This window comes from Lynx canadensis, chromosome C1, assembly GCF_007474595.2.
Source record: "Lynx canadensis isolate LIC74 chromosome C1, mLynCan4.pri.v2, whole genome shotgun sequence".
In the NCBI taxonomy this organism is placed as follows: domain Eukaryota; kingdom Metazoa; phylum Chordata; class Mammalia; order Carnivora; family Felidae; genus Lynx; species Lynx canadensis.
In genome coordinates this window covers 46,447,141-46,591,319 of record NC_044310.1, presented here as the reverse complement: position 1 = coordinate 46,591,319, position 144,179 = coordinate 46,447,141, and the positions used below count along the sequence as shown (strand labels likewise).

Sequence of the window (144,179 nt, the reverse complement as noted above, 5' to 3'; positions counted from 1 at the left end):
AGGGTCCTGGGGAAGGGTCCGAGTCCTGTTAGGCAGGTGAGGGGGGGTTTACTCAAGGGGAGGAGGTGTGGTCAAGGTGAAGGACACGGAACAGGATGGAGTCGGCAGGCGTAGGCCCGCCCTTTCAGTTACCTAAATCAGGTACCTAAGAAAGCTTACAGCAAAAGTGGCACCTCATCTGGGAAGGGAGAGTTGACCTGTGAGTTAATGAAATTGACCTATGACCAGGTGCTCTTTGGTAACATGTAGAAAAAGGCGACCTTGTTTTTGCTGTTTTGGAATCTAAAAACTTCAGCAAATAGTCATAGTATCTATTCAATGGAAGAAGAACATAAAGAGATAATATACAAGACAAAGTAGAAAGAGAACATCTTCAGAGATAGGGTAATATATACCTGGAATGCTTGCCTGCCATCTAGCAACAAATATGGCTGGCATAAAAATAAATACATGTCTCTGACAAGAACAAGGGGAAATAAAAGGAAATGTCATTGATAATAACAGGAACCTGCACATTGTCCAAGCTATCCACAAAGCCTGATGAGATTAGAATGATTTTAAGAGACAAACTCAAATTGATAAGGGAACACCAAGATGAGAATAGAGAGGGAGTTGACAGTAGGGACAGAGATAAATAACCTGTTTTTCAAGTATGTGTCCAATAAGTCCTCGAAGGAAGGGTTGGCAGGGCCTCAGAGACTTGCCCAGTGTAATTTATTGACAGGGAAAAGTAGACATTCCTTTAAAAAATTAATTATTTGTCTTGGTGACTAGTAACAGGAGAGGTTGCGGAATGAATTCTGGGAGTGAACATAAATACCTTCTAGAGGGGAGAGAGTAGCAGTTGGAAGAAATAAAGGTGAATCCTGACAAGAAGAAGTTGATTAAGAAGTAAGCGCGCTCAGAGATTGAGAGAGTGATCAACCCTGGAGTGATTGATTGGCGGGTCTCACAAAGGCACATTCTCAGTTGGATGTCTGAGCATCCCTGGACATTCAGTGGTGGGTTGGGGATGTATCAATATGGGTTAGGAGCCTAGGTCTCAGGCACTCAGTGAGCTGCTTCCCTTTTGATGTACAAGAGGCTGAGAAAGAGAGTCTGTTGAAAACGAAGTACATGCTCGGCAATGTGGTAGATGCTTTACATACATTGTCTCATTATTTTCTCATCATCCCCTGTAAGGTAGGTATGATTATAAGAAATCTGAGGGTCAGATAGGTTAAATAACCTGTCCACGTTCACATGCTAAGTAGCAGATCCAGAATTTGAAATACAGTCTGTCTGATTATAAAATCAATATACGTTTCTCAGGGTGCCTGGGTGGCTCAGTTGGTTGAGCATCCAACTCTTGATTTTAGCCCTGGTCATAACCTTATGGTCGTGAGATTGAGCCCTGCTTTGAGCTCTGTGCCGAGCATGGAGCCTGCTCAAGATTCTCTCTCCCTTTCTCTGTCCCTCCCTCTAAGTACCTGAACTCTCTCTCTCAAAAATAAAATAAACTAAAATAAATATACTCTTTTCACTCAGTGAAATACTCCTATACTTTTTGTTTCCATAGTGAATATGTCAAGGCTAGTAGGTGGTAGGAGCTCACATAATGGTAACTAGTAAAAAACAGAAGTAGGAATATCAAGAGGAGGGTGGGGGGTGTCTGTGTAAATGGATCATAACACCTGTGTGACTGAAAGGGAAGTTGTGAGAAACAAGATAATATATGGTAAATTCTGTCATAGGGTCAGCAGCCTAATAGCTGTTCAAACACTAGCTGTCTTTGGTACTGGACACCTTGTATCATACTTTTCTGTATGTGTTCTATATGTTTGAACATCTCTAACAGGGTACCTGAGGGTACAGATTTGCCTCCTTCGTGTCTGTATTTCTCATTGGACTTTGCACGTAAAGGACTGTGGTCAAGATTTATTGAATGTGGACAAGTACAAATGAATGCATATTAGAAATACATAGTGTAAAAATTCCATCTTTGTCTTTGCAATTACTAATGCCATTAATATTATTATTTTCCTTATTCCGATTAACATATCTACCATGCTTTAAATACATACACACACGTGTGTGTGTGTGTGTGTGTGTGTGTGTGTAAAATATTGCTTACCAGGTGCTTTATATAGATATATAACCAGTTTACTGAGGAATCCAAACTCAGTGATGTATAAACATGATTTTCCCCCATTTACTGCTTACAACATATTATAAAATCTCCTTTCTCATTCCTTAATGATTTCATGGGCAGAATCCATAACCTTCCAATCATTTTCTGGAGTTAATGTTCATCCTGAACATTGTGACTTGGGAAACTTGGTAGGAGAAAGGTGCGTGGGGCTAGTTCTGGGATACTTCTCCCTCCCTTCCCCGTGCTCATTTCCTCTGATGTCGGGGGCTGGAGGGGCAAACATTACTTTCTTACCAACCCATGGTAACTATCCTTACCTACTAGTTGGTTGTTGCTGCTTCCATGAGGACCCTCACTGTCCTTCATTGTCCTCTGTAAGGTATGGATGCAAAAGCTGGGTATATGTAGGGTTCTTGAGAGGCTGCAGTCCAGTAGACCCAGAACCATTTGACCTCTGCCACCTCATGTGTCATAGACCACACCAAAGCCTCTTGTTGCTGGGACCCTGATGAATAATCAAGACCACTCAAGACTAGCCAACTTCTGTCACCTTTGACCCCCAGAACATCATTCATCCTTTCCAGGGCAAACCTTGGGAGTCAGGGCTGATGTGGGGTCACTCCCATTTTCTCCTCACCGTTTCTCCCTGGTTCTCTTGTCACATGGGCACAGGAAGCAGCTCGGCCAGTCTACTGTATGAGTAGCTATCTAAACAGGAAATGTCTGGGTTTCCCTCTTGTAGGCAACAGTCTCTGTGAGGGATCTCCTCAGCACATTATCTCCCTTGCCTTGAGGGCAGGCAGGTGGTGGCTCAGGAGGTGAAGGAAAAGCCCTCTGCACCAGGATGTCTGCCCTTCCAAGGCCTCCGGTGACTTCTTCCTCAGCACTGCTCCCCTCCCCCGAATTTGTTTTGCTTTGTTTGTTGTAAACGAAGGAGGGGAGAAAGGTAGAAGTGGTTTCAGGGGAGGGGGGACAGCAAAGTCAGTTTTGCTGTTTTGTAATAAGTCCTAAGGGAGATGACTGGCCTTGGTTGTTGATGGCAGCTTCTAGATGTAGATTCTTTTGTCACAGCTTTGAGTTCTAGCTGCCGATTCTGAGGCAAAATGAAGAGTCTCAGTCTATCAATCTACACCTGGTTACACACTCTTAACATACGTGTGTGTACCCTGTGAGGTAAAATTCATCATCTTCCTTTCAGTTAGGAAAACCAGGCTCAGAGAAGATAAAGCAAGTTGTCCCAAATTACACACAGTAAATGGCAGAGTTGGCTTCAAAGTGGGTCAGCCTGATTCCAGAATCCACCCAGAGTACCGGAGGGATGCTCTCTTAAGCAGAGGCAGGAAATAGTGGGAAGAGGTTTGGGTGGGGAGACATAGATCCTTTCATTCCCCTTTTGGGTGCATAACTGGAGAAAAAAGTGAGAGGGAATCATGGAAGGAGTCAGAGAGACCAGCTCTCCAGGTAGACTGCTCCCATCTGGCAAGGAGTCCGCTAGACAATGGCAATGACACAATGGCCCCTGGGACCTAACCATTAGAGCAGGGCCTGAAAACAAAGGGCCCCATTTCCTCTGGTGCTACTGTTTCAAAGACTTTCAGACATAGCAGGGCAAGCTGTTCCCCTCCCTGGTTAATGGGCCTAAAGCATCAGGGAGCCAAGGCAAAACCTTTACGTGACTACATCTGGTGACAGTCATCAGCTGAATGGGAAAGGCCCAAGTGACCAACACTGGGGACTGATGTGTTTTTAAGGGGCAAATGCCCACAGCACAAGTCTAGTCCTGGGACTGAGCACAGAACGTCTCCTCCTATATTACATTAGTTAGCATAGTGGTTCTCAAAGTAGAGTTCCCAGCCATCAATCTCCACATCACCTGGGTTTTGTGGAGTACAGATGCAAAATCTTGCCTCCTCCCTGTCCCTAGACCTAAATGAGAATCAGAAACTCCAGGGCTGAAGCCAAGCAATCTGTTTCACCAAGCTCTACAGGTGATTCTCTCTCATTAGTTTTAACCCAGGTTTACTGCAATATAATTGTCACACAGAAAACAGTTTGCCTTCTTAGATGTAAAATTTGAATAGGTATGATAAATAGGTCCAGTTCAAGCACCAAAATAAATATGTAAAATATTGCCATCACCCTCAAAAATTCCCTCCTGCTCCTTTGTAGTCACTATACTCTCCCCAACCTCCAATCCCTGGCAACCGCTGATCTGATTTCTGTCCCTTAAGTTTTGCCTTTTGTAGAGCGTTGTGTAAATGGAATCATACAGTAGGCAGTCTTTTATGTTAGCTTCTTTGACTTCACATAATGCTTTTGAAAGTATCGATGTTGTTGCACATATTAGCAGCTCACTCCTTATTGCTGAATGGTGTTCCACTGTGTGAATGTACCTAAATTTTTTTTTTAATTCATTCCCCAGGTAATAGACCCCTTGTTGTTTCCAGTGTGGGGCTTCTATGAATAAAGCTACTACACATATTCATGTACAAGTGTTTTTGTGGACATTTATTTTCATTTCCCATGGGTATATAGCTAAGAGTGGGGTTGCTAGATCATCAAGTAAGTATATGTTAGCTTCATAAGAAACTGCTAAACTGTTTTCCAAAGTGAATGTAACGTTCGCATCCAACCAGTGATACAGTAAATAATACCTTTACTTGATCCCCATTCTCTCCATCCCTTGGTATAATCAGTTGTTTTGGTTTTTTGTTAACAAAACCATTCTAATAGTTGTCTAGTGGTATCTAATTACAGTTTTTTATTTCCCTCATGATAAATTATGTGGAGCATCTTTTCTTATGATGATTTGTCATTTACATCCCTTCTTTGATAAAGCGTTTATTTAAACTTTTCCCCATTTTAAAAATTGTCTTCTTATTGAGTTGTGAGAAGTCTTTGTATGTTATGCATACAAGTCCTTTAAAAGATACGTGTTTTGTAAATATTTTCTCCCAATGCAGTTTATCTTTTATAGTTTTTTTTTGTCTTTTATAGTCTTAATAGTTTTTTGAAGAACTGAAGTTTTTAATTTTGATGCAGTTCAATTTATAGATTTTGTCTTTTACAGTTCATACTTTCTGCGTCCTTCATAAGCATTTTTTCCCTAACCTATGATTGCACAGATTTTCTACTGTTTTCTTCTAGAGATTTTACAATTCTAGATTTTCTTTTTTTTATTTTTTTAAAAAAATTTTTTTTTCAACATTTATTTATTTTTGGGACAGAGAGAGACAGAGCATGAACGGGGGAGGGGCAGAGAGAGAGGGAGACACAGAATCGGAAACAGGCTCCAGGCTCTGAGCCATCAGCCCAGAGCCCGACGCGGGGCTCGAACTCACGGACCGCGAGATCGTGACCTGGCTGAAGTCGGATGCTTAACCGACTGTGCCACCCAGGCGCCCTGACAATTCTAGATTTTCAAATTAATGTTTACATATGGTATGAGGGGCTTTTTTAATTTGCATAGGAACATCTAACGGTTCTGGCACCATTTGTTTAGAAGACTTTTCTCCATTAAACCACCATTGCACCTACTTAGTAAATCAGTTGACTGTATATGTGCACACCTATTTTGGACCCTCTATTCTGTATCATTGGTGTATTTTCCTACCTTTATAGCAATAGACCCTGTCTTGCTTGCTGTTGTTGTACAGTAAGTCTTGAAATCAGATAGTCTAAGTCCTCCGATTTTGTTCTTCTCTTTCAAAATTATTTTAGTCATGATAGGTCTTTACACTTCCATATAAATTTTGTAATTAACTTGTCAATTTCTTTTAAAAGTACCTACTAGAATTTTGATTGAAATCACATTGAATCTTTCGATCAATTTGGAGATTATTGATTTGTTAATAATAGTGCGTTTTCCAGTTCACGGACATAGTTTATCTTTCCATTTGTTTAGGTCTTTTCTAATTTCTATCGTTAATTCTTTTTATGATAGCAGGATCTGAATTTGCATTATCTTGTTAGAGTTATCCCGAGGTATTTCTTTTTTTTTTTTTCTTAATGCTATTGTGGAGGATTAGCTATTGAAAAAAAAAAAAAAAAACCAGTAATGGTATTTTATCCATAATGCTCCTTCCAGGATCCAACCATGCCCAGCAGTGGTTAAGGTGGGATCTTTGCTATCAAACAAAACTATGTCTAAATCCAGGATCACCATTCTGAAAAAGCATGTGTTAAAGAGCCCACATTCTAGTGTCAGTCAACCTGGTTTTAAAGCCTCCCTCTACCACTTACTAACTTTATAACCGTGCATTCTCCAGAGTTCAGTTTCTTCACCGATAAAATGGGCATAATAATAATAATATCTATCTCCGAGGGTTGTTAAAAGATTAGATAAACAGTGTAAATCAATGTTAAGCATATAGACATAACTCAAAACATGCTAGGTTTTATTATTTCTTCCTAGCTGTGTGACCTTGGGCAAGCTAACTTCAAAAAACTCCATATCCACATTTATAAATTAGAGATAATAATAGTATTAATAGGGTTGTATTGAGGATTAAATTAAAGTAAAACATTGAAATTACAGAACGCAGTGCCTGGCATATAGTAAGCCCTTATTAATACTAGCTACTAATAGCACATATCTTGACATGAAGCAAATGAATATTAAAAAATACTCTGGGCTGATGGCTCAGAGCCTGGAGCCTGTTTCTGATTCTGTGTCTCCCTCTCTCTCTGCCCCTCCCCCGTTCATGCTCTGTCTCTCTCTATCCCAAAAATAAATAAACGTAGAAAAAAAAAATTTAAAAAATAAAACAGCTTCTGAACAATGAAGACTAACCTTGGAGAAAAGCTTGTAGGGAAAGTTCAAAAGTTATAGAAGTAGCTGCTAGAATATTTAGATGATGCACAGACTGACTTATTGAAAACTGGTCCTTTTCAACCATTCATGCTAAATGGTTTTCTGTGGCCATCCAAAGAACTACTCCTCCCCCTACGTTGCTTCTAAACTCATTGCAGATAGTGGTGTTCAAGCTTCAAACTAAAATCAATCTATTTATTGTAGTGACTTCTAGTTACATACACCCAATTACCACTGTCATTAAGAAAGCAGTAGCTGCCGATACTGAGTAGAAATGTGACATTAAGCGTTCAATGCTTGTTGTCCAAAGTATGTCCTCCTTACCTAGGAAAATTAAAAAACACTCACGATAATACCTTTTGTCTTTAACTCTTTGCCTACTTCCTAAACAAAACAACTTTACGAACTAACTAATTTTGCACAAGATAGGGATGTGTGGTTTTAAAAGATATTAAGTACTGATTGAGCATTTTAGTTATAGCATAATATTGGCATAGATGGTAACATAATCTCTAGAGAAATTAGCCAGTTCGATGCTCTAGGCATGTATTAAGTATGTTTGCATGGATCTAAGCACCCTGGTTAATATGGGAAATCATAAATCAATGATTTACGGAAATAGTGGCTCGAGATTTAAGCCATCAGTTTGAATGCCTAGCTCTGCTATGAGATTTATAAACTTGTGTGTCTCTAGCCAAGTCCTCTGCCCTGTCTTTTCATGTTCTTCACCTGTAAAATATTGGGCTGGTGTAATGAGGTTGATTAGAACTTAATGATTCAGGTTTTATTCTCTGGTTTTAAGATGCATTATCTGCCTCCAAACTTGTTGCATTGTAGTTGGAAACAAGGGAGTCCTCCTGAAAAGGCAAATAATTGTCCTAAATACTCTTTGACTAAGAATGAAATTAATAACCTCCAAGGTAGTAAAAGTCAACATTATTGGAGATATGAATTAAACGAGCATTGTAGAATATTTTCTCAGCTGTAAAATAGGTTTAATTATAATTGCTTTGCAGTGTGTAGAATTAGTGAGTTAATGTTTTTTTGGACTCCCAGAATATTAGAAGTACAATAAAAGTTACTTGCTTTCCCCACTGAACCTATTGTCTATTTAAATCTCCCAAGACATTTTATCTTGATATAATAAGGAAAACTGTGCCCTGAAGACATTTGAATCATAAGTCTGCCCCAGGACGGGACAGATCAGTTTTACTATCTTCAAGGGACCAAATTATCTGATATTTTTTTTTTTAATTTTTTTAATGTTTATTTATTTTTGAGACAGGGAGAGACAGCATGAACGGGGGAGGGTCAGAGAGAGAGGGAGACACAGAATCTGAAACAGGCTCCAGGCTCTGAGCTGTCAGCACAGAGCCCGACGCGGGGCTCGAACTCACATACCGCGAGATCGTGACCTGGCTGAAGTCAGACGCTTAACCGACTGCGCCACCCAGGCGCCCCATTATCTGATATTTTTAATACATTTACATTTTGCCCAGTTTTACCAGCACTGAATCATTTGTGCATTTTCTTCCTCAGTTCTTTTAAGCAGATCTAAGGACCCAGCTTTATAACTATACCATATTGGGGTCTGGTAAAACAACAACAACTTTGGAATCATATTGCCCTGTGTTTGTATCTCTTCTCTGCGACTTACACAACTGTATGATTTAGGTAAACTGCTAATTTTCTGGGAGCTTCAGTTTCTTCGTCTGTAAAATGGGAATATCCTCACTTCATAGAGTTTTGGTTTTTGTTTTCGAGATTTGAAAGAGACCAAATAGGTGAAACTTTCAGCAGAATGCCAAGCCTATAACCAACTAATATGTATTGTTAGGTACACTTTCACACCATAGCAAAGTGGCAGTGGGCATTCATCAGATCTCATTCCATTGACTCTAATATTGAACTCTACAAATAGCTTAAATTGAAGTAGCCTAAATGAAGCACCTTATTTTTAAAAAATTTTTAATGTTTTATTTATTTTTGAGAAAGAGAGAGAGAGATGGAGAGAGAGAGCAGGGGAGGGGCAGAGAGAGAGAGAGGGAGGCACAGAATCCAAAGCAGGCTCCAGGCCTTGAGCTGTCAGTACAGAGCCCAGTGCGGGGCTTGAACTCACAAACCACAAGATCATGACCTGAGCTGAAGTCAGATGCTTCACCGACTGAGCCACCCAGGCGTCCCAATGGAGCACCTTATTTTATCTCCAACCCTATAGAATATGGTTATTCTATATCTGTCTTACAGAAAATTATTCAGCAGTAACATTAAGTCCGTAATATGAGATATGTTATAAGGGAAGTTGGAAACATAATTAGGCACAGGCTCCTGGGTGGCTCAGCTGGTTAAGTATCCAACTCTTGATTTTCACTCAGGTCATAATCTCATGGTTTGTGGGGTCAGGCCCTGCCTGGGACTCTGTTGACAGCACAGAGGCTGCTGGGATTCTCTCTCTGTCCCTCCCCTGCTCTTGGATGCATGCATGCACTCTCTCTCTCCCAAAATAAATAAACAAACAAACAAACAAACAAACATTTTTTAAAAAGAACACATAATTAGGCAGGGAAAAATGTATATATACTGTGATACCAAATATATGAAATATGTATAGAACAAAAGGTTGGAAAGAAACAAGGCAGAAGCTTTAAAGTGGGTGGTTGTGAGAATATGATGATATTTTTCTGTTTTCTTCTTTTCAAAATATGGACAACTTTTATACCTTTAAAATATGGGTAATTTTTTTTCTTTTTGTATTTTCCACTTCTCAAAATTTTCTATTTTTTTAGACAGTGGACATATGTTAAACAAATTACGAAATAGAAAGCCACATCTACTTGAATACATAGGAAAGAAGAAATCTATGTATATCAATTGTTAAAGAAATTTTGTACATAGTAAAAAATTGCTAAGATTATACCCCTCTCTGACAGGACTATGGTACTTAATAATCATTTTTAGTTTGGTGAGTATCAAATTTTCTCATAATCTATTTCAATTATCTTTCTTGCCTTTCCACCTTGGCCTTCTCCTTGGTATAACTTTAATTTAAATACCTCTGCCGTGTGTGCACCAGATCACTCTGTTAACAGTGTATGAGGAATACAACTAGCCTATTATTGACATAATGTGTATGTATTTTTTAATTTGAAACGTGGAAACGCCAGGTGTTCAGAATCCCTACAACTCCAATTTTGGTTCTTGCAATAGATACTCAGTTTGAAGCCATGGCCTCCCACTATGACCTCCAGGGGACTATCTAGCAGTGTGCACTCCTCAGGTCTAAAGATGGCTTAATTAGGCATGATTATTTTCTTCCTTAAAGTATCATTCTTCTATTTTAGCATTAGTCATTGGTAAGCACGGTGGAGAGATCAGAACCGTAAGAAAATTAGGAAATGGCTTTGAGGGTCTCAGACCCCTCTTCTTGGGGCAAAGTGGCACACAGTCTCCACAGTTAAACAAAGTTAAACTTCTCAATAAAATTTTGGCATTCAGACAGAAAAAATTTTCTCTCTTCCCCAAACACAGAGCATATAGTGTCTACTCAATAAATATTGGTGAGTTTAAATTTTATCAACAGGCTTTTAAAATGTTAACACTGTTAAGAATTTTTATAAAGGAGATGGAATGATTTGGAAAAACAGAAATCATATTTTATTATCATTCTTGGGGCACCTGGGTGGCTCAGTCGGTTAAGCATCCAAGTGCAGCTCAGGTCATGATCTTGTTGTTTGTGGGTTCGAGCCCTGCGTCGGGATCTCTGTTGACAGCTCAGAGCCTGGAGCCTGCTTTGGATTCTGTGTCTCTCTCTCTCTCTGCCCCTCCCCTGGTCATGCTTTCCCTCTCTTTCTCTCTCACTCTCTCTCTCTTTCTCTATCTCACTCAAAAATAAATAAACATTAAAAAAATTAAAATGTTGATCTTTCTTTTGCTAGCAAACAACAACAAAAACAGACAAGGTCTCTATGATGGATTTTCATGGCTCTTAAAATAACCCTTAACTTTGGCCTAAAAACCTTATGTGAATTGGTCCCTCCCAACCCACCTCTCTGTGTTTACCTCATAACACTGCTACCCTCTTTTGTTTTGCTCCCAACACATATTTTGTGATAAATATACTGGTTCTTACCTCTGAGTTTTTGCAGTTGATGATCCCTGTGCATGGAATGCTTTTCTGTTCTTTTTATCTCCCTGGCAAATTCTTGTTTAGGTCTTATTGTCTCCTCAGAGAGGACTTTCCTGATGGACATATGCGAAGTTATTCTCCTTAGTCACTGATCTCATCACTGTTTTATTCTTTCATAGAATTGTTCTCTATCTGAAATATCTTTTTTTTTATATTTGTTCCCATATTTATTCTCATCAAAAGAAAAACTCACTGTAGGCAGGGGCTTTCTTGTCTTCTACTACTGATTCTCCCCTCCTGTAGAATATCTGTGGAAGGAAGGCAAAGAAGGAAGGAGGGAGGGAAGGAGTTTAAATCAACTCATCCTTACAACTATCCTATGTGGTACAATCCATAATCTCAATTTTACAGATGAATAAACTGAGGTAAGGGAAAGTTATTTCTTTATATAGTCATCACAACTAGTGAATGGAATAACTGGGATTCTAAATAGAATCTTCTCGGATTCAAGAACAGCTCTTTATCCTAAAAGAACATTCCGGAACGTCTACTCCAACCGTGTTAGAATAACTATTACCAGATTTACCCTTGCATCGTAAACAACTAGAAAACTAGACAAAGTACATAAAATAGTTGATTTTAGGAGAGGGATAACAGGAAGCTCAGAAATGTGATCCCTAATATCAAGGAAACAGCCAAGGTGAAAACTGCTTGTTCTTGCTTTCTGCCTAGAGGTACTTTCTGAATTGCAGCAGGCGGAAGGAGAAATCAAGCATAGCAGGGCAAAATGGAGATGAGGAGGTTATGATCAGAATTCAGTGAAACTGAAGGTGTCTTAAAGTAACAGGACAGAGAGCCAGAGAAGAGGTGGGCATGTAGAAGAGCTCCAAAAATATGCATATGGGTCCCCTTTAGGCTGTTTACTGAATACAGACCTATGAATGTGGCGGGTACACCCCTACTCAGCTAAGCAAAGAATAACTAGCAAGTTGTAAACCAAACTATTCCCAGAGCTGACCAGGGAATTTGAGTTCTGAGCATCAAGAGTAGAGAGATACCAACACCCAGGAAATTCCTTAGACACCCAAGAAGGATCACGCCTTAGTGGTTGAGCTAAACACGTTCTAGAGTAATGGCTACTCTAGACCTGCCACGACAGAGCTTAAAAACAAGCCTTGAAATGATCAGGCTGATCCACAAGTAATTGCCAAAATGAACTTTGACACTCTTTAAAGGAAGACAACAAAATCAAGAAAGTCAAAAACCAGAAACGTTTATAATAGCCAACATCTAAGAAACAAAACAACAACAACAAACAAACAAAACTTATAAGACATGTGAAAAAGCAAGAAAATGTGACCTACAATTAGAAAATATAAAGTTAGGGGGCACCAGGTGGCTTAGTCGGTAAAGCGTCCAACTTAAGCTCAGGTCATGGTTTGTGAGTTCGAGCCCCACGTCAGGCTCTATGCTGACAGCTCAAAGCCTGGATCCTGCTTTGGATCTGTGTCTCCCTCTCTCTCTGCCCCTCCCCTGCTTGCTCTCTCTCTCTCTCTCTCTCTCTCTCTCTCTCAAAAATAAACAAAAATTAAAATAAATAAATTTTTTTAAAAAAGAAAGAAAAAATAAAGTTAGTAAATAAACACATAAGAAATGGCAGGCATGATGGAATTAATAAACAAGGACTTAAAAATAGCTATTATAATAGCTTGTCTTTTAAAGAAAACATTGAACATGAGAAAGAAGAATGAAAAAATATATAAATATATTTAAGACTTGATCTAATATATGTAATTATATGTATACATATGTATATATAATTATATGCATATAATATTATATGTATATATGTATACACATCAAATAGAACTTCATTTTTTATAATTTTTTCAATGTTTAATTGTTTTTGAAAGAGAGAGAGACAGAGACAGAGTGTGAGCAGGGAGGGGCACAGAGAGAGGGAGACACAGAATCCAAAACAGGCTCCAGGCTCTGAGCTGTCAGCACAGAGCCTGATGCAGGGCTCAAACTAACGAACCATGAGATCATGACCTGAGCTGCACTTGGATGCTTAACCGACTGAGCTACCCAGGCCCCCCTCAAATAGAACTTATAGAGTTGAAAAATTATGATATCTGAAATTTAAAATTCACTGAAAAGGCATAACATTAAACACTATTAAAGAAGAGATAAGGGAATTTTAAGACATAGCAGTAGAAATTACCCAAAAGGAAACACAAGAGAAAAAATACCTAAATAAATTTCAGTAACAGAAACAGTGGGGCAATATTCAGTGATTTATATACATACAATTAGAATCTCAGAAGGGGAGAGAGAGAGAGAGCAGAAAAATTATTTGAGGAAATAATGGATGGATTTTTTTCAGGTTGGCTGTAAACTCACAGAGAAAAGAAACTAAATGAAAATTAAGCAAGATAAACAAAAATAAAACTGGACCAGGACACATCACAGTCAGATATCTCAAAAACAGTGATAAAATGAATATCTTAAAAGAAGCCTGAGGAAAGGCACACATTAAATATAGAGGGGTGGAAGAAAAAGAAATTCACTGAACTACATTAAATGTAACTAATATAAGTGTAAGTAAAAAGGTAGAGATTATCACACTGGGTTAAAACTAAAGCCTAAGTACATACTGTCTACAAGAAACTCACTTTCTTTTTAAAAAAATTTTTTTAATGTTTATTTATTTCTGAGACAGAGAGAGAGCATGAACGGGGGATGGTCAGAGAGAGGGAGACACAGAATCGGAAACAGGCTCCAGGCTCTGAGCTGTCAGCCCAGAGCCCGACGCAGGGCTCGAACTCAGTCTGCGAGATCATGACCTGGGCTGAAGTCGGACGCTCAACCAACTGAGCCACCCAGGCGCCCCTATTTATTTTTTTTTTAACATTTGTTTATTTTTGAGAGAGAGAGAGACAGACAGAATGCAAGCAGGGGAGGGGCAGAGAGACGGAGACACAGGATCCAAAGCAAGCTCCAGGCTCCAAGCTGTCAGCACAGAACCTGACACGGGACTCGAACTCACGGACCGGACCGCGAGATCATGACCTGAGCTGAAGTCGGAGGCTTAACCAACTGAGCCACCCAGGCGCCCTGAAACTCACTTTCAATATATAGACACAAATGAGGTCTAAGTAAATAATGAGAATATTCAGATCATAACAAAACTGGAGAAGCTATATTAATGTCAGAAAGAGTAGGTTTCAGGACAAGAAACATTGCCAGGGATAACGATGAACATTGCGTGATGATAAAAGGGTCAAGAATATATAACCAACCTACACATTTACACCCATAACAACAGAGCTTCAAAATACATGAAGCAAAAACTGAAATTAATAAAACCACTGAAATTAATAAAAAAATTAATAAAAATTAGTTAGAGATTACAACCCTCCTCTCTCAATAATTTATACTGACATTTTATAAAACTCAAATCCAACAGCAGCAGATTACACATTCTTTCCAAGTTCTCGTCAAACATTAATCAAAATAGGCAAGAAGTTAGATGTATCAGCAAATTGTTTGCAATAAAAAAGTTAGCAACATTTATAGAAGAAATGCAAAGTTGATTAACCCATTATGTATTAAAGGTTGCAGGATTCAAATTCAGTATTCAAAAACTTAACTGTATTTCTGTATAAACAGTGAAATAAAAAATACTTTTCTTAACTACAAAACCGCCAGGACTGTGCAACAAAAACTACAAAGCATTGCTGAAAGAAATTTTAAAACACTCAAACAAATGAGGAGCTTTACCATGTTGCAGGATTAGAAAACTCAAAATTTATTGAAGTATAATTGACAAAAAAAAAGTCTTATTAGTTTCATTTGTACATCAGAGTGATTTAGCATTTTTATACATTATGAAATGGGGCGCCTGGCTGGCTCAGTCAGAAAAGCATGCAACTCTTGATCTCGGGGTTGTGAGTTTGAGTCCCACGTTGGGTGAAGAGATTATTTAAAAAGAAAATCTTTAAAAAAAAAGAAATGAAATGAACTCCACCATAAGTCGTCCATATTCCCTATGCTATATACCTCCATGTCTTATTTATTTTATAACTTGAACTTTGTACCTTTTAATCTCCTTTACCTGTTTCGCTTGCTACCCTCCCCCTCCCCTTCTGGTAACCACCAGTTTGTTTCCTTCATCTATTAGTCTGTTTCTGTTTTGTTTGTTTGTTTTTGCTTTGTTTTGTTTTAGATTACAAATGTAAGTGAAATCTCATGGTATCTGTCTTTCTCTGACGTTTCACTTAGCATAATACCCTTTTGGTCCATCTATGTTGTTGCAAATGGCAAGATTATATTCTTTTTATGGCTGAGTAATACTCCTGTGCGTGTGTGTGTGTGTGTGTGTGTGTGTATCACTTCTTTATTCATGAATGTGTCAATGAGCACTTAGATTTCTCCCATTTCTTAGCTATTGTAAATAATGCTATAATAAACATAGAAGTGCATGTATCTCTTTGAATTAGTGTTTTCCTTCAGATGGATACACAGAAGTGGAATTGCTGGATTGTGTGGTGTTTCTATTTTACATTTTTTGAGGAACGTGTATGCTGTTTTCCACAGTGGCTGCACCAGTTTGCATTCCCACCAACAATATATGAGAGTTCCTGTTTCTCCATGTTCTTACCAACACTTGCTATTTCTTGTCTTTTTCATACTAGCCATTCCAAGTGATGTGAGGTGATATCTCATTGTGGTGTTGATTTGCAGTCCCTTGATACTTAGTGACGCTGAACATCTTCTCATGTGCCTATTGTCCATGTGCATATCATCTTCGGGAAAATGTCTCCTCAGATCCCCTGCCCATTTTTATTTATTTTTTTTTAAGTTTTTTTTTTTTCAACGTTTATTTATTTTTGGAACAGAGAGAGACAGAGCATGAAGGGGGGAGGGGCAGAGAGAGAGGGAGACACAGAATTGGAAACAGGCTCCAGGCTCTGAGCCATCAGCCCAGAGCCTGACGCGGGGCTCGAACTCACGGACCGCGAGATCGTGACCTGGCTGAAGTCGGACGCTTAACCGACTGCGCCACCCAGGCGCCCCATCCCCTGCCCATTTTTAAATCAGGCTGGGTTTTTTTTTTAATATATATTTCGTTGTGTATGTTTTTAAATATATTTTTGGATATATTTATTAACCGATCCCTTATTGGTTGTATGATTTGCAAATATCTTCTCTCATTCAGTAGTTTGCCTTTTTGTTGTGTCGATGGTTTCCTTCACTGTGAAAAAGTTTTTTAATTTGATGTAATCCTATTTGTTTATTTTAGTTTTTGTTGCCTTTGCCTGAGGACACTGGTCAAAAAAATATATATTGCTAAGACTGATGTCAAGAATTTACTCCTTATGTTTCTTCTGGGAGTTTTACGGCTTTGGATCTTATGTTCAAGTTTTAATCCATTTTGAATTTATTCTTAATTTTTTAATGTTTTTATTTTATTTTTTAGAGAGAGAGACACACAGTGAGAGCAGGGGAGGGACAGAGAGAGAGATGGAGACAGAATCTGAAGCAGGCTCCGGGCTCTGAGCTGTCGCGCAGAGCCCGACATGGGGCTTGAATTCACAGACTGCAAGATCATGACCTGAGCCGAAGTCAGACACCCAACCGACTGAGCCACCCAGGCACTCCTTGAATTTATTTTGATATATGGCACAAGATAGTGGTCCAGTTTCATTCTTTTTCATGTAGGTGTTCAGTTTTTCCAGCACCATTTATTGAAGAGACTGTCTTTTTCCCCCTTTTATATTCTTGGCCTACTTTGTCATAGATTAATTTACCATATATGTGTGGATTTATTTCCAGGACCTATTGCATTGACCTGTGTTTCTGTTTTTGTGCCAGTACCATACTGATTTCATTACTATAGCTTTAGAGTATAGTTTAAAGTCAAGATGCATAATACCTCTAGCTTTGTTCTTTCTTAAGACTGCATTAGTTGGGGCGCCTGGGTGGCGCAGTCGGTTAAGCGTCCGACTTCAGCCAGGTCACAATCTCGCGGTCCGTGAGTTCGAGCCCCGCGTCAGGCTCTGGGCTGATGGCTCGGAGCCTGGAGCCTGTTTCCGATTCTGTGTCTCCCTCTCTCTCTGCCCCTCCCCCATTCATGCTCTGTCTCTCTCTGTCCCAAAATAAATAAAAAACGTTGAAAAAAAAAATTTTAAAGACTGCGTTAGTTATTTGAAGTCTTTTGTGGTTTTGTATAAATTACAATTTTTTTTCTAGTTCTGTGAAAAATGCCGTTGACATTTTGATGGGGCTTGTATTGAATCTGTAGATTGCCTTGAGTGGTATAGACATTTTAGCAGTATTAATCCTCCTGATCCATAAGCACAGGATATTTTTCCATTTCTTCATGTTGTCTTCAATTTCATTCATCATAGGTCTTTCATTTCCTTGGCTAAATTTATTCCTAGGTTACATTTTATTTTTTGATGCAATTATAAATAGAATTGTTTTCTTAATTTTTTTTTCCGATAGCTCATTATTAGGGTATAAAAATGCAACCAATTTCTGTCTACTAATTTTGTAGCCTGTGGCTTTACTGAATTCATTTATTAGTTCTAATAGTGTTTTCGTGGAGACTTTAGGGTTTTCTATATATAGTATCATGTCATCTGCATATAGTGACAGTTTTACTCCTTTCTTTCCAATTTCGATGCCTGTCATTTGTTGTTCTTCCTAATTTCTGTGACTGAAATCTCAGTATTTTTAATGTGTCCATTCTCTCCCAGTGACCCACTGATCAATGCAGTCCCAAGCAAAATCACAGCAAGCTTTTTTTTAGCACTAAAATTGACAAGCCTATTCTAAAATTTATATGAAAATATTTAAAAAAACGCCACTAGAATAGACAAAACAACATTGAGAAAGACAGAGTTGGAAGACTTCTAATACTTTATTTCAGAACACTGTAAAACTACAGTAGTCAACATAGAATAGAATAGATACAAGTATATTATTCAATGGAACAACAGAAATTCCAGAAATAGACCCACACATATAGAGTAGTGCCCCCCATCCCCAATTTCACTTTTCATTGTTGAATTACCCACAATAAACTATTGTCTGAAACTAGGTGATCCTCCTCCTGACATATTGTTAGAAGGTCAGTAGTAGCCTAATGGTATATCACAGTGTCTACGTCATTTACCTCACTTTACCTCATCACACAGGCATTGTCTTACATCATCACCAGAAGAAGACAGGTGAGTGCAGTATGATAAGATATCTTGAGAGAGGAAGACCACATTCCCATAACTTTTTTTACAGTATGTTTTTATAAGCGTTCTTTTAAATTATTCATTAGTGTTGTTAATCTTTTACTGTGTCTAATTTATAAACTCTACCTTAGATATGTATGCACGGGGAAAGAGTATATATAGGGTTCAGTACGTCTGTGGTTTCAGGCATCCACTAGGGGTCTTGGAACAAACCCACCATAGATAATGGGGAATGACTGCATGTTTAACCAAATTTCACCAAAGTTGCTAAAGCAACTCCATGGAGAAAAAGACTCCTTTTTACCAAATAGTGACCGAATAACCGAATATTCATATGACAAGAAAAGTACTTGATCTTTGTCTTACACCATAAACCAAAATGACTTGAAGTGGATAATAGACCCACACAGAAGAGCTGAAACTATGAAACTTCTAAAGGAAAACAGATAAGCAAATACGATAACCTTCAGGTAGGTAGTGTTCTTTAGGACGCAAAGCATGAGACATAAGGAGAAATAGATAAATTTTGCTTCACCAAAATTAAGATGTTTGCTCCTGAAAGATGCTGTTAAGGAAAAGAAAAACCAGAGAATGAAAGAAAATATGCATAAAGTAATTATCAGATAAATGACTTGTACTCAGAAGTGTGTATGTATGCATGTATATATATATATATATATATATATATATATATATATATGTATACAACTCAATAACAAGAAGATAAACAATCTTACTTTAAATGGGCCAAATATTTGAACATTTGCTTCACAAAGAAGATATATGATTAGCCAATTGGTACATGTAAAGATGCTGTTTCAGGTTCCTAGGGCACTTGTAAGTACTGTGAACTGGGTGACTAAATAGAACAGAAATTGATTCTCTCATGGGTCTCCACACTACAAGTCTGAAATCAAGGCATCAGTAGGGCTCTGCTCCTTCTGAAGGCACTGGGGAAGTAGCTGTTCCATAGCATTCTTTTAGCTTCAAGTGGTTGTTGGCAACACTTGGCATTCCTAGACTTGTAGATACATCACTCCATTCTCTGCCTCCATCTTCACATGACATTCTTCTCTGTGTGTGCCAGAGAAGTGTGGCACAGAGTGTATATCTACATGAACTTTTTGGACTGACCATTGGATTTACAGCCCACTAAAATCCAGTTTGACTTTATCTTAACTTGATTACATCTGCAAAGACCTCACTACCAAATAAATTCACATTTATAAATACTGGGTGTTAGGTTAGGTCTTTAACGTATCTTTTTTTGGGGGAAAATCCAACACGTAACAGATGCCCACCATCATCAGGGAATTACAAATTAAAACCACAGTTAGAATGCCTACTAGAATGGCTAATAGTTTTTGAGAATACTAAGCGTTGACATTGTAGAACAAATAGAATTCTCATGCTTTGCTAGCGGGTGGTAGAATGGTGCAGCCATTTTGGAAAATAGCCGATTTCTTATAAAGGTAAGTATGTTATCACCATAGGCCCAGAAATTTCACTCCTAGATATCTACCTAAAAGAAATTAAAACATACATCCAGACCCAGACCTGCACGTGAATATTCATAGCAGCTTTATGCACAATAACCAAACCTGGAAACAATTCAAATATTCATTAACAAGTGAATGGATAAACAAATTGTTGTAGGTCTATACAAGGGAACAACGGCAATAAAAGGGAATAAGTTTTGGGTGTATGTAAGGACTTGGATGCACCTCCAAATTAGTATGGTAAGCGCAAGAAGTCGGAGACTAAACATTACATAATGACTCAATTTATGTGACTGTCTAGAATAATCTATAATGACAAAAATCAGATGATGCTTTTCTTGAGTGGGGAGTGAAGAGGGGAAATTTTCTGAAAAACATCCGAAAACAACTTTTGGGAGTTGATGAAAATGTTCTATGTCTTGATTGTGGTGGTGGCTACATAAGTGTATACATTTGCTAAAACATAATGAGTATACTTAAAATAGGTTCATTTTATTTCATGTAAATTATGTGTCAATAAACTGATTTTTTAAATATAGCCATCTGTTACTGGAATGGAGCTCCTCTGGGATAACTCCTCTTCTCTAACTCATATTTAAGCCAGGCACTTATGAGAAGTAAATAGAATAACACCCACTAACATCCTGTGCCCGCCCTATCATAAATAGTCAATCAGAACACGTTCCTGTTTCTGGAAATTTTAGGACCTATGACATAGTGTTAATGTTTATATTTATATTTATTCAGTGGTTGCTAGTTATTCTATTTCACAGATGTGGACAATTATACCATTTTCTGAATTTTGCTGGTCTTGTAGCTTTCATAAATTACAAACTCTTAATATAAACTTGATTGTAGTATAGTGGAAAGAACTGGTAGGCTTTAGTGCTAATCAGCTTGTGGTTTAAATTCTGGCCGGGCCATTTACCAGCTGGACAGCCTTCATTCCTTTATTTAAAAATGTGTATTAAGCAATTGTGATGTACCACAGGGGATGTGCATTAAGGAGATGTGCTCCTAGCCTCGTGGAGCTTAAAGTCCCCTCCTTCAACTTGTTTTCCTTCTCCAGGTTGCTGGATTTTACTATCTGTAAATTGGGTTGTACTGCCATTTTTACAAGGTGGTCATGAGGATGAAGTGAGCGGACTGAATAATCTACTCAAGTTTCCTCTTGCCCTGACTGTGTGTCTTTCCAACTTCTTACTGTGTTCTCCTTCTTTCCTGTCTATCCTATCATGTCCTATCCTCTCCCATCATGAATTTTTTTCATTATTGAAGTACAATTGACATGCAATGCTGTATTCGTTTTACACGTACAATATATTGATTCAGCAATTCTATACGTTATTCAGTGCCCCCCACGATAAGTGTAGTCACCATCTGTCACCGTACACATGACTACAATATTATTGACTATATTCCCTATGCTGGGTTTTTCATCTCTGTGACTTATTTATTTTATAACTGGAAGTTTGTACCTCTTAATCCGCTTCACCTATTTTACCCACCCCCCCTCCACCTCCCCTCTGGCAACCACCAGTTTGCTCTCTGTATTTAAGAATCTGTTTGTTTTTGCTTTTTGATCTTTTGTTTTCTTAGGTTCCCCATATAAACGACATCGTATGGTGTTTGTCTTTCTCTGTCTGACTTATCTGCTTAGTGTAATACCCTCTAGGTCCATTCCTGTCACAAATGGCAAAAATCTCAGATTGGCTAATATCAAAAACACAAGAAATAACAAGCATCAGGGAAGATTTGGAGAAAAGATTTGGCAAAGATTTGCAGAAAAGGTTTGGAGAAACAGTGCTCATGCACTGTTGGGGGTAATGCAAATTGGTGCAACCACTGTGGAAAACAGTATGGAGGTTCCTCAAAAAATTGAAAATAGGAATGCCATACGATCCAGTAATTCCCTCATGAATCTTATTCATGTCTCCTTCTATACTATATAACACATCAAATTCCAATGCTTGTTTCTTTTTTTTAAAGAAACGCTATTTATTTATTTATTTATTTATCTATCTATCTATCTATCTATTTATGAAAGTGCGTGAGTGGGGGAGAGAGGCAGGGGGGAGAGAGAGAGAGAGAGAGAATCTCTTTTAGTTTTAAATTTTTTTTTTTACATTTATTTATTTTTGAGAAATAGAGTGAGACAAAGCATGAGCGGGGGAGGGGCAGAGAGAAGGAGATACAGAATCTGAAGCAGGCTCCAGCCTCTGAGCAAGTGGTCAGCTCAGAGCCTGATGCGAGGCTCAAACCCACCAACTGTGAGATCATGACCTGAGCCAAAGTCGGATGCTCAACCAACTGAGCCACCCAGGCACCCCAAGAGAGAGAGAATATCTTAAGCGGGTTCCACACTGAGCGTCTAGCCCAAAGCGAGGTTCTATCCCATGACTTTGGGATCATGACCTGAGCTGAAATCAAGAGTCAGACATTCAATCAACTGTGCCACCCAAGCACCCCCCAATACTTGTTTCTTTTCTCAGCTAAAATTATTTACATTTCTGAATGGATTCATTCAGCTGTTTTCCTATTTAAATTATTTTATTGTTAAACTTATATTGGATGATATTTAAAAAAAAAAAAAAAAAGTTCCTGGAGTGATTTTTGGGTAACCGAAGTTGAGTAGAGTATTATATTCCTTAACAATACCTGTTTATATTTGTATGGCATTTTACCTTTACAAAGCTTTTTTGTATCTATCATTTCATTTAATAATCTCAATGATCCTGTGAGGTCAGTGGAGGGATTATCATGTCTACTGTCTGGATTAGTGTACCAATGCCTATCTATATTAAAAGAGTATTTAGAGCAGAGACGTAATTTGAACCTGCTTATGCTTTTTATTTGTGTATGTATTTAACCACATTTATTGGCTAGTGATTGTATCCTGGCTATAGTGTGATGCTACCCTTAAGAAGTTGAATGTCTGTGAGGGTGTGCAGCCTGCAAATGGAGAGCAGTGACAGAGTATGGATGCACATACCAGATGTAGGTTTTCAGTAAGGAGCCAAGGATCAGCCTTGTAGGGACATGTGGAAAGGGGATTACGATGTGCCACTTAAACAGAGTATTGAGGCTCATCATGATTTCCCCATGTAAATGAGGAAGGAAAAGGCCTTCCTAAAATACGCCCAAACAAGAACCCTTAGGAGTCGATATTTAATCTCTACTCTCATTCATGCAAAATAATTCTTCACTATGACAAAAGAAAGAAAGAAAGAAAGAAAGAAAGAAAGAAAGAAAGAAAGAAAAAAAGAAAGAAAGAAAGAAAGAAAGAAAGGAAGGAGAAATGAAAAGAATCACAGAGAAGAGTCACAATCCAGGCCCTCACCAACTATGCCCCCTTTTCTGGATAAAAGGAGGAAACAAGACTGGTTTCCTGCAACTATTTCTTGGGCCACTTTCCCTCAGCCCCTGGCCCTGCTCAGGCTGGACAAAGCCTGTACAGGGAGGTAGGGAGAATGGTGTTTGTGTTCATCAGTGTACATTTCTTGAAACTGGCCACCAGTGAACAATCAAATCACCTTGGAATATTCTTAAGCTTCCTACATGTTTGATTAGTTTTTCCCAGTAGGAAATGAAATAAAAGAAGCAGTTATTAAGAGAGCTTGCTCTCTGCATGGCCTAAGACTGGCTCCTGGAGTAACAGTGCTCTTCAGAGCAGACAGGAAAGTCAGAGTCATTGCAGGTGTTTAATGGAAAGGCTGGAACTGGATGTGTGTGGTCTTCATAGTGGATGGGAGCAGAGGAGGGCAGGAGAATCTGAGGTCTCTTTTTGGCTGATCCACAGACTGACTGATACTCTTGGCTCAATTTTCCTCTTTGTAAAAGATTATCCATGTGTAAGATTCTTCCATGTCTTCATTCTCTTAGTAGCCCACAGAGCATGGCCCTCTGCTAGGTGTCCAGCATGTAAGAGTAAGTTATAAGTAAGATTCAGCTCTCTAGAGGAGTTCCTGCTGAAAATGGGGTGAGCCAACATAAAGGCTGAGGGTGGGTGAAGGGCACTGTGGGCCTAGATAATGGGCCAAATCATCATGGAAGAGGCAGGGAACTGCATGGGAATGTGAAAAGGAGAAGCCTGGCTGATGGTGTGGCCAAAGAGCAATTTTGGGGGAGAAGAGAAATATCTAAGGAAGACCTTTCATGTTTGGGCATGATATGTGATATAAGACCTCTCTTCCAAGACCCCTATTAAATATTAAGTAAAATTTATACTGCTCATTAATATTTGGTGAAGTGGATCATCTTTGGAAAGAAAGAAAAGAAGTACTGAGACCTGCTTCATGGTTTATGTGGGACACAAGAGACAAGACACAGGAAGAAAGTAAGCTGATATTTAAATATATAAATAAATAAATACATATATATTTACATATGTGCTTATATATACACACATATCTCTGTAACTAATCATATAGATCACATATACATGTGTATGCACACTATCTATGTATATGTGAATATATGGTATATATGTACCTCTTCCTAAAAAAACTTCTCAGAGAACAAAAAGCAATGTTATCTGGATAACATGTTCTTAGTGAATGAACGTGAGCTAACACTTAAATACTTACTATGTACCACGTCCTTTTCTAGGTACCTTAAATGTAATATGTCTTCTTCAATCCTTACAATAACTTCATCAGGTAGGTACTATAATTATCATCCTTTTGCAGAGGAAGGAGGAATCTGAGAAACAGAGAAGTTCAGTTATTTGCCCAAGGACACATAGCAAGTAAGAAATAAAGCTGAGCTTTGGATCCAGGCAGCCTGGATCTAGGACCTCAACTCTTAACTTCAGTGCCCTTAAATTACATAAGATGTGATTCACTTGTAATAGTTTTTGAATCCTTTGGGGAGCCTTGAGTACTGATGGAAGAATCAAGGCAGCTTTGATTCTCAAGTAGTCAAGTGTGGGGAACAGAAACTCCCTCTCTTCTTGGTGGCTTTAAGTGCATTGCTCCCTGAATTCGATTGTAGATCCTTAGACAAGATTTGCTAATTTGGTTCTTTTATTCAATAACTATTTACTGAGTAGCCACTATGTGCCACAAATCCTTTGATGTTGTAGAAAAAGAATAGTAAAAAAAATTATAATAAGCAAAATCCCGGGGTGCCTGGGTGGCTCAGTCAGTTGAGCATCCGACTTCGTCTCAGGTCATGATCTCACAGTGCGTGGGTTTGAGCCCTGCGTCAGGCTCTGTGCTGACAGCTCAGAGCCTGGAGCCTGCTTTGGATTCTGTGTCTCCCTCTCTCTCTGCCCTCCCCTCCCCCGCTCAAAAATAAATAAACATTAAAAAAAAATTTTTTAAATAAGCAAAATCCCTGTTGTTATAGAGTTTACATAAAGACAACAGAAGAGCATTTTGATGGTTTATAGAATCATGATAACTGCCATAGAGACAAGGGGTGCATGAGAGTGCAGAGGAGGGAGGGGAGCTGCTATAAAATATAGGTGGTCCAGGGAAGACTTGTTGAATGGTGACTTTTGAGCAGAGACCTGAGGGAAATGAAGGATCAAGCCTGCAGTATCTGGAAGAAGAACACTGCAGGCAGAGGAAATGGCAAGTGGAAAAGCCTTGAGGTTCAGTTGAATTTAACACGTGTGAGGAGGAGGTGGAGACCAGTACGTCCGGAGTAGGCTGAGCTAGAATCAGAGGGGTAAAATGGCAGGTGAGAAGTTGAACGAAGACTTTGGTTTTTCACTCTGGGATAAGTAACCACAGGAGTGCAGAGGCATGAAGCCATGGTTTTGTTTTTGTTTTTGTTTTTTGTTTTGTTTTGTTGTCTGCCTTGTCTCTTAAAAAGCTAATGATAAAGGGCAAGAGTGGACACAAATTATTGTTGCAAAAATGCAGGCAAGAGATGATGGGAGTAGTGTGGGAGGTGGTCAAAAGTGGTTGGGTTACATTTTGAAGGTAGAGTTAATCACATTTGGAAGTTTTCACCCCATAGATGATATGTATAGATGATAAAACTGGCTAAGATCACTTCTGGGGGAAGTCTTGGTAGAGAAGGAAAAGTATTCATGGATGGAAGCCTGGGCATCTCTGACCTTGAGAGATTGAAGAGACAGGAGGGATCAACAAATGAGAACAAGAAGGAGTAGCCAGGGAAGAAAGGAACACTAAGGAGAGGAGCATGCTGGAAATCATGTAAAGAGTGTGCTTCATGGAGGAGGGTGACCAACTGTGCTGCATGATGCTAACAGTCGATAAAGACCGAGAACAGAGTGGTGGGTTAACAAAATGGAGGTCACTGGTGACCTTGACGAAAGCTGTTCCTGACTGGAGTAGGTTTAAGAGAAAAATGAGTTACCCCTGGACATGTTTTCACATGAGACTTTGATCTGAGTGAAAACGGAATCTGCTTTCACACTCCTCAGAGGCCTGAGTCTTGTCCTGACAAAACCAAGGCTCAGAGGCCCAGGGCTTTAGACATAGCAAATAAGAAAGTGAAACCTTTGAACTTGGAAATAGTATTAAAGTTGTCATTGAGGGCTTGAAATGTTGCAGTCACACATCTTGCTCCAGGAAACAAAATGGACCAGTTGTTGGATTTATTCTGGTCCTCTGCCTAAGACAACAGCTAAAGAATCTCCTTTATATATTTATCCAGGGTCTTTGTCCTCACATCCTCCCTTGACAATAAAATGTAGTGTCCTCCAGAGTCTGGACTCCCTGGGAAAAAAAAATAATTGTATCTCTCTGTCTCTTTCTCTCTCTCTCTCTCTCTCTCTCTCTGATGAAAATTTCTTCATCATAATTCATAGTTGGTGGAGCATGCTCTAAACGCCGGGTGTGGGTAGTGTGAGTATTGAGTCTGGACATAGGGAAATGAATTCAATACTCTCTCACTAGTTTGTTGTGCAGAAATAATTATACCATTATATCCTTGTGTGCCTCAGCATCTCCATTTAGTTTGGCAGGATAACTTCCAAATTCCCTTGAGTCTTACGTTCTCTGATCCATTCTAAAATTCATTTATGTTTTCCAAGTTGCTAATTTATCTCAGCCTTCCCTTATTTATATTAATCACACTTCCCCTTTGCAAGAGGAATAGGGACATTTTCCATCCAGTCATCTTTATGAATCTTGTATCCGTTTGGATACCTATAAATTGTGGAGAACAGCATTCAATCTTGATTTCTCAGAAACTCAAGACTGGGCAGCTGAGACCTGGGGTGCTGCCCCTCTGGTTGTTTGCTTTGACTCTTAGTTCTGGTGTCAGTGAATTCCCAGCTACCTTTGGCTGGCTTTGTGTACTTGGTCAATGTAATTAACCTCTCTGTGCTTTGGCTTTTCAACTGAAAGAGGAATATCACTATCACATGTGTTGAGAAAACCTATGTGATAGTCCTTGGGATTTACCTGAGAGTAGCAACCATTAGTTAACTCTTTACTTACCTGATAGATAACTGCCAATTGTAGCTATATGGCCATATCTACTCTAGTCAGAGTTTGCTATGCAAAAATAGCAAGAGAGGTTCTCTCAACTCAGGACTTGATGGAAACAACAAAGAAGTTAAATGAAAATCAAACACATGATCAAGAATGAAAGTCCTCCTTAAATGTTATTTATATATGTCTTTGGAAATAAACCACTACACCCAGTTGTCCATGATAGCAATGGTGCTGTCATTTTAAGGCCTATCATCAATGAAAATAACTCCAAATTAACAGTAAATACTAGAATGGATTCCCTGAATGCACAGGAACTGACTTTACTAAGGCAAAAATAGTTCTTGCTGTCATTGTCACCATGTTCAGTGAATATTATGAGAATCAATTCACGATTGAATCAGCTGAGGTGGTTTTTCCTAATGGAAAATCACATACCTTTCCAGAACTGACTTAATGAAAGGAGGTGGTGATATCTGATCCAATTAACAAATAAGTTGGAACCAGAGCAATTCCAGAAAATTTTGCGAAACTTCCGACTAGGATGGATTTAAAGTCAGAAGTCATAGGTTATGGGAATTGGATTGAGATTGAAATCTCTCCAACCAGAGCTGACATTATCCATGCATGTGATATTGTAAAAGATGGAGCTATTATGGATATAGCAACATTCAGGTGGCTCTCCCAGAAACATACACTGTAACTAATCAGTTTCCTCTTAACAAGCTCAGAGGACTTCTAAGACATGACAGGGTAGCTGCTGGATTCACTGAAGACTCGGCTTTCGTCTGTGCCCCCAAGGAGGTATTGCTGATAAACTTGGTTTCGACATCTCTGCAACAAAGGCAGTTCATATAAGTGATTCTACAGCCATTTAATTTCAGATGGTACACATTGCCCTTCTTCCTGGCCTCCTAAAGACCATAGCCACAAATTATATGATGCCCCTTCCTCTAAAACAAATCTCTGACACTGTAGTAAAAAATGCTAGCAGAGACGTAGGTGAAAGGAACTACAGGCATCTCTGTGCTATTTATTGCAGTAAGAATCCTTGGTTTGAAATAATCCGTGGGTTTCTGGACAGAATTATACAGCTGCTTCATGTGCCTCCTGGTGAAAAGAAGGGAGATGGTGTGATCACAGCATCAGAAGGCCCTTCCTTCTGGGGCATGCATCGAGATGCTTGCCAGCAATCAAAGCATCAGGAAGCTTAGGGTCAGTCCTTCATCCTGATGTCATCACCAAATTTGAGCTAACCTTGTCCTGCCCCTCCCTGGAAATCAGTATCAGGCCCTTTTTGTGAAGAGGGGTCTCTGTTGGGTGATTCTCTCCATGAGGCTTCCCTTCTCCTCCCCTGATGTCCTTTATTTGTCCCCACAGGGGACATCCATTTGTGCTTTAATGTTTAATTAAGTGGAAAGCAGTGAAAAGAAAAAGAATGAAAGCCCTCCTAAAAGTGTCTACAAGTCTGCATACTGTACAGTGGGTTTTGAAATCAGCTTCCAGTTTGCCCTCACTTTGGCCCTATGATCAGGGGAGCCATTTCCCTTTTGGTGGGTCTACAACTCTCCTCCAGATTCTGCTGGCTGCCTTTCCCTTTGTCTCATGCTGTTTCTTTCCAGTGTGTGCACTGACACTGGTTTCTTCCTTTGGGCTCTTAGTACAAGGGTCAGTGAAGCCCCAGCCTTTGTAGAGGCAAACATTTAAAACCTACTTTAAAAACTTTTTTTAATGTTTATTATTTTTTTTGAGAGAGAGAGAGAGACAGAGTGTGAGCAGGAGAGGGGCAGTGGGAGAGGTAGACCCAAAATCTGATGCAGGCTTCAGGCTCCAAGCTGTCAGCACGGAGCCTGATATAGGGCTTGAACGCATCAACCATGAGATCATGACCTGAGCTGAAGTTGGACGCTTGACCAACTGAGCCACCCAGGGGACCCTAAAACCTCTGTTAAGGACTGAGATTACCACTGCATGGCTACAGAGGCTATAGCAATGTGTCTGCAAACTTCCTGGCTGCATTCAAAGTGCTTCTTACGACACCCTCCATTCTCTAGTCTCTGTCACACGCCTCTAAAGGGAAGAGGCATTTTAAACTCCTTTGAGGAAAAGAATTCAATCATTCGCTTCTATTTGGGGTTTCAGACACTGAATGCAAATAAGGATTATGTGATACAACCTGGATAATATCATTATCCATTGTTATCCATTGTTATCCATTGTTTCCTTTGCTCCTTTGACTACCAGGGGCCGAGACTAGTGGAGTGGGTGATGGTACCCACTTACACCCTTCTATCGTCTCCTCTTCTATAGGGTGAGCCCTTTAAGGAAGGGGTGCTGCCTTGCACTTCTCCATGTCTGATCTCTAGTGCAAGGCCTGGCCCCAACAAGGAACAGAGTCGATAGCTGTTGGAATGAATTGCTGCAGTGAACCCACCATCCTTGCTTTGGGGTATAGTACTAGGCGTCATAGCATCATGGAGTCAAAGATAAAGGACTTCTCTTCTGGTGGTCCAGGAACAGAGATGGGACAGGGTGCCATGAACTCAGCTCTGGGAAATCCCAGAGAAGGTCATAGTTTTCCAAAGATTTACAGGCTGAGGAGGAATTCCCCACTCTGAAAACAGTGCTTCCAAAATCCTGGTGCACAGATTGATGCTGGCCGCCAGTGAAATGAAAATGGACAAAATAGTCTTTTTTTTTTTTAAGTTTATTTTTCATTTTGAGAGAGAGTGAGTGAGTGAGCAGGGGAGGGGTGAGAGAAAAGGAGAGAGAGAGAGAGAGAGAGAGAGAGAGAGAGAGAGAGAATCCCAAGCACACTCCATGCTGCCAGCTTGGTGCCCAACGTGGGTCTTGAACCCACAAACCGTGAGCTTATGACCTGAGCCAAAATCAAGAGTTGGATGCTTCACTAACTGAGCCACCCAGGTGCCCGGTGTAGTCATTTTTTTAAAAAAACAAAGCTGAATTCGTTTTTTAATCTGAGCTTATGGCCTTCCTGAAATGTTTTCTCATTTAGTGTAGTCCTGCTACACTAAAATAACCTTTTCGAAATTGTAGTGATGGTAAATGGCAAATGTTTTAACTTAATATATTCTATTAGGGGAAAATTACCCTTACCTTACGTTACTGCCCAGTTTAATTTCATTTTGTTTTGGCTTGACATTTTTCTGCCCCATGTATTCTCTCTAAGGAGCACTGTTAGGCCTGTGGTTTCTAACAAGACACGGACCATTTTGAGAAACTGAACTAAAGTTTTTGACCCTTTCTCCACAGAAACCTGTTTATGTGCACACACACACAAACTTTTGCAGGTAATTTTGGAAGGTTCACAGGCCTTTTTAAGACCAACTGTGAGCTTCTGAAGAATCCAGAAAATCCAGTTAGGAATTCCTGGACAAGAAGGAGTGACAGTCCACTATTGTGAGCAAAATTACCTTTCCCCATTCGTTTGCTTTTTAATGAAATATTTAATGTAAATAAAAAAGTTTTCCCTCATTGCCCTCTAGGGCCATTAAAAGTCCAAGGAAGCTTTGAGATCAGGGAGTTAACAAATATTTTGCAAAAGCAAATGGCGTGCTAAGGGAGCTGCTACCCAGCGTTTGAACCAGCATTCTGTGGTCTCGGTGGGTATGGGAACCCCCTCCTCCCTTTGGCATTTTTTGCTGAGCATACCTTGCAACCTGTCACCACTGACAGGGCTCTGTGCATTTCCCAGGATGTCTGGAGGAGTCTTTTTGAAGGCATTTCAGCCATCTGTTAGGGTTTCCTGCTCTCAAGGGTGCTTTGATGCCATGAGGAGATGTGACATGACATTTGGAATCTGGGCCCATGCATCACAATGCCAAGGGAAGGGACAGCCGCAGGGTGACTGACTCTGGCCCATTGTGCAGGGATGAGCATGTCAATCAAATACATCTGGCTGGGTAGTCATATTGGCAGCTGGGCTGCTCAAATTTAAAGGGGAGAGGGAAATGAAAGGTCGCAGAAAACTTCAGAAGAGAAGGACAACCCCCTTCCTCTGAGAAAGCTCATCTTCCTCTGAGAAAGCCTTGGGGTGCACGTGGAGACCACAGCTGGAGCAGTGAAGTCAACATTGATCACAGGATCTCAGAACCATAAAGATGGCCAAATCCAGAATTTCCCAAACTTCAGTTATTCCAGCCCATAGCCATGATTTTTTGCTCTCTGTATGTCACCAATAATTCATATTTGCTTTAAATAGGCTCACATTTTTATTTAAAAACATGTATTTTTAAAGAAAATTTATAGAACTAACTAAAATCTGGCATTACTTGCTATAAATATACTGTAGTCAAAAATAAATGAAATGAAAACAGAGCACTCTTTGGAAATTCTAGCTCAACGCTTTGGTCTGCTAGCTCATTATTAAAAGGGGAAGTCAGCAAAGATTTTGGGCTTGTTATAGGAACTTACTCAGACTTTATCCTTGATGTAGCTGGCCAGATTGAAAGCAAATTCAAAAGTGAATCGTCATCACTTTATGTGCTCAAAATTTGTTAATACCACATCTAAGGATTTACTAAAATTTATGTGCTAACTAAATTGATTTTACGTGCTACTGGAGGGCTGGATTTCACTCTGCAGGACACGTAGATCTGATCCAAGCTTTTTACAGAGGTGAGGACATCCGGAGGATGGAAAGGACTTGTCCAAGGTAACCATGGTTCTATATCTGTCCTGGTACCTATATACTGTTTAGCCAGGTGATTTTGCAGGTTCTGCCAGAGGCAGGTTGTACCTGCCTACACCTTGGCTTTGGACTCAGCCTTGTGACCTGTTTTGGCCAATGGGATGTAAGCAGATGCGATGCAGGCAGTGGTTTCAAATTGGATCATAGAGCTGGGCTTGCTTTCTTGCACTTGACCATGAAGAGGACACACCACAGTCAGCCTGTCAGTCTGAGAATGATAGACTTGTGCAGGCCTGGATTCTGTCCGTGCAAAGATTCAGTATTTGACTCCCAGTCACTCGTTCCCCTTTTTGGTGCAGTACGTGGGGCGTGTATGTGTGTGTGTATATGCACACATGTTTGTGGATGTGAATATGTATGTATGAGACAGACAGACAGAGACAGAGAGAGGAGGGGGTGAAGAGAAGGGGAATGGAAACCTGGGCTGGGAAGATCAGTGTCCATATCTCCTCCATCTTCCATCTTCTCAGAGCCTAACACAAGCTCTCAAAAATGTAGATGGTTAATAGATGCTTTATCTTTTACTCAGGAACTTGTGAAATTCAGGAAGTATTTACCAAGAACTCTGTTACATACATGGGACTGTGCTACATATACCTGGGGATACAAAAGAAGTCATTTTTGTGTCGTAGGGGATTACGACGTGTTTCAGTGGCAAAGGCACACCTGCATGGTGTGAATAAACACCACTTCAGAGCTGTATTGTTCCTGTACAAAAGTGGCAAAGCACAATGTTCCTCAAATATGGCAGCATCCTCTTCTGCCAGGCCTTGACCGTGCTGCTCCCTCAGCCTACAGTGCAATTCTGGAACACCCCTGGAGAGGTTAGGTTCTCCACAAAGCTGTACTTCCTGTCTTCTTCCTTCCTCTCTTCTTTTCCATACAGGCATTTCTACTTCCTTTTGTTGTGGTGGTTCTTTCTGCCTTTGACCCAGAATATTCATAGGACTTGCATACCTTTCAATGAGTTGCTCTCCTGTCTAGTTGTTCTGCAACCTGGTACCGTCCTTCCCATTCCGCCCCCTTCTAGGAGTCCCGTGGAGTTGCCCGCAGTTCACATGTGGAGTCCATTTTACTCCATCTCCTCCCCCACCGCCGTGGCCAATGCCCTTGTCATGCCTCACCTGCCTGGTTTCTTGGTATCGCCTTTGCCCAGGCTGTTCCCCATAGGGTAGTTGGAATAACTTTGTAAACTGCTAATCTGATCATTTGATTCCCCTGCTAAAAAGTTCCCCAATGGCATCTCTTTGCAATTAGAAGAAACAAAACAAACAAAACAAAACAAAACAAATACCTACAGACTCATTACTGTGTCCTATAACACTCTGCCTGATGTGGATGCTGTATAGATCCACTTTGCAAATCAAACTGAGGAGATATCACACAGGGCAAGTGGCACACCTTCTGATTCCCATGCCATCCATCATTCTTCATGCCAAGGAAGCAAACCACAGTCTTAGTTACCAGTTACTGAGTATGTACTCTAAGATGCACATAATTAAGCTCTTTATACATATTAACTTCTTTATTCCTCATAATTCTGTGAAGTAGGGACTATGTTTATCCCAGTTTTACAGATGAGGAAACTTAGGCACAGAGTGTTCAAGTAATTTCCTTACTACATAGCTTGAAAATGACAGAGCTAAGATCAGAACCCAGACATTATAGCTCCCTTACTGCTGTTGGGCCATGCCATAACTGTAAGACTGACAAATATGGAAGGAATATCCTCAAACTGCTACCTGATTTCCCATCCCCATCATTTTTCTGGCTAGCTCTCCAGCTATCCATATCTTTCTATAGCTCAGGATGGTATTGGTTCTCCATCCTCAAGAGACGGCTCAGTATAACAGCAACATCAACAAAAATTAGGAATCAACCGTTGAAAATTGATAATGTCTCCAAGGGCTGAGATGGTCTTCCTCCAAAGAGGCAATTATGGGAACCTAGTAAGAATGGAAGGCTTTTTGCAGAAAATAGAGTATGAGCAATCCTCACAGAAATGTCAAAAGGATATTGTGTTTTGCAAATGTTTATTGCAAACAGACAAAAGTAGGTTCAATTACTCGTCACAGCCTACACATTTCTCTCTTTGTTGGCCGGAAAACACTCAGGTGTTTTGTTTGGTTTGTTTAATATTCTCCAGGATGGCATGGCGGTATTTTTAGCTTTGAAATTTTGATTGTGAATTTCTGTGGCCTATTAAAAAAAATGCCCATGCAGCCTTGCAACATGAAAAAGAATGACAAAAGCTGGTGAACATGATTAATCCACTGGACTTCATATATCATCTGTCCTTTGCCCCCTCCTTCCTCCATTCCCTGAGCTCTCTAAACATTTCATCTGTGATTCTGGGCACTTTGAAACCGGAATCTGTATTCAGCACATGTCCCTACATGATTAAATAAAAATAATAATCATCTTTCTCTGCTGTTGCCTCAGCAGGAAATAGTTTTTAACTCCACCTCCATTGCCAGTACCCCCAGTCTGGCTTGTTGGAGTGAGAAAAAACATCACAGGCTTTGAAGAAAACTGGATGTTAAATCTTAGTAATAGGGGTGCCTGGGTGGCTCAGTCAGTTAAGCATCCAACTTCGGCTCAGGTCATGATCTCATGGTTCATGGGTTCGGGCCCTGCGTTGGGCTCTGCGCTGACAGCTCAGAGCCTGGAGCCTGCTTCAGATTCTGTGTCTCCTTCTCTCTTGCCCCTCCCCCACTCCCATTCTGTCTCTCTCTCTGTCTCTCAAAAATAAACATTACAAAATTTAAATCTTGATAATGGTGTGACTTTGTGCAAGTTTCTTGTCCTTGTTAAGTCACAGTCTCTTTTGATATCCACTGGGAATGATGATGGCTGCACCACAGGCCAGGTGGTGGTGATAGTTAAGTGAAATATATTTTATTTTATTTATTTTATTTTATTTTATTTTTTTAAATATGAAATTGATTGACAAGTTGGTTTCCATACAACACCCAGTGCTCATCCCAACAGGTGCCCTCCTCAATGCCCATCACCCACCCTTCCCTCCCTCCTACCCCCCATCAACCCTCAGTTTATTCTCAGTTTTTAAGAGTCTCAGGGGTGCCTGGGTGGCTCAGTCAGTTAAGTGTCTGACTTCGGCTCAGGTCGTGATCTCGTGGTTTGTGAGTTCGAGCCCCGTGTTGGGCTCTGTGCTGGCAGCTATAAGCCTGAAGCCTGCTTTGGATTCTGTGTCTCCCTCTCTGCCCCTCCCCTGCTCATGCTCTGTCTCTCTCTGTCTCAAAAATAAATAAAACATTAAATTTTTTTTTTTAAATTAAGTGAGATATATTTTAAATGTCTAGTGCCAAGTAATATTTAGCCATATTGGTTTGAATCCTTATTGTGTGCTGGCACTCTGCCTTTATTATTCATTTAATTTAACTTCATAAAGTAGGAATTATTATTCCTATTATACGGATAAAGAAACTGAGGCTCAAAGCGGTAAAATAACTTGCCTCTTACAGGTTGAACTGCGCCGCCCTCCTCAATAAAAGACATATTGAATCCTAACCCCTGGTAGCTTAGGATATGGTTTCATTTGGAAATAGAGTCTTTATAGAAGTAATCAAGTTTGAATGGTAATTAGGGTAGACCTTCATCCAATGTGACTGGTGTTCTTATGAAAAGGGGATATTTTGACATAGAGACAGACACTCCCGGAGGGAAGACAATGTGAAGACACAGAATGAGAAGAAAGCCATGAGACTGGAGTGATGCATCTGCAGGTCAAGGGGCACCAAAGATTGCTGGCAAATACAAGACACTAGTAGAGGCAAGGAAGTATTCACCTCTAAGCTGTCAGAAAGAGCACGGCCCTGTTAATGCCTTGAGTTTAGACTTTTTAACCTCCAGATCTCTTAGATGAGATTTCTGTTGTTTTTGGCCACCCAGGTTTTGGTATTCTGTTATAGCAGCCCTGTAAACTAACAGATTCCTTAAAGTCACGCTGTGAGTAAGCACCAACACCAGGATTCAGGTCCTGGTCTGACTTAAACCCGGGACTCACCCATTCCACTACCATTGCTTCTCAAACTGTGGTCCATGGACAAGCAGCATTGGCCTCACCTGGGAGCTTATTAAAAGTGCAGAATCTCAAGCCCCCAACCCCAACCTACTAAATCAGAATCTGAATCTTGACAAGATGCCAGGAAATTCTTAGGTACTTGAAAGTTTGAGAAGCACTGTAGACAACCTTCCACAGAGACCAGCAAACATGAATTCCTTTCTCTTCCTTTCCCTAGGTCCCCCTTCGTGTGCAGGTGCAAGTGGGTCTTTCCCTTTCTAGTGTGTTCTCTTTCTGACCCATTTCCCACTCTACTCCTTAATCCCCCAAGGCTAAGTTTGTCCTTTACACATGGCAGGGAAACTGGGTGCAGTGAAAAGACCACGGGCTTTGGGAGCCCTATTGAACTTGTTTCAAAATCCTGCTTTACCACTCAGAGGGCAAGTTGCTTATCTTTTCTTTTCTTTTTAATTAATTATTTATTTTGAGAAAGAGAGAGAGAAAAAGAGAATCCCAAGCAGTCTCTGTGCTGACAGAGCTGACAGCACAGAGCCTGATGCCCGTCTCATACTAACGAACTGCAAGATCATGACCTGAGTCAGATGCTTAACCGACTGAGCCACCCAGGCACCCCCGTCTTCTCTGAGCTTCAACTTTTTCATCTGTTCCTGGCGCCATTACCCTGGTGGAAGCCATTGTCATTATGTTCTGCCTGGACTACTGAAGTAGCCTTGTTGGTGGACTCCCCACCTCCCCAAGTCAATCTCAATCTGTTCTCCCCATTGCAACCTTAATGATCTCTCCAAACAGCAAATCTCCTTCTGTCATTTCCCGTGATTGCAAACCCCGTCCTGGTTGAAGTCTGAATTCCTGAGCATGGCTCCCTGTCCTTTGCATCATGTGCCCATGTCTGCTTCTCCCCTCTCATATCTCCTGCCACTTACCATGCTTACTTTATTATTTACCTTCTATGTGTCCTAACCTTCCTCTACATTCTCAAGCCAGACATCACCTCTTCAGGGTCTTTGCCTACACCACACATCCCTCCCCTGAACTCCTATACTTTGCATGCCTTCTCTGTGCTTTTCTTCATCATATCAACCAAGCGTTTTATTAACTGCAATGTTGATTTATCTATATTCCTCATTAGACCACATGAGCATGAAGGCAAAGACCACGATGATCTTTGTGATGCTTCTATTGCAGCTCCTAACCCGGTGTTGGGATATAAGTCAGCCCTCAATATGTATTTGCTACACAGATCAAAGAAATTGGGAGATGCCTCAGTTTTTAGGCCAGCATTGTGCATTCTGTTGAAGAAACATTTATTTCTGAAGCCCCACTGCTGTTTTACAGATTAGGTGCCACTTGTAGAGTGAGTACAGGAACAGCCAGTGTGTTCTTTCTGAAGTTTCTTTGTTCTTTCCCGCATGATTAAGCCGCCTAGATCCTACCTCGTTGAACAAAGCTAAAGTATTTACTCCTAATTGCTTTAAGTAAGGCCTGTGTGATCTAATCACTAATCAGATGCTTGCGTTTAAGAAAGAAAAATGGCTAATTAACGGAAGCCAGTACCTCCAATATTAAGGATCAGAGCTCTCTATGTGGCAGCATGGTAAGGGAAGACACATAGTGAGGCTTGGAGAGTCTTTGGGGCTTCCTTGGTTTTTTTAGGCTTCGTTTCCAGAGAAGTTGAAACAACACACCCACACCTAACAGGAAGGAGACATTCTGAATGAATCCTAGGAAACTGTCCCCTCCTCCATGCGGTCAATAGTAAGAAATGCTGTGAGTTTGAAGTTAAAAGTTACCTTTTGTATTGTGAGAAATACAAAATGAGAATGTATGAGCCAGTTGTGAAATTTGCACAAGAATAACAACAGCGGTTAAGTTTAGGAAAAACAGAAAATCTTATTCACACAGGATGGGCCAGTTTGGACCTTGAATATACCACATGTTCAATAAATTTTTTTGTTGTTGTTAAAGGTTTCTTTATTTTTGAGAGACAGAGAAAGAGGGAGACAGAGAGAGAGAGAGATCACAAATGGGGAGGGGCAGAGATAGAGAAAGGCACCAAGGATCCAAAGCCAGTTCTGTGCCGATAGCAGCGACCTTGATGGGAGCTCAAAATCAGGAACTGTGAGATCATCACCTGAGCCGAAGTGAGACACTCAACCGACTGAGCCGCCCAGGTGCCCCATGCTCAGTACATTTTTACTGAGTGAATTTCTTGTCACACACACACACACACACACACCTTTATTAAAAAGCATAAAAGAGGGGCGCCTGGGTGGCTCAGTCATTTAAGCATCCGACTTCGGCTCAGGTCATGATCTCGTAGTTCATGAGTTCAAGCCCCACGTTCAAGCCTCCTTCAGATTCTGTGTCTCCCTCTCTCTCTGCCTCTCCCCCACTCATGCTCTGTCTCTCTCAAAAATAAATAAACATTTTAAAAAATGGGGGTCACTCTGCAGACCCTGCTCTTTGAAAGGAAGAAAGAAAGAAAAAGAAAGAAAGAAAGAAAAGAGAAAACCTGAATAAATTTTCATGGAAAGGAAAACCCATGCTATAAAGATGTCCCTTCTCCTCCGGTTAATCTAAAGATTCAAAGCTGTTGCAATCAAAACCCCAACAGAGTTTTTCAAGGAGATTGACAAGCTGAACCTAAAACGCACGTGGAAGAGTAGGGGGCCAAGAATAGCCAAACATTTTTGAAAAAGGAGGAGATAAGAAAGAAAGAGTACTGACTTACTCTACAGAAAGATTTACTCTAAAGCTCCATGTAATTTTGAGCAGTGGTTTCATTTTTGTGTTTGTTTGCTTGTTTTGCAAGCTCGTCATCCAGGGAACTGATTTTTGGCAAACTTTGCTACAGTCACTCTACACTGATGGATCTGAATGGAAAGTGAAGGCATGCAGTGTGAATTTGCTCAGCTCTGACCTGTGAGAGCTGCAGTTCAGGGCAGGGGAAAGAGCCAAGGTCAGATGCACCATGGCTAACCTCCAGTTCTGCCTTCCACGCTGTGAGTTTTAGGGTCGGTTGCTAAACTTCTCTGAGTCTCAACTTCTTTTAATCTCTAAAATTCAATGAATAAAAATCCAGGTAGGAAAAAAAGATCTTGGTTGGGCTCTGTTGTAGTGCTTTTAAAATCTGTTTATTTGCATAGGAAATGGCTTTCTGTAAAGTAGGTATTGCCTACTCAAATGTCTGCAGGGGCCAGGCAGTTCATTCACACCCACAGGTAGCAGTTACACAGAAGATAATGGGTAGAGGGATTAGGGCAACCTTGAGTGAGGGTAAAACAGAGCTGCAGCCAAATCAGCCCACACATCCCCAGGCTGTAATTTCAGTTCAGGAGCCAAGAACCCAGCCCGGGAATCAGAAGAGGGACAGAGATGTGGCTTTGCCTCAGACAGTGATGTGTCTCCGGGCACATTATTTCACATTCTGAGCCCCATTTTTCCACCTTTAAAATGGGCACGTCAGACTCCCTGAGGGTGACAGTAGTTCTAACGTTATAAAATGCGTGTCCGGGATTCTAATTTATGGATGCGCTTGCCAGTCTCACTTCTAGAATTGGAAGACCAAGGTTCACACCCCAGCACTGACAATTGATAAATGCCACCCGAGAGTGTCCCAGGGCTTCACTGCAGTTCAGTTTCTATCACTAAAAATATGGAGGAAAAGTAATCATAATCTTTATGGATCTGGGGTGACAAGTATGATAATTAGCTATCAAAATGTTTAATAAACTGGACAACAGTGCAAAGGGATGTGGATTAACATAATGGAAAAGAAGGTAGATGAGTGGTCTACCAAGTCCCAGGTCCCTAATACCAACATTCTTTGCAAATCCAGCCTTCCTGGTACAGAGGTCCTGCTAGACTCATGTTACAGATGCAAAAACTGAGATTTCAAATCATAGACCCACACAGGGGTTGAAATCTTTTCCTCCTGGTTCCAAGGCCCATGACTTCTTTCTTTCTTTTTTTTTTTTTTTTAACATTTATTTATTATTGAAAGACAGAGAGAGTCAGAGCGTGAGCAGGGGAAGAGCCGAGAGATGGAGAGACACAGAATCTGCAGCAGGCTTCAGGCTCTGAGCCATCAGCACAGAGCCCAATGCAGGGCTCGAACTCACGAACTGCGAGATCATGACCTGAGGTGGTTTTTTTTTTTTTCCATGACTTATTTCCCTACCTGCTACTTTATCAGGTGGGCCAGCCATATCCACTTCTAGGAGCCAGAAGTTGTCGCCAGGTCGGGGACCGTGTCCAGGGGGATCCGCTGAAGTTAAGAGCACTAGGCACATTTCCATCCACCAAGCTGGCCAGGCTTCACTTCCTGTAAATGAGGTGGTTAGCCATGTTTGTACAGAGCAAGACTGAGGGCTTTCTCTATGCCTGCCATTTAAACTGTCAGGTTGGGTGTGGGCAGCCTGAGACCCACGGTTTCTGGACTTGGGCAGAAGGCCAGGGACCCAGGTAAACTCACTACTGACTCAGGTAGAGCAGACTGCTGACAGGGATCACCTCTCATTCTCTTTATGCGACCAACATGCTGTTCTGGCCCCGAGGAACACAGGTCAGCAACTTCATGAATTACCCTTTTGCTTGTAATCTAGTTGCACTGGTGAAATATTATGTTGCCTAGGGCAGGGCTATCCCTGGCTCTTAGTTGTTTAAATTGCGAAGTTTCCTTTTTGGAAGGAAGGAAGATTTATTGAATGCTTACCAAGCATCAGGCATGGTGCCCCTCACTGTGCACCTATGATTTTATTTCACAAACTGTAGACATTAGATTCTGTTGCTTCAGTTTATCAGATGTTAAAAGGGAAGCTCAGAGGGGATAAGTAAACTTACTAGAGGCCACAGGTTTAGTAAATACTAGAGCCAGGGGATTAGAATCTCTGGCTCTCGGACTCCATAGCCTGACTCTTTCCACACCACCAGTCTGCCCACTGGTGTGACACTGATGGCAAATATGCCTGTAAAATCCAAGTAGAGTTTCATTTATTAATGGTCTGCAATGGAAGAAGACCGACAGCCTGGCCAATAGAAAGCTCATTTGTTTTGTAAACAGAGAATAATTCATTCATTTGCTAATGCTCTCTCCCAGTGAAAGTCTGAGCCAATTCCGCCTTTAATCTGTGATATAGCTCGAGAGCACGGATGTCCCCACAGCCCATGCCTTTGAATATTCCATTTGGGACACGCAGGGATGGTGCTTCCTTTGTCTCAACATCAAAGCCCAGGGCTTCATGTCTTGACAGGTGTATATACATGTTGAAAAATATAAATAAGTGCTGAATATCAAACCCCTCAGATTGCCCAGTTGTCCCATTCTCCAAGAAAATGAAAGAGAGCGTAACTTAAAATGAATAAAAATATACTCCCCATTTGGAAGTCTGAAATTGACAGTGTTTACCAGAAATTGTATGAGCGCAGAACGCAGGCTTCGATTTGATTGTGGGTTAGAATCTGTGCTGCCTGGGCTCTGAGATTCTTCCTTTGTGAGTGATTGCTACTGCTGGGGGAATTGGCAGTGTGACCAGGCCGAGGGAAGGGATAAAATGATTAGGTCCAAGACTTCATTGCGAAGCTTCTTCCTCTGAGATTTAGAAACCATCTTTCTTTCAGCCTCTTAATGTTTCCTGAACACCGTGAATTTCTCCAGGGGGCTTTATGGCCAGAACTGATCGCATTCAATTCTCCCGGGAGGAAATAGGCAGGTTTGTCTTATTTATTTATTTATTTATTTATTTATTTATTTATTTATTTAGTAAAGAACAAGAAAAGGAGAGGAGAGTCCTCTTATCTTGATGGTAGTGGTAGAGGACGGGTACAAACTGTAGAGTAACTGGCCCTCCGCCTGAATCGCTTCCCCATCGGACCAAACTGCCCTTACCCTGCCCTTCTAGTTACTCTTCATCATTTTCCCCCGTGCTCCTTTTCCCCGTCTTTCTTTTTTTTTTTTTTTTCTCTCTTTTTTTCTCTGTCCACTTCCTTCCTTACCCTAATCTTTTCCAACAGACTTGAAGCCTCTGACGTGGTCAGCTTCTGTAATTAAAAGCCACCAAGTCTTCCAGTGTCACAAGTGAAAGCAGATATGCCGGAAGGACTGAAGCCAGGGAGCAGTCAGGGCTGAGGGTGCCGGGCTGAGAAGGGGCATCTGGTCTCCCCTTCCAGACACGACAGCGTCTCGGTGCCTGCTGCTCCTTGAGCTTGAATTTGCTGCAGCCCCTCAAGGGTGTGACTCTTCTTCGTGGACCTGGCTCCTCCTCACCTTTGTGTGTCCTTTCACTTTTAGTTCCTGCTTCTAGCTGCAGTCATGCTCCTCATAGCTCAGATCCCTGACAAGGAATCTGACTGATTGCATTAGGGTTCTCCAGAGAAAGAGAATAGGATATAGATTTAGAGTATAGATATAGAGAGAGACAGGGTATCTAGATATAGATCAGGCTTTTATGGTTTCTATAGAGAGAAAAAATATATATATATGTAAGGGCACCCAGGTGGCTCAGTCGGTTAAGCATCCTATTTAGGCTCAGGTCATGATCTCACAGTTTGTGAGTTTGAGCCCCATGTCAGGCTCTCTGCTATCAGCACAGAGCCTGCTTCACGTCCTCTGTTCCATCCTCCCTCTGCCTCTCCACTGCTTGCACTCTCTTTCTCTGTCTCTCTCAAAATAAATATATAAACTTTAAATTTATACATATATGGTTTTACATATATATACATATATATGTATAAATATATACATTTATATGTGTAAATATATATATCTATATATACATATATGATTTATTACAAGTAATTGGCTCACGTGATTACAGATGCTAAGTTTCAAGACCTACGATCAACACACAAGAGGCATAAGACTTCAGTTCAAGTCCGAAGGCAGGAAAGATCTGATGATCCCAGCTCTAGGCAGTCAGATGGAAGGAATTCCCTCTTTCTCAGCCTTTTAGTTCCATTCAGACCTTCATCTGATTGGATGAAGCCCACCCACATTAGGGAGGGCAATCTCCTTTACTCAGTTTATCAATTTAAATTTAAACTCACCCCAAAATACCCAGAATAATGCTTGAACAAATGACTGGGCCCGGTCAAGTTGATACATAAAATGAACCATCACACTGTGTCCCGTTGCCTCTCTGGTGCTCTCTCTCCTTTACTTCTTTCACTCCCTCCCACCTGGCCACCTCGCAGGTAGCTGGTCTGGTCAGCCTTTGGATTAGTTGCCATAGGACTGGGTATTCATCTATATCCAATCACCTAAGACTGAGCTTAGGGGACATATCAGCCAGGCACCTTGGCTGACCCTTAAGCAACAGCTTCAGGGAAGCAGTCTCCTTTAGAGAAGGTTGGTATGGAATGCTCAAATTGTCAAGAGAAGCCATACCGTCCACAGACCATGACACCAGTAAATACGGGGAGTTTATGTGGCTAGCTGCCAAGTTGGTGATGAAATCAGATATTTTACTGAGCCACAGGGTCATGCCAGGTTCTGTGGATACAAAGGTAAAAGGATGTGACCTCTGTATTCAAGGCTGTCACAGAGGGTAGAAGATGCAAATCAAGTATCCCTGCAGCTTAGTAAACATAGATCACTTGGCTACAAGACGTCTTGGAGATCTAGTCCAGCCTTCTCTATTACCCAGGTCAAGAAATAGAAGCCCAGAGAGGTTAACAGACTTGCCTAGGGTCACACAGCTAATTACAGGTAGAAATCTCATTTCAATTACCATGTATTAAATATGCAATAGGTGAAAAAGATTAGCCTAGACCTTTTCATGTGTGTTACTTCATGTAACCCTTATTACAATGATGTAAGGTAGACTTTTTCCAGGGGAGAGACCTGAATTTCAGAGAGGTACACTGACTCCCTCCGTGTCACAAAGATAGGTAGGAGATAAATGAAAGAAGATTTTTTGTTATGTCAGTTTTGAAAAAAAAAAAAAAAAAAAAAAAAGACAGTGTTAGAAATTGTAAATAGGACTTTAAAATGTCTTTAAGAAAAACATCCAATGCTCACCAGCATGATACTTACCTGCTCTTTGCGAGAACAAATATTTCATAGAAAAGAAGCAGGAGGAAGGACATTTTTGAGAGACTCGATAAGCAAGGAAGGTTATAGAAACACAAAAAGGGAGGGGGGTGACCATCTTTGAGATGATCAATAATAAAGACGTTTTAATTAAGGACTTTTATTTTATTATTTTTTTTTTCAACGTTTATTTATTTTTGGGACAGAGAGAGACAGAGCATGAACGGGGGAGGGGCAGAGAGAGAGGGAGACACAGAATCGGAAACAGGCTCCAGGCTCCGAGCCATCAGCCCAGAGCCTGACGCGGGGCTCGAACTCACGGACCGCGAGATCGTGACCTGGCTGAAGTCGGACGCTTAACCGACTGCGCCACCCAGGCGCCCCAATTAAGGACTTTTAAATATCTCAGGAAAAGATCCATTTCACAGGTGAATAGGATAATTTAGCAACAAAGAAGAAAGGGAAAGAATCGGGGTAGTGAGGCAAGGCCTGCTCAGTGTACTAATGAGGCATTCTGGCCTTATTTTCCTTAACCTCAAGGACCTTGACTTGACCAAAGAGCTATGTGAAATATCATGCATATTGATTTTTTCCCCAGGCTGGGTTTGTAATTTTTCCTGAAGTAAGAGCATTCAGACCAGAATGGGTACTGAGCTACTTGATTCTACAGGATAGGAAAGTTCCCCTGGTCAGTTGAGCAGAACACAGGCAGAATAATGTCTCTGACTGAAGCACTTGTGGTAGTTGTTTTGGATTTCTATGTGTCCCTCATCTCCTTCTCCTTCCATACCTGTCTTCCCCCTTCCCCTGTTCTACCAGCTCTCATCCTCCTCTGTTTCTTGCCCATTATTTCCATTGCCCTATAGATAGGGAAAATGACTCACATTGCCATCTGGGTCAATGGGCCACTAAAATTAGGATATAGTATATGGGATAGAGAGGACTGTGGACATTTGGAAAGTGCATGCCTAAACCATAAGGGCCAATGGATACTTAACTCCACCTAATTGTTGCCATACTTGACCAGGGACCCTGTGTTGCCAAGTCTTTTAATGTTTTAAAAGCACCTGGAAATCTGGATTTAACTTTTATGAAATACCCTGATTTTTAAATCTTAACAATTAATTCAATTCTTCAAATTCTTACAGGCTGGTAATGATCCATGAGTCACCAGCTTTTGACCTCTGGTATATATATCATATAGGAACCATAGCTGAAATCATAGCTTCATTGCTTCTAGCTGTGTGACTCTAAGCATGCCTCTTAACCTCTCTGAATCTTAATATTATTGACTATCAAATATATAGAAGGTGGCATATTAAGCGCGAGGCTTACCGTCTCATACCAAGTAGATACACTATGGATAACAATTCACTCTTTTCCATTCTATCCCCTGACCATAGTGTCTCAATCATGTATACATCTGATTCCAGAGAGGAATATTCAGCTTATTACAAGACCAATGACTTCTGGAACATCAGCTTGCCTTTCTCCTGCAAACAATCAAATCACAAGAGCTTACAGCATATTCTTACCCTGCTTTGTTGAGAGCCATTTCCCCAAAATGCATCTTATGTGGGCAATGAGTCTCTATTCATGCACAATTTCACATGAAAAGATTTGCCCTTTTCATTGTACGCATGGCTTGAATCGGCCAGCCTGCATGAAAATATTTCCATTCATTAGCATGCCAAATGATGTCACTGGCCTGGAACTTGGGTGGATATTGCATGGACTGATAGAGTCCTATTGCTCTAAGGATTCTCAGAGGAGGTTGTCTCTTCCAACCTTCCATGTCCAATGCAGCTTAAAACACCACCAGAATGTGGTGAGGGCTCACTATTTGGGGAAGCTATCTTGGCCACTCTAGTTACTTCAGATATCTTCCTTGTATCACATTTAAGTCTGAATTTCAGTAACTTCTGTCTGTTGGTTCAGATCTACCAGGAATCTGAGAGTCAGATTGGTCATAAGACAACGTGCTATCTCATTAAATAATCATAATGGCGGGAACTTATGTGACAACGTCAGGTCTGTTCTTGACGTTTTACAGGTATTTAGTTACTTAACATTCACAAAAACCTTATAAAACAGGTAACGAAGCATTCTGTTTTCCAGAATGAGTAAATAAATGTGAGGCACAGAGCAATTAAATGACATACCCAAGGTCTCACGGCTCATAAGGGAGAGAGGCAGGAAGGAAGACAGGGTCGTCTGGCCTCCATGTGCTTAGGGACTACATCCCCCTGCCCCTCCATCAGAGGGTACCTGCACCAAGATCAACTGCAGAACCAAGGGCTCTGATGTTACCCAGAGCAGATTTGCATACTGGCCCTGCCACTCCCGCTCAAAGCAGACTTGGGCAAACTTGTCCACGTCTCTGACCTTTTATGCCACCTTTCAGTGGTCTTGGGAATCAAATCTCTGCAAATTGTCTAGAGCAGAGTCTGGCAAGTAATGGACATGCAAAGGGTTTTTGTTGAGTGAATGACATTTATCAACACCCCAGACCATGCATCACCTGGTCTTTTATCCTCACTATCATGGCAAACGTTCCAAGAGCCCTCTTCATACTAACTGCTCACTCTTCTTTGGCCACTCTCCATTTTCTTCTGTCCTTTTCAGCATGAAGGATATTTCAGGGTGGTCTTCCCTCCCTCAGAATACAGTGGTATTCTCACTAGCTTAACTCTCTGCTCGCATCACTGCTGCTAAGACTGTGCTAATACACTTCTCTCTCAAGTATCTATTCTTCTCCAGGCTCTCCATTGGAAACTGAGAATAAAAAATGATCTAAGACAAGATCTCTGCCCTAAGGACCCCTCAGGTAGAGTAGAATTCATGGCACAAAGAGTTATGGAAAGAGTGAAAAGGGAGTATGCAAGAAGGAAGACAACTCTACTCAGGGCAGGGTGAGACATAAAACATTTTTGAATAAGGATCGGAAAGGAAAGAAGGGAAGAAAATGTATGGATTAGGGGGCATCTGGTGGTTCAGTTGGTTATGCATACAACTCTTTTTTTTTAATTTTTCTTTTAACGTTTATTTATTTTTGAGACAGAGAGAGACAGAGCATGACCGGTGGAAGGTCAAAGAGAGAGGGAGACACAGAATCTGAAACAGGCTCCAGTCTCTGAGCGGGCAGCACAGAGCCCGACGCAGGGCTCGAACTCACAGACCCTGAGATCATGACCTGAGCTGAAGTTGGACGCTTAACCGACTGAGCCACCCAGGCGCCCCTATGCATACAAGTCTTGATTTTGGCTCAGGTCATGATCTCACCCCCGCATCGAGCTCTGTGCTGACAGTATGGATCCTGCTTGGGATTGTCTTTCTCTCTGCCTCTTTCTGCCCCTCCTCCATTCGTTCTCTGTAAACAAACAAACAAACATTAAAAAAAGGAAATGTATGGTTTAGAACCTTGGGATAACCTACATGTCATAAAACAGACCTTAAAATGGTTGCATAAACACATGGTAGAATATCCAAATGCTCTTAAAATGAGTTGTAGGGAAATCCATAAATATGAAAAAAAAAAAAAAACCCTAACATGTAAACGGTAAGATTGGTAAGTTTTACCACTTAAAAATTTTAAATTAAGGTATTATAAAAACGAAAACAGGGGCACTTGGGTGGCTCAGTTGGTTAAGCTTCCGACTTCAGCCCAGGTCATGATCTCACAATTCTTGAGTTTGAGCCCCGCATCAGACTCTGTTCTGACAGCTCAGAGCCTGGAACCTGCTTCAGATTCTGTGTTTCCATCTCTCTCTGCCCCTCCCCCACTCAAGCTCTGTCTCTCTCTCTCTCTCTCTCAAAAATAAATAAACATTAAAAAAAATAAGAAAAAACGAAAACATAAAAAGCCACTGTGTAGCAAAAGTTGCTGATTGTGAGATCACCTGCAGATCTGAAGACACTTTCATCACATATAGCAAAGGACAAGTATCTAGGGAAATGCTAAACCAGTAAGTAAAACACAAAAAATATATAGAAAAATGAGGAAAGAAAATGCACAGGAAATTCACATATGAGTAATTGTAAATAGTCCCCAACCTTAATAATCAATCTAGGGAATTCAAATTGAAATAATAATGAGAAAAATAATTTCTCATCCATCAGACTAGGAAACATTTAAAGGTACGAAAAGTACAAGTGTTGGTGAAGGAATAAGGGAAAATTATGATTATCCTGAATTTCTAGAGAAATATAAATTGATAATATACTTGCAAAGAGCAATTTGGCTGTCTTGAGTGTATGCATTCCCTATGACCCAGTAATTCTGATGCGCGCACACACACACACACACACACACACACACATTTATACAATATGTACATACACTTCCAGACTCACTCCAGAGAATATTGTGGACATGTGCACAAACACACCTATACCAGAAAATTCATTGCAATTCTATTTAAAATGGAAGAAAAATATAAACCATCTTCATGCCCATTATTTGAAGAATGGATGGAATACTTAAGAAGTTTTCAAATACTTAAGAAGTACAAGGTAATGATGAGATCTGAAACACATAATTTAAGTGAAAAAGTGTGCTAAATTATGTGTAGTACATGTACAATATGATGTCATTCATGGAAATTTTTTAAAACACCCACAAACATTAAACAATACTGTATATTCATACATATAATGTTTTCAAAAACATCAAATGGAAAAGATTCTTAATCCATGAAAGTGGTAGCTACTAGAAAGGGAAGAAGAAATGAGACTCACACCAAAAACCAGAGGGGATGTCAATCTTACCTAAAATGTTTGATTTTCTTATTTAAAAAAACATTTAAGGCAGTTGTGACAAAAATGTTAATAATTACCAATTATTTGTCATAGGCCCATGGATATTTATAATTCTTTGTCATTTTTGCTACTTTTATAAATGTCTTCAAAATTTAAATATGATCTCAGGAGACGAAGAGCTACCTTGAAAGTCTTGAATGAGTCATTTTGATGCTTGAGGGTCAGGATTCAGGTCAGAGTTTCTCTGGTCATTCCCTTCAAATGGCCCTAGGAAAATTCAAGCTCCAGCTCATGGGAAAGAAAGGTAACATGACAATCCAAGTGATTTTTGATGATATGTTTACAACTCTCAGAGGAACCAACCATATAAATTTACTTTTTGGCTAAAAATCAAATATGAAATACGAAGCAAAGAAAATTCCATATTTGTGGGGTGCCTGGGTGGCTCAGTTGTTTAAGCATCAGACTCTTGGTTTTGGCTCAGGTCATGATCTCAGGGTGGTGAGTTTGAGCCCCACATCGGGCTCCCCTCTGACAAAGTGGAGGCTGCTTGGGATTCTCTCTCTTTCTCTCTCTCTCTCTGCCCCTTCCCTGCTCACTCTCTCTCAAAATACATAAACTTAAAAAGTTTAGCAAATTCCATATTTGTTTATTCAAACTCATTGTAATTAAACTTTCAACACACATTGGGGAGTACCTTCCCCTGTGGAAGGTACACATGGATAATAAACCACTTTCTTGGGAGTAGAGCACCAAACTCACATTTTACTGGGCAGATACCCTTACTTCCATATCTCCCCCAGGTCACCTTTCTAAGTATTGCGTGCAAAAATGCTGAGAAGGAGGTATTACTATTCCCAATCTACAAATTAATATATTGACAGTGAACTAGCCCAAGGTCATCATCAATTAGTAAGTGCCAGACTTTATTCTCAGACTCAGATTTTCTGACAGGAGCTTCCATGTTGCTAGAGCAGACATTGGATGTTTTCAGAGAAGTGAGATGCATATTAGCACTCTTTGGAGACGTACGGTGTTCTGTAGAAAGCAAAACTTTCCAACCTTTGCTTTTGTCCTTGAAACTGAGAAATAAAATTGGAAGTGGAACTAATAGTCTTTGGAAGGCAGGCCTGCCTACCATTTAGCGTTCATTCCCACTGGGCAGGAACCATGTCATTGGCCATGGTTTGCTCTGTGCTGAGGGCATGGACGCTCAGATGGAGAGTGCCCTCAGAGCATGCCTTGCACCTGCCAGTGACAAATTGTCATCTGGGAGGTCTGTGAGCACCTAATTGACTCTTCTTCGTTCAGAGAACACACTCCCCTCGTGCAGAGAGCCCAAGGAGCAAGGTGCTGAAGTGCACAGGACATAAGATCCAAGCTTCCAGAGTCACGGTTTCCTTTCAGCTTCCTTTGTGACTTTAGCCAGAATGGCCTTTCTGATCCTTAAAACTCCTGCATTGAAAATGGTGCCAGTTCTTAGATGGCCAGTATGTTGATGGGACTAAATGAACAGAGTATGCTGGGTAACAAAGCAATTGTTGAGCATTTTCCGATGGTTTGTCTTGACCCTCAAGTCCCCATCCTCTGAGGTAAAAAGGAAAATTCCTAAAACCTTCATTTCACGGTAGAGACCTCAGAGAGGTTACAGGACACTCTAGTGAACGGCTCCCTGATTTCTGAGAGGTATTTTCAGCCTAACGAGTACACGTGAGCCTTGACAGACGATCCACTAGTTATTATTCTCAGGCCTGACAGCAGCCTTCCAAAGTTGCCAAACGGCTGCCTCTTTTCTCCGAGTTAGGTGCGGCTCAGCCTAACACTTACAGGCCCTGCTCGCATCCTCCAGAGGGGACACCTGCATATATACAGGTGTAGCCACCGGAGGACCTCTGTGTGTGAAGACCTTTTTAACTCAGGAAAGTTTAGAAACAACCGGAGCCATTGTAGACGCTGAGTCCACAAAGTGGAATGAATTGTTTATATGTTACCAGTAAGTGATATGTGCAGGGGTAAGTGCACATTCACGTCCTGGGGTATACGGTGGTGCACAACACAAGCACGTAGCGATGGCCTACTTGGGATGTTACCTTTCCACCAAGTATACTTGCCAAGAGTGTTGTTCCCCTTGCTTCCATGCCACTTGTGGTTCTCTCCGCCCCAATTACCATCTTGGGCCACCCTGTCATCCCATCCCACTATGCTTGTCTAAACCCCACTGTTCCTTCACATCGCTCCTCAGGAAGGACTCCTCGGCCCTCCCATATCTAGATTTGGTCACTCCCCCGCGTTCTTGCAGATAGCCCCCACTTTCTTTTGTGACGTGTAGCTCATCATATGAGTAATTATTGGCATCGTCTGTGCTGGAGATGGAGAAGTGCGCCTGGGGAGGGCTCAAGAGTTTCTCAAGGACACAGACCTATACACAGAATGAGGTTCCTGCCCTCAGGGTGGTCCCCCCAGGCCTCCTCAGTCACTTCATGTGTGGACTTCCCTTCTCGTGTCAGTATCATCAGGAGAAGGGTGTGGAGCTCACTGCGTGCTGTGTGGTCCCCTCCCACCGTATCTCCTGACACCAGCTAGAGTTAGGGTGACTCAGCTCAGTTTTCACTAGTCCCTATCTTGGCGATCCTGCTTTTTTATAGAAACCTATCTTCCCTAGATTCATTGTTAATGTTATTTCTAAAATACCGTGTTACCTATTTTTATATTTTTATCTTATATCCCACCACCCACTTGTTTCCACACCTGTACAATAAGACGGTTGGAGAATATAAATCTTCAAGGTTCTTCCCAGGCTAATGGTCTGAGTCTGTGGAATGTCCCCTTAGTGGGTTAAGCCAAAAGAAATATCCCCCCGGTTTAAGCGGCTACTGTCTGAGGGCCACAGAAGCAGCTTAAATGAACACTATTGATACCAAAGATGCTGTTGCCTTACTTATTTTTCTTCCCTTCCCACCTGTTCCAGGTGCTTAACCCTCCACCCCCACGGGCCTCATGGAGCATCAGTGCTCCCGCAGAGATCCCATACATATTACTTGATGAACGCTGTGACACGGGCAAGTTAGCAGTGATTAGAATCTATTTGCCTTCACTTCGTCTCGTGGCAGATTATACTTGTATATTAACTTGATAATTCTCTGATTACCGAGGAGTTCAACTGAGGCTCTCAGTCTCCTCCGTCCTCATTAGCCTTGTCCAGCTGAGCTTGGGCTGGGCTGAACCATCACTACAGTCGTCTCACTCGGTGGCGGGCATGAGAATGATTCGTTCTGGGAACCGTATCTCTGTTGCTGTAAACTATTTGCATACCATGCGGACTTGCACAGACCTAGCCTGTGCGAGGTCCCAGAAGCAGTCTGCTTTCACCTCCCCCCTTATCTAAGAAGTGGCTGTGCATTATTCAGTAAATGGCCCCATCCAAGGCATTGACACCACTCATGAAACAGAATTTAAATCTCGATATTTTGAGAGGCAACATGCCATAGTGGTTGTGTGCATATCCTTGGGACCATAGAGCTATATTTTAGGCAACTAGGTGATTTTGTTAGAGTTACTTAAAGTTTCTAAGCCTCAGAGTACTTATCTATAAAGTCAAAATAATAATAGTGCCCACCTCATAGGATCGTTATGAGAATAAAGTGAAATATATATAAAGTATATAGCAATATATATGAGTTTCCATTATCGTTAATAGTAAGCAGTATCTTTCTATGGAACGATAGAAGTGCAGAGAGGCAAGAGAAAGAATGTTTATTTTATGAATAAGGAAATAAAGGTAGGCGAAGAGAAATGATTTCATACCCTCCTTATCAAGCATGTACCGTGGGCCAGTCCCTCAACATCAAAATCCAATATCTAATGCCAGTCTCTGCCCTCAAACAGTAAGAAGTAGCTTGTGAAATGTGCCTGTGGGAACAGGGAAGCCTTCCCAAGGGAAGTGTTGAGTAAATTGTCTTGATGAACCATCTTTTAATACCCTAACTCATTTCTTAAAACCATCTCTAATGTTACCTCCTCCATGAAGCCCTCTTTATTCCCTCTTCCCTGCCCAATGCATAATCAACCACTTTCTCCTCTATGTAATTTCTGTAGTTTGTCTACACTATACATTTGCATATAAAATGCACATAAAAAGTGGAGATTTTTAAATTCTTGGTCAGTTGTCTCTAACACCGGCACATAGCCTGGTGTCTATGATGCAGCAAAGGCAATTGTAATTGCTCACAGATTGTTTAATGTGCTTACTATGCATAGGCACCCCCATAAGTACTAGATTTATAACAACCTAACCTCCTGGTAACTCAGTGAGGGTGCTGAGACACTGACCACTATAGTGATTTGCTCTAAATTACTCAACAGCCAGGATCTGAATCCAAGTAGTGTGGCCCCGGAACCCCTGATCCTAACCATTGTGTAATAACTCTCCACAAATGCTTGCTGAAATGGACATAGTAATAGTCATCAAGTGCAAGGCACTTTACACGTATTCTTAATACTATTCCGATCCTCATATTATAAATGTGTAAACTGAGGCCCAGCATGTTTATGTAGCTTTTCTCCTGCCGAACAGGAGGCTAGAGTACCTATGCAAGTGCTAGAGTATGTCATTTGTAACACTAAGTGAATGGTAATACAGTTGGATTATCGGTGTGAGAAGTTGGTGGGTAGACGGCTAAGCTTGAGAAGCTCTGTATTGCAATTCCCTGCTCCCTCCCCAACATGTGGAAAGAACAGTAATGGAGACATGAAAGGACTCCAGAGTGTGAAAATAGCAAAAGTGTGAAACCAAGAAAATGTTTGTTAAGTTTCACACGAGGTATCGTGTGGATTTGTCTGTCTGGAACTTTGAGCCTCATTCTCTAGAAAATGGAGAGGCTTCAAAAGATTTAGGACCAGAAGTGAACATGACATTGTCTGTTACTATTCCTCTTTTAAAGTCATTGCATTGTTTATTATCCCTCTGAATTTATAATAGCTTAACACCAGATCTCTGGGTAAATACCAATGGATAAACACTTATAAATACGCATTTGCCACTAGCCCCCTAAACACAGTGCTCGGAGACAGTGCTATAAAACCCAGATCTTCACGATGCCAGCCTTGATGTACATGTGTGATTCAGGGCCCACTTCTACCATTCACCTGCGCATTTTATAAATTAGGGCATTATCCTCCTTTTAGAAGCTGCTTCTAACCACCAAGAGTGGTAATCTTGCATCTTTCTCTATTTGAAATCGTAAAACTAATTGAACAATTCATTGAACCTAATGGCTTTAGAAAAATCAATAATTGCCTCCCGTTACTGATATAGTGGAAACGTGTGTTAAGAAATTATCCAATATAGAAATAAGCCAGTTAAAATAAATAATTCAATAAGCTGCCTGGCAGTCTATTCAAATTTTGAACTTGAACGATGACACAGAGTTTTTTAAGTATAAATAATGAAAAAAATATACTCAGTGTTGCCAGGGCGTAGACTAAAGCTACGGCCAGCCAGACGCCAGTTCCTGGCATTTACCCTACAACTCCTGACTTTGTGATCAGTAAAAAGGCTGTTGGCGGTAAGGTGTCTATGTGGGGTGTGTATGAATGCTGGCTCCCAGTTAGCATGGTTAGCATTTGAGATCAGAGCATGGCAGTAATAATGTGTTCCTCAGATATATCTAGTAATTCAGGCACCTGGGTGGCTCAGTTAAGCATCCAACTCTGGATTTCAGCTCAGGTCATGGTCTCACGGTTTGTGTAATTGAGCCTCAAGTAGGGCTCCACTGCTGAGTATGGAGCCTGCTTATGATTCTGTCTCCTCTTCTCTCTCTGCCCCTCCCCTGTTTGCATGCTCTCTCTCTCTCTCAAAATAAAAAAATAATAATAAATATATCTAGTAATTTACAAAGCACTTTCACATCTAGTCATATCTAGCTATCAGTCACCTAGGTATTTTGCAAATGGGAAAACCAGGGGCTGGTAACATGAATTGACCTGTATGTAGTTACATTGCTAGTCCATACAAGAATTGAAATTATAACACAAGTTTTTAAGCTCTGTCCACTGCTCAGCTTACTATTATTATTAGCTTTAACTTTTTATTCCCTTCTACATTCAAAAGAATCTGCAGAACCCAAGTGCCTGTTTTCAATCCAAGGAACCTACAGTTAAGAAAGGTCATTTGGTCAAGGTCACACGGCTGAAACAGGAGAGAGCTAGGATTTGAACATGACCCTTTGGACTCCCAGTTTAGGGTGCCTTTCTTATACTCTTCAGCTTAGTGTATCTCTTCCAAGGTAATGAGGTGAGATAACCAGGGAGAACACAATCCCTGGCTAAGAACAAGAGGTGTTCCAAAGCAGAATCTGGAACCTGGGACTGAGCCCAATCTTCAGCCAGTTTTTTTTTTTAACTTTATTTATTTATTTTGAGAGAGACAGAGACAGGGTGCGTGGGGGAGGGGCAGAGAGAGAGGGAAAGGGAGAGAGAATCCCAAGCAGGATCCACATTGCCAGCCCAGAGCCCAATGTGGGGCTCAAATTCACGAAACTGCAAGATCATGACCTAAGCCAAAACTGAGAGTTGGATGCCTCACCAACTGAGCCACCCAAGCTCCCCCAGCCAGTTTTTTAAGGTGACCTGCTTCTCTTCCCTCATTCTGAATCATTGGGGATACAAACAGATGGGGGCAGATGTTTGTACCTGACAGAAACCTGGGTCATGGGTCCTGATGTCTTGAAGACAAAAATTGTAGCAGGACTCTGAGAGGAAAATAAAATGGAATGATAACACTTGTCTTTCCTGCTGGTCTTTTTCCATTGCCTCAGAGTCTCAAAATGGTCACATCACAGGTGGTGAGTGCAAGCAAGAAAACAAAACAAAATGAAACACAGGGCAGGGAATGGTCCAGTGTGAGCTGTGGTTCAAGACACTCAGCCTTTCCTTCACTCATTTTTCTTGTTCACTATTATATCCTGTGTACAAACTGAACCTAAAATATACCACTTAGGATGTACCAGGCATTGTTCTTAAGTGATCATGAATATTAATTCATCTAATCCTCATAGTAACCAGTGGGTAGATACTTCTATTACAACCATTTAACAGACGAGGACATTGGGACATGGAAAGAGCAAGTGCCTCACCCAAGGAGCCATAGTGGATGAACAAGGATTCCATTGAATGTAGGCCCCGAGTCTCTAGAACCCATATTCCAAAGTGCCATGCTACCCTCCAGTTCCCAGTACTCTGTGCGTGCCATCTGAGATCTGGTCTCGCACATGACACTGTGCCACTGAGCTCAGGGGCTGCATCAATGGACCTTCTTGCCTTCTGGCTTCTGGCCGGGTTTGGCCAATGGAAAGCACCAGCAGGAAGTCAGATGGAAGAAGATGGGTTAGTGCAGTTAGTCTCCTGACTCCCTCCCTGCCAAGACCACAGGTTCCTCCACTTGAGGCCACAGCTCCTATGGAAAAGCCCTCTCCAATAGCTACAACTCTTACCATGTCCTCCTGGCTCAGGGTAATGCATCTACTTGGTCCCTGAGGCTTAAGTGTGGTAACGCCCCCCCCCCCCGCCCCCCGCCCCACTGTCGTGACCCTGGGTGTTTCACTTTAACCATAGCCACACTTATGTCATCTCCTCAGTTTACTTCATGTGAATGAGCCACCTGTTCCATGCTGGGACCCTAACTGTTTTGGACTAAACCCGATAGTTGTTTCAATCTCCATAAAAAGTCCGAAATCAGGAATCTAACCACCTGTCTCATGCAGTGTTGTTTGCACAAGGTTAGCCCTCAATAATTTATGTGTTGGATAGAGAAAAGAAGGGAGTGAGGAGGGAAGAGAGGGAGGAGGAGGGAAGGACAGAAAGACAGGGAGGGAAGACTTATAGGCCCTATAAAGAAATTTAGAACACCATTCCAGCGCACTTCACCTGGATTAGTCATTTCCTTTTCTTACAAATAATCGTAACTTGGGTCACAAAGCTCTATGACATGTTATTTCACTTTGAGCAGATATACTGGCATGCCCACTTTACAGTTCATAAAACTGATCATCAAAGAGGTGAAATAATTTGTGTTAAGTTCACATGTCAGTGAAGTGTATGAGCCTGGACTCAGCCCAGAAATTATGATTCCAAAGCCAATCCATTTCCTCTCTAAAGCTGTAATCTGAGCATTAGGTGTCTGCTCTGTGACAATGACCCAGATCTTCAAAGTCACACCCACCTTGGAGGAACATCTCTCTCTTCACCACAGCTTCAGTCATAATGGGAGTTTGACTTCGGGCCATTCCCATCACCAATGAGTTCTGCCTCTTTAGGTTTTCTCCTTGCTCTATGGCTCCATTGAACACTAATCTTAACCGCAAAACAGTTCAGATGTTGAGAAGCACATTGGTTTTGTAAAGTTCCTTTCATTTTCTTCTTCCAAGGTAGCCCAAGAGCCATTTTTATAAACAGCATACAACAATCCATGTAGGGAGGCACAAATGTGCTTTTCTGATAATTCACTTTGAAAAATGTAAGTCTTTTAAAAAAAAAAAACTAAGATATTGATATTTGTACAGATGGGTGGCATTTGAATGTATCACCATGAAGTCCCCTGAGGACTTGGAAGGTCTCTCTGAGAAATGTTTATTTTGAGAATCAGAAAGGCCATCCCTTCTCCACATCCCGTTGATTTCATTCTCCTGGAAGGACATCAATCCTGGGCCCAGACAGCGCCTTTACAGTCGATTGGAAATACCAGTCATTTAAGAGCCCACATTTTTTTTTTTTTCTGATAGGGGGAAAATGTATGATTATGTCTTTGAATATTTAACATTCTAAACAAGTGGCCAAAAAATGAACCGTATAAGCATCTATTTGTGTGAGCAAAGGTCAAAGATATGAGATTGGATGGCTTATTTTGGACTAAACCAAGGAGTAGCTTCATTTTCTATAGTCTCAAATCAGGAATTTCTTAACTAAAAGGGAGATAACAGAACCGGAAAGACAGCACATTCCCTCTTTTGTCCCTTCCACTCTACAGCAAGCTTCTTATGAGAGAGGCAATTTCTTTTTGCTTGGTTTTCTGTCCTTCCCGCTAGCATACTACCTAACAGGTAGTCAGTGCTTCTTATGTCATTACTGAATGATTAACTGACTGGCTAAGTGAATGGTTCATAAAGCCTCTTATTTTTATTTTCATTTACTCCCCAAAATTCCAGTAAGATAAGCAAGGGCGGGAATCATTCTTACTGTGACTACCCAGTAAAAAATGGGCCGCAGATGCATCATAGATCTTGCCTAAAGTCACACAGCAAAGTAGCAGCAGAGTCAGGAGTAAAATCTTGGTCTTCTAATGACAAGGTCAGCAGTCTTTATAATTCTTTGACCTGGTCTCACTTCCTTTCCTTTGTTTTAGCTTTCATGTGGTTTACTAGCTTATACTTTGGAGGGGAAATGGCTTTTGGAAACTGCAGGACTGAAAACAAAGCTCTTCCTCCATAGAAACCATGAAATCCCCAAATGAAATGGGAGGCATTGAATTTCCTGATACAGAGATCAATGTAATAGAAGAGAAGTGAATGACAGATATGAAATTAATGGCATTTAAATTTATGCAGTTACAATAGAAAACAATTCTTCTGGAATGCCTTCCTGAGTCTTTGATACGTAGTGGTAATTAAAAGAGCTCCTTTAAATCATTTATTATAATTATGTTTTAAATGATCCAGTCCTGAATGTAACCAGCTTTTTGTTGTTTACTGGTAGCTGGTGACATTTGGAATTGACTAGACATTTGCAATAATTTGACTACTTTTCACAGACAAAGAACTGAACTGCCTCTTGCAATTGGGAAAGCCTAACAGATCCTCTGTGGACCCCTCACTTTCTACTGGGCCTCCGTGATCTGATACACTCCCTGGGCAAAAAGAATCAGCAAGAGTTAAGCAACGATGGAACTGAAGATCAGACACATTCTGCAACTTTCACAGGCAAAAGGTTTTAATGAAAAAGTGGAGAGCTCATGACATGCTTTGGTTGTAAGACTTGAGCCTCTGCAGTTCCAGGCTGTGAGTGAGATTTGCAGAGTTGGCTAAAATTTTGTGCTTCTGGGGTAGGGTTAGAAATGCAATCCACATTCCACTGTTCAGCGCACTGTTTTTCTCCCATTTTAGCTGTCTGGCATCTTTGCTTAAGGCTTTGTGGCTTACAGGCAAAGAAACTGAGGCTCAGAGAGGTTGAGAGTTTTGCCTAAGGCCACATAGCTCATATTGAGTTGGTGGAGGGGACTACTTTTGGCTCTCAGTTAGATGCCTTCTCCAGCTATGCCCCCAGGGCTGCTTTTGTGATTGTGCGGTATTTTGCAAGGATTACCACCGTGTAGTACTTGTAAACTTGTACCCTCATTTAAATGGTCAGGTTCAGAGCAGTAATGTGGCATTCACCCAAAGCCACACTTTGAGTGGCGAGGACAAGACTTTGATGCAGGCTCCTGAGTCAAGTTTATGACTCTTTGATCAAAGCACAGCTTCCTGGCTTAGAGAAGTCAAGGAGGTATATATCCTGGGTCATCAGGGAGCTTGGGGAAGGACATGGCTAGGTCAGCAAGAAGTCATTCCTTCCCCATGTAAGGGCTGTGTCTCAAGGATGCTCACATTTTCTGAACTCTTACGATGATATCTGGAATATTTTTTCTTTACTTCCCTTTCCTGAGCTTCCTCTTCCCAAAGCAAGCCTCTAGGTATGGTTTCTTCAACATGCCAACCCCTCTGTTTGCCATGTCTCCCCATCCCAGCCCCCACTTCATCCTCCTCACCCTCTCTGCTTTTCTTCTCCTTCAGACTCTGGGCTCTAATCCACTTCTGGAAGAGCATGAGTTTTCTCTCAGTTAGCATTTGGCAAATGACTCGATCTCTCTGAGCCTCAGGTTCTTCGTTGTAAAGGAGTATCTCTAAATTGCAAATATCTAAATCGATGGTGGTCCCCTAACTTATTTATATTTGTGCCCCTAGGGCCCAGCTCAGCTCCTACACATAGTAAATGAATGACCAAATCCTATAAGGATTAGATGAGATAAACCTGGAACTGACCTACCACAGGTCTTAGCACATAAGATTCATTCTTTCATCTGTGGAAAATCCATTGAGGGCCCACAGCATGCCAGGAGCCATTAGGCAATTTGGATATAACATTGGATTAAACAGCTAAAGATTCCTGTCCTCTTGGAACTTAGGTTCTAGGAGGACAAGACAGACCCTAAATGATACTCATACTCAACAAGTAAAGCAGGTAGTAAATACCACTGAAAATGTTTTGAAAGAGAGCTGAGAAATGGGGATCAGAAGAGAGGTTAGAGGGAGCAGGTTGCAATTTCAGATAGGTCATCTTGGGCAGCCTTATGGAAAAAGCAACACATGAGTTCAATAGTTTCAATTTCCTCATCTTCATCCTTTCCTGTCTCCCTCTCTTTTTTCTCCCTCAACCCAAGTTCTTCCTATACAATGCTCGACTCACTGGCAAGGTTAGAAAATACTGGAGAACGTAGGCACTCAGTCCTGTTGTTCTAGCTGCAGAAGTGGACACATAATCTGCAGGGCCCAGTGCAAGAGGAAAATCAGAGCCCCTTATTCAAAAATCATTATAGATGTCAACACAGCAATAGCAGAACATTAAACCAAGTTCAGGGTCCTTCTGCACAGGTCACACAGTGGCTGCTTGTGGCCTACAGAGATCTGCCATGTCACCACTGGAATTGTGTTGACTCAGGCCCAGCCTCTCCTCCCTCTGGCTATGGCAGTCAGTCTCGCCACCTGCTTTCCCTTGCACCTGTCCTGGACCTGGAGTCAGTCTCGTTTCTCACCATCTTCCTGGCTTCTTCTACATAGGGCCCTGTATGGGCAGACCCGACACACAGGTACTGAGGGATTATTCAAGCCAGCATCTGTCCTTAGGAATCAGTAAACCGTCCTGTGCCGGGTGTTTATTTTCTCCAGATTTAATGGCAAGGGAACATAAGTGGGTGGAGGACTTCAGGATTTATTTCCTTCTGATCACCAGAGCACTCTCTCTCGTAGGGCCATTTACCTGATAAATTGTACCAGTAGGTCTCAATGCTGATGAGCCTCCAACCTGCTCAGGCTGTTGCCCTGTCCTGACAGTGAGTGATCTGTTCCTGCCTTGCCCAGCCCAGCCCAGCACTAGATTAACAGAGTTGCCTTAAAGGAGCACAGCACTTCAGTTGCCCCTTTTCCTCTACCACCCTTGTCCCACCCTGCATCTTACAGGTGAGGATACTAAACCTTGAGAGGAGACCTGACTTGCACAACACCCCACAGTAACTGTCGTGAGAGTTCAGCTGGATCTTCTGACTCCAGCACCACTGTTCTTCCAAGTGTTGCTTTATGATGTGTGCATTTATTTTGCATCCCCTGCCTACTTCCTATGAAAGGACTTGACTGCAGACATCTTATTCCAGAATGCACTTCCCCCACTAATGCCCTTTATCTAAAATCACATGAGATGTCAGAGCCTGGAGGTGCCAGAATGCCTTTGGTTCCTTGCCCAGGCCCGTATTATTCTGAAGAAGCAAATATAGTTCTCAAACATATACACATCCCAGTCTAAGTAAACAAGAGGGACAGAAATAGAGAAAGGAGAGGGGGAAAAAAACACTATAGGATATGCACTTACGATCTCCATCCCTCTAGGCATTGAGTCCTTTTTTTCTACTGCTTTAGTATGGTAAAGGATATATAACCAAATTTATCATCATAACCATTTTTACATGTATGTTTCTATGGTATTAAGTACATTCATATTGTTGTGCAATCATCAACACCATCTGTCTCCAGAACTTTTCATTCCAATTTTTTTTCTTGAATATGAAATGCTACTGGCTGAAACAGAATGCAGCCCACGATGGTGTTTGCTTCAGTGATATGCCAATTTAACACACCCTCACAGGCTGGAAATCAGTACCCTTCCTCCCTGAACCCTGAGAGCACCGAGAACAGAAAGGCCAAGTGCCCCCCACCCTGGCAAATGTAGCCACAGTTAGCTAACTGGGGTACCATGTACCTGCATTTAAGGAAGTGCCTAGGAGAAGTCAGAGACAGGACTTGGGAAAGAACAAAAACCCTGATTTTATGAGAACAGCCCTTCCATTCCTGTCATTCTTACATGGATGCGGAAAATTTCCTGTGTGTACGAGAGCTTTGTATTAAGTGAGCCAACCTGGAAGAGGGCTCTGCCCTGAAAGCGTAGAGTCTTCTTCAGGAAGAACAAAATATTCTTTCCGGGTTTGAGGTCTGAGAACTTAAGAGACAGACCCAGAGACAGAAGCAGACAAGCATGGAAAAAGAGCTGGATGCTATGAAACAGACAAGCACCCGGAGTCATACGACAGACATGCCAGAAAAACACACACACGCAACCAAAAATACACATAGTCACTGACATTTATTGAATGCTTACTCAGTGCCCTGTGCTGTGCTAAGTGAAGAAAGAAAAGTACGGAGATCTTAAGGAACTTGCCCATGGTCACACAGCTCATTTAGTGAGCTTCAAGTAGTGCACTGTAATGGTGGAATTTAAATGTGTTGAATTAAATTTGTAAATCCCATGACTTGAAAATAGAATGAAGATTGTAATATTCATGTCAGAGCTTAGTTTTCATCTAGCAGGCCATAGGGAGCCATTGAAGGCTTTTAAATATGGGAGTGATATAGTCACAAGAATGTGTTCAGATGATCCCTGTGATGAGGCTGCCTTCGATGCATTGGAATGGGAGGGGCTAGCAGTGCTCCTCTCAGGTGGAGAGGTGGGTGAGTTGGGAAGGATAACTCAAGTGAGCGGGGTCTCACAGACCTAAGGCTACTCCTACTCAAAGTAGCCTCCAATCCATCATTTTGCTTCCATTTATCCATGTCAGGTGTGATGGGCAGCTTTCGGGCCTGTTGCTCTGCCTTTTCACCTTCTAGAGGATTCTTTCTTCCTCATGAATCACGCATGAGCCCTTAGGCTCCCACAGTTGGAAAGGCATATATGAAATGGCAATGCAGAAGAACGTAAGATATTGAATATATCACATTGGTTATGAGATGCTATGAACTTTCTGGGTCCACTTCTCAGGTTATTCAGGGATGGAAAGTAGGCTTCACTCCCACATGCCTGGTGTCACCAATGGGTAGCTCCTGCTGGAAACACTACATTAAGAAGTTTGAGAGGGTGCTCTGCTCAAGTCATGGTGGCATCGTTTTGTTGGTTAGGCAAGCCTTTTAAGGGTAGAGGGAAGGGAATTGATAGCACATATGACAAGTAATTTGCCATTATTAGGCTATTGGAATTAGCTTCTTTGGAGTTCTTTTCTGTTCCCAAGGCTGCAGCTTTTCAGGCTCTATATGGAGTTTGAGTGTACAACCAAATCAGTTTCCTAGAACTCAACATACATACCTGGGGCACCTGTTCAATGTACGGCAGACTCCTTGCTGCAGTCTCTATGTAAGGTGCAAAGTACTCCTTGCTTCTGGATGTTATGCCTATTCTTTTGAGACAGTACTGATGAGAAATGATGAGTCTTTGTATCTAGAAATTCTGCATACAAAGACTGAACTGGTTTTAGAAGACTTCATGCCACTGAGAACCTTTGGAAGAGGGTGGGCTAAGGGATTATTTAGCCTAGCTTAAAGTCTCTCCTTGGAAAAATTATACATTCACTCTATGTTTGATTTATTCTTCTATGTGTTTTAGAATAATAACTATGATGATATAACAAGAAGAGAAGAACGTATCTTTTTTTTTTTTAATTTTTTTTTCAACGTTTTTATTTATTTTTGGGACAGAGAGAGACAGAGCATGAACGGGGGAGGGGCAGAGAGAGAGGGAGACACAGAATCGGAAACAGGCTCCAGGCTCCGAGCCATCAGCCCAGAGCCTGATGCGGGGCTCGAACTCACGGACCGCGAGATCGTGACCTGGCTGAAGTCGGACGCTTAACCGACTGCGCCACCCAGGCGCCCCGAGAAGAACGTATCTTAACAGTCTACTTCCTTAACCAACTGGTGAGATTAATCAACATTCCCTTTTCCTTCTATCAGTTGTGCTGATGGATGCCCCCACCCCCGCATGCCAAATGCTGAGTAGGAGCCACTCTAAGGTGTACCTACTTACTTGTGTTGCAAGTGACCAGCTGCTAGTCATAGTCACATATCCTAAGAGGTTCCTTGTTCTCCTGTGCCCAGAAGCAGCATGGTCTAATGGCGAAGAGCCTGGATCCAGAACCCAGATTCAGAAACTTGGTTCAAATCCTGCTGTGTCACTTACTAGATGGCCTCAAGCAGATTACTTATCCTCTTTGTGCTCAGTTTCCTCATTTGTAAAATGAAAAAGTTAATCCTAACTATCTCATATGGGTTATTAAGAGGACTGCATGAGTCGGTATTTTTAAAGCCCTAAAATAGTACTTGGTGCATACTAAGTGCTAATTACTGTTTTTTTAAGGAAAATCAAGCATCTAGGCACATGGTGGATTCTTACGTATTAGATCTACCTTTCCTTCTAAATGCAAGCAGGAGGTTTTTATAATTTGCTACTGGGTTTTGAAGAAAAGTATACATCCAAAGATGTTGGATATTTCGACTCCAGGCAATACATCGATTGTAGGAAGTGGTCTCCAACTAGCAGGATTTGGGTTCATCGCTCAACCATTGTTTTCCTTCATTGCAAATATCCTTTGCTTATGGCATCACAGGACTCTCTTGACAAGGAAGAGTTCCTCGAGGATGCTGAGTGGGAAAAGAGGGTGGCTGCAGGCCAGGAGTGAAGAGCTGAGGGAAGTCTGGGGGTGAGGAGTTGACTAGAAAATTGTAACATCAATATTAGCAGACAGGCTAATGAAGGAATGCAATTTGCAGACGCCTATCTCGCACTTTCCCTCCCTTCCAGGGAGCTGGCATATGCTAATCAGGATCATCTAAGCCTGGCCCAGGATCAGTGCCAGCTTTGTATCGGAGGAAGGGCTTTGAGGATGGGAGGGTGACCTCCCTACTTTGAACAAATGATGACCTTTAAATGTTTGAAGTCTCTGTAGGCAAACCATGGACACTGATAGAACAAGCAGACAGCTGGAAAGAAATTGGTCAGAGCTTGAAAAAATATGAGAACACAGCAAAGGAGGAGGGGAAGAGAAAGGAAAATAGCTCATATGTATGTTCTGTGTGGCAGGCATTCTGCCAAGCATTTGATATTAGCTTATTTGTGCTTCAGCACAACCCCATTAGGTAAATATTGATATCCCCATATTACAGATGAGGAAATAGGCCTGGAGATCCCACCGTCACACAAGTCACATGGCAAGGTTACGATAAATGCCCAGGTCCATCTGATTCCATGCCTCGTGATCTTCTCTCACACTGTACTGCCTTCACAGAATTAATTATAATAATAACAACCCTCAGGGACATTTTCCTATTGTTATTACTGGCAGAACGGGTAGTGGTTAAAAGCTGGGTGCCAGAGTCAGACCTAAATTCAGTTCCACCTTGACGGTTTACCATCTCTGCTTTCCACCTGTCCCACGTTCTCTGAGCACTGATTTCTCCACTTGTGGGATGGAACCGGATTGCTTTGGGTATTGACTAGAGTAATGGATAGAGTGGGAGATAATAAAGTGACAGAGAACAGTGTGCAGTGGTACATCATAAGTGCTCAGTAAACAGAATACACTTCCTCTCAGTATTTTCAGATTCGTTATTTTTATTGTTGATTTGATTCATCAGCTTAGGTGCGCCGGTCTTATCAAGTTGTGTATGTCTGAGCTCCTTGAAGACTGTAAGCCAAAATTAGAGGATCATCAAGGTTTAGAGCCTGAGAGAACCTCTCATATGGGAAAAACTAATCTCAAAAAAGGGAGTGGTTTGTCCAAGGTCAGGTTGAATAAGTAACACCTGTAATATCCTAACACCCATCATGCTTCTAGGCATATAGAAAAGTCTTTAAGAAATAATTATTAAAGGGCACCAGGGTGGCTCAGTAAGTTGAGCATCTGACTCTTTTTTTTTTTTTTTTTGAACGTTTATTTATTTTTTGGGGGACAGAGAGAGACAGAGCATGAGCGGGGGAGAGGCAGAGAGAGACGGAGACACAGAATCGGAAACAGGCTCCAGGCTCTGAGCCATCAGCCCAGAGCCTGATGCGGGGCTCGAACTCACGGACCGCGAGATCGTGACCTGGCTGAAGTCGGACGCTTAACCGACTGCGCCACCCAGGCGCCCCTTTTTTTTTTTTTTTTTTTTTTTTTTTTTTTTTTTTTTTTTAGTTGAGCATCTGACTCTTAAGTTTGGCTCAGTCATGATCTCACAGTTGGGGAGTTTGAGCCCCACATCAGGCTCTGTGCTGACAGTGTGGAGCCTGTCTGGGATTCTCTCTTCTCCTCTCTCTGCCCCTCCCCCATTAAAGCTCATGCTCTCTCTCAAAAGAAATAGATAAACTTTAAAACAAAATTTTAAAGAAATAATTATTAAAATAATTCTGCTTTAACCTCAGCATGTTTCTATGCTTTTTCCCATTCGTGAACTGGTGGTATATATTGTTAGGAGGCTGCATCTGAATCTGGGGAATGTTTGTGGCAATTCTGGCCCACCTGCCTCTGGCTGATGGCTTCTCTTCCAACCCCACAAACCCTGCTTCCATTTTCTCCAGGGGAAGGCAAGAAATTAGCAGCTGTATTGGCTCCTGTGAACAGCAGAGCAGTTTTGATGGAGAACAAGGAAGAGTTTGCAATGTTGTGGTTGTTTGTGGCATTTCATCAGCCAACAATGTAAATTAAATTAATTAAAAAGCATTGTACATTTTAATTCCAACACTGGATTCACTCAGTGGCCATGGAAATTTTGAATAATGGATAATAGTCATTTCTAATTTCTCAACATATGTTTTTTCACTTACACAGCTGTGAAAAAAATTATATTTATATTTTTGTTGATGCATAATTTCCAGCTTGAAAACAGAATTCATATTAGCATTAAACTGCCAACAGGTGTCGGGTTTTTTTTTCCCCCCTTCTTCTTTCTGGTGAGCTGGAATAATCCCTTCTTTGGCAGGAAGTCAGTATTTTTTCACAGTCATTTTTGCATCCTTAAGAATGCCTTTAACATTATTTTCTACTTGATGAAACACATCCTCTCAAGGCTTCATTATTTTCACCCTGGTGTTATCTGATTGAATATTTCAATCACAAAAAGCTTGAAGATTTGAGTCATTCCTACTCAAGACTGCATAGAACTACAGCTGGATATGTCAATAACATTCTGATTTTTTTTTTTTTTTGCTAGGAAATAGCCATGACTTTAAATGACCCAACTGCATTTTAAGCCTGGATACTGTTTATTCTAACTCTTGATTACAAAGCATCTTTTAGGTACAAGGTGATCGAGCCAAACGCAAATGATTACATTCCATTCTACGTAGTCTGTAGAAAAAGAACAAATCCCATGAAACCTTGTCAGTTTCTTCAAAGTTGCTTTTTCTTCTGGTCTACAATTTTTTTTTCTTGGAATCCAACAGTTTAAGAATTCAAAGCAAAGCAGAATGGAAGCCTGACAGTTATCCCAAAATTATTCCTCTTCCTTGGGTATTCCTTCCCAGTTAGCATTACATCATCCATCGTTATCTCCACCCAGCAACACCATCCTAGACCAGTTCTAAATGTCCTTTAACTGTTTTCTTGCTCTCTTCACATCTCTAGTCATAGGTCTACCCTTCTGGTTGAGTATTCTTTGTAAAAGTACATTTAATTAGACTATCTTGCTTAGCACCATTCAGTGGTTCTCCCTTGTCCTAGGGAATTCTGGAGATGTACACACAAAGTCTTTCATGCATGACCTGGTCCCCTTTTCCCTAACTCCTTTTCCAATGCCATCCTCAGTTACTAACCTTGTCAAATCGATGTTGCAGCCATGTTGTGCTTACTGGAGTTCCAAAAATAAATATGTGATTCCGTTTCAAGTTTCAGTGACCTTATTCAAGCTACCTCCTCTGCCCAGTTGCCCCATAAGACACACCTCGGGGAGCTTTTCCCCAGCAAAGCCTTCCCTGTTTTATCACCAGGACCATTATCACTCTGACACCCTTCCACCCACACTATAGATAGAGTGGCTGTCCCTTCTGATGCTTCACATCCATCATTTGAGGTCAAAATGGGATATATCGTAATAGTTAAGAGCTTGGGTTTTAGAGCCAGATTGCCTGGGTTCACATCCCAGCTGACACTTACTAGCTCTCTGTGCTTGATTTGCCAATTGTAAAATGGGAGAAATAATTATATTTACCTGATAAGGTACTTGTGAGAATTAACTGAGACAATATATGTAAAGTACTTGAAACAGTAGCTGGCAGGTTGTACATATAGAGCTGATGATTGATACAGGTTGATTTTTACCTGTATCACTTTACTAGATTTGTTTAAAGTTTACTTCCCCCACTAGACTGAGAGTTCCTTGAGGGCTGGAATGGAATTCTCTCATTTTTATATCTTGAATGCCTGGTACTGTGCCTGGCATATAACAGGTGCTCAGGAACAGATGTAGGTGGAATGAATGAATAAATCAATGTAGACAGACAATCTGGAAGTTCAGCAAGCAAAAACACAGCCCCCCCCCTCAGTTATATAATGTAGTTATGATGTCCCTGACACTTCTTGTTTTTTTTTTTAACTAAAAAACTCTTCTCCTTCCATGATAACTAGCTAAAACATGGGATGAATGTTTGCTGCACATTTGCAAGAGGGTTTGAGTCCAACATCCACACTCTGGTGTCCTGCCTTGTTCTATTTTACTTTCCTTTGCCATTGCCAAAATGAATATCCATTGAAGGGATTTCTAGTATTCATCATATGCAGCCACCAGATGGATCTGAATAGTTTCTCTAACAACCAATTTGCATTTGGACTCTGCTTCCAAAATGCCTTCCCAATATAGCTTCCATTCGCCCTCCACACACTCCAACATCTTCCACTCTGTTCTAAAGGCCACACCTCTAATTTTGGAAATTGTGGATCGATTTGGTACAACTGAGCTACACCAAGTCAAAACAACAATTGTCATTTATTGCCAAATCATGACTTGCTCATATATTTCAACTTCTACCATGTAAAATAACAAAATTTTCATTATAATCATTTTTTTGTAGCAAATCCCAAGATACTGTTGCAAGACTGATTTTTTTTCCCCCCTGCACTGCACCCAAGCTTTCATCTTTGGGTTATGTTCCTTAGTGGGCATGGTCCTTGATCCAAGTTCTTCTTCTTAAGGTTGTTATGCTTATGTGGGGTTCTGTTAGGTTTCATGAACTTAAATGAAGAGTAAGTAATAAATTCATAGAGGAAATTGGGTTAGCATGTGATTAACATCCCGGCTGATGCAGACGGGTGTACCAATGATGGAAACATGTGCTTGTATCATGATGAAATGCAGATTAGAGGCCCTGGAGCCAACCCAAGGATATCTGCCCAAAACTGTTTCATCTCTGTCAGCTTTAATCTGATCGAAAGAGAGCATGCTTCAATGCAGTGAGAAAAATGTGAACTCCTAAAATAACCAAGTGGCACTCTGTTTTCCATGCAGAAGCTATTAAAATACTCACTTTTCATTGTGTTACAGTAGAAAGCATACTGAACTACAACTTAGAGGACCTGAATTCAAATCTCATCTCAGTCACTAACTTGGGCTGTGAAGTCTCACAGGTCCTTAGTTTCTGCATCTGTAAAATGAATGTGCTGGGCTACCCTAATGGTATTCAATAGTTTTTTTTTTCTTCCCTTCATAAAACAAGTGACAAATCATATTTGTACACTCCCCAGGGTTATGCACAATTAGCCATGTACTAGTTGTCTCTCCCCTTTCTATCTGCTCAGGTAAGCGTATCAGAAAGCACATGAGTGAGATTAGCATTTTAAGATAACCTTGAATGTCTAATTTATTTTAAAAATTAAAAATCAAATAATTTGGAAGCTTGGATACATCATTAAATTTTAAAAGATGATTTGCTACACAATTCTCAAAAGGTATGCCATGAAATGCAATTCTAGCAGTCTCTTGTGATGTTATCATTCTACATCACTGTGAGTTAATCAAGGGCCAGTGGAGAAAGGTCCAAGGCTTTGAGTCTTTAACTATTTGCTATTTGCAATTAAAAAAAAAAAAAAAAAAACAACAACCAAGAAATACGTGTTTGTAGATAGTCCTCACTTTGGTGAGCATTCTCATTTCCCTTTGGAGAATTGCTTGTCGCAAGAGCAACTTTTGATTCTTAGGTTGACATGTTAGGCAGAGCTCTGTTTCTAAAATGAGGTAATAACATCCTTACTTGAAAGTAAGACGGAATCTTTTTTAAGAACTGAAAATATGTAGTACTTGACTAAAATAGTAGTGAGTTGTATCTTGGAATGTCTCATCATGGAATATTTATCTGCAGGGGGGAGAAAAGTTTGTAGTATGGTGGCTATTAAAAACCAGAATAATAGGGGAAAGGATTAAGATAAAAATTGCCAAAGGAGCAAAAAGTTTAATATAAGATTTGAGTATAAAAATGACCTATACAATTTCCCATCTCCAACAATATGGTGGTCAAGATAATCTGAAGAGCTTTACACTGTTAAATACCAGGCTAAAGTAAACTTTGTAAATGTAAGACTGACCTTATAAGAAATGAAGGGAAACTATAAGAATTCTAAAACAAAGGATGAACCAAAAATAACAATCAGCAGGTTGGGATGGTGACAATAAAGCTGTGGAGTGAAGAAGTGACAATACTGTAACTTGGGGGTGTAGGCTTTAAGTTTACATTGAGAAAAGAGACTAGCTCTTAGGTTCTCTCATGTGTAAACTGAGTAAATCATAAACCGTGACTTCACATAAAAGAGTGGATTAAGTAAAATCTACCTATCAGCATAGAAAGACAGTAGTGAAGATTGTGCATCCTGTTTTGGATTATGAATGGTGAAAAAAATTTCCTTTAAGAATTAAAGATCATGAGGGACACCTGGGTGGTTCAGTCAGTTAAGGGTCCAATTCTTGATTTTGGTTCAGGTCATGATCTTGTGATCATGGTTTGTGAGATCAAGCCCTAGGTTGGGCTCTATGCTGACAACACAGGGCCTGCTTGGGATTCTTTCTCTTCCTCTCTCTTCTTCTCTCTTTCTCTCTCTCTCAAAATAAAATAAAATAAATATTAACAAAAAAAGGATTAAGGATTATGGAATTAGAGACTTAAATATATGAAACTCTAAAACAAAAACAAAAGCTGTGATACCTAGCAGATGCAAATAGCAAACTTCTGAGGAATACATCTTTAATTCAAGCATCACAGGATTCGCATAGCAAAATATGATGAAGAAATCAAAACCCAGCATTGCAAAATGATACAAGAAAACATACTACCATGAGTGAATGTTGGCAGGCACCAACGAAAAACATTAAACACCCAAGAACTCTAGGTGATACAGAAGTTGAATAGAGATTATTAAAGAGGGATATTTAAATTAATAAAATATACAAGAGAATTCAAAATATTAATAACTAGTAAAGAAACATGAAACAAAGAAAGGAAAATCTTTGAAATTATCTAATGGAACTTCTACAAATGATGGGGCTAGGTCAGTTAGAGCATCCTACTCTTGATCTTGGAATCAAGATTCCCCACATTGGATTCTAGTGGAGATTACCTTAAAAGAATAAAATTAATTAAAAAATGAAAGACATGGTCATTAAAGTGAAGTCAATAAATGGGTTATACAGTAGTGTAGACAGAGCTATAACTGGAGCACAAAATAGCTGCAATAAAAAAAGAAAGATATAAAAAAATTAAAGAGTAAAAAATAGATATGGAGAATAGGACAAAAATCCCAACCTACAATGTAATGGGATTTCTAGAAGGAGAAAATAGAAAAAAATGAGGAATTAAAAATATTTCAAGAGTTAATGGCTCAAATTTTTTGGAATTGATGAAACTACATGAATCCTCAGAATCAGAACACATATACGTATATAAAACATACAAATCTATACTTAGATACACGATCATGTGCATGTAAAGTGATACAGCAGATTTGGAATATAGTTGGGCAGTTTCTTATAAGATTAAATATACACTTACTATGCAACCCATAAAACACACTCCTGGGTGCTCATCCCCAGAGAAATGAAAACTGGTCCACATAAAAACATACATGTGACTATTCATAACAGCTTTAATTTTAACAGCTAAAAACTGAAAACAACCAAAGTGTTCTTCAATAGTTGAATAATTAAACTGTGGTACAACCATACCATGGAATGCTGCTCAGTAATAAAAAAAAAAAGGTATGAACTATATTGATGGATATAATAATTTACATCTCAAGAGCATTAGGTTGAATAAAAGAAATCCAATTTCAGAAGGTCACATAATTGTAAGATTTCATTTATATACAACAAAGCAGCAAAACAAACAAAACAACAAAATTATAGAGATGAGAACAGATTAATCATTTCCCGGGATTAAAGAAGGTAGTACAGGAGTAGGGAGTAGTGGAGGAGGTTGAGGAAGATCTTTGTGTTGACAAAATAGTTCTATATCTTGGCTGGAGTGATTATTACATTAATCCATACATGGGATAAAGTGGCATAGAACTATGCATGCACATTGTATCAACATCAATTCTTTGGTTTTGTATTGTACTATAGTTACATAACATGTAACTATTATGGGAAGCTACATAAAGGGTGTATGAGACCCCTTTATAGTATTTGGAAACTTTTTGTGAATCTATAACTATATCAAAATAAAAATTTACAGGTGGGGGAGGAGGGCAGCAAACACTGCAGACTATGGAAAGTTCCAGAAAAGTAACCCAAGAGAAAAGACCAATTATCTGTGAAGAAATAATTAGACTAATAACAAACCTTATCAAAAGTAATGATAGGGGCACCTGGGTGGCTCACTGGTTAAGTGTCTGACGCTGGATTTTGGCTCAGGTTATGATTTCACGGTCATTGGTTCAAGACTCAAATCGGGCTTCGTGCTGACAGTGCAGAGCCTGCTTGGGATTTTCTCTCGTTCTCTCTTACTGCTCCTCCCCCACTTGCACTCTCTCTCTCAAAATAAATAAATAAACTTTAAAAAAAGTAATTACAGAAATCAGAAGGCAATAAAATAATCTTTAGAGTTTTGAGAAGAAATAATTTAGAATTCTATACCCAATTACATTATTATTTAAAGTATGGCTAAAACAAAGACATTTGCAGACAAAAAGGTGAGAATGTCTACTAACAAATTTAAGCTATATACTTTAAGATACGCTTCTGAAAAAAAAATCTAAACCATGAAAGATTTGAGAAAATGAAGGAAAGAGATATTGATAAACCTGTGGGTAAGCCTCATTCATTCAGTCAGTCCAAAAATATGTATTAAGTACTATATGGTAACTTTGTAAAAGGGTATGCAGCAGATAGGAGAGAGAAATGGTAAGCAATCACTAATTTGTGGATTTAAATATAAGATATACCTACAATTCTAGTCAAAAAGTGAAAGGTAATCAGAATTACATGAAGAAAGGTGATCAGAATTATAATAAATCTAAACCCTTTTTGTTTGTTTTGGAGTAGAGAGAACTTTTTTATTAAGACTACATTTTAAGTAAAATATCCCTACTAAAAGACTAAAAACGAATGAATATCTTCTAAGCTGGTAGAGAGAAAAAAGAGATAAAAAAATGTAAACCAATAGAAAATAGAAAGGAAGTGGAAATATCCTTTAATGCTGCGTAAATAGAAAGCACAAACTGTTGTAACAAAGCATTAAGCTATCACTAGTCACTATGTATATAATCAGACTAAACTCTGTTAAAATACACAGGTCACATTGGGTTAAAAACTTCAACTATTTGTACTTAAAAAGTTTTACGTAAAGTATGAGGACTCTGACAGTTTGACATTTTAAGAGCATGGGAAAATATATACACTGCTGAATACTGTATAAAATAAACCTCTGGACATATAAAAATATCAGACAAAGTATATATTTTTTACTAAAAAAAAATCAAAATGTAAGATAGTCACTACATAATAGCATAAGTAATAATTGGCCAAGAAGTTATAAACTTACATGCATTTAATAACATATGCTTAAAACAATCAAGTGACAATTGACAACATGGTATAGTCATTAAACAGACTCTGGAAACAAATTGCCTGGAGCTGAAATCCTAATTTCTTACTAGGTGTGTGACGTACGTAACTTCTTTTTTTTCCATAATTTTCCCATCTGTAAAGTAGGATAACAGTACAAATATCAATTTCAAAGGAATAGTATAAAAGCATATACATTTGTACATGTATGGTAAAACTGTCAGTGTTATTTATATCATCATTATCAACAAATAGAAGAAACAACAAATCCAAATTTGTCGCGGGAGATCCTCATACACTTCTCATTAACTGATAAAACAATTAATTTGCTGGTCATTTGCCTATTTATTTTCAGATTCATCCCCTGCCCTTTTCTTGCACTGCTTTCTCTTCACCTTCTCTGTTTTGTAGGAAACCATATATTCAAGCTTTATTGCCGATTAGCTTCCAGGGAAGCACCAACATAAAGAATAGAGAGTGGGAGGAGGAAAGAATACCAGTATATCTCCACAAGACTCTAGCATGGTGTCTCCTCCTTGGCTAAAGCTCCAGGCAGACTACCCTTCCCATTGGGGTTCCCTGTTGCAGTTCCAGCTCCTGTTAGATGGTCTTAGCTTCTCGGCTCTGCTAACACCACCACCACTCCTTGTTCCTTCAGAAATAGTTGTGTAAGTTGCTTCCTGCTTTTACTGATCTCTAGTTTGTTTCACTGTTCTTCATTTGGCTTGTCAGCTGTTCCATAACATATGTAAACAATTCCCTCGTCAAAATACCTAGAATGGTATCTGTTTTCTTGACTGGAACCTGACTGATGTAATCAGTAAGACAAAATGCTAGTACAAAAAACTTTAGTGCCCTATCAGTAAACTTAATCCAATAGGTTGTTCAAAATTAACAGAAGTGAATTCAAATGAAATTCCCCAAAATGACAAATTCTAAAGTTGTTTCATACTTTTATGGGAGAGGGGAAGGAACCATCTGAAAAGTATTCTTCATAGGAGTGTGGATACTGTGGCAGTGAAATAGAATGCAAAGGATATGTTTGCTCTCCAGCTTACTATTACCTCAGGACCATTTCTTCTCTCCTCAGATATTTCTCTATTATGTGCTTGCCTCTTCATAATCCCAGAACTCAACCTGAAACTTCTTTATATAATATATATTATTGTGTGTGCATAATTTATATTATATACATTATATATTATATATTTTCTACTTTAGAAATGAATGCAAAGTTATTCTCTCTGCATGGTTCTACTTTATTTCTCTAGTATATAGATACAAATAATGTCAACAAATATCCACTATGTGCAAAGCACTAAGTTAGACATAGAGCCAAAAGACTTAATCAAATTTATTCTTTACTCTCTGGGAATTCATAACCTATTTGGGTAGACAGATATGTTTACAAAAAGCTCCAATGCCATGCAAAGAGTGAGAAATTCTATGAAGAGGTAAAATCACAAATTATAATAGCATAGGAAGGAGTCTCCAATTGTGAGGATGTTGGAAGTCAACTATGAAACTTTATCTTTTCTATTCATTTTAGGTCACAAAATGCTTCCCTAACGTTATTTTATTTAAAAGTATGTAAGCAGTTATCCTTACATTGTTACCATCAAATAACTGGAGGTATAACCAGAAGGCAAACCACTTAACTGCTTGGAATGGAAGGTTAGTTTGGTCTTAGAGCAGGCATTTATGCAATAGATTGTTTTAGTACCACTGTGAACAAAATACTATGTAAAGGACTATGGATAATATAAAGATGATAGGCCACAACTTGTGACCATTCTCCTCTTATAATTTAGTGCTATTTGTATAATACCACATTAAACAGTTCAGATTTTCCATTCCCAGTCGCCTATATATTTGGCTATAAAGAGGAAAGTCACCCTTTTGTATTGAGCATACATACATCTTCAAACATATATACATAGAGTGGTAAGGGAGCAAGAAAGTAGTCCAACCAATCAGATAAGCCAATTCTGCTCTGGAACTCAGTGGGAAGACAAATCTTATAGCCAAATTGCATGTTATAGCCAGATCACCAAGTCTAGCCCTCATTGTTCAAATCAGGGCTTTGAACAAATCAGGACTAGTTCCCAGGCCTTCAATTTGGAATCTAGAAATTCTAGATATTTAGAAAGAGAAAGAGAAAGAGAAAGAGAAAGAGAAAGAGAAAGAGAAAAGCAAGAAAAGAGAGAAAGAAAGAAAACGAAGGAATGAAAGAAGGTAGGAAGGGAGGAAGGAAGGAAACAAGGAAACAAGGAAAGATAAGAGGAAAAAAAGACGTTTCCAAAGAGGGCATTTAAGAGTCACACCAACTGGTAAATAGTAAGTTCAATAGACTAATAGATCTATTGGAAACATTTGCATAATGCAATTAGAGACTATTAGAATTGTCCTAGTTTTCAAATTCTGCTTTCTTTGTTAGATATGTACCAAATTACATATTGATCAACACAGGAATAGAGTCTGCATTACTTTTCTTGAGTTGGCTCTTTCACCACAATGAGTTCTCATCAACTTGTATTTTAACAGACTTTTTCGAAAGAATGAATAGGTCTTGAATTCTTCTGGTTTAAAAAGGAACCAAAACTGGAGTTGTCCAGCTTCCTTTGCTGAGCTGAGTGTTTTTATTTATTTGAGAATAGTACTCAGAATCGTAGCACCTCAAGTTTGGAATATATCATAACTAAAATTTAGTTCACCTCCTATCTCCAATGCTGCAATGTGTATTACCACACAAAAGGCCTTCAGACCCAGGGTGGGTAACTTAAATGACTGCAGCTAGCTGGAATTCTACAAGAGGGGTTGGTGGGGACTACAGCAAACTAGAGAGTGCTTAGCCCTTATGGAATCTCTTCTGTAGCTTAGGAATTCAGGTCTATTCCTGACAAATCTTCCTGTTTTCCAGAAGAAGCTAGAATTTTATAAGAAATTATCTGACTTGTTAAAACAAATTCAAAAATATTATTAAAAGTCTTCTGTGTGCCAAGCATTGCTCTTGGTTCTAATGATACAGAAATGACCAAAACATGGTCTATATCCTCAAGGAGCTCAGATTATCATTTAATAAGAATGTAATGAAGAAAGTAAAGCCATTCAATGTGTGCTAACATAGAGATAGATGTAAAGTATTAAAGGGGAACATGAGAATTTGGATGACTTTTTCAGGTTTGGGAAAGGGTAGACTTTGTTCCAGGAAGTGACTTCCTGGAGAAGCTGTAACTTTTGAATTATGCCTTAAAAGATAAAGGGGGGTGCCTGAGTGGTTCAGTTGGTTAAGCAGCCAACTTTGGCCCAGGTCATGATCTCACGGTTCATGAGTTTGAGCCCCGTATCACATCAGGCTCTGAGCTGACAGCGCAGAGCCTGCTTGGGTTTCTCTCTCTCTCTCCCTCTCTCTCCCTCTCTCTGTGCCCCTCCTCTACTCACACTCTATCCCTCTCTCAAAAATAAATCGACATTAAAGAAAGATTAAAGGATACTTACCTTTGTATAAGCAAAAGGAATAGAGTTATAAATATCTATAGCATGTTTAGTAAAAGATGAGAGGGATGGAGTAGCTGGAAATAAGCAAAGTGAAGTAGGTAATACTACTACTAGGTTGGAGATAGATTTATACTCCACGGGAAGGAATTTGTTCTCTGTCCTGATAGAATGGGAAACATACAATGACTGTAGCCAAAGTTATTATTTTTTGTGTTAGTAGCAGTATTAGCATTTTATTTGAGAAAATAACATAATGGAGACTAGGAGCACAAGTTAATAATATTAAACTGGAGTCATGAAGTCATGAAACCAGTTGAGAGACTGGGAAGATCTGAATTCAGGTAATGAATGTGAGGACAGAGTAAGGAAGACTGCATCTAACAGGCAAAGGAGAAGAAGTCAAATTAGGTGGGAGATTGATGGACTACTATCGAGGCCAAAGTCAGGCAGCCCCCAAATGGGCCACTTGGCATACAGTTTGTACCCAGATGAAAACAATCGAGGCACAAAAGACCAGGAAGAAACTTTGGCCTCACCCTCACTTTCCACTACCTAAAATAATTTAGATAGAGGACCTGCTCCAGGAAGAGAGCTATAACCATACATCACTGCATTAGAATATAAACTAGACATGGTAGACAAGGAGGAACCTAGAAAAACCTTTTGGATCAAAGTCCTCTCTACGTCCAGTTGGTTCTGAATGTTCCAGAAAACATTTGTTCACCAAAATTTAATCTTTTTCATTTTTCTGTGAATTGCATTCCTTCCCTTTAAAGTCTCAGACCCTTACTTCCTTCTCCTTAGTTCAGGATGACATGTATACCTAATTTTGCCTGACTGACTTTGGGAGCTCATGTCTATGTAGATTCCTTACATCTAAAAAATTAAATTTGGTTTTCTCCTGTTAATCTGTCTCATGTCAATGGGATTGTTAGTCCAGCTATAAGAACTTTGTATAGTAGAGTAAAATTATTTCCTCCCCTACAGTGGGGATGCTGGCAACAAGTTAGAACAGGAAAAGGAGAAATTCAGGAGAGAGGACAATAATACCATTAAAATGCTATCTTTGAATTTTACATTAGACTTTTTTTCATAACTTTCACTCATTTGTCCTCCTCTTTGAATTTGTTTTTAAATTAGCATCACTTCTATGAAATATCTCTCCATTTTGTTATGTATCCTCTTCATCCCGATATTCCACCCTAAGGTTTCTTGATTATGTATGGGCAGCCCAGTTTGGGGACATCAAGTTTATTCACATAATGGGTATTCACCAGTTCAGTGTGATGAGTCTTCTCTTATTGGGGTCTGTAAAAGTAATCCTGGAGAAAGCCATTTTCTAGTAGAATGATTTAGGGCAACGTTCTAAAGTTGTCATCTCAGTTGCTTAATTATAAAGTAGAAATAATAAAGATAGCCCTTATTTCAATATTAGCCTTCATTTCAAGATATTATAAAATCCTAAGGCATTATTACAAGTAAAGAACTTACTACTGAGAACATGGAAAGCGCTAAATGAATGTCAATTTGTATTGTTGTCATATTTAGTGAATCGAATTTAGATCATAAACTAATGTAGGCACTAAATTAGAATTTTGAAGATACCATAGTCTCTTCTGAAATTAGGGAGGAGAAGGAGAAGCTCCAAATGCCAAAGATGTCCAGATGGCCTGGACATCTTTACTAAGGGAGCTACATGCTGATGAATATCTTCATTCATTCATTCATTCATTCATTCATTACCCTGTTCATTTTTCAGTCACTTATCTCTTCATCTATCCATTGATTTGCTTATTCAAAAAAGTTGTTGCAGGTCTACTATTTACCAGGCATTGAGCTAAATATTAAGAACACCCAGAAGACGTAAGCTCATTGAAAACATAAATAAATTAGCGACTATAATGATAACATGGTAAGCAGTACATGGAGACCCCCCCAAAAAAAACAAAAAAAAATCATTCATAGAGAGCACAAAGGAGTAAGTTGTTTTTCCTGAAGACAGAAATCATTTGAATTACATCTTAAGAGGGAAAATTTGTCAGGCAAAAAAAAAGTGGGGAGGTAAAGTATTTAAGACCAGGAGATCTGTCTGTGCAGAGTCACAGAGGCACCAAAGACCAAAGTGCTTAAGAGGAGTAACCTCTAGGTAGGTGAGAGGGGAACACAAAGAGGATGGAGGAGCACGTAAGAGATGTAGCTAGAAATCCAAGAGCTTTGAATCCAATGCTAAGGGGATTGATTTCTTTCCTGTGGCCACTGGGGGAACCCTGGAGGTATGTGAGTGACACACTGAGACTTGCATTTTTATAAAAATTTCCCTGGTGGCAGTGTGGATAATAAGGAAGGAGGACAGGTTAGTGGCAGTCCTTCGGTATCTCCAGCATCCCAAGGAAACTAAAAAGTTATCATTTACAGGCTATGTTTGTTGAGCCGGTGCAAAACTGAAGGAAATTCCTAACTCCATTCTACCTTTCCTCCAAATCTTTAAAATTATGTAAGTCTGTATTAGGTCTTGAGATGTTAATGACTTAACTAATTGTCAACACTGGCAATTACAATGACTGATACCTTATCATTTCTTACAATGAGCAATGCTAATTAAAATTGATTGTGCGAGAGCTTTAGCAGCAATTGTCCCCCCCCCCCTTTTTTTTTGTTTAAAACATGAGCTTACTGTGCTGATTTGGTGAACTTCACACAAGGCAGGCTTATTATCCTGGTGTTTACTTCCTAGTTCTGCTTGTGAACCATATTAGCAACAATTATGAAATGTCAGAGAAATGGTAGAAATAACTGAATTCGTGCCATAAGAAAGATTCCAGATTTTGATTCATTCATTCATTCAAGTGCTAGAACCTGTATTGGACATCTTCATATGCTAGGAACCATGCTAAGCATAGAGAAAGCAAATGAACAAGTAAGTTGAGGGATTTGCAGCCCAGTGAGAAAGACAGCCTCATTACAGGATAATCACCTATGGTATGTAAATACTACAGTTGGCAGATGTTAGTTCTGCCAGTGAAAAATAGTGGCACATTTCACAGAGAAGGTGACTTTTTATTGAGGGATTCAAAATGCGAGCAGGGACTTCTTCAACTTTTATTATTATATTTGTATATACCACATGAATTTGTAAGACTTTATAAAGTATCTCAAAAGAAGACATGTAATACCGTGATGATAAACTAGCCAGAGAATTCAGGATTCAAGACCAGAAATTGTGCCCTGGAAAATCTAGGCTGAAAAGAAAGAAAAGGCATGCCAATCAGTTATCATAAAGTATATAAACACCTAAAGAAGGTAAAAGGAAGCAATAACCTTGTAGGGGAGGAATTTTTTTTTTCTTTCTCCCCTTCTGGGTTCTTTGGCTAATCTAATAATTAACATAAGACAGATTAACAAGAGGAAAACAAATTTAATTACAGTATGTAAGTACATCCCAACAGTCAGGTAATTGAGGTTTATATGATATCCTGAGGTAAGAAGAAAGGGGTAGGGGTCTGGGATTTCAAAGGAGAGGAAAACAGTGCACAGGAAGGTGGGAAGAGCAAATGTTTGATAAACAAATGTTTGCCATGTCCTTTGAAGAAGTCTTTTTAATATAAAAAGTATAGCTCTCTTTCTGCTACAGGCTCCTTATCTAAATTCTTTTAGGAAGTTAAGGAGGATGTTAAATGCTTTTCTTAAATCTGTTAGGTCTTGATTTTCTTCAGCTTGAAATGATCCTCAGGCCAAACTGGCACATTCTGGAGCGGCCTACTCTGAACCCCATTAACATGTTCTAAGAAGGATGAAAAGATCATGCTCAAGTGCAGGCTGCCTGGAGGACAGTGACAGACAGGCAAGAGTTCTGGCTAAACAGTTAACTTAGACAAACACCAATTGAGCATTGTGAGGGTACTCTGCCCAGAGCCCATCTTTAGGGCTGAACCATGCATAGTCCCCCAGGTGCTGGGAATGTCATAGTTGAGTCCCTCTTTAGGTACTTCCCTTGGCACAAGGGAATTGTTTTGCCCAGTGTTAATTCTCTGCCCTGAGAAGTAGCTTGTATTCAATAACTGGTTGATGAGGGTGGGGCACAATGGCCCAACCCCTTTTCAGGATTTGAGACAATTATGAAGAGTCATCCCAACCCCAGAGCTCCTTGTAGGGTCAGCTGAGGTTTCTCTTCCAATGCATCACAGTTAAACTTGTCCCTCTGTACCCTCCTACTCGCCATTTCTGTTATAGATATGGTTTCAGAGAGAAATCCTAGTTAGAGCCCCTGCTTGTAGACATCTGGGGTCTTAAGTCCGTTCTCTGGAGAACCAGGTTTAAAACGGTCATCCACTATGTGCCCAGTTGGGCGGTGGGCCGGGGCAGGGAGTAGATTCAACAATGCAACAGATAAGAACTCTGACCTCAAATGATTTACAGTTTGGATGGAAGTTAGGGCTTCTCAAGACAATGCAGAGCCTTGGAAAACAGTTGAGCCTATGAAATACAGAATAGAAGAATGGGGAGGATTTTGTCCATTTCTTAGACCCACTCCTTCTAGTATACACTATCAGTTCCTTCTTGGGTCAGCCTCTCTTCTCACAGCACAATTCACATCTGTTTATTGTCCCACTATCCATCATAGCCAGTCTACCTCAACTCCCGGTTTTACAAGATGACGCCTTTGCTAAGCTCACCCTTCCACCCACATTTCTCCCCTACATCCAAAATTGATAGCATCTGTTTTCTGTCCTGCAATGATGACTAAGCCTTCAGTGAGTTATTGGTAGTTTATTCCAAACCTAAAAATGAATCATGGAACTTGAATTATCATCATTGTGTAGTAGTGTTCACAGTGGAGACAGTATTTTGTCCAGATTAGACCTCCTTTACTTCAAATTCTATGTCTCAATCCTTGTATCACTCAGAGAAGAAAAACTGAAGCATCAGGTTTAAATGGAATCTCCTTTTGCACTCAACCAATTGCCTTTCTTAGGTACCAACATTTCCCAAGTTCTAGATGATATTATTTAGTCTTTTGAACCCCATCACCTCCTCTACCTCTCCTTACATTTGTTTTTTATCTGGTGGCCTCCTTTCTGGGGCCCAGGCATCTAAGCCAGTCTGGACCTTCTCATCTTCCAGCTGTCATCCTATGACTTCCTTGAGTCATATATTCTGTTATTTGGGTCCCAGGTCATTTTCTTTCTTGGCTTACTAACTTATTTTGCAAGAGAGCTTCTCAAGAAAGCCAGATGAACTCCCTGATTCCTTAGCTGTTCTGAGTCTACCTTCAGTTTTAATTAGCTAGGGAAGAATTTTAAAATAAGTCTCATTTAAAAAATTAGAACTCATTTTTCTTCAGAATATTTTGGTTTTAACCATATTTCCTTTGCTTGCTTTTAAAAAAATTAAGTTTATTTTTTAAAGAGAGAGAGAGAGAGAACATAAGTTGGAGAGGGGCAGAGAGAGAGAGAGAGAGAGAGAGAGAGAGAGAATGAATCCCAAACAGGCTCTGCTGTCAGCACAGAGCCCGATGTGGGACCTGAACTCACAAACTGCAAGATCATGATCTGAGCCAAAATCAAGAGTCAGGCGCTTAACCGACTGAGCCACCCAGGTACCCCTAACTTTATTGTCTTAATCTACTCTACATTTTCCTTTTCTTGTATTGTTTTATTGGAAGGCATATTTTAATTTCCAAAAGTTCTTATTTTTACCTTATTTTAAGTTTATTTATTTTGAGAGAGAGAGACAGAGAGAGAGAGAGAGAGAGAGAGAGAGAGTGTGTGTGTGTGTGTGTGTGTGTGTGTGTGTGTGTGTAATTGGGGGAGGGACAGAAAGGGAAAAAGAGAGGGAATCCCAAGCAGGCTGGCACTATCAGCGTAGAGCCCAATGTGAGGCTTGAACTCATGAACTGTAAGATCATGACCTGAGCCGAAATCAAGAGTCAGACACTTAAATGACTGAGCCACCCAGGTGCCCCATTTTACCTTTTTTTTTTTTTAAGGGCATGTTTTGCTTTATGGTTTTGGTATCTTCTCAAATATTTTAATGAGTTTTTTAGAACACTGTCTTCTGGTTCCTGAATATTTCTGTGGCTATATATAATGATGGTTCCTTTTATTGTTGTTAGTGTTCCTCAGGTATCTAATCATTCTTGGTTGGCTCCTTCTGTTTCAGAATGAGACATTAGGAAGCCAGTTAAGGGCTCTGAGGAGATGGATGTGGCCAATGGGTGTTGGTGAGATAACCGAGCAAGGGCCTGACTGGGGCACATGCCTGTCTGCTGGCTGTTTAGTGCACTAGGGTACAGGGCTCATTTTTCCATTTATAAGACTCTCATCAATATCCCTGTTTTTCACCTCACATCTCAGTCCACATCTTCTATCATACTGGCTTTTCTAAATATGGAAACTCAGGAATTTAGCAGTGCACCTAGACTGTCTTCATTCATCACTAATCAGCTTCCATCCTCTCTCGTTTTCAGAGACATTATGAAATCTCTCACCTACTGATGGTTCCCTTTCTATGTTTGACATAGTTTTGTATTTATACCCTTATTTCTTCTTATTAAGAGGGAAAAGAGATCAATCCAAGTTTTCTCTCTGCCATCTTGAAACAGATGCCTCTCCATTTATTTGTTTGTTTAATAAAGACTCCCATTTACTCCATCAACTTTCCCTCATATCCTCATTGGCCACTTAGAAATCTGTAAACAATAGTGTTATGAATTGAAGTATGTTCCCCTGCCCCACCAAAATATGTTGTGAAGTCCTAATCCTCCATACCTCAGAATGTGACCTTATTTGGAAATATGTCTATTGCAGCTGTAATTAGTTAAAATGAGGTCATACTGGAATAGAGTGGTCTCCTAATCCAATAGCACTGGTGTTCTTATGAGAAAACAGCCTTATGAAGAAACCAGGGAGAATGCCATGTGATGCCAAAGGCAGAGATTAGAGTTATGTAGGTGCCAGTCAGTGAACACCAGGGAATGCCTGTAAATCACCAGGAGCCAGCAAGAGGCAAGGAAAGATTCTCTCTTACAAGTTTCAGAGGGATCATGGTCCTGCTGATATCTTGATTTTGGGCTTCCAGCCTCCAGAATATGAGATGGTTTCTGTTACAGCAAGCCATCCAGTGTCCTGGTACTTTGTTATGGCAGACCTAGAAAACTAATGTGAGTAGAGACAGACAACAGTTAGGGACTTGACAAGCATTCAATTTAGAGATAAGGAGGTAACTGGTAGAAATACCTCCTCGTCCTGCCCTGAAAAAAATGGTTAAAATGAGTGTGGAAAGTGAGACTGGGGGTAGAAAGGAGGCAGAGGAGTATTGCTTTTCATGACTTCTCATTGCTTTCTGTACCATAACATTGTTTTCACACACCTTCTTACTTCCCTAGGTATTCTCTGGTTTGTCATCTAGTTTGTAAAGATCTGTGGCAGGTCAAAATAACAGCAACCCCCACCCAGGATGTCCATGTCCTAGACCCCAGAACCTGTGAATATGATACCTTACACGGCAAGGGAGAACATAGGTTCAAGATAGAATTAAGGTTGCTAATCAGCTGACTTTAACATAGTGAGATAATTCTTAGCCCAATGTAATGATAAGAATCCTCGGAAGTGGAAGAGGGAGGCATGAGTCACAGAGATATGTTGGAAGCAGATCATTGGAGTGATGGAAGGATGTACTGGCAGAAGGACTCAAGAAGAAAGAGGATGAAAGACACAAGCCACAAATGTGGATGGTCTCTAGATGCTGGAGGAGACAAGGAAACTGATTCTCCCCTGGAGACCTAGAAAGGAATCAAGCCCTCATGATATGATCTTAGCCCAATGAGACCTATGTCAGACTTGACCTGCAGAACTGTGAAATACATTTGGGTGGTTTTAACTCACTGAGTTTGTGGTCATTTACTACAACAGCTATAGGAAACTAGTATACCATCCCTTTAAAAGTGCAGGCTCAAAGCTAAAGCATAGTACCCCAGTCTGGAACTAGCCACTGCTGACACCTGAAATTCTTTTCTTTCCTGTCCTAGACCTTAATCTAATTATATAGCCAACATTTGTTTTTGTAGCTGCCATCAGATGCGATTTTCTCACACTGAATTTGCAGAAAATGAAAGCCCATCAGACTGCAAATGCCCATGGAGAAATGGAACTTACCATATTGCCAATTCCATCATAGCATACTGGCTAAGGACATAGAGTTAGGAAGGAACTGGGTTCTAATCCCTCACTTAGCCACTTACTAGCTGTGTATCCTTGAGCCGTTTTACCTCTTGAAGCTTCCATTTCTTCATCAGTAAATGAGAGCTAGCAACAGCACCAACCTCATGTGGTTATTGTATTGTCTAAATTAGATGATGTTTTTAAGACACCACAATGCTTGGCCCATGGTGAGTGCACAATAAATAGTATGTTAAACTTGAAAAGCGAAGGAGTGGGATAATGTTGGGCTTACCCCAGAAACTCTGTGTCTTGTTGTTATTTCCAAAGGCTTAGGTTGAAAATTTTCTGACTCCCCACTTATTTTTGTATATATGGCAATCTATATGGTGTCCTAGAATACTAGCAGGTATGTGTGTGTGCTGAATCCAAAACATGGCTCACAACTTCTGTTAGCATCATATTAGATGAAGAAGTTAAATCAAAACACAAACTTTAACATTATTAATTCAGTGGTTAATGCAAGGCAACCACTCGCTTCTCTCCCTCTTCCAATCCCCTGGCCCTGGCCTAAAGACTATCAGTGGTACTCTTGGGGTGGTGAAAGATGATGAAGCACCTCCCCTGTGCTTCCACCTGTGACCCCTTCCATAGCTCTTGCTCTGAAGTCTGCAGACCATTCAACAATTAATAGACATCTTTAGCTATCAGCTGCCTACTCATTCTCAAAGTAGTCTCCCTCAACCACCTACAAAACCTGTTCTAATTTCAAGACATAGAGGGAAATCTTTTTTTTTACTTTGTTCTCATTAATTTGTCTCCCCACTTCATCATCCCTTACAAGAATACCTAAAATTAAGAGAAATGGCTATACAGTCTCCTTCAGATCAGACCTAGATTCAAACCCTAACTTTGAAAGTTGTTTGTTTCCGGGCAAATTGCTTAATTTCCCTGTGTTCCATGTTCTTCCTGTCTAAAGTAGGGACACCTGCTTCACACAGGATGAACACTACAGATAATACATGCAAAACAAAGCAAGATGCTTGGCATTGTAAGGCTAAATAATAGTAATAGTAATAAAGTATTATTACTACTTCATTGTTTCTGTTTTCCCTTCAACGATACCCTTTAGCCTCCCTTCGGACCTTTTCTCCCAGCCTGTCCCCTGAGGTCTCATCTCTAGGGACATTCCTCTCCTATGCTGAGTTATGCCTTTTATGATGTTAAGTGCATAGCTGGTCCCCATAGTTTATATTACATTTGTTTCTGATTCAAGCAAAGAATGTACTTCAATATGGCATCATTTAATACAAGCCTAACCTGCCCCCTACCTGGCAGAGATGATGGGAGCTTATTAAGATAATGTCTTCCTACTACTTACAGCCCCTTGAAAGACATTTACTAAATAAACAGTGGTATTCGATTTTTTGTGTTGTTTGTTTTAGCTCTTAATGCACGCTCTCTGAATTGTATTAATAGGTTCTCTGCAATGCTTCTCACAATATGGGCACTTGTTAAATGCTACTAAATGCAGAGTGGCAGTGGATGTTACTTATTTGTGCCTCTGCTTTGCTCTTGCTCTCCTCCCTCTCCCTCTCTCCTTCTCTCTGCTAAACCTGGAACCCCCCCCTCCTCCTTCTAGGTTCCTAGTCCACTGATTTTCAACCTTGGCTATATATCAGAATCACTAAGAATGCTTTTTAAGACTCTTGATAACCAGACATTACCCTAGACGACTTGAATAAAAATCTCTGGAATTGAGTTCCAGGCATCAGCGTTTTCTAACGTTTCCTAGCTGATTTCAGTGTTTAGCCAAAGCTGACTCTTCTATATCCAACCAGATCCCAATCAGATGACATATGTACAGAAAATTAACATTTAATGTCTTTTTTCTGCTCAGCTGTGAGTTCCTCAAGGGCCAGTATGATCTCTTATCTTTTTGCTCCCAGTCACTAACAGTCCCTGGCAAAGAGTGAATACTCAGTACACATTTCTTTTCTTGGCTGAAAGCATAGCCTTCCTAGCTCAAAGGATTTCCCCCATGCTCTGGTTTCTGTAACAGTGGACGTGAGTACCTCTTATTCATTCTAATTGTCTATCATTTTGGTTGTTCAGATTCTCTCAGGTAAAAACAAAACAAAACATTTTTTGTACTGTTTAGCAGGGAAAACACATCATTACCATGTGGTAAGGACTGCTGTCCTCCAGGAGTGTGCCAGGTACTGTGGCTGCAGTCCAGAGGAAGGCCCAGGAGGTCGGGATGTGGGTTAGAAAGAGTACCGGCCTTCCAATCACACAAACCCAGAGCCAGATCTCCACTGTATGCCTACGGGCACATTCTTTCACCTCTCTGAGCTCTAGTCTCCTCTTTGTGGAAGAAGGGAAATGATGCCTATTCCGGAGTTTAGGGTCACTGAAGGACATAATGTAGGAAAAGAGACACAGGAACCATCTTTGTCTGCTTGGGCTACCATAACAAAATACCATAGACTGGGTGGCTTAAACAACAGATTTTTTTCCTCACAGTTCTGGAAACTGGAAGTCCAGTAGCAGGCTGTCACCAAGGTTGCATTCTGGTGACCGCCCCTTTCCTGGCTTGCTGATGGCCGCCTTCTCACTGTGTCTCTCATGGAGCTCTCCGGTGACTCTTAGAAGGCCACTAATTCTTCTTATGACCCCCTTTAATCTTTGTTATCTTCTTGTAGTTCCTGTAGCAGTCACACTGGGGGGCTAGGGCTCCAATATATGAATTTTTAGGGGTCACAGTTCAGGCCATGGCACTGACAGAGAGAGATACAAAGAATATTAGTATTACTGAACTCATATTCTTTGTATCTCTCTCTGTATCTCTCAGGTTCCCTTGAGAGAATCAGAAAAATATCAAGGGAGAGACATCACAACTAGATCTTGTGGGTTGAGTGGGGATGTCTTAGGCAAACAAAGGCATTTCAAGCAGAGCAAACAGCAATTCAAGTCTGTTAAAAGACATGGCATATTTGGGGATCAGTTCTCACTGATTTTTCTCACCACTTTTCACCAGAAATTGGAGTGGATAAGAGTAAGGTTCACGGTAGAAAATATAAGAGATGTGGTTTGGGGCATATCATTCATAATAGTAAAGGCCACCAAGCTGAGGACTCAGGAATTTTTCATTGGCATAAAGGATTACTATGCCAGTAGCTTCCTTTTTTGTTTCCGGATACCTCTTTGTTTCCCATTGAGCTGGTTGGATTCTTGAGGACAAGGACCTTGCCAAATGTTTCCCTGTAATCCACCCCTGAGCCTAGGATAATTCCTTAAAAATGTAGCAGGAATGAATTGCTCCAAAACTGTGGCATATAAAAGCTATCACTTTTTTCATTTGTTCAATTTGAAATAAAGCCACCCTGCTTCCTCTAGGTGGTATGAAAGCCAGCATTACTCTCTTGGGATTCCGTCACCCCTATCTGTTCCCCGACTGCCCAAGAACCCTGGCTATTAAATGTGGCCAATAGAAGGTCTTCTCTCCCTAGCAGGTAAGGGCCCCCTTGTCTGCCTGTTGAAGCAGGTTTTCCTGATTGCCTTGTGAGTGGTCTTCAGCATGGTTAACAGCTCTACTCCTCCTTTATCATATGGCCACACTGCTTCTCCATGCTCTAACAGTATCTCCCTGGCTCTTATGCTGTATTCACTGGATTGTCTTAATGCAAACTCCACTCCACTCTTCAAATGCCTATTCTACCCTGGATGCCTGAGTGGTAACCCTGGCTTCAGTTCTTACTTAGCCCTTTGTGCTCAGAATTATTACTTTCTAAAGCCATGGTCTCCACCTCTGGGTGCTACTCTACTACTGGCTTGGCTGTCTGTCTCTTTCAGCTCCACATTTCTCTCTCCCTCCCCTTGAGTCTTGAGATATTTTTGTGAATAATCTTCAAACCACAAAGCTTTTATTTCTCCCCTTCCCTTGGGCAATATGGATTAATTGCCTTGACGGGCCTGACCTCTGAAACACAAATGCCTGTTTAAAATAAAAGGCTGATTATTATATAATGAACTATATTCAGTTTACTAAATAGTTAACTTAAACATAAATATATGTATACATTTATGCTGAATAGATGTATAATTTATGCTAATGATAATTACAAATAATACAAAAGCATAATAACTGTATTCATTACCAGTGCTTCATTCTGCTTCTGCTTAAGAGCCATATACTGACAATTTGACAGGCCGCTGGTACTGTGCTGGGCACTGAGGACATAGAGATGGCTATGGTATCATCTTTGTCCTCAAAGAGATTAGAGTTTAGTGGGGGAGTAAGATGTATCAAATTAGCTAATGTATTATGAAAGCCCTCATTAAGAAATGATTAGGCTGGGGCACCTGGGTGGCTCAGTGGGTTAAGTGCCCAACGGTTGATCTCAGTTCCGGTCTTGATCTCAGGGTTCTGCATACAAGCCCCACGTCGGCCTACTTGAAAAAAAAAAAAAAAAAGATTGGGCCGACACTGTTATTTTATCGTGACTCTGAAGAGGTTCCTTGTTTGCTGTGCTGTGCCTTGTATTCACTTGGTCCGTGTCTACATTGGCCTTCATTTCCTTAGCCACTTCCTTGTGAGGTATATTATTTAGGCTTGACTATGCTATGCTGCTGAAACTAAGTAACTCCCAAATCTCTGGATGGGAGATGGACATAGCAAAGGTTTGTTTTTCTTACAGTGACTAGCCCTAATGTGATTAGAGAACATACCTGCTCCATGTGGCCACTTAGGGATCCAGGCTCTCTGAGCATCTTACTTCCTATAGGGAGAGGGTGGTGCCACCATCGAAGCATGCATTGCAATGAAAAGGTGCAGCAGTTTTTAACCATTGCTATGCAAAAATAACACACATCATTTTTGTCACAGGCCATTAGCCAAAAGTTGTAACAGGACCCCAAACTAACAACAAGAAAGGCTGGAAAATGTAGGGGAGCCTGTGGATTATTAGATGATTGCTGCTGTTGCTGCCACCAGAGTAGTGATTTGAGAGCATGAGCTTTGAAGAATTTGAATCTTGACCCTGGTAGTTACTTTTGGAGTCCCCAAGGGGGAGGGCACATAAATAGCAACCCTCTTCTCTGCTGAGTTCTGAGCTTAAGTGTGTGTGTGTGTGTGTGTGTGTGTGTGTGTGTGTGTGAAATAGGTGATGGGATTAAGGAGTACACTTGTGATGAGCACTCAGTGTTGTATGGAAGTATTGATTCAGGTGTACTATATTGTACACCTGAAACTAATATTATACTACATGCTAACTATAATTGAAATAAAAACTAAAAAGAGGAATATATATAGAGGCCAAAATATCATCCATATTAATGGTCAAAGACAGGTTGTAGGATGTGGCTTTATTCTACTAGTCAAGCAGACCCCCTGGTGGAATCCCAGAATTTGGTTGACCTCTGGACCAGGTATGGCATGGTGGAACAGTACAGAACTTATGTCTTCTGCAAGACAGATGACTCCTAAAAGAGGACGAAGAAATTGGGGATGAGCAGAGCATGACTAGTTACACTTCAACTACTTACCTATTAGGTAGGATATCTCACCTCTCTGGGATTAGATTAAGTAAAGAAGCTAGAAGAAACACTAGTGAAGCTCCCAAAGAAAACTCAAAGTAAGGGAAAAGAGTTTTCTTTTGTTTTGTTTTGTTTTGTTTTTTATAACTCTTACTAGTTGTGACATTTAAGTCAGTCCCCCAGCCTCTCTGGTCACCAATTTGCTCATCTATAAAATGCAGATGATAGTATCTCACAATATCTCTCCTTGGGTCTTTTACAACTGCTAGAAATTAGGAGATGTGCTAGACTGGTAATGGGGAGGAGTTCTTCAAATGTCTTCTATAAAATGCTCATAAATACTTGAGATAGAATTACTTACAAGTTTATAGAAACCAGATGGTTTTAAACACATCCCCCACCCCCAAAACACACATAATTTAAAAAATCTTCTTGGCTGTTTCTTTCCAAACACTTGCCCACTCAACAAGCATTTCCTCAACAATCCTGTAGGGTTGTTCTTGTTCCTAACAGTAAATGTCTGAAGCCACCCTTTTCTAGCAAAAGCAAAAGCTACCCAGTTAATGTCTCTCTCTAAGTTTTCTCTTTTAACTCTTTCGCGACTATTGCCATTGAGGGTTTGAGTGGCTTTGTAGAATGGAAAACACCCAAATCAAAATAGTCATTTTCAGAAAAGTGAGCCTTCCATTTTCCTAGTGAAATACTAATTACTCTATGACCCAGAGAGTCCAAGGTTGAGCCTTCTTAGATAAGAAATTACTTTTTTCACATCTAAAAGATATTTAAAAGTAGAAATGTTTTAAATGAAAGTATTAAATTATACAATTACATGCGTAGACTGTGCCATTGAGGGAGTTATTTTCATGGTGTAGGCTGAATCCAGCATAAAAATATTTACTGCTCTGAAATGTCAATATAAAATAATCAGAATCTAAAATTAAATATTTACTGTATAATCAGCCTGCATTCATCCATCTACAATGTTCCATGAAAAACACTGATTACACTGAATTTGACCACCTGGATTTTCCTAATATTTTCAGGCTTAAGAAAAAAACTGCCAAAGTCTCACTCACAGGCATTTTCTAACAACTTTTCAAGGGAAATCTTTTGGAACAGGGAATTATGCAATGATGACTTAAGGAAGTTCCAGATAACACACACACACACACACACACACACACACACACACACACACACACACACCAGAAGATGAACCTCTCTGCTGATCTTCCTTCATCACATATCTTAGGTTCAGTTGCAATTCAGCAAGTCAATAAATCTTCACAGATATTCACCAATTCTGTGATAAAACTGTGCCAGGCAGTAGGGATAAAAATGTGATCCGGAGCACCTGGGTGGCTCAGTTGGTTGAGCTTCCGACTTTGGCTTAGGTCATGATCTCACACTCCATGAGTTCAAGCCCCACATCGGGCTCTGTGCTGACAGCTCAGAGCCTGGAGCCTGCTTTGGATTGTGTCTCCCTCTGTCTCTGCCCTTCCCCTACTCATGGCTCTGTCTCTCTGTTTCTCAAAAATAAATAAATGTTTAAAAAAAAATTTTTTAAATGTGGTCTGTGTTCTTGGGGCGCTCAGCATCAAATGTGAGAGACAGATTACTAAGTAGCCAGCTATAATGCACTGTGATAAATCCTACATTAAGCATAAGCCCAGTGGCATCAGGTAAGAAGGGTCCTGAAGAGAATCATCAAACCTACTCTATTATTTCAGAATGAAGCCAAAGGCAATATTATTTACTTTATGAATGTCCATGCAATTGGAAGAACCAAACTCAATTTTAACTCATTGTAAAGACCACATTTTCAACGTTCATTCTGAAGATTAACATGGAATCTGCCCATTTAGTGATGTGGATTGAAATTGATTCTAGGGGACAATCTTCTGAAAGTGCCACAAAGGTCAAAACATGACCCAAAAAGTCCTAGACTAGGCAGGAAGTAGGGGTTTAATTTGTTTGATCTTAGGTTAAAGGTAAGTGCTTTCTGGAGCACCTGGGGTGGCTCAGTTGAATGTCTGACTCTTGATTTTGGCTCAGGTCATGATCTCCTGGTTTATGAGTTGAGCTCCACATTGGGCTCTGAATTGACACTGTGGAGCCTGCTTGGGTTTCAGTCTCTCTCCTTCTCTCTCTGCCTCTCCCCCACTCACTTTCTCTTTCTCTCTCTTTCTCTCTCCCTCCCTCCCTCTCTCAAGATAAATATATTTTTTTAACTAAGCGTTTTGTCCTAGCTACTGTTTTACTATCTGAAAATAAGCTGGACCTGTTGATCTCTTAGGTTCTTTCTACCTCTGAATACATATGATAACTACAAATCATTCCCGTTAAAAAAAAAAAAATTAAAACATCTTAGAGATGCCTCATCAGGGAATGACATTAGCCTAATTCAAGTTACAAATTTCCTTTGCTTATTCAATAATTGATGAGACTACATAACACTTGGGTGTCCATCAGAACTGGGTTTGAGTCCAAGCTTTGTCACTTTCCTGGTTATGAAGCCATGAGCAGTTTATTTAATTTTTCTGGGCCTTTTATATGTAAAATGAGGAAGTTATAGCTTATCTGAGATGGGACTTATGGAATTAAATAAGATAATGAATGCAAGAGCTTAACTAGTGCCTCACACAAAAAAGGCTCTCAATTAACAGAATCATTTTTAATTTTTTTTAATGTTTATTTTATTTCTGAGGGGGAGAGAGAGAACATGAGCAGGGGAGGGGTAGAGAGAGAGGGGGACACAGAATTGAAAGAAGGCTTCAGGCTCTGAGCAGTCAGCACAGAGCCTGACGCAGGGCTCAAACTCACAAACTATGGGATAACAGCTGAGCCAAAGTCAGACACTTAACCGACTGAGCCACCTAAGGACCCCAACAGTTTTATTTTTAATGAGTTTAGCTGTGGAGTTCACGCTGTCCACAGTGCTGAAGAAAAACCTTGTCCCTGCTTATACTTTGGAAAGAAAGATGTGTGAAATCATCATGCCTAGTACAGAAGAAAAATATATGAGAGGCATGAACAAAGTATATCACAGAACAAGAAGAGTGATATTGACTTAGAGTGTGAGAGAGGGGTAGAATCTAGAAAAGGCTACAGAGAAGAAGTAATATGTCAACTGGATCTATACATGAGATCAGCAAGGCAGCCTGGGGTCATTTTGTGAAAAGTCACATGAAGGAATTTGAACTTCCAATAAATTAGAACCCATCAAAAGTTGATTTACTGCATATTCATTTTTAATTATTTTGACTTCAGATTTCTTTACTCAGTCTGAATCCGTAGTATTCTGTTGCTCCATTCGTCTAAATCAGGAGTGGACAGCTTGAAGACCATATCTGGTATGTGGCTCAAGCTTAGAGTGCTTTTAATGTTTTTCTAATTAAGTTTTTTTTTCTTTTAACTCTAATATAGTTAATATACAGTGTTATATTAGGTTCAGGTGGATAATGTAGTGATTCAACAATTCTGTGCTCAGTGCTCATCATGCTAAGTGTGCTCTTTAATCCCTAACACTGATTTCACCCATCCCCCACACACCTCCCCTCTGGAAACCATCAGTTTGTTCTCTAAGGTTAACAGTCTTTTTCTTGGTTTGCCTCTCTCTCCTTTTCCTTTGTATGTTAGCTTTGTTTCTTAAATTCCACATATGCATGAAATCATGTGGGATTTGTCTTTCTCTGACTGACTTATTTCACTTAGCATTATGGTAGTAGTAGTTCCATCCATGTCATTGCAAATGGCAAGATTTCATCCTTTTTATAGTTGAATAATATTCCATTGTGTGTGTATGTGTGTGTGTACATACATACCACATCTATCTCTCTCTATATATATACATAGGTGTATATTCATTCATCTCTCTATGGACACTTGGGCTGCTTCCATAATTTGGCTATTGTAAATAAAACTGCCATAAACAGGGGTGCATATATTTTTTTGAGTCAGTGTTTCTGTATTCTTTGGGTAAATACCCAGTAGTGTGATTATTAGCTTGTAGGATAGTTCTATTTTTAACTTTTTGAAGAAACTCCGTACTGTTTTCTACAGTGGCTGTACCAGTTTGCATTCCCACCAACAGTGCACAAGGGTTCCTTTTTGTCTACAACCTCTCTAACACCTGTTATTTCTTGTGTTTATTTTAGCCATTCTGACAGCTATAAGGTGACATTGCATTATAGTTTTGATTTGCATTTCCCTGATGATGAGTGATGTTGAGCATTTTTTCATCTGTCTTTTGGTCATCTGTATGTCTTCTTTGGAGGAATATCTGTTCATGTCTTCTGCCCATTTTTAATCGGATTATTTCTTTTTTGGGTATTGAGTTGTATCAGTTCTTTCTATATTTTTGGGTACTCACCTTTTATCAGATATGTCATTTTCAAATATCCTCCTTCATTCAGTAGGTTGCTTTTTAGTTTTGTTGATTGTTTCCTTCACTGTGCAGAAGCATTTTATTATGATGTAGTCCCAGTAGTTTATTTTTGCTTTTATTTCCCTTGCCTTAGGAAGCATATCTAGAAAACTGTTGCTACAGTCAAAGTCAGAGAAATTCCTGCCTGTGTTCTTTTCTAGGATTTAATGGTTTCAGGTCTCACATTTAAGTCTTTAATCCATTTTGAGTTTATTTTTGTGTATGGTGTAAGAATGGTCCAGTTTCATTCTTTTGCATACAGCTGTCCAGTTTTCCCAGAACCATTTGTTGAAGAGACTGCCTTTTTCCCATTGCATATTCTTGCCTCTTTTGTCAAACATTAATTGATTATGGGGGTGCCTGAGTGGATCTGTCACTTGGGCATCTGACTTCGACTCAGGTCATGGTCTCACGGTTTGTGAGCTCGAGCCCCACGTTGGGCTCTGTGTTGGCAGCTCAGAGCCTGGAGCCTGCTTCGGATTCTGTGTGTCCCTGCTCACACTCTGTCTCTGTCTCTATCAAAAATAAATAAACATGAAAAATTTTTTTTTTCATTACTTGACTATATAATTGTGTGGTTTGTTTTCTGGACTTCCTATCCTGCTCCGTTGATCTACGTGTCTATTTTTATGCCAGGACCATCCTGTTTTGATTCCTACAGGTTTGTAGTGTAAGTTGAAATTTAAAATTGTGATACCTTTAGTTTTGTTTTTATTTTTCAAGATTATTTTGGCTATTCAGGGTCCTTTGTGGTCCTGTACAAATTTTAGTATTTTTGGTCTAGTTCTATGAAAAATGCTTGGCATTAGGGTAGGAATCGCATTAAATGTGTAGATCGCTTTTGGTAGTATGGTCATTTTAATAATATTTGTTCTTCCAATCCATAAGCTTGGAATATCTTTCTATTTGTTGTGTTGTGGTTTTAACACTTTTAAATGGTTAATGTGAGTAACTACATAATATACTTGATTTTGCCCCTTGGCCAAAAAGCATAAAATATTATCTGACCCTTTAATAAAATTTTTGCTGACCACTGGCCTAAATGACTAATATCAAACACATAATGGGTTTTTTTTTTGTCAAAAGGCCACAATGTCTATAAATTTTATAAATATTTTCTTTGTGCCTCACATGTGTCTGGAATTATCTTTCTTCCTGAAAACATTCTTTCATACCCAGCCTATCTTTTGCATTGTACAACAGGTTCAGGATTCAGTGATGAGCTTTGCTTTCCTGTATCCTTTGCCTTCTTAGCTATACTTTATATTTTCTCTTGGATCTTATGATAATTAAACAATGGGAGTTTTATGCCGTTCTACCTTTTCTTTATCTTCCCAGAAGATACCCAATAGTTCTACTGGTACTGGTACTTCTGTTTTCTTGGCCTGAAAATAAGAATTTCGCTCTTTTCTAAGTGACCTATGTTGCAATTTTGTGTGGGATCGACATTAGCTGGACTATAGGTGATTGACCCATACATATGCAAAAGAGACATCAAACAATGGTGACTTAAAGTAGAGTGTATTTCTCTATCTCATATAATAGTCCTGGAGTAGTTGGCTACAGCTGGGATGGGGGCTCTGCTCCATAAGGGTTTGCAGGGATCTGGGCCCTTTCTGTATTGTTTCCCATTCTCAAACAGGTTTCCCTTTTATGAGTGGTGTGAGATGACTCACTCCCACATTATATTCCAAACACTTGAATCAAAGGTGATGAGAACATATGACCTCCCTTGCAATATTGTTGTAAAATGATAGATATGTAATGCACCTGAGCAAATGCTACAGCTACCTGTTATTACTAATAAATAGGTAATTGCAAAGATTCTGATGAAGTGCCAGTTATTTAAACCTGTGCTGAAGAAAAATAATTTCAGTGGAGTTGAATAGTGAATTAAATTTAAAGTTGCATTTTTGATCTTCTCCTTTGTTCTGGGAATATGATGGCTATTATAATGAGTGTACTAGTATTGGTTACATTTGAGAGGAATTTTATTGTTTTTTGTTATGAGCCAAAGATTGTCTAAAGGACTTCAATTCTAGTAAATTCTGAATTCATGCATAACTCAGCAGCAAATTCTTCGAATCCCTGTACCTTTTTTCAGACTTTTTGCCTGTAGCCAAATCCTATTAAATGTATTTCCATGTCATGTTGTGCTTAAATAATGTGGCAGGACAGAGCCTTGACTTAGAAAGTGACACCCTTCCTCCGAGGAGGCTTCTATCACAATCATCTCATACAGAAATCATATCTTGTATTCTGCCTCTGTGGAAATGGGCGATGTTGTTAAAAATTTATTTTTGCTGCAAGAAAATCTGATTCTTGGTTTATTGTGTCAAACAGCTGCTAGTATATAGTCTGGGCAGCTGTCCAGCTGTGAGGTTCACATAAATTAATTTAACCCTTGGGTATATTGTGAGGCCAATTAGGATAGTGTCCCCCCACCAGGTGCAGCAGGGAATTAAGAACACTTTTCATCAGGGAGATCCAGATGATTTGATGATGCCCAAAGTTCTATATGGAGTATTTTCCAAATATCAAGGCAAATAATCATGTAAGATATGTTTATGACAGCTTGAATCCATATTCATATGTAAATACACACACACACACACACACATATATATATATGTATATGTATATATATATATATGTATATATATATACACATATATATACATATATAAACAAATGGTGTGAAGGAAAATCATAATACTTAGGCACATATCACTTTACAGAATGTAATGTGTATGTTCAGGAATAATCCAAGGTATTTGAATAAAATTGCATTGGTTTCTGCCAATCAAAAATACTCCCTTTTCTTTCTTCTCATCTCCTTTCTTAGAACTAATTCTACTGAGACAGTGTTGGATTGGCTAAGTGTTATGCTTTTACTCCTTTAAAAGCAAAAATATAAAATAAAATTATGTGGACCTTTAATGTGCCTCCTGTGGTCCTTGGTCCCTGGCTTGAGAAACATTGAATTAAAGGTTCAGCACTGTCATCCCTATAGGTAATTACTAGAATAGTCACAAAAGCTGGCTTAGAAATCTCATAGCTTTGCCCATTTGCAAAGTATTCAACCATATGATTTATAATATGCATATGTCAATGTTTAGAATTATAATAGTATAAAAAGAAAATTGTAAATTATCATATAGAGTTCTCAAACACCAAATAATAGGGCCATAACACTCTCCAGGGATCTTCACACATGGAGTTTTGAGAAGCACTGAATCAAATCCAATTTTGAAACTGCTTATTTTAAGGTTAAATGGACCCTTTCTAGGATCTACAGATTCTCCTCTTAAGTCTTACATGCCATTTCACTTGATACAGGTTTATTAAGAGGCAATATCATATGATGGTTCAGAGCCTGGGCTTTGGGGTCATTTTGAAAGGCTCAAGTCCGAGTGTGGCCCTGTCCTTTGCTTTGGGAATGTTTGGCCACCGTGTCTCCTGTCGACTTTCCCTCTCAGTATTTATTTAATCTATTTATAATTCTCTTTTAGAACCTATCTCAACACACATGTCAAAATGAAACCTTTCCTCAATGCACAGATAAGAACTGGTCCCTGTTTTATATACTGGTACTCTCTGTTTAATAATAGCAACAGAAACAGGTGTTCCTGGAAGACTCAGTCGGTTAAGCTTCTGACTTTCGATTTAGGCTCAGGTCATGGTCTCACAGTTCATGGGATCGAGTCCTATATCATCGGGCTGCACACTGACAACGTGGGCCTGCTTGGGATCCCTCTCTCTCTCTCTCTCTCTACCTCACTCTGGCCCTCCCCTGCTCGCATGTGTAGCACTCTCTCTTTCTCAAAGTAAATTAATAAAACTTTAGAAAAATAATAATAACAGCAACAAGAATACAATAATGGCAAGCAATACTGAGCAGCTATAATGTACCAGGCACTATATACGAGGTGCTTTACCTGCGTTGCCTCATTTAAACCTCACAACACCTCTGGGAAGTAGGTGTATCATTATTGTCCTCTTACAGATGAAGAAACTAGATAAAATAAAAAGCATACTAAAAATATAATGCAAGCCACATGTAATTTTGAATTGTCTAGTACCCACATTCAAAGAATATAAAGAAGGTTGCCTGGGTGGCTCAGTCAGTTGACTGTCCAACTCTTGATTTCAGCTCAGTCATGATCCCAGGGTTATGAGATTGAGCCCCAGGTTAGGATTCTCTCTCTCTCTACTTCTGCCCCTCTCTTCTGCTTACACACACACTCTCTCTAAAAAAAGTTTTAAAATTTTAAAAAAATAAAAATAAAATAAAACAAAAATATTTAAAGAAGTAAAAATAGTTTAAGCAATATCTTATGCAGTGCAGTGGTTAAAGTGAAATGCCCTATGAACGTGGTAAAGTTGAGTTTAGTGGAAAATTATTTTACACTGCTTCCATTTTAAAATTTTAATCAAAGTGAAAATTTCAACATTCAGTTCCTGAGTCACACTAGCCATATTGCAAGTGCTCAATAATCTCACTTTGCTAGTGGCTACCATGTTGATAGTGTAAGCCTAGGTTCTGAGTAACTTGCCATAGGTCTTTTACTCAGTAAAAGACTCACTCAGTAAATATTTACCAAGTGCCTTTTACACGACAGGTGCTGTTCTAATCTCTAGAGACATAGTAGTAAAAAAAATAGACAAAGTCACTGCTTCCATGAAGCTATCGTTATAGTGGGATGAGAGAGACAATAAACAAATAATTAAAAAATGCTTTCAGGTCGTATTAAGTAGTATGAAGGAGAATAAAGCAGGTGGAGAAATGGCAGTAGACAGAGCTGTTATGTATAGCTTGTTGGGCTCTACACCGCCCAACTCCAAGGGACACCATTCACATTGTTTGTGATGTGAATGCCACTCCCTGGACTAGTGCAGAACAGTAGCCCTGGGACTTTGGGCTGAAATCTTATGTATATTAATCAGGAAAGCTGCTCCAATAATGGAAGGTCATTTTAGCAAAGATAGGAAGGCAATGAGAGAACAAGCCATCTAGAAGTACTTTTCAGAGAGAATAGCCAGTGCAAAAGCCCCACGGCAGGAAGAATGCCAAGCATGTTGGAAGGAAGCAGTGTAGAACGTATTAAACAGGGGGACACATAGTAGGAGATGCAGTCACAGCAGTAGCCAGAAGCTGGATCACTATAGGAGTTTGGCGTCCATGATTAGTCCTTTGACTTTTATACTGAGTAAGATGGGAAACAATGACTCGATCTCCATCTCTCTTGCTCTCAATCAATCAAATCAAATCAATCAATCAAATTTTTCTTTTTCTTTCTTCTCTTTTCTTTTTATATTCTTTTTGAAGAATTGGCCTGGCTACTTCGTTGCGAACAGACTGAAGGGGGAGGTTAAGTTTCCGGAAGCCAGTAACCACACTATTGTAGTAATCCGGGTGAAAGATGATGATGGTTCAGATTAGAGTCACAGCAGGGGACATGGTGAAAGCTGGATTCAGAGTGACCAAGCAGGGAGAGTATTTGAAGTGGGAGCTTGAAGGGTAGAACTGGGATCATAACCTAGGGAGCCTTATTCCAGAACCCACACTTTGCACTTTTGTGTAGTGGGCTTTCCCCCACTAGAACCTAAGACAGAAAAGAGGTCATGGTTTGTCCTGTTCACAGTTCTGCCCTGCTGTCCTGCTGGTGTTGAGCCTTCAGTATGCATTTAATGAACAAATGAGCGCTTAATGTATAAATCAGGAAACTGAGTCCCAAGGAGATTGGCAATGAATTAGTGATAAGTGGGATTGGAATTCATATGTACTGGTTGCACAAATATTTGCTAAGTCTTACAGACCAGCCTGCATATCCCTCCCAGTTTCTGTTGTCCAGCAAATACCATCGAAGCCAAGGCCCATTTCTTGTGAAACCCAGTGACCAGGTCCAACTTTGTTGTTCCTTTACACATGGCACCAATCTGTTCCACAAGTTAGTTGAAGGAGAACGACAATGAGCCGCATTATGCCTGCCTGCTTTGACATTCTATTCTAATGCCTTTCTGTTCATTATGGTCACCCTCCTCCTTTTTTTCCCTAAGCTCGCATTTAAAAGATAAAGAAATATAATTTATCTTCCTATTTCCTTGCATGGTTTTCTGCAGCTGAACATGCTCCCCATAAAATTGATTTAAGATTCCTACCAGACTTTAAATTGATTGCAAACTGCCTTTAACTTCTATTGCTTTGTTTTTCCTCCAGCAACTTTCTTAACTTAGTTAAATGGGCAGATACTCCTCTAGCCACTGCTGCTTCGAAGGCTAGCTCCTCTAGACTTTCCTAAGGGCACAAGAAGATCAAAAACTTTTCTATTTTTATTTCATAGAGAGGGTTTTCCACATTATAAAACTAACCCATACTCATTAAAGGAAGTTTGAAACATACACAAATATACACACCCACACAAAAGAAAAAAAAGGAAGAAAATACCCAACTGTGTAACCCCAAGGTAGTACCTTTAAAACTTTTTGGTGGGGGCGCCTGGGTGGCTTGGTCGGTTAAGCGTCCGACTTCGGCTCGGGTCATGATCTCACGGTCCGTGAGTTCGAGCCCCGCGTCGGGCTCTGTGCTGACAGCTCAGAGCCTGGAGCCTGTTTCAGATTCTGTGTCTCCCTCTCTCTTTGCCCCTCCCCTGTTCATGTTCTGTCTCTCTCTGTCTCAAAAATAAATAAACGTTAAAAAAAATGACTTTTTGGTGTATTTTCTTGCCATCTATTTGCGTATGTGAATGAATGAGTGAGTGTGTGTGTGTGTGTGTGTGTGTGTATGTGCACACACACTACATACTTGTTGTGAATCATGCTTTTTCGCTTAACAAGCCATACACATTTTACTGTCTAGCATCTTACATACTGTTTTAATAGCCATACATTATTTAGTAATGAAAATGTTGCTATATCCCACTGATAGGCATCTTTCCACTTATCCTTTCACAAATAATGCCACACTGAACATTTTTGTTTATAATATAGATTCTGTATTTAGAGTGATTTCTAAATCATCCCCCAAGGCAAAACCACTTCTTAATTCCCAAAAGTAAGATCATTTAGTCAAATATAGCATTAAATTATACCATTTTAAACATCTACCTAAACTGTATGCAAATATCTACCTCCCTACTAACACTAATTATTAAATAGTTGTCTTTTGGTCTCTTTTTATTTCAACTGTGCTCATTTAATAGGTTTAAAAGCCACCAAATTTTATTTATTTGCATGTGTTTGATTGATTCTAAACTTGAATATTTCCACATACCTGCCTATTCATTGTATTAATTATTTTCTTCATGCCTTTTTTATTTATTAGAATATCAAAATATTCTTATCAATTTGCTTAACTTTTTTTTTTTTAATTTTTTTTTCAACGTTTTTATTTATTTTTGGGACAGAGAGAGACAGAGCATGAACAGGGGAGGGGCAGAGAGAGAGGGAGACACAGAATCGGAAACAGGCTCCAGGCTCTGAGCCATCAGCCCAGAGCCTGACGCGGGGCTCGAACTCCCGGACCGCGAGATCGTGACCTGGCTGAAGTCGGACGCTTAACCGACTGCGCCACCCAGGCGCCCCAATTTGCTTAACTTTTTAAAAATTTTTTAATGTTTATTTATTTTTTAGAGACAGAGAGAGCACAAGCAGGGGAGGGGGAGAGAGAAGGAGACACAGAATCTGAAGCAGGTTCCAAGTTCTGAGGTGTCAGCACAGAGCCTGATGTGGGGCTCGAACCCACGAACTGTGAGATCATGACGTGAGCCAAAATCGGATGCTAAATTGACTGAGCCACCCAGGCACCCCTGCTTAACTTTTATAGAATAAACATATTGCATTTGTCAAAATTTCTATTCAAATTGGTTTACCAGAGTGCTGTTTGTGTGTCCATGTTTTTTATGGCATGATTTTAATATACATTTGGGAGGATCAGTACTTTCTAAATTAAAAATAATTATGGGAGTAATTTTAGGAAATACAAATAAACACGAAGAAGAAAAAAATTCCCCCACATGTTTATGATAACCACTCATAATATTTGGAGCATTTTCTTTCATCTTTTTGTTACACACTTAAGTACTTTCTACAAAAGTAGTCTCATCTTCTACATTCTGCTGCCTTTTTTTTCCACTTAAGATGTTAGGAATTTATTTTAATGGCATAAATATTCTTCTTCATTATCATTTTAATGGCTTCATAATATGCATAGATCAAAATTTATTTATTCAGACCACTGTTGTCAAACCTCTTTATTTCTAATATTTCACTGTTATAAAGATGCGTGGACATCTTTATGGCCAAATCTTTGGACATATCCATAATTATTTATTTAGGATGAATTTCTAAAAGTGGGTCATAGGTTTAACCAAATTTTAAGGCTTTGTTATATATTGCTAAATTGCTCTTCAAACCTGTGTCTTAAGTTTATGGTGTAGGATTTATTTTGCCTTATAGTTGTAAATGTTTGCATAGTACTTGAAATAATTTAAAAGGAGCAATTTACCTAGCTCTGCATATATTGGGAAGGAAAGACAAATATATCTACAATATGCCAGGAGCCCAAATTTCCAGAGTCGATAGTTCACAATTTATAAATCTTAGAGTTAGTTGAATACATTACGTATGGCTTCTTTCTTATATATACTAGAGAAAAATCGGTTTTAAAAACTCAACATTTTACTTTGTCTCCATCAACTTGTCTTTGTTCTCACAAAGCCATATTTTCTAGATCAGCTAAAGATGTGGAGGCAGTGACTCAGGGGCCTAATAATAGATCTACCAAATGCTTGCATTTGGTACAAATGCTTACAAATGCTACATGTACGAAGCCCTGGCTGACATTCATTCTTTCATTTGATCTCAGAATAGCTTCATTTTGGGGAAGGGGATACTGAGCTTCAGAATGGTTGAGGGGCTTCTAATTCACACAGAAGTTGCAGAACGGTATCTATTTCACTCCAGAGGAGTATAGTTTTCACTAGTCTGTGTTGCCTCTTCTTGGACTCTAAGACTTCATGGATTTTACTTTCTCCCCACCCCCATCCTATCAACTTACACTTGCATTTACATTTATATTAAAAATTGACCTTTGAGAATTGCACACAAGTTCTGGTTTCAGCCTTTGCTCTCTCTCAGTTCTTGTTTATTTTAATTAGCCATTTAAACTTGTACATAGCACCCCAACAAAGGAGACTTTCATATTAATGAGGATTAATCACATGCATACTATAAAATAATATAAATTAACCCCAGCAATGGTTACTTATATATTCTGAGATGTGTTTTAATATGCCTTTTATTCAACATTGAATAATGGGTTGTGGTTTTTAAAAACCATATGGTAGAAAATTTGGGGAGGGAAAGATATTCAACACTCATTACCACATATAATTTAAAATGTATAATCAACAAAGTAGGGTATCATACAGTGTAGTGAGATCAGAAAAAAATGAGTCATAAATGTTCAAGTTACTGACGTTTAGTAGAAAAGTTGATGATCTGAGGTCATACATCCTTTGCATTCCATCTTGGCCTCTTACTAATGTGGGACTTTGGACAAGCCCTTTCTTACCTCTGAGAGTCTATTTATATACCTTTAAGATCTAATGATATTTTCTTCAAATACTTAAGAGGGTTGAATTCAATATCCAACAGGTACTCTAAATGGCAAAGTTATGTTACAGTATTAGCAGAGGGAGAGCAGAATTTGGAACGTCACTATAATGGTCAAGAATGAGCACAGACCCACCACCCATGGTATCTCTGAGGAGTCCTGTGACCTGCCAGGCAATGAACAAACTGGCCTGGGGTCCCAATAAGAGACAAGGGAGTCGAACACAGTTTGGCAGAAAAGTTTTCATCTAGGGAGTAGGAAACCTCATTTTGGTGTTTTCTGTGTGGATTTGGCCACATTTTATTCTCTGAGCTTATGTTTCTTGGGGTTGGTGTGTGACTATCCTAAGCATAGTTTTGTTTTGTTTTGTTTTGTTTTGTTTTGTTTTTTGGTATATAATAGGCCCTCAGTGAATGCAAAGTCTGTCCCCGGCTCTCTTTATTTATAAGGTAAATGTTGGGTTAAATGTTATCTAAGTTCCTTCCAAATCCACATTTTAATGGATTCTTAGATTTCATTTCATTTTCATTATGGACTGTTGATTGACTAAGTTCATAATAATCCTGGTCTGGTTTCACTTGGTTCCCATAATCTTAAAATGTCATAGCTGGAAGAAACCTCAGAAACCACCCAATCCGCTTATTTTACTGACGAGTAATCGAGCTCATTAGTAGGAGCAGGGGGGAAATTGACTTGATCAAGGTCACCCTGTAGGTAGTGACAGGGTAGAGAACACCGTCCATGTTTTCTGACCCATCCCAAGACTCACCACCCACCCCTTCCCCAACCTCCAGCTGCCGCTGATACGTTCCAGCCCGCAAAGCAGCACGATTTGCTCCTCTTGTGTTAACATTATTCTAGCATGTAATGTCTGTGTTTAAGGCAATGACCTGAGAAATACTTTTATTTCCAGTGATGCACTTATTTTGCAGGGTTTATTAATTTTATTTATGTATTTGATCTCTCCAATGAAATAATAAACTAATTTAGTGGGACAATTTACTGGTGTGCTCCTCCAAGGATGTTTTACAGCCTCAATGCAAGCTTGTCTAACTGTGGGATCAGCAGATCCACTTTTGCCCTGCTGCCCTTAATTTTAGCCATCAACACACATGGCAGTCAGCTCTGTGCTGGGTACTTGTGCCTCCAGGGGCATCTGGAGATATCAGGTCCTAGGGCAAAGGAACTTTTGCTTGGGAGCCTCCCCAGAACTTATTCAAGAGACAGGCTGCTTCATCAGGCTGAAAGGAGTGGGAGTTGGCCTCCCAGAGAATTGAGCCAGTGTATTACCTGAACTGCCCAGAATGTGAAGGTCAGAGAATGAGGAAAAGCAATGTATACAGAAGTGTTGAAAGTCACAGATGAAAAAGCCCACAGTCCATTAAGACCAAGAGCAAAGCAAGGAGCGTGATGAGAAGATTGATATGGACAGTAGCCGCAGGAACATTGCAAGATGGAGGAGCAAGGGTGAGAGATGCCAGACGACCCAGAGTCATTGGAACAAATAGCACAGTAGTACTGAAGTTTTCATTTGGTTTGATTTGGTTTGGTTTGTTTTTTTTTTTTAACTGGCTTTAATGTGAACTACATGGACTTCCTTCTCAGACAGCCCCCATCTGTGCTCTCTTAACAGCCAATACTTTCTCATCTGAGAATTATTCGTAGTCTCATGTCATTATTTGCTTGCCTGTCCCCATTTAACTGTGAGCACCATTATATCACCAGGGCCTAGAACCATGCCTAGAATATAACATAGCTCAATAAGCATTTGTTGAATGAAAGAAGGAAAGGGTGGATGGATGGGTAGATGGATAGATGGATAAATGAAGAAGTGAATCAGTCTGTCAAAGCTACTGGAGGGTCAAAGACTTGTGACCTAATGATATTCATGTGCCGTCTTTGATGTACCAAGCAGAACCCAACGAGAGATATTTTTGCCAATTATTTACATTTATTATAGAATTACTCACCCATAGCAAAGAAGCATCCAATATAAAGGTATTTAATCTATCTTGACTAAACCTTCCTTCTTATTAATGTTTAATTACACCACACACAGAAACATATTCATTTGGAGTAGAGGTCAAAGGTCACAGTACCCTAAACCTTTAGGGGGTAACTCTGCCGACCCACTAGTTGCCCTGGGGGTATGGATGCTGCCACTGTCGTGGCTGCCACTAAACTGTCACTGTGGGTTGCATCTAGCATTGAGGGTTCTTGTCCGAACAACTTCCAGACCTCTAGCCAGAGACTGGCTGGAACATTAGGAGGGGGAAGGTGGGGTGGGGGGACCTGCAGTGGGAGCTATGCAAGCTCAGGATCCTCTCACTCCGTAGTAGGAACCCCTTTACTGAGATTGGCTCCCTTAGGGATGTTACCTTTGTTATGATTGGCTGCATGCAAATTAGGAAACCCCGCTGTGTTCATCGCGGATATAGTATATTCCCATCTAGGCCACCCCTATCCAACTGGCTGTAGAGTTTTGGGAGGCTGTGCAAATGAAGTAGCCCTAACTTGTTGATGCTGTTTACACGTGGCGGGACATAAGCAGTCCTCATGTGTTGGCGATGATAAAGTGCTAGGGCCAGATCTGGGACTTGTGGTCCTAATTGATGTATTTACCTTCTGTATGCTCAGAGCGCCTGGGATTCTAGATAGGGATTCTAGATTCCAGGCAGATACCAGGAATTGGGCATGTCTTAGAGATCTTTGGTAAATACATAGAATTATTTGTAAAACAATTTAATTACAAGGCCTGCCATTTGTTCCGTGACTACCACATAGCAGACACAATACCAAGGTCTTTCAATATAGTACTTAATGATCACAATTCCGCAATTAGGTATTCTTATCCCATTTTAAAGTGAGGAGACTGAGATTCAGAAGGGTGAAATAACTTGTCCAGTTTCACACAGGGCCCATTGTGTTGATAAGAAAACATACTAAGTTTCATACGGAGTAGCAATGATAACTGCCAAAGATGGAAAAACCGGCAAAAAAAAAAAAAAAAAAAAAAAAAAAATCCTTGAAAAAGCAACTCTCCATTGGCTCTTTTACTCCAACAACTAAGGAAGGTAGCAATGATGGTGCATATTATATTTTAGCTGTAATATACCTACAGACAACTTGCAAAGCACTGGTGTTTTTCTGGAAGCTGTGTTTGGGGTTTCTGGGCTTATTCCCACATCTCCAAAAGCAGAGTCTGTCCCAGTCTTCCATACTGTCCAGCTGACAAATAATAGTCTCATTTTGATTCTGTGTCATTCGTCAAGGACCAGACAGAATGCATGTGTGTCCACATCTCTCCTTCTAGATGACTAAAATAGACTCTCCTCTGTAGTCACGACCTGGCAAGGAAAGGCTGCAATTTTATACGCCGTCCCTCATGGGTAGAGGTTCTTCACCAAAAGTTGTAAACTCTCAATAGATTCCAAGCATGAGCATTGTTTATTTTTTCTGCAAACTCTAGGTCTGGTGTATATTGAAAAGGAGTGTTTTTTTCATTGTTGTTGTCCCATTAGATTTTTCAGTTTATTGTATCAGGCGTTAACACCTGGATGATAATCTGCTGAATGATCTTCCCCTATGTCACGTTTCTTCATGGCACTTATCATCTGGCATACTTTGTATTTATTGCTTTGTTTAATTTGGTGTCTGTCTCCATCCCCTGGAATGTAAGCTCATGAGGGCAGAAATATTCATTTAGTGTGTTCTTGAATCTCCGGTGATCAAAGCAGTATTTGGCACAACTATGGTCTCCGCAAATATTTATGAATAATAATAATGGATGGGTAGATGTAGGTATATATGGATAGATGGACAGATGGATAGGCCCTGTCAACTGTGAAAATTTAGGGTGAAATTATAGTAATCAAGGTAAAACAGGTTTGCACAGGACTATGAAACTAGACCAACGGAATAAAATCTAGAGCCCCAAATAGACTTTACTGACTGAAAACTTTGTACATGATAAATATATCACTATAAATCAATGCAGAAATCATAGACTAAGATATAAATGGTACAAGGAGGATGCATAAATATACAGAAAATGTACTGAATCCTAACCTGACACCATATAAAGAATATCAATTCCAAGTAAATTAAATGCAAGAGGCATAGCTTTAAAAACTTTAGAACGAATTATAGGACAATGTCTTTATGATGCAGGGGTAGGAAAGGATGTAATGAATAAAATAAAATAAAATAAAATAAAATAAAATAAAATAGCACCTACCTTAAAAGAAGTACTAATAGATTGCCTTACATTAACATTTTAAACATCGTATATGTTTGTTTGTTTTTTTTAAAACAAAAAGACACGCTTTGGACCAGGAGAAATGGTTGGAACATACGTAACCGCAAGAGGGTTGAATCCCCAGCATGCAGATTAGTATAGAATGTAATTATAACATATCCAGAGGTACCACTACATATTTTGATTAAATATTATCATTTTACCGTTTTGCTGTTTCTTTCCATCGCTTATGCCCACACCAAATTTAGGACTTTGCTAAATGTCACTTTCCAGGTAAGGTCTTCCCTAACTACCTTTTTTGAACTTGAGGTCTCACCTTAGCGCCTTCATTCCCCCCTCTGCTTCTGCTTTCATCATGACACCTTTGATCATATGACACACTAGACATTCTGCTTTCCTATATGTTTAGTGTATGTTGTTTCCTCCCTGGAACAACTCAATAGAAAAAAAAAAATGGGCATATGTTAAAGTAGCCAAAAAACCATTACAAAAATATAAAATAAAAATAACAAGAGAATGTTCAATGTCACCAGTAATCAGAGAAGTGCATGCTAAAAATAGAAGATATTTTATATCCATCTTTTTGGAAAACTTTTAAAGTCTGGCAACACCAAATGTTGGCAGTGCTATGAACTCAGGTAGATTCGTATGAATTACTACTGCCACACTGGAGAGCCATGTGTTACATCTAATAACTTTGAAGATGCATACACCATAGATAAATCTCATACACGTGTGTCCAAGGAGTTTAACTGCAGCATTACCCCCGTTAGCTCAGTTTGGAAACAGCCCAAATGTTCACCAATATGAATGGTTAAGTCAATCTAAATACATAATAAAATATCACCTAAATATTAAAATGAATGAATGTAAGCCAATTCTATCAAAGTGGCAAAATCTTTAAAACATATTTAAGAAAATAAGCTTCAGATGGATGCCTACTGAGGGATATCATTTAAACGAAATTTTCAAACATGCAAAACACTGCTATATGTTTTTTATGGAGGGAAAGCATGTATTAGAAGCAAAAAATCATGCATGGAAATTTAGGAGTATAGTTATTTTTGTGGAAATGGGAAGGAATTCATGGGATAATTTCTTTATATTGATAATGTTTATTTTTAAAAGAAAATGTTTAAAGCGAATATGACAGGGTGGTAATATCTGACCAGGCTGGGTGGCAGTACATAAGTTTTGGTTGTAATTATGTCTGTGCTCAACTTCATGCTTGAAATATTTAATAAGAAAAGAAATAGGAGGGTACTTAAGTGTGACTGACAAGGAACAAAGTTTAAGCCATAGCATATCAAATAATATGGTGTGACATAGCAAAATTGTAAACTGAATTTTGTTATTAGACAAAGACTATATACAAACCCAGATTCAATGCCTTCTTTTCATAGCAGTTCATGAGATTAGGCTTTGGAACCTGACATTCTAGGTTCAAGTCTTGACTCATACTTAATAACTGTTGAAAATTAGGCATCAGTTTTCTCACCTATAAAGTGGAAAAATGAGATAAAATAGAAATTATTTTAAAAAGAGAGAAACTCAACAAAGCCAAGAGTTGATTCTTCAAAAGGATCAACAAAACTTACAAACTTTTAGCTAGAATGATTAAGAAAAAAAAAGAGAAGACACAAATAACTAAAATGAGAAACGAAAGAGGGGACATTACTACCAACATTACAGAAATAAAAAGGATTATAAAGTGGAAAAATAGTGCCTCCTCATAACAAATATTCTGAGGATGAAATGAAATCCTATTTGTGCAGTGTTCAACACATGTCATGGCACATAATGAAACCGAAGATCAGTATTGATGTAAACAGGCATAAGCTTGAAGTCAATTTTAAATGCCATGCTTTCTCTCATTTTATTTGTTTTCTCCATTAACCCTACCAAGTTGGTGTTATTATTATCCCATTTTATATGTAAGAAAACTGAGCCTGAGAAAGGTCAAATAACTTGCCCAAGATTTTCCATCTCTTAAAAAGAGAGATGAGATTCAAACCAGATCTATCTCCAGAAAAACATAACTGTAACTTAATGTCCTGGCTATATTTCACTAGTTTTATGAGTAAACTAAATTGAATTCATTTACACTAAAACATTATAATAATCTATCCCTTAGCTTTATATTTTTCTTTGAGTAGGAAGTCAACCAGCCATTGCTGATTAAAACTAATAACAAGTGTCTACTTAGTGTATGTGTATATAAGTTCACACATGTAAAATAACTGAGTTTCCATAATGGGCTGTTGTTACTAGATAAATATTCCTGCCTTAAGCAGATTCTTGGGCTTGGAATATATTGGAAGATCAGTAGGCTGTGGTATTCTATTATGTTGAGTTTTTCTCTCTTTTTTTTAACCATGGGCTCTTCTTTTATTTTATTTATTTATTTATTTATTTATTTATTTATTTATTTATTTATGTTTCACTGTCTTACCAGAAAAATTGTTATCTCTCTGCTTTCCATCTTCTTCCGTCCTCTGTGAATCCAAATGGAACTTAACTTTTATTGTCACTGATTATTTTGAATGAACATGTTTCTTAATGTAATTTTTGTCAGGTCAGTTCCATTTATTATGTCTTTTATTCATTCATACATTCATGCATGCATGCAGCACACATTGAGTGGTGACTATGAACTTGCTTCTGGATTAGGTTCCTGGGAAGTAAGGGTTCATAAGTCTGTAGAGAGAGGCAGAGGTGGAAATGGACAATCCCAGGACAGTTTTACTTGCTGGATGGAATTGGTACTACGGAGCATGGGGTCCCCCATTTTGATGGCGGGGGTTGGTGTGGAGAAGTGACACAGAAATGGTGATGTTGCCCCTGAAACTCCTATTTGTATGTTTATTTACCATCTAGAAAATAATGCACGATTACGGGGCGCCTGGGTGGCGCAGTCGGTTAAGCGTCCGACTTCAGCCAGGTCACGATCTCGCGGTCCGTGAGTTCGAGCCCCGCGTCGGGCTCTGGGCTGATGGCTCAGAGCCTGGAGCCTGTTTCCGATTCTGTGTCTCCCTCTCTCTCTGCCCCTCCCCCATTCATGCTCTGTCTCTCTCTGTCCCAAAAATAAATAAACGTTGGGAAAAAAAAAGAAAAGAAAAGAATGCACGATTATAGAAAACTTGGTAAGCATAAAGACAACAGAAAAATAACCTATGATTGTGCTACAATGAGCCAGTGTTAGCAGCTGATATATTTTTTAAGACCAACTTGTACATAGATGAGCTCAAATTTTTAAGTAATTTTATCATATTCTACATATTTTCTCATATCCTGAAAAATTTTTTAAATTTTTTTTATATGTGCGTTAATATTCTTCTGTGTACAAACACTAACACTCATTTTATCATTCCTGTAACAGTTGTCTCTTTCTTACAGATAACATTGTGATGATAATCTCTGTGCATATTGTTTCCTTGAGAAGGAATCCTGAAGGCAAATTACAGATTAAAGTGTCTGATCACTTTTAAGACTTTTGACATTTTCTCCAGTGCCCTCTTCTTTACTGATCTCAAGGCAAGAGCTCATGCCTTTAAGAGAGTCAGATGAATTAGAAGTTGGAGAAATTCTTTAAGAATTCCTACGTTGGGGTGCCTGGGTGGCTCAGTCGGTTGAGCGTCCGACTTCGGCTCAGGTCGTGATCTCACGGTCCATGAGTTCGAGCCCCGCGTCGGGCTCTGTGCTGACAGCTCAGAGCCTGGAGCCTGTTTCAGATTCTGTGTCTCCCTCTCTCTCTGACCCTCCTGTATTCATGCTCTGTCTCTCTCTGTCTCAAAAATAAATAAACGTTAAAAAATTAAAAAATTAAAAAAAAAAAAGAATTCCTATGCATGTGCAGATATGCACATGAATGTGTACACACACATTTTAGGCACATACACATGTATCCTGACTTCCTCCTACCTGGGGAGCATTGTGTAACATCTCTTGCCTAGTACTTAAAATGGGCTGATTTGTTGATTTTGGTGGTGGTGGTGGTGGTGGTGGTGGTGTTTTTGTTTTAGCCACCTCTGTATTTCCAGTGCCTGGTATATGGTAGGAATTTAGGAAATGTTTCTTGAATGAAAGAGAGGAAAGAAAAATAAAGCCATTAAATAATTATTTACTTTCTTAAACATCTTATTTTACTTGTTTTCAGCCTTCGGCAAGACATGGTGGTGAACCCTGGCTCTAAATCTTCATGATTGAGGGACTCTTTGACACAACACAAAGGTAAATGTTTGAAGCTGGTTGACTTGCGGGTATGAGGAAAATCTTCCTCTCTGGGAAAATGGCTCATAAGTGTCTCTGAATCCTCTTCAAGTGTGGCTTTGTGCTTTGTGTTCCTCCTTAAAACATCCTGGAGGGTTCATGGAGCCTTTGGGAATTGGAGCTGAGGGTCACTTTTCTCTGGTCTATTTTGTGTTTGTGCTTAGAGAAAGGGAATAGTGATTCCCTTTCTTCTCTTCTTTAACTATCTAGGAAGTGTCATTAGGAGTTTTAAGTTTTCCTGCCTGGGTTTTAGCCTCTCCTAGTAGGTGGTCTCAAAATGGTTTGCTTTTATTTTTATTTTTTTTCAATATATGAAGTTTATTGTCAAATTGGTTTCCATACAACACCCAGTGCCCATCCCAAAAGGTGCCCTCCCCAATACCCATCAAATGGTTTGCTTTTAAACATAACTATGTTAGCTCTCCTCAAATGCCCTCTGTTTCAATATATTTACCAACAGAAGGAACCATTTTCGATTGTTGAAACTAGAGTCAAACCATATGTAAGATAAATGTTTCTACATTGAAAACAGACTCGGAGATTTACGAGCTTAAGGAGCAAGTACTATTATTTTGAGGTCCTAAACTTTTAAATGATGGCAACACTGAAATCTGTACTTCATACAGGGAGCCAAGAAGACACAATTGAAAATGCCTATTCTTTTGACAAATTAGAAGCATTCATTGCAGTATCTATTTCTTGTTTACCAGGGATAATGCTGAATGAATCACAGACTGGTAGATGGATGTCCCTTCTGAACACTTTTAATTAGCACTGCCTATTAGGATGAACAGAGTGTTGCTTTCCTGCCATAGATTACCCCCAACCCCCCTTAAATGAAATAGAAATCTTATTCTCCACAAGGTAATATTCATCTCTTCCCCAACCAGACAGGCATAGAAAATTAAACAATGGTCCGTTAAAAAGCCCAGATAATGTATTTATCATTTCCAGTTTATGTGAGTTTGCAAGGCAAATAGGAGTAGGAGCTATTCGTTATGGGACCTTGGGGAACAACAGCGGGACTGGGGAGGGAGCTGAGAGGCTGGAGGATCTGAGACTTGTAAAAATTCATTAAAAATATGAGGTACTATTGGAGATAGAGGAAATTAATTACTCTCAGGGACTCAAATGTCACTCCTCATTTAAGTGACCTGGCAAGGAGGCTGAGAAACTTGTTCTGTGAGGGTTTCTGTAGTGGAGAAGGCTGGGAGCTGGGATTCCTCAGCTGTCAATTTTTGCATTTCCTTGGTGACTTATTGACATGTTAACCTGGCTTGTGCCCTAGCCTCCTCTAATGAGTAGAGTTAAGTGAGAAATGGGGATTTGGAGGTGGGGGAAGCACTCTCCCCTGTAGCTGGCCAGGTTATTCAGACCAGCTCCCCAAGCATGTAAGCAACTTCAGACCTGGGGGAAGCCTGTGATTTACCACAATGGAGAGAAGAGACTGATCATTTGCAGCTGGACTGAGTTTGGTCTTTTATTATTGCTTTTCCATCCACAAAGCTATTCTCTGAGGGGGAGTGAATTTGGAAAGACAAATTAAGGTTTTCTACCTAAGGAGGACGGGGGGAGCAGTAGCTTCTGAAAACAGTCATCTTTTCTAGATTGCCTGTCCAATAAATCTTTCTAATGCATTCTGCCTATAGACAGAGGTTGAAAATATATAGATATGTGATGACTTAAAAGTTTAAAATCAGTAAACCCCCAGAATAATGGAGTAGAAGCTTTCTCAGATGTGTGCCTTACCTAGACTGGGAATGCAAGGTTTTATTCTTGAACTCTGCCATTAATCAACTGAGATGTTGCACAAGCCATCACAGTGCTCCAAGCCTCTGTTGTATTATTTATAAAATGGGAACAATAATATCTATCTTATGTGATTATTAAGGACAATGTGCCCAAAAGATCTTTGAATGGTAGAAATATACAGGTATGTATAACACCTATTGAATCATTTTGTCTTGAAAGTCTTGATTTTTAAAAATTAAGGCTGCTCAGTGGTCTGTCTTCCTCTGTGGGTCAAAGTTAAAGGGCTCTGAAGTATTCTCTTGGCTTGTTCAATTAGGAAGGGTGAATCAACAAGCCAAAGAAGGAAGCACTGCTTTTGGGAGAAAGTATGCCCGGATGTTAAAAAAAAAAAAAAAATGTGAAGCATAGCTTTGGAGGAAGTTGGAGCCCTGGAGGTTCACCTCTGGGAGCAGTCCTAAGAGCTTGTCTTCAATTCAAGAAAGTCCTGTCCTTTTGAAGCAGAGACAAATCGTGCATTGAGGGTGGCAGAAGAGATATTTGAAGATTATTCACCTATTCCTAGAAAGAGATGATGATGAGATAAACTTGGGCAGGGTCAGTGGGTACAGAGGACAGAGAACTTTGAAAGGCCTTGGAAAGGAAGGAATTCTAGGCTTTCACATAGTCATGGTGGTGTGCACTTTGTGGAGGGTGCAGTGCAGTGACTAAGCCACAGAGCATCCCCAAGGTACTTGTAATGTTATTAATAGAAATGTGAGAAAATGCAGGATACAGTCCTTCTGCTCAAGTTGCTCAGAGAAGTAAGCAATTATCATACAGACCAGACAGCAATAAGCCCAGAAGGGCAATGCTGGAGACAGCACTGAGAGGGAGGTGCCTCAAAAGATGAGCAACACTTTGCTGGGTGAGAAGGGGTTTGAGGCTGGGCATTGCACAAAACAGCTGCTCCCAGCCACATGGAACCATAGCTGCTCAGCCACATATTACAGATGCTGGTTTGAGAGCTGTGCACTTGACCTGTTACATTTCCTCAGCAACCAGGTTTTGTACGCCAGCTTGCCCTCAGTGATTTTCCAAGGCTTTTGTGCTGTTGGTGTCTCCTGAAAGTAGACTTGAAGGACCGTGTGCCTGTTCTCATCAGCCAACCCTGTAGTGACCCACCCTGAGCATGCAGAGAAGGCATCCCTGGGAACCCAATTCTGAATAGTTGCTAAAACCACTGTCCCCATTCCTTGGTGTTCTTTTGGAGCTTGTAGGCCACTTATCTTTAAAAATTGCCTGAAAGCCATCTGTTGACATAACTGAGCCGTTGGCTCTTTATTTCTTGCGTTAACTAGATGTGTCCATTTGAATTCATTTATAGCCATGGTGTCATCATGGTGAGATAGTAATAAGACAAGAAAAATTTTTCTTGCCAGTCTTCCCCCTCTTTTTCCTCCTTTTAGAATTCCTAGTGTCTCCTATTTGCCGACCTGTTGATTTTCTCAGGTCCTGTTTACCCTTTTACTTTTCCTCTCCTGATAAAACCACACATTCTTCAACTTGGATAAGTAGGAGATTCTTGACACCAGGGGGTTCAACTGTAAAAACCTTAAACGTGTTCTTAACCGCATGGCAGTTCTCTTTATCTGGTATGTTTGATGTTTGTGGTGTTGCTTTCCAGAGCGGAATGTCTTAGATTGCAATCCCTGCTCCAACATGTAACAGCTGTCTAACATTGAGCAAATCAATTTCTTTAGGCTTGAATTTTCGCATCAGTAAGCTTAAGGTAACAGCAATACTTTTCATATAGGATTGTTGTGAGAATTTAATGAGAGAGTCCATGCGAAAGAGTCTGGCCTGTTATCTATTGTCAATGAATGTTAGCCACTGTTGCTTATAATAATACATGCCATTATAAATTTTTGAAATGAAAAGGCAGATGTGTTGATCTTTGGCAACAAGGAAGAGGGAAACTAGAAAGACACTCTCCCACTCTTTGGCTGGGCTTAGAAAAGGGAAGTCCCTAGTGATGAAGACATTGAAAGCAGCTAAGTCTGTGGGTGCACAGGGAGCCCTCCCTGCCCAGACAGTGGCCTGGCTGCTGAACAGTCAGAAGGTCTGCTGGGCTCCCTGAGCTGCTTCTGGGCATCTGAAGAGTATCTAAGTCAACCCTGCCCTATGTACAGTGTTCATTGCAGATAGTATGGTGGTTTTGTAATATGCCAATGTGGCAAATGGGATTACCTTACTCAGAATTCAGTTTCCTATATGTTTCTAGTTAGGTGGGCCATGGGAGAGTTTCTTGGGAGATCGGAGGATGGAGGGAAGCAGCAGCCACTCTGCAGCTCACCTGTTGTTGGTGATCTGTTGACTCACCCTGTCGGCACAAAGCGGCGTCTGGGCCCACAACTGCTCTTCCTTTCCCCATATCCTCCTCCCGCTTCCCAAGGCCTCATCCAGATGTGTGTGTTTAGCCACTTAAGAAAAGGCCCCGGTTACAGCAGGCCATCCACATCGGCAAGCTGGGAAGCAGTGAAAGCCAAGGTTCCAGTAAGTTTTCATGGAGTTTCAGTGCCTGCTTATGGATTCCAGGCTGCTCCTGATTCTCCCCATTTATAACCATCTTTCCCTCCTAACCGCCTGCCCAGTGGACTTCAAGCTCCATCATCAGACAGAATTGAACAGACTTAAAACTGCTTAACCAGTTCCCACAATCACTTGCCAAGTTCCTCTATTAAATAAATAATAAATATATTTTTATTTTGCATATATATAGTACATATAGTATGTGTGTGTGTGTGTGTGTATAGATATATATGGCATTTATTATCAGAGGAACAGAACCAAGCACTAGGAAATTGTGTGTGTGTGTGTGTGTGTGTGTGTGTGTGTGTACATCTAACACTACTTGTTTCTGTTTCCATGATTGATCCCCACCTGATACAGCTGCTCATAACTTTCTATAATGCAGAATTCTCCACTCACAAGGAAGCCCATTCCTGTTCTACCTCCCATCCACCATTCCTCTTTCTGTCTGTCATGTAACAAAAGAGAAATTGAACTCATAATCCAAAAATGTTGTTTTTCAGCTCAGGATATATCCCACTTTTTCCTCAGGACTTCTGCCCCTCCCAACCTGAAATAGTTGCATACACTCACTGCTGTGACCTCATCCACGGAATTTTTTTCTCTCTCGCTTCTCATCTTTTGAAGCTTAAGAATCAGACTCTTCATGAAGTTAACCCAATAAATGTGAATATACTAGAGAGGTACTTCTAGTCGTTCAGTTTCCCCAGACCTGTCTCCTCTTCATCCTCCCCATGCCTTGTAAAGACAATACCTTGATTCTGAATGTTTACAAAGTATCGTGTGATACGGTGGGAGGGGACAGAAGCATGGAACTTAGAATATGAATACCTGTGCTTGTCTTTTGCCACCACAGAGGGCTGACTGCATCTGCTTGTTATGTAGTTTCTAACGGCCTCAGTTTCCTCAGATGTAAAATAGGTATACTAATAGCCCACCTGCTATTCTCAGGCCCTCTGTGAGTCCAGTGATCCCTGAGCAGCTCTGGATATGTGAAGCCCTCTGTTCTTGACATCTGTGTCCCAGTCTCAGATTAGCTCACACCTCGGTTAGGGAAATGCCAGTTATGATGAGATGTTAAACCTTAGAAATCACAAGAGAGTAGCAAATCAGGGCACTCTTATTTTTTAATGAAAATAAACACCTTGACATGTTCGTAACCTCATTTCTTACACTGTTCAGGGTCTACCATAGTAACTTTTTGCCTAAGTTGTTTCTTGAAGATGCAGATTGAAGAAATTGAGTGAAGAGTGGTTTCTGTTAAGATGGGCATGTATTTCAAAATCACTTGTAAAAAATATTACAGAGCTGACCAAAAAGGGCAAGAGGCTTCCAATATGAAAGAATGACTAAAAATTCTATGTTTGTTAAAACTAACAAAAATCAAATGCAAAAAATAGAACATGACAGAACAGCCTATTACTGAGATGACTGCAAAAAAGAACTCAAAGTTATAATGGAGGGAGTTTTACAAAGTGACACAACCAAGTGATGAAATCAAGAATATACAAAGGAAACTGTTATGAATGGATAACGTAGATGTCCATTCAAAGAAAAGAGCCTCTCCGTCATCTCTGGCACAGGAGGGCCTCCGTGTGAGTAGGACAGATGGCTCTGGGAACATCCTATTCTTAAGTGTGACATAGGCAACCAATTATGAGCTCACAAACCTGGTTAGAAAAATCTCAGTAATTGGCAGGTGTATGACTTCCAGATAAAGATGTGGAGGATGTGTTTGACAGCTGCAAGCCACATTTGTGGCCAAGCCTCACCCTGTTCCCCTGCACGCATTTATCATTGAACAACAGCCCAAGTTGAAAAACTAGCTGGCTTACCTTCCCTCTCACTGCATGTGTGTGTGTGTGTGTGTGCGCGCGCACACACACACACACACACACGCACACACACACACACCCTGCCTTCTTACAAGGATCAAATGAGTACTATAGCACAATGGCATGTTGGTGGGTTCTCAAGAAGGTGTTTGTTGGATGGATGTGTGTATTAATGAATTGCCTAGGAACTCAAGGGGAAAGTCTAGAAATATCAGTAGACATTATGACAGCATCCTGGACAAAATGAAATGGGGAAAAAATGCCCAGGAGAAGTACTTTACTGAAGATTTAACACGTTGATGTTCATAACACCTCACCTGCCAAAGGTATCCTATTCAAAATGAGTGAAGCAACAGAACAGGATTAAATTGGCACAGCTGGAGGAGGTCTGCCTGCATGTGAGGAGCTGAATATTATCTCCAGGCAACGGATGGAGTTGTAACATGAGGATTCTTATTTTTAGTGTTGGGGAGAAAATGAATTTGAACCAGAAGACACCGAGGGTTGATAAGGGAAGAATGGGGCTTGAGGGAGGGAATGGATGTATAATAAGCCCAGACCAAGAGGGCTAAGCAAAGAAGTGGAATCAAGAGAGGCCTGTGGAAGGGGATCTTTTATTTCAGAGTGGCACAATAAAGCATAATGAGGTCCGCTAGGGCATCTGGTCAACTCAGACCCCCCTGCTTAGGACAGGAGACACCTAAGGGTCAGAGAATCAGTTTCCTATGGGTGAGGAAGACCAGCATCAATCCTGTGTGAACATGTCTGTATCCTTTGGGGAGCGGTGAAATTCTTTATTAAATCAACTAGCATGGTTTATTGCATTCTTCTCTCACTCTTAATGTCCTATGGGACCAGGTCTATAGTTTTTTTGCGTTTTTTTTTTTTTCCTGAATCTATTTCTAACATCTAACTCTAGGTATTAAAAAAAGAATCACTGAGAACCCCCATATGCTAATGATGATAAACCCCAACCCAGACATGTAAGGAAGCTATTGTTACCCCCATTTATAGGTAAATGTCAAGAGGATGGGAGAAGTGAAACAATTTATTCAAAGTCCTGCAGCTGGTAAATTGCTACCCTAAGACTTGAAACTAGACCTGTCTGACTGAAATCTGTGATCTGCCCACTATCCCCCTAAGCCTCAGATCCCACAATTGAGTAGATGTTCCCTAAAGATTTCTTAGAGAGAAGGGAGAGAAAGAGGGATGATAGATAATGATAAGGTAGAGGAGAACATTTGGGTACAAGCAGACTTTTGGAAGATCTGTTCTGAACAGATTGTAGACAAATGTGCCTGACACATGTATTATTCAGAGATCATCCAGAATGGACTGAACCTCACAGAGAGGAAACTGGGAGAGAGTTAAACCACTAAACTTTGGGCTACACCCATGGAGAAGCTAGAACGTAGCCAAAATCAAGTGTAAGAATGTCAGAATGTTGGGAAAGGGAATGAGACCAAGTCTTGGATAAAGCAGAAAACTCTGCTGACTGGCTTTTCTGCTGTGAACTAACCCCACCCACCTACCCCACCTCTACTCTCCTGTCTCATTTTGCTAGTTTTGCTCCTGTAGCAGCCTTAAGAGGAAATTATTTTCATGTCTAGAAAATTTTCATGAGAAAATTAAGACTCAAATTAAGAGTTTTGTGGAACTCACTAATGCCAGAAGTAAGTTTGAATGCAAACCACCAGCATTAACCTACCTAGGCACCAAATATTGTGAGAGTGTCTCCATTTGCTGCACGATGATTCTTTCAAAGGAAATTTCTGTAGGAATTTTATTTGACAGGTAATTTTCTTGAGGCCAAGCATGTATCTTCCTGGGAACATTACCAGGGGAAATAAAAAGACCATCTAGAGCTTGTGTGCCCCTAGATTTTTCACCTTTCTGTGTTTAACACGTGGATTTAATGTTACTGAAATGCTGGTGTCTTTATTTATCAGCGTCTCTTCACTAGGGACACGAGTTCTGGATGTCCCATTGAAGGTAATGCTTCCAGATGGCTTACAAATTAGGTTCAATAAAATGTAGTCATTCTTCCTTTTAGTGAGTTCTTGGTGCTGAACCTATTTGACTTACCTAATATCCTGTTTGAGTTGTTAAATCCTAAACATAGATTGATTAGAACAGGAGAATAAGCTGTCGGGTTAATGCGTTGAGCTTTTGAAGTGGATAAAAGAACCACTTTGGAACTAAAAGGCTGACTTAACGTTCACTTCGCCATTTGTCTGTGTGGACTCAGTGTCTTGTATCTCCTCCCTTTCTTGCTCATGTAGCTGCAAATCCCCTCGCCTATAAAAATGGGAGTCGGAGGTGACTGGGAAGAGAAAGTGGTACTGTGCATGTGAAAGTACTCGGTAAAGTACACATGGTTATAGAACTATAAGTTGGTGTAATAAATTTAAATACCAATTGTGAATAGGAGTGTATTATATCCCTGGAGATACACCCGTTCATTCAGAAACTTTAGGAAGCAAAAATGGGATCAGGACATTCTAGGAGTAGAAGGGATCTCAGAGATTATCTGCTTTAGTTTCCTTGCTGACAGACAAGGAACTAGAGTCTGCAAGCGAGGTAGTAACTTCTGCTCAATCCCATAACAAATGCTACGCAGAGCTGAGCCTGCAACTCACGTGATTTGCTTCTCCATTCTTGTCCTTCTGCCCATGAGCCTCTGCGCTGTCCCTTGTCATGATTCAGCGGACTCTATCCACTGTGGCCCTTGATGGAACTATTCAAACCCCGAGCTTCAGACTTCACACGCCAGGGAGAAAGCCCATACCCATAATGCCTGTCTTTTCCAGTGTATTTGTGGGAACTTTCTTTTAGCTGCAATTAAGAGAATGAATGTTGTAGGCTTTGGAATGATAGCCTATCTATTGTGACTTCTGCTGGACTTCGTAGAGTTTGTCCTTTAAGCACTGAAGAGTGTGTTAAAAGGACCTGTTGATTCTGCCTCTGAAATATACTAAAACATTTCCTTCCCTCTCCAGCGCATTATACTATAAGCTCCCTGAGGGCAGGGACCTTGTCTGTCTCCCCTTTTGCAGTATATCCCCAGTGCTTAGCGAAGCAGAATGTGTGGCTCATAGCAGATGCTCAAAAGGTATTCGTTCAATGGAAGAGTGAATCCCAGCTGCCATTACCTTTGTCCAAGGTCACATTGTCCTCTGAGCCTCGTAAGTGCTCAACCTTTAGTCTCGCTCCTTCCAAACACTGCTCTGTCCTTTATCCTGCTAATTACAGATATAAAAAGGCTACTCCTCTGCTGAAAATGTGTCAGTGGCTCCCCTTTGCCTAGTGGAATTGGCAAAGTGTCTTAATGGAGACTTCAGAGGTCTTCATAATCCAGCCCTGTCCTAACTTCCCAAACTCATCTGTAGAATCTTCTCTGCCATTCCCACCTTTCAGTGCGTGTGTGCGTGCACACACACACTTATTTTCTTCTACCTGTAATACCCTATCCTGCCTTTACCTAATGTGGTGAATTCCTACCTATTCTTCTGGCCCCTCCCAGAGGCTCATTCCCTACCTTCTTTGGTGTCTTCCTCAGTTATTAGGCAGATCCTTCCAGAGCATGAGCTGTATCTTTAATCCCTATGGATTAGAAAATGGGAGATAATCCTGAACAGTTGCCCCCTCCCTCCAACATGGCAGATAACTGAGATCAGGTCAAAACTTAGCTGAGTTGTAATGAGAACAGTATTTGGGCCAGATCTAAAGTGAGAGCACCAAGAAAGGAATCGTTTGTGAGCCAGAATCTGGAGAAGAGTGGGGCTGGCTCACTCTCTCAGAGAATGTGCCTTCTCAGTAGGCCCCAGTCTTGTGACCTGACACTCCTTCCCCAGGACTGCTGAAAACCTGTACTTCATAAGAAGAAAATAATATAAATACTGATTTTTATCTCCTCATGCAACTCTGATAAAGTTATCATACGTGATATATTGTTTTCATTAGATAAAAATAACAAAAATATGCTTTTGTAAGCAGCTTTTTGATTTTTTATCATTAATTTCAACTTTAAAACTAAACATATTACATGATGAGAAATTAGAGAAAAAACAAACAAAACCCATGATCCATCATTTGGGTGTGTTCCCTTGAGTCTTTACATAGACATATTTTATATATGTTATATGTTTATATATTTTTTGTATATGTTATCAGATTATACATATAAATATAAAGCCTGGTTTATTTCACTCATATCATAAGCATTTTTTATGGTGCTAGATACTGTTCATATCAATCACTTTAAATGACTGAGTAATATTCCACTGAGTGAATGGACTATTAGGTAGATCCACCATAATTCATTTGGTCATCTCCATATTGCTAAAGGTTGGTTTCCTTGCAATATTTTGCTTTGTCAGTAATACATGAAGATTCCTTCATAGACAGTGATTTCCCCCTCTTTGGGGTTATTTCCTTAAAATGACTCTGACCCCAGTTACTAACTTGCACACACTTCCTCTATTAAAGCCACTCAGTAACCCCTCACACCCTTCCTCTCTGCGTGGTAGTTAACCCCTCATTCCACAAGAAGGAATTTGAAGGCCTAGCGATTTGAAGTCCCAGAGTCATAAGCTGATCACCCCTGCATCTCCTGGTAGCCCCAACCCCCTGACTTGTCTACTGTCCTAACACACACCAACCTGTCCTTTCCTCTCTGTGCTGTTGCTCAGGCTGGCCCTGTGACTTCAATCACCCCTGCACATATCCTGCATATACCAACCCTTTGCCTAAAACCCATACCTGATGGCACCTCCTTTGGGAAGCTTCTGCTTTTCCAGTGAGATGATTTAGGCCTCCCTCTCCAGGGATTCCAAGATTCCCTGTGCACATCTCTGTCATCACCCTATCACTCTGTGTTGAAAATGCATGCTGGTGGATCTTTTTCATCGTTTCCCAGTTACCATCATAGTACTCGACAGTTTGTTTCCCCAGTTACTAGCACAGTACTCAACACATAGTTCCTTTCTTTCCTACTCCACCTCCCATCCACAAGCATGTTGTGCCGACTCAACCTCCGACCCACATTCAGAATTCAGCCCCCTCTCACCACTCTCTACGGCTACCACGCTGGTCTGAGCAGCTACCATCATTTTCCTGGATTAGTGTAATCATCTCCTACCTCATTTCTAAGCTTTCAGCCTTGCCCCCATATTTAACACACCAAAGCAAAAGTGTCCTTTTGAACATCCCACCCTTACCTAAAGCTTTCTAATGGCTGCCCTTCTAAAAGTCTTTGCTGTTGTCTTTAGTGTCCTGGGGCTGCCATTGCAAAATAACAAAAGCCTGGGTGGCTTAAACAATAGCCATTATCTTCTGGCGGTTCTGGAGGTTAAAAGATCTGAGATCAAGCTGCCAGCTCGTCTGGTTTCTGGTGAGACCTGTCTTCCTGGCTTGGAGATGGCTGCCTTCTCCCTAGTCCTCACAAGGCGCTCTGTCCCTGCACACGCAAAGATAGCTCTTTTTTTTTTTTTTTTTTTTTTTTTTTTTAATTTTTTTTTTTCAACGTTTATTTATTTTTGGGACAGAGAGAGACAGAGCATGAACGGGGGAGGGGCAGAGAGAGAGGGAGACACAGAATCTGAAACAGGCTCCAGGCTCTGAGCCATCAGCCCAGAGCCCGACGCGGGGCTCGAACTCACGGACCGCGAGATCGTGACCTGGCTGAAGTCGGACGCTTAACCGACTGCGCCACCCAGGCGCCCCAAGATAGCTCTTCTTATACGGAGACCAGTCCTATTGGATTGGAGCCTGACCCTTCCGACTTTATTTAATCTTAATTACTTCCAGAAAGGCCCTATCTCCTAATATCATCACACTGGGTATTGGGGCGTTAACATAGAATTTGAGGGGATTCAACTGAGTCCCTAACACATGGCCTACAAATTCCCATGTGATCCACAGCGTACTCACCCCACCTCCCTTAGCTGCTCCAGCCAAACTGGGCTCCTTAACGGCATCTCGAACATACCCAACATGCTCCCATCTCAGGAATATTAGACCATCACCCCACATGGACTGTCCTCCAGACATCTGTCTGATTCACCCCTTGTGTCCTTCAGGTCTTTGTTCAAGTGCCCTTTACTGGCTATTTCTTCCTTGACCATCTTTTACAAAATTGCACAGCTGTTCTCCCTCAGCCTGATCCTCTTAACCTCGCCTTACTTTTCCCTAATGATTTGCCTTACTCTCCCCTACTTTTCACTACCTGACTTTATATATTTGTGTGTGTATTCATCTCTCACTCCTCCACTCTAGTGGCAGAAACACAAGCTCCGTGAGGGCAGAAGTTTTATCCTCGCTTGTTTACAGGTGTATTGCTGGCACTTAGAATAGTCTGGGCACGCAAAAGGTATGCAACAAATACTTGTTGAATGAGAGCATGAATGAATAGAAATTTCATTCATATCCATTATCTTATTTCGGCCTAAAACAAAACCTGGAAGAGGATGGGGTTGATGTGTATTCAATTTTCACAGATGAGGAAAACTAATATTCATAAGAGTAAGATTTCATATATGTAGTGATAATTTCATTTGCCAAGTGTTTAATATTGCCAAGGGATATGCATACTATCAAACTGGCTTTCATTTCATCCTTGGACTAATCCTGAAAGATTATATATTATTATCCCTATTTTAACACAATTACGCCTTAGAAAGTTTCAATAACTTGCCTAAGGGAATCACTACTAAGTGACAGCCAAGATATGAACCCTAATCTGACTTCAAAGAGCTTGTTTTTATCTATTATTATAGTTCATATCCTTTTAGCATAACACCATGTGCCAGATACTATGCGAACTCTTAAAATAACACTGTGATGTACGGACCACTATTATCTTCACTTTGCAGATGAGTTAACCAAAGCTCAGAGATGTTAACTTGTCCAAGGTCATACCCCCCTGACCTAAAAGTCTGACTGTCGGCTCTTAGCCACCTCCCTCAAAGAGCTGGTAGGAGGCCGGACACTCCTTACCTTCCCTTTCTCTGCCTTTGTACATGAACTGAACTGCCTGAATTAGCCCCCGGGTCCAGGATGTCCCAACTATGCACACCTTAAGTTTATATTTGCAATGATGATCTCAGTGATCCTTATGAAACAGAACGCTTTGGCTGATAAAGCAAATTAATTTGTTTATTAAAAGTATTGACAAATGCTACATGGTGTAATCATTTTTAAAAGAAAGCATAGTCTCCATCAGCCTCTTCCAGATGAGGTCTGTGTTCTGTACCTATTCTCTTTCTTCTTAGATACCTGGAAAAAATGTATGTGTGATTCACTCAACCTCTCTCGCTGCTTCTAATGGCACAGCGTAGGTCAATAGTGGAGAAGGATAATTGAATCTATTTTTCAGACTTTCATCGGTAGGCTCTATTCTGGGCACATATTATTAGAATTGTGAGAAACAGACATTTCTTTAAAGTGGAGTGTTGGGCTCCACTAGAAAGATTATTAAAAGACTTCACAATGCCAGCCTTAGAAATATATAGGGCACCTAGATTCCTCGCTCTGTCCCTCCCCTCACAGCACAAAGCCTATTCAAATGCCTTTCCAGGATCAGCCTTCCTCCCTCAGCCCGTCCTGTGGAGCCTGCCCTTGCTGCACACTTGCTCATTGGTATTGGGCCAGTGGTTCTCCAAGCGAGGTCCCAGGACCAGCGGCATCGGCATCACCCGTGACGTCGTTAGAAATGCAAATTCTCAGGCTCTGCCACAGACCCACAAAATCAGAAACTTTGACGTTGGCGCCCAGCACCCCACCTGTTTTCACAGGCCCTCCAGGTGATTTCGATGCAGGCTCAAATTTGACAGCCCGTGTATTAGGAAAGTGTCACTTCCCCCACCCCACGCCCCCCGGCTGGCCCGCTCCTCACAAGGACACAGCTGCTCTAGATCCTGCTCCTTGGTTGCAGCTGCAACAGAGGTGACAAAGAGCTCGGTTAGGGAACTCCATTCCTGGCATACATGGTACAGTTTTACGCATGGTTTTGGCAACAGTATTTTTAACTGTAAAACATACGGACCCGGCACCTTTTTTTTTTTTTTTTTAATTTTTTTTTTCAACGTTTATTTATTTTTGGGACAGAGAGAGACAGAGCATGAACGGGGGAGGGGCAGAGAGAGAGGGAGACACAGAATCGGAAACAGCCTCCAGGCTCTGAGCCATCAGCCCAGAGCCTGACGCGGGGCTCGAACTCACGGACCGCGAGATCGTGACCTGGCTGAAGTCGGACGCTTAACCGACTGCGCCACCCAGGCGCCCCCGGACCCGGCACCTTTACTGAGTAATTGTTGTCTGCTTTAGGGAAAGGTTATGACTAACCTTTTCTATTTTTGGTCATATCTTTATTCTTATCTAACAGACCATAATGATAACTACTGTTTACTCATAAATATCCTATTCGTTTTAATTTTAAAAAAAATTATTCGTATAATACATTTAAAACAAATAGTACTACAACCCCTATTGAAAAATAGCAATCCTCTATGTTTCATAGACCCAGCACTGCGAAACTCATCATTTTTCCTGCCGCTTCTGCTATTTAACTCCATGTTTCTAAAGAGCACACGTCTGTTGCTGTCAATTTCAGACATTGCTTCCTGGCTTCGCTTATTGTAATTAGGAATTAATTTTCCTGGGGCGCCTGGGTGGCTCAGTCGGTTGAGCGTCCAACTTCGCTGAGGTCATGATCTCCCGGTTCCTGAGTTCGAGTCCCGCATTAGGCTGGATGATGTCAGTGCAGAGCAGAACCTGCCTTGGATCCTCTGTCTCTGCCTTCCCCCTGCTCTCTCTCGCTTGCTCGCTCTCTCTCTCTCTCTCTCTCTCTCTCAAAAAGAAATAAGCATTACCAAAAAAAAAAAAAAAAGAATTAATTTTCCTTTCTGTTACCCCCTCACAGTTTTTCTCTCCACTGTTTCAGCTCCTCCCCCACCTTACTCTGTCTCTCCCTTCCGGGTGGGACTCCCCTCTAGGTGAACGGGTGTGCACACTATTGGCATTCAAGCCCCCTACCCATCCCACCCTAGACACTCTGCTAAGTCCTACCCCTCCTCCTTTTGCTTCCAGGCTCCTAGAGTACACTGAAATTTCCCCTCTGTGGTGGTCATGCTAAACTCAGACCAAGTTATGCACAAATACCATTAAGAGAAGATTTACTTTGTTTTTTAATAAAAGTTTATTTTTCATAACTTATCTGCTAATAATTTATACTAGAGGAGTGTTACATTTTGTATAAATTAGTATTTTCAAGTGATGTTTTGGGTTATGGTTATAAACTTCTGTTTTCAAAATGCAAGTTAAATGTTATAATTTTTAAAATTCTCTTTTTACCACTCTCTCACTTGGGATATGCTGAGTGCTTAGGTTTCCGATGACAATGCTAATAATCACTTGGCTTGAGAGGCATATAGCAACCTGAACTCTTACCATGGACTAGGGGTTATTCTAAACCCTTCACATATATTAATCACACCATTCTCTTTACCACTGTGTTAGTTACATGTGCACTGTTGTTAACACCATTGTACAGATGAGAAAATTGAGTCACGCGAGGTTAAACGATTTGCTCTGGGTTCCACAGCTATGCAGCACTACCCTGAACCACTTCTTATAATAATTCCTGGTGTGTAACGTGGAGTCCTCAGAGATTACCAAATATATAATTCTTACAGCAGGTCTGCGATTTAGGTAGACTAGGTGCCTGGCCGCCTCCCTATTTCAATATACTTCCAGACCATAATCTCCCACTCCCTGCAGGTCATTTCCTCAGAAGTCCACAGTGGAATATTTGTTGTACCTGACATCACACTATCCCACTTCCCTGATTAATAAACCTGCCAGATCTCCTGATACTAATAGTGGCTTATGGTCTACCAGAAGGCCCTCTATCCTGCTAACATCAAGCAGGGAAAGTACCAATCTCAAGTGAGAGAAAACTCGGACCCCTTTGCTTCTGCTCATTTGGGCTACTGACCCCTCCTTTGAGTCCTGGTACATTTCCCTGACCAATAGCATGTTAATTTCAGTATGGCTAACTCCATTTTAGTGATTACAATGCTGCAGCGAGATAATAATTCTGTTACTTCAGTATTTATTTTACATACTATCAATATTTTATTTTCAAAGTGCACAGAATTTATAAAATAAAAAGCTCAAGGAAACGAAATTATTTAATGTACTTTAAATAAAAAAACATATAAGTATGTTACAAACAATGGGGAAAATGTAAATTTAAAAAAGATAAACATTCTAACCATAATATAAATTATTGGCGAATAAAAATTCATTAAGATAAATATTCACAAAATAAACTAAAAAGCATATAACTCAGGAAAACCTAATCAGTTATGGAAGTTGAAAACAAAAATATTGTTTGCTCTTTTTAAAAATGTGATAGTTAAATAATAAAGTGGGTCAATGACATCATTGGGTTGCAAACGTATTTTTGTGCAAGCTTTTCTTGCTGCTAAAAAAGCTCTTTCTGGTGATTTTCTGACCACTCAGAAGAATGGTGAGGAAATACTTAGGGACTACCCTAAATATTTTAATCCAGATTTCATCTTCAAATAATTTTATTTCTTGTTATTTACAAGGAGTTCATTTTTTTTTTTTATTTGAAAGAGAGAGAGCACAGCAGCGGAGAGGGACAGAGAGAGAGAGAAAGAGAGGGAGAGAATCTTAAGCAGGTTTTATGCTGAGCATTGAGTCCGACTCAGGATTGCCTCCTATGAACCATGAGATCATGACTTGACCTGAAATCAAGAGGATGTTCAACTGACTGAGCCACCCAGGCACCCCTGATACTCAGGAGGAGTTCTTGTTTGAATAACTGATTCTCCCACGCCCACCCCAACAAAGACTAGGTTTCACATTGATAAGGAGCTACAGGTCCCACCCCAGACCCGCCCCTGCCAAAGAAAACATTTGATTTGCCTTTGTCTTCTGCATTTTCATCATAGATATTTGCTACATCTGATGCACGAGTACCTGGACTCATTTCCGTGCTAGCACATTCATATTCTACTTCTCAGAAATTCTTTTCTTTGAAGTGCAATAATAATTATTCCTTCAATAGGAGCTTTGCAAGACCACAATGTAGTTGCTTATTGCTATTCACACAGGCCTGGAGCTGTCTAGACTTGTCTTTTCACATCATTTGAATAATTGAACCATTGATCTTGCTCTCCAGATATTAATAACTCGAATTTCAGATGTTTTAAAAATTAAAATAGCGCACCAACACATATGTGGATATTTCAGACTTAAAAATAGTACAGGGTACTACTGTCATACCACAATTGGGTATTCACGACTTTCTCCTTACATGGAGTTCCCAGCATGCTTCAGGGCCAAGGCTCCATTTTATAAATGGGGAAAACGGTGCTCAAAGAAGTGAAGTAACGAAGCTCAGGTCGCACAGCTAGCAAGTGTCAGCGCTGACATTTGAACCCAGTTCTTTGGACTCTAAAGCCACAGTAGCCTATAGTGTCTCTCACTCAAAAAGTTACCCAGTCACTGTTATATAAATAGACTCCACATTATCTGCCCTTTGGGTGAGACAAATGACCCGCATTTTTTCCCAGCCCAAACACTTCGCTCTAAGAGGCATCTTCCTGGGTGAGCATTGTCGAACACCAGAATGGGCTCTTGTGGCAGGTTATACAATTTCCTCTTCCGTCATTCTCAAAAATAACCGAGATGAGGACTTGTGACATTTACACAAGTTCCGGATGACTCTCTTGAGGTCTCCCCACTCTATGAATTCAGCAGGACTATGAAAATTAAGAGACAATTGAAATCTGAAGTCAGTTCTGATACCTGATCCTTTAGCTGTTTGTTACCATACAAATGAAACATCTGGATGACAGAACCGAGTGACTTTCTCCCTCTTGTTTTTGAGCCTCATGTAGCCACAGACTTTGCTGTCTGTTGTGCCATTATCAAAGCATCCAGGTGGAAGGGATATCTCGAGAAATTGGAAATAATCTTGGTTGTCTTTCTTCTATTTGCTCCTTTCATCTTTTTTCTGTTTAATAAGCACAAAGTAAACACAGAACTGATTTTTTTATTCTGAAATGTTATGAGCATTAAGCTCTGAGTATTATCATGGGAATGAATTTCATTTGAACTCCAAGGAGGCTTAATGTAAATTTTTAAAGGAAAACCTCAACATTAGTAATGCTATGACGATTTCTCTGTGCCACGGTGGATCTAGAAGGCCTCCCTCTGGCAGGTCAAATGTTTCCAAATCAGTTCAGGTTTTTTCAGGTCTTTGAGGTACCTGTAGAGCTCCGTCCTGACTCCATAGGCAGCATTTCAAAGGTTTGAGACTGTTTAGTTGTGGAAATTTCTATCACTTGTCAGTCACCCACTGTATACCAGATCCTATAGTGAGCTCTCTACGTGGGCTTCTTTATTTAACTCAGACACTTCTACCAATTAGTTCATATTATCCCATTTTACTATGAAGCCAGCTATAAATTAAAGCAATTGAATGCTTTGCCCATAAGTGACAGAACTGGAATTTGAATCTAGGCTGTCTGATTCCTGCACTCAGACTCTTCCTGCCATAGCACGTGGTCTTAGTGCTTCTATTCCTGGCCAGTTCCCCTCAGTCCTGCTTCTCATGTCTGTATGCCTAGGTTCTGGATCTGGGCTCAGAGTTGGTCAAATTTTGCCTTTACCTTGAAAGCCTTCCAGCATTCTGGTCAATTGGTTTGAAGATACTCGGCTGGTTTCTTTTGAGAAACCTAACACATTCCATCTTGATTTCACTGGTGAGTTATCTTAAAATCCTGCTGGGCTCGCTGCACCTACCCACTGCTGGGTGACAGGAATATAGAGAAGAGAGTCTCCCGGCTGGGAAGTTCCCAGCCGAAGGGTCAGGGGAGGGGATGGGCACAGCCTGGAGAAAAGATAATTACAACACAGTGCAGCACATGTCGTAAAGAGGAATAAACTGTGTGATATGAGAATGCCTTCAATTAACCTTACCTGGGAAAACCTAGGAAGGCTTTCCAGAGGGAGTGCTACCGGAGTCAAGTTTTAAAGATGTTTGTGATGGGCTGAATTTTGTTCCCCCAAATTCATATGTTAAAGCCTGACTCCCAGTGAGACTACATTTAGAGATAGGACTTTCAGAGCTATAAAATTGAAGTTAAATGAGGTGCCATGGGTGGGCCCTAACCCACTCTTACTGGTTCCTTTTAAGAAGGAACACACAGAGAGACATCAGGGTTGTATCACACAGAGAAAGCATCATGTAAGGACCCAGCAAGAGGAAAGCCATGGCCAAGCGGGGGAAAGAGGCCTCAGGACAAACCAAACTTGTAGACACCCCAACCTTGGACTCCCAGCCTCCAGAGGCACGAGAAATAAATTTCTGTTGTTTAAACCACTCCGTCTGTGATATTTTGTTATGGCAGCCCTGAGACACTAATATAATGTTCCAAAACTCTTCCTCCTTTTCCTTCTTGAGTTGTGTTCATTCCTACAGTTTTCCATGAATACCCATCATACCTCCTACTTCTGTTGTGCTCCGGAGGACCTAGGCATGTTTCTCTAACTACTGATAGGTAGGTGGGTTTTTCATGTGAATGCTCCAGCCAGTGGTCATGTGAAATCCACAACGGTCTGTAAATATCGATACTGGCAGGGCACAAATAGCTCCTGGCCATTTGTAAGAAATGTATGTGTTTCTGGTGTACTTTGTGTAATCTTTTCCAAAATAAGCTCAGAATTTCTACAACATGTAACAGTACATGTGTCACTTTTGTGTCGGGCAATATGGAGCAGAGAATTCTTCATAAGAATTATATGTATTTCTGAAGATTTAGTCACTTACGTAAGTTGTGTGTTTTTATACATTTATGTTTTTATTTAAAGGTTTATAATTTGCAAGAAGTATAAGAACTCTGTGCAGCTAGGAACACGCTTTGCAGACATGCAAGGAGAGCTCAAATAGACTGCTGATCCTGTCGGTGTACATTCAGTTTCAGAATAGCACTGGGCACAAAGTATGCACGACATCCACGTAAGATGAAATTATTGCTTTGAGACAAAGTTGAAACTCGTCAAACAGAAAGACCCTCCGAAAATATTTTAAAAAATAAGAATAAAAGGAAATGGAAAGAGTAAAACTTTGTAAAACTAATATGATAAAAGTACCAGGTAAAATAATCAGTAAGCGGTAACATACAGAAGCAAAGTAGGCACGGTAGGTTGCAGATGTGAATGCTCTAGTCTAAAATAGTCGATAATGAGTAAAACACATTTTGAGGGGTAACCAGGACAGAGGTCCTATGTGTTCAAATAAGACAGGTGTTTGATAATAATTTTCCATGTACCTATCTCCCCAGGAGGCAATGAGCTTCCTAGGGGAAAAGATGGGATCATATCCTTATTCATTTGAATACTTTCAGGGTCCAGCACCTGATAGAGAGTGGCCACTTAGTATGTGAGTGAAGGACTGGCTATAATTCACAGGCTGGACAGGAAAGGGGTGGGGAGGTGCTCACTAAGACGGCCATGGTAGCTGCCACATGTCTGTCCCTATTTGAACGGCCCATTTCCCTATGTTTTCCCACTGTAACTTTATAACCTGACTTCTTAAAGTAATAGCTAACACTTTTGCGGCAGGTTATACAACGTGTAAATGCTTCTTACACATCAACTCATTGACTTGGATCTTAAAACACGGCTGGAGTGTTAGACAAAGCCAGAGTTCTTCCCCTCTGGTACAAATGAGGAACCTGACACCCGGGGCTTGCTTAAGGTCACAGAGCTGATATCAGGCAGCCTCAGGACTCAGTTCCAAACCATCCCAATCCAAAGCAGGTGCTCTTTTCACTTCACCATCAGCTGTGGGACACAGAGGAGGCCACAGCTGTGAGAGCAAGTACAGAGCCTTCCCAGGGAGGTAACAACTGGCCCTTGAAGCAGAAGCATTTTGCATTGTCTTCTACCAGGGCAGCCAGCCCCCAGCACAAGGCGTGATAAGTTCAAGGATGTACTAGGAGAGGAAGAACTAGCCACAGGTACAAAAAGGTTACAAGCATGGGCTGTGCAGTCAGACTTGGGCTAGAATCTTACTCATGTCCCTTACTTGTTATGGGATCTTCCAAAAATCCTTTTGATTAAAACTATTTAATGAACACTTACTGTGCACTATTCAATGACTAGGTTTTGGGTGTATAGTGGTAAAAAAAAAAAAAAAAAGAAAAAGAAAAAAGCATTGCTTTTCCCGTTACTAGTTGTCTAATAACACTAAACAAGTGCATAAGTTTATGTATAATTATCACACAAAGTGGTTGCAAGGAATTAAGTAGATAATAAAGCAGTGTGCCTAGGGAGCACTTGGGTGGCTCAGTCAGGTGATCGTCCGACTTCGGCTCAGGTCATGATCTCATGGTTGGTGAGTTCGAGCCCCACGTCAGGCTCTGTGCTGAGAGTGCAGAGCCTGCTTCAGATTCTCTTTCTCCATCTCTATCTGCCCCTCCCCTGCTCTCTCACTCTCTCAAAAATAAATCAGCATTTAAAAAAATAAAAATAAAAGCACTTAACAGATACCTGGCATGTAATAGTGCCTCTGGCAATGGTAGCTGAATACAGGTGCTTAAGAAGTCAGGGGCACCTGGGTGGCTCAGTCGGTTAAGCGTCCGACTTCAGCTCAGGTCACGATCTCGCGGTCCATGAGTTCGAGCCCCGCATCGGGCTCTGTGCTGACTGCTCAGAGCCTGGAGCCTGTTTCGGATTCTGTGTCTCCCTCTCTCTCTGACCCTCCCTCGTTCATGCTCTGTCTCTCTCTGTCTCAAAAATAAATAAATGTTAAAAAAAATTTTTTTAAAAAGAAGTCATAGGAAGGTTCCACCTGTCCACTCACCCCTACATGGCTCTGGTGTGGTCCTATCACTGCCTGTCTACACCTGACATCAAATCTTGATTAGACCACCCTCTAATATTAATGATTCCTACAGTTAGGTCTCCATTAATCTCCAAGTGCCTTCATATCTATTAGTGATTTTAATTACTACCACCATCCACTGTGGTGAGTGTGGTTCTCCCCTAATAATAAATAAGGGAAATGTAGGCCCATAGTTTATGACCCCCAAAACACAGCAGGCTAGCCAGGAATGGCCTCCGTGCTCTGTGTGTTCCTGCAGTCCCTGCACAGGGCCCTCACCTTCTCAGAAACCTTTGCTAGCTCCTCCCTGTTTCCCAGCGACAAATACAACATCTCTGACACTATGTGCAGTCCTGCTTCCCACACACAGATCCACAGAAGAGTAGGGATCCTGGTGGACAATAAACTCTTCCCTTGAGAAAAGGGCCCTATAGTGAGCTTTACCAAAATCTAAGTGATCCCTTTAAACTAATATCCTTTATTCTGATTATTTCTCTTACTAGTTCTGGTGCTAAATGTCATGTATTTCATATAGTTATGATGCTTATAGTTGATTTTTTAAAAAACTATTTCTATTTAGTAAATAAAGAGCTTGGGGCACCTGGGTGGCTCAGTTGGTCAAGCGTCCAACTCTTTTTTTTTTTTTTTTTTGCTCTTTTAAATTTTTATTTATTTATTTGTTTATTTATTTATTTTATTAACTTGTTTTATTTTTTATTTTTTTTTAATTTACATCCAAATTAGTTAGCATATAGTGCAAAAATGATTTCAGGAGTAGATTCCTTAGTGCCCCTTACTGATTAACCTATCCCTGCTCCCACAACCCCTCCAGTAACCCTCAGTTTGTTCTCCATATTTAAGAGTCTCTTCTGTTTTGTCTCCCTCCCTGTTTTTATATTATTTTTGTTTCCCTTCCCTTATGTTCCTCTGTTTTGTCTCTTAAAGTCCTCACATGAGTGAAGTCGTATGATTTTTGTCTTTCTCTGAATAATTTCACTTAACATAATATCCTCCAGTTCCATCCACGTAGTTGCAAGTGGCAAGATTTCATTCTTTTTGATTCCCGAGTAATACTCCATTGTATATATATATATATACCACATCTTCTTTATCCATTCACCCATCGATGGACATTTGGCTCTTTCCATACTTTGGCTATTATTGATAGTGCTGCTATAAACATGGGGGTGCATGTGTCCCTTCAAAACAGCACACCTGTATCCCTTGGATAAATGCCTAGCAGTGCAATTGCTGGGTCGTAGGGTAGTTCTATTTTTAGTTTTTTGAGGAACCTCCATACTGTTTTCCAGAGTGGCTGCACTAGCTTGCATTCCCACCAACAATGCAAAAGAGATCCTCTTTCTCCACATCCTTGCCAACATTTGTTATTGCCTGAGTTGTTAATGTTAGCCATTCTAACAGGTGTAAGGTAGTATCTCATTGTGGTTTTGATTTGTATTTCCGTGATAATGAGTGATGTTGAGCATTTTTTCATGTGTCCGTTGGCCATCTGGATGTCTTCTTTGGAGAAGTGTCTATTCATGTCTTTTGCCCATTTCTTCACTGGATTATTTGTTTTTTGGGTGTTGAGTTTGAGAAGTTCTTTATAGACTTTGGATACTAACCCTTTATCTGATATGTCATTTGCAAATATCTTCTCCCATTCTGTCGGTTGTCTTTTAGTTTTTCTGATTATTTCCTTCGCTGTGCAGAAGCTTTTTATTTGTTGAGGTCCCAGTAGTTCATTTTTGCTTTTGTTTCCCTTGCTTCTGGAGACATGTTGAATAAGAAGTTGCTGCGGCTGAGATCAAAGAGGTTTTTGCCTGCTTTCTCCTCGAGGATTTTGATGGCTTCCTGTCTTACATTGAGGTCTTTCATCCATTTTGAGTTTATTTTTGTGTGTGGTGTAAGAAAGTGGTCCAGGTTCATTATTCTGCATGTCGCTGTCCAGTTTTCCCAGCACCACTTGCTGAAGAGACGGTCTTTATTCTATTGGATATTCTTTCCTGCTTTGTCAAAGATTAGTTGGCCATACGATTGTGGGTCCATTTCTGGGTTCTCTATTCTGTTTCATTGATCTGAGTATCTGTTCTTGTGCCAGTACCATACTGTCTTGATGATTACAGCTTTGTAGTATAGCTTGAAGTCTGGGATTGTGATGCCTACTGCTTTGGTTTTCTTTTTCAAGATTGCTTTGGCTATTCTGGGTCTTTTCTGGTTCCATACAAATTTTAGGATTGTTTGTTCTAGCTCTGTGAAGAATGCTGGTGTTATTTTGATAGGGATTGCATTGACTATGTAGATTGCTTTGGGTAGTATCAACATTTTAACAATATTTTTCTTCCTATCCAGGAGCATGGAATCTTTTTCCATTTTTTTGTGTCTTCTTCAATTTCTTTCATAAGCTTTCTATAGTTTTTAGCGTATAGATTTTTCACCTCTTTGGTTAGATTTATTCCTAGGTATTTTATGTTTTTTTTGTGCAACTGTAAATGGGATCGATTCCTTGATTTCTCTTTCTGTTACTTCATTGTTGGTGTATAGGAATGCAACGGATTTCTGTGCATTGATTTTATATCCTGCAACATTGCTGAATTCATGAATCAATTCTAGCAGTTTTTTGGTGGAATCTTTAGGGTTTTCCATATAGAGTATCATGTCATCTGCAAAGAGTGAAAGTTTGACCTCCTCCTGGCTGATTTGGATGCCTTTTATTTCTTTGTGTTGTCTGATTGCAGAAGCTAAGACTTCCAATACCATGTTGAATAACAGCGGCGAGAGTGGACATCCCTGTCTTGTTCCTGACCTTAGGGGGAAAGCTCTCAGTTTTTCCCCATTGAGGATAATATTAGCATTGGGTCGTTCATATATGGCTTTTATGATCTCAAGGTATGCTCCTTCTATCCCTACTTTCTTGAGGGTTTTTATCAAGAAAGGATGCTGTATTCTGTCAAATGCTTTCTCTGCATCTGTTGAGAGGATCATATGGTTCTTGTCCAACTCTTGATTTCAGTTCAGGTCATGATCTCACAGTTTGTGGGATCAAGCCCCACATCAGGCTCTAGGTTGACAGTGCAAAGCCTTTTTGGGATTCTCTCTCTCCCTCTCTCTCTGCCCCCTCTCCCAGTCTTGTGCACTCGCGCTCTCTCTCTCTCTCAAAATAAATAAATAAATAAACTTAAAATAATTTTTTAAATAAATAAAGAGCTTGATGTAGTTTTTTAAACTGGTCTGCGAGATCCAAAAGCTAGGACTTTATAGTCAGTTCTGGTGTACACTTCCAAGGCCTTCTCAGATATCCACTCCCCCTCCATTCTGTGCCTTTATTCCCTCCCCTCCTCACCCTACTCTATCTTCCCTCCCCTCTCTCTTCTAATCAAGTAGTACCTGAGCTAATATGCTCACAATTCCTTAAACCGTATGATTGCCATGTCTTCAGGTGAGTCCTGCTGATTGCCCTCCTTGGTCACTTCTTTCCATTCCATGAGGTATACCTTAAGGCTTCACTTCTCTTTAGTTTCCCTCGACTCTCCAGACAGTGCTAAGCACTTTTCTCCCAAGGTGTTTGCTAATTCCAGTGTGGCGGGTCCCCTTTCCTAGCAGGGTGCTGGGTCTCCACATGCCTCTCCCATGAGACCTTGAGCCCCATTAAGAGTGGAGCTGGAGCCACAGCTTTCCTCTTGTGCACTCCTTGTGCCTAGCCCGGCAGCTGGCCTGTCACTGGACCATGTGGATGAGGTCGAGGGGAGGAGATGGCAGGAGGGAGAGGAGGAATGAGGAAAACAGACAAAGAGGAAATACAGAGAGAGGCACAGAATGGAGAGACAGGGATACACACAGAGACAAGAGACAGAGCCAGGGAGGAAAGACAAGGATAGAGCAAAGAAACTAAGAAGGAGAAATAGAGAAAGAGGAGAGGAGGGGGAGGGAGGAAGAAGGGAAGAAAAGAGCTGTGTTATGAAAGAGAGGCATCAAGGAAAGGGCAAAAGAAGGAAGGAAGGGAGGAAGGAAGGGAGGGAGGAAGGAAGGAAGGGAGGGAGGGAGGGAGGAAGGAAGGAAGGAAGGAAGGAAGGAAGGAAGGAAGGAAGAAGAAAGAGATGGTGGGAGGAAGTTGGCTGCTCACGAGTGAACAATTTCTGTCTGTACCTGGCAATCTCCAACCTCCATTGTTGCTGACTCAGCAAACCTGCCTTCTCAGGGTGCAAATACCTACCTTCCCATCATTCATCTTCAACACATGCAGGGGGCTTTGATTTGCAGTCCATCTTTCATCCTCTAATTGTTTGGATACATTTGCATTAAATTATATTTAGATTTTCATCATCTCCTTAATTTTCCAAGATAAATAGAAAACTCTTCTTTTTTTTTAATTTTTTTTTTAACGTTTTATTTATTTTTGAGACAGAGAGAGACAGAGCATGAACAGGGGAGGGGCAGAGAGAGGGGGAGACACAGAATTGGAAGCAGGCTCCAGGCTCTGAGCCATCAGCCCAGAGCCCCACGCGGGGCTCAAACTCACAGACCGCGAGATCGTGACCTGAGCCGAAGTCGGACGCCCAACCGACTGAGCCACCCAGGCGCCCCGAAAACTCTTCTTAAAAAGTGAAAATGCTATAGACCATGTATTTGGCCTTAGAAAACTGTCAATACAGTAAAGAAAGAAAGCATTTCTGCTTTGGCAAATATATTTTATTCCAGAGAATAAATTTTAGAATGATGGGTCTTTTTTTTCTTTTTAAGAAAGGTGGCTGGGGGTGGGAGGGGGGGAGGCGGAGAAAGGGTAAGCATGAGTGGGGGAGGGGCAGAGGGAGAGGGAGAGAGAATCTTAAGCAGGCTCTATGCTCAGGGCAGAGCCTGATGCAGGGCTCCATCCCACGATGTTTAACTGACTGAGCCATCCAGGCACCCCTCGAATAATGAATCTTGACCAACTTGGCACTAATTTGTAAGTTTTTGTTGTTGTTGGAAATGTATATGCTCTTGTCAATGTAGCTCTCTAGAAAGTACCTCAATTTTGGGGCGCCTGGGTGGCTCAGTCGGTTGAGCGGCCGACTTCGGCTCAGGTCATGATCTCATGGTCCATGAGTTCAAGCCCCGCATCGGGCTCTGTGCTGACAGCTCGGAGCCTGGAGCCTGTTTCAGACTCTGTGTCTCCCTCTCTCTGACCCTCCCCCGTTCATGCTCTGTCTCTCTCTGTCTCAAAAATAAATACACATTTAAAAAAAAAAATTAGCAAGTACCTCAATTTCATAAAATTACAACTTTTTAAGTGCAGAGCATCAGTTTTTTCAAAGTTTTGGTTTAAAAAAGTAAGTAAAAATGAACATTTCAAACTCCAGTTACCGAAGAGATGCCACGGCAAGTAAACAATGAAGGATACCCTACAATGAAAAGGTGAGGTCTCGGGGCACCTGAGTGGCTCAGTTAGGCATCTGACTCTTGATATCAGCTCAGTTCGTGATCTTAGAGTCATGAGTTCAAACCCTGTGTCAGGCTCTGTGCCAGGCAGGGAGCCTGGTATGAATGAATGAGTGAATGAATGAATGAATGAATGAATGAAATGAGCTTTCATTTCAAGTTGGGCGTAACCATGTTAACACCGCTCTGTAAGGAGCGCTTCTAAAGAGTTTTGCACACCCTGTTTCTTTGCATGCATACCACATTCGTTCCTTTCATCATTCCCGTTTCACCTGTGCGGTATCTGGGCTCCCAGATTTAGGTCACTAGAAAAGTCAAAGAGCTGGTAAGTGGCCAAGCTGAGTTTTATCCCAGTAACCTCTAACACCAAAAGCTTGTGAACAAAAGGCTCCTCCTGGTGTGAGGAAGACGTAATCTGTAGGACTATTAACCTAGGTCGATTGACACTGATTGATAAATCCCCTGACTTTTAGCCTTAAACCCTGAGAAGGGAAAGATGCTCCCTGCAATTTATTAAATGCATCCTTTCGTTTAACTCTGACAACAAGCCTGTGCAGTAGGAGTATTTGGATATTCATCTCCTTAGACCGCTGAGGAAATTGAGCTCCTGAGAAGCTAAGTAGCATGCCTAGTTCTCCAAACTGCCTCTCCAGGCATTTAGACTCCAGAAGAAGGTGTGAATGCCCAAAGTCTTCATAGCCTGCCTCACTGGAGATGAGAACCGTTATTTCTCTGTATTTGTTTAAAAGCTGAACTTTCGGCGAGTGCTTGCTGCATGCCAGACAACGTTTCATAAGTGCATTGCAGGAATTCTCATTCATTCCTCACAGTGTGAAGGAAGCTCACTCTCAGCCCTCTGCTGGACTCTTTATTCACCCTAGAGCAGAGATCAGTTTGACTTCAGGGCACAAGCAAGTATAGTAAGACAATGGTCTCAGGAATGTGCTAGAATGGGAGAGTGCAAGTCCAGCCTAAGGGCATTCAAATAATGACTATTTAAGAACACCTCCCAGGCCAAATCAGCCTGTCTACCAGCCTTTTTTATTCCCTGGCTGGTTCTTAACCCCAGCCTAGCGGGACACTGGGGGACCCTGCCTGTAGCCTTCATCGCTACTCAGTTTAGAGAGTCTGGCACCATGTTTCATACTCTTATTTTAAGATAATGCCATTGATTCTTCCAACTGGGGTAATCGAGAACCATCCATTCCACTTTCCTGCAGCTTCTAAAGTAGCTACACACAGTGCTCATGTTATTACAAGACCCTTAATTGTTATTAATTGCCATTGGAGGTGACGATAATTAACGCACCGTAATGAAGTGCGAGCCCGCCATCCTGTTGCGTGTGTATTTAACCTGTACTTGTCTAAGGAGATCAACAAATTCGATAGAGACCTTCATGCCTCAGTGCTGAAGAAGAGAAAGGGGTGTAAGAGTTAATCCAGAGACCCGAAAACCTTGGGCCACGTTGAAGAAGAGAAAGGGGTGTAAGAGTTAATCCAGAGACCCGAAAACCTTGGGCCACGTTGAAGAAGAGAAAGGGGTGTAAGAGTTAATCCAGAGACCCGAAAACCTTGGGCCACGTCTACCATGGGAAGATCACGCTGCCTGTGGCCTGTGCCTTCCTACTGCCCATCAGCTCCTGTGGCTCCCCGCTGCCAAGCCAGCTTCACTTGATCAGAACTGCAGGCTCCTTTGATGACACGCCAGCATGGGCTTCAAACACCAGTCACCACCCTGCCGGTGACAAATACGAAAGGAAAAAAAAAAAAAGCAGCAATGATCGTTTAATAAATTTATTATGAAGACAAATGGCCCTTGCATAAATCACCCTGCCTTATCATTGAAAAACCTCGCTCATTCAGACAGAGACGAAAAGGGTTAATTTCAAAACTGTGGTCGCGCAACCCCCACGTGCCTTAGGAAGGCTGAGTGATCCCCATGGCCTGAAGCCACTGGGTCCCACGGTGAGGTTCCCCAGAATGACGGCAGCCATTACCTCAGCCCCCGAGTGCGGCTTTATGGGACCACAGGATAAGAAAGAAAGTGAGGGTCATTCTACATTTCCACAGCACGTGGAGATGTGGAATAAACAGCCCAAAGTGGGGTTGCTGAGAAGCACCCTGGCGACCACTGTCTGTGTGCTTGTAGGCATTCTGTTGGATGTTCCGCAGAGATAATTTCATCTTGTTCTTGGAAAATGACACAGGGGCAGCAACAGAGCAGCGAATGCTTAAGAACATTGGCTTTGGAATTAGGTAGCCCTTGTTCAAGCCCACAGCCTAACAGACTTTCACTCTGTGACCTTGGCCAAGTTACTTAACATAAGTCTTATTCCCTAGGCCATCCAACAGAGAAGTAGCTACCACACAGATTTGTTGTTGTAATGGTTAAATTAAATGATATGTGATGAATACTTAGCATAGAAAGGACTCCACATGTTATCATAAACGTAATTATTATTTCTCGACTTGACACATGAGAAAACACAAGCTCCTCGAAGTTGAACATCTTATCCACAGAACACAGCTAATAGTGTAGCCTGGATTCGAACCCGTATCTGTGTCCAGCTCCCCTGCCCTTTTGCCTAGAGCCTAAGGTTTTCAGTGTGGGTGGTTAGCCCCAAGGTCTGTAGTTTACTGAGGAAACTCACTGGGGAAACTATGCCTTGAATGATTACCTTCATTTCCTTCCAGACCACAGGTAAGGAGTCTCCCCCATTTGGATACCAGCTGCCTTCTCAAATTAGTAGAAAAATTTAACAAGCTCAAGATGTATAACTTAAAATTTTGTTTAATGTTTATTTATTTTTGAGACAGAGGGAGACACAGCGCGTGTGGGGGAGGGGCAGAGAGAGAGGGAGACACAGAACCTGAAACAGGCTCCAGGCTCTGAGCTGTCGGCACAGAGCAGGACGTGAGGCTCCAACCCACAAACCATGAGATCATGACCTGAGCCGAAGTCAGACGTTTGACCGACTGAGCCACCCAGGCGCCCCAAGGTGTATAA

The 144,179-nt window shown here is 40.4% G+C and overlaps 1 pseudogene; it reads left to right on the top strand.

Moving 5' to 3' along the window:
- The first annotated feature begins 27,404 nt into the window (after window positions 1-27,404).
- LOC115519719 lies at window positions 27,405-28,537 on the top strand (annotated as a pseudogene).
- Window positions 28,538-144,179: the final 115,642 nt, after the last annotated feature.